This window comes from Papio anubis, chromosome 16 (genome assembly GCF_008728515.1).
Source record: "Papio anubis isolate 15944 chromosome 16, Panubis1.0, whole genome shotgun sequence".
Lineage (NCBI taxonomy): Eukaryota > Metazoa > Chordata > Mammalia > Primates > Cercopithecidae > Papio > Papio anubis.
The window spans coordinates 28,762,542-28,903,780 of NC_044991.1; the positions used below are offsets into that span (position 1 = coordinate 28,762,542).

The 141,239-nt window shown below is 50.1% G+C and overlaps 3 protein-coding genes and 1 long non-coding RNA gene across 14 annotated transcripts; all 4 read left to right on the forward strand.

Moving 5' to 3' along the window:
* The first annotated feature begins 6,090 nt into the window (after window positions 1-6,090).
* LOC101014793 (PRAME family member 20) lies at window positions 6,091-27,055 on the forward strand. Its single transcript, XM_009216875.4, is given in 5 exon segments — window positions 6,091-6,667; window positions 22,406-22,705; window positions 23,065-23,688; window positions 26,399-26,904; window positions 26,907-27,055. Coding segments are annotated over 5 exon segments (1,467 nt in total). The 5' UTR covers window positions 6,091-6,665; the 3' UTR covers window positions 26,942-27,055.
* Window positions 27,056-36,879: 9,824 nt separating this feature from the next.
* TOP3B (DNA topoisomerase III beta) lies at window positions 36,880-63,358 on the forward strand. 11 transcript variants are annotated; one of them, XM_009216874.3, is made up of 19 exons: window positions 36,942-36,994; window positions 43,571-43,738; window positions 44,908-45,039; window positions 46,687-46,793; window positions 48,068-48,142; window positions 48,946-49,027; window positions 49,570-49,766; window positions 51,191-51,347; window positions 52,241-52,354; window positions 54,911-55,001; window positions 56,174-56,328; window positions 56,461-56,566; window positions 57,588-57,734; window positions 57,881-58,054; window positions 60,024-60,152; window positions 60,711-60,860; window positions 61,159-61,259; window positions 61,684-61,885; window positions 62,788-63,358. In XM_009216874.3, exons 7-19 carry the CDS (start codon window positions 49,594-49,596, stop codon window positions 63,267-63,269), a joined length of 2,181 nt encoding a protein of 726 aa, XP_009215138.1. In that variant the 5' UTR covers window positions 36,942-36,994; window positions 43,571-43,738; window positions 44,908-45,039; window positions 46,687-46,793; window positions 48,068-48,142; window positions 48,946-49,027; window positions 49,570-49,593; the 3' UTR covers window positions 63,270-63,358. The 11 variants fall into 11 exon arrangements, with proteins under 11 accessions (XP_003905324.1, XP_009215138.1, XP_031512325.1 ...); XM_031656467.1 differs by lacking the exon at window positions 36,942-36,994 and adding an exon at window positions 37,275-37,310; XM_003905275.4 differs by lacking the exon at window positions 48,946-49,027 and having other exon boundaries at window positions 36,880-36,994.
* Window positions 63,359-67,417: 4,059 nt separating this feature from the next.
* PPM1F (protein phosphatase, Mg2+/Mn2+ dependent 1F) lies at window positions 67,418-100,258 on the forward strand. Its single transcript, XM_003905277.5, has 8 exons — window positions 67,418-67,532; window positions 74,177-74,442; window positions 80,663-80,814; window positions 85,728-85,930; window positions 86,375-86,563; window positions 89,140-89,283; window positions 94,034-94,127; window positions 96,167-100,258. The coding sequence occupies exons 2-8, from the start codon at window positions 74,237-74,239 to the stop codon at window positions 96,544-96,546; spliced, it is 1,368 nt and encodes a 455-aa protein (XP_003905326.1). The 5' UTR covers window positions 67,418-67,532; window positions 74,177-74,236; the 3' UTR covers window positions 96,547-100,258.
* Window positions 100,259-103,174: 2,916 nt separating this feature from the next.
* On the forward strand, window positions 103,175-115,980 carry LOC110740558. The gene is made up of 3 exons (XR_002515322.2): window positions 103,175-104,332; window positions 109,952-110,033; window positions 115,968-115,980. It is a non-coding gene; the product is annotated as an uncharacterized LOC110740558 (long non-coding RNA).
* The last annotated feature ends 25,259 nt before the right edge of the window (window positions 115,981-141,239 follow it).

The window sequence follows — 141,239 nt, forward strand, 5'->3', positions numbered from 1 at the left end:
AGGACTGCTTGAGATCAGGAATTCAAGACCAGCCTGGGAAACATGGCAAACCCCTGTCTCTACAAAATAATAATAATAATTCTGTTAAATGAAACCATTTAACAGAATTATCTGGAATGTTTCAAAATCATTCTTCCCCTCTCTACCAGAGCCTGAGATTTCTCTCTGATACTTACTGTGAGAACTGGCAGAGCTCCAGGAAGTAAAAGAAAAGTGAGGCCCACCCAATAGCTGGGTCCCCCTGGAGTTCTCTCTCAGATATATCTACACCAAGCCTCCAGTAATTCAGCAACTACAATTCAGGTTTCTCTGCCCAGCACTGATTCCCGTGGAGGTTCCTGCTCATGGATTTCTGCTCTGGAAAATTGTGATTCTCTGTATCTTCAGTTTGGGGAGAAGCAGTTTGTCCTGTGGCCTCACTTCTCTTGCGAATCTAAGAAGAGCTGATTTTTCAGTTTGTTCAGCCTACTACTTGTTAGAATGGAGTGATGACTTCCAAGCTTCTTACATTTCAGACCAGAAACCAGAAGCCTCGCTTTTTCTTTGTAATCTGCAAAAGGTATCTCTGTGATTTCTTCAAGTATTTCTTCTTCTCTCTTTCATTTTCCTGTCCTTCTGGGATCACAATTATCTGAATGTTTGCACTTCTTTTCCTCCATTGCTCTTAGTTTTGCTTTTATATTTTTTATGTCTATTCAAAAAGTGACCAGCTGTCCTGGTTTGCCCGGGCCTCTCCTGGTTTTAGCATTGACAGCCCCATGTCTTCAAAACCCCGCAGTCTCAGGCAGACTGGGGACAGTTTGTCACCCTGGTTTCCAACTCGTTTATTCAACATCTTCTTCAAATGCCCTCATTTGTTCCTTGCTCTATCCATTTTCCCCATAGCAGTATTTTTCATTGATTCAGCTATTCTGTATGCATATTTCTGCTTAATTCTCTTATTTTCTCATTTTATTTTAAAGCACCCTTTATCCCTGTTAATATGCTTATTTACGCGAATTTTAAGTTCTGTGTTCCTCTTTTCTAATGTATTTGCTTCTGGTGGCATCTTTAATCCTGTATGCTCTTTTGCATTTGAAATGGCTGAGCTTATTTCCTCTACAGCAGGCTCTTATATAGGGCAGAGAAATGGAAAAAGACCAGACACCAAACCCTGTCATCTCCAGCTGGCTGAGGGGATGTAGAGTGGATGAGCCTTTGGGTGGAAAGCACCAGAAAAAAACAGTCATTGCCCACCCTACTAAACACACAGGACCAGTCTTCAACTTCTGCCTCTTAGGAGAAGCAGTCTTGTGGCAGACTATCAGACCGTAACTGCTCAGTTCTGTGCTTCGGAGGTAAAAGGATGGGAAAGCAACTCCCTTGAGACCATTCTCCACTTTTTCTCAGCTCAGCACAAGCCAGGCCTTAAACTGCATCCCTGGTTTTATAGCTGAGTACATCTGATTCAGTACGCTGAGTTCTGGGGGCACTTTTTGTCTCAAGGCAGTGAAACTCTAGCAGTGCACCCATCTATTCTGTCCTCCAGTAGGCAACCTTATGACAAGGTTGAACTTTACCTGAGCCCTGTGCTGTCAGGACGCAGTGATGGTTAGGAAGTACCCCCATCCTTTTGTTTTCTAGACCACTCCCTGACCCACTCAAAAAATCCTTTTGTGTTTCTGGAAAGAGTTTACCTCAAAGAACTACTCTTCCCCATATGACTTATATAAGACTCATTGTCTACTTTCTCACAACTTCCAGAGTCAAAGATGACTCCTTTGTTTACCCGTGGCAAAGCCAAACAGTCCCTTTTACCTGAACCTGCTCACAAGGTTAGACCCAGATGCTCCAACCTCCCATTCTTTGATTGATTAGCAGATTAGAAGGGTCTATCCCACTGAAACTAACCACAGAGAAAACGTTTGATGTTCTGATAACCCCCCATGTTCAGACTTCCCCCACTTGCAAAACAACCCCATCTGCAACTTGTTTACCCCTCGCTATAAAAGTCTAAGGTAGAACCACTGTGCCGAGACACTTTAGCCATTGGATCTGAGGTGCTGTCTCTACTGCAATAATCTGAATAATATCTTCTCCTTAATTGTCTAATGTATTGTGTCTGACACTAGTCTACTTCCTGCTCCAGGCCAAAACCTCCATCCCACACATCCTAGTACCAAACAGCCCCCTCACCCCACAGACATGTTTTTCTCTGTTTTCCTTTTCTAATCCTATCAGAGTTGATTTTGGAGGCTAGAATTTTGATTAGTATCATTGAAAACAAAAAAATCTCATCCTAAGACTTGCTGTGCCTATCACTTTGAATAAATCCCCTCAGCTTAGAAAAGAACAATCATCATTAAAAATAAAGGTAACACCTCCCTCCCAAACTGTCTCAAGAAGAAAAAGTTCCAGGAGAAAAATCACTACGTTAGAAGAGAACATTGATTAAGCACATTCTGATTTTTGCCTCCTCCACAGTTTCCTTATAAAGCTGTTATGAAGCTTTTGTTATGATGAGCAGGTAGAGAGACAATACACCAGGCACACAAATATGTGATATGACAGGTATTAACAAGTCATGTAAAGGAAAATGAAGAAGAAGAAGGGGAAGAGATGGTATCTGCAGTTAGGTTAGGACTGAATCTAGCCGGGTGCGGTGGCTCACACCTGTAATCCCAACACTTTGGGAGACCGAGGCGGAAGGATCACGAAGTCAGAAGTTCGAGACCAGCCTGACCAACGTGGTGAAACCCCGTCTCTACTAAAACTACAAAAATTAGCCAGGTGTGGTGGCATGTGCCTGTAATCCCAGCTACTCAGGAGGCGGAAGCAGGAGAATAACTTGAACCCAGTAGGCGGAGGTTGCAGTGAGCCGAGTTTGCACCACTGCACTCCAGCCTGGGTGACAGAGCGAGGCTCCGTCTCAAAAAAAAAAAAAAAAGAATCTATACATACTAAAATGACAAAATCAATAAATTCAAAAATTATAAAGATACATCCAATCACAATGTGTTCCTCGTTTTGATCCTGATCTAACAGACAATTTATGAGATGATTCAAAGTTTGAGCATGGATATTTAATGATACTAGAGAAGTACTAAAAAAAAATTTTTTTTTTTTTTTTTTGAGACAGTGTCTCTCTCTCTCAGCCAGGCTGGAGTGCAGTGGCATGATCTCGGCTCACTGCAACCTCTGCTTCATGGGTTCAGGCAATTCTCCTGCCTCAGCCTCCTGAGTAGCTGGGATTACAGGGATGTGCCCCACCCGGCTAATTTTTGTATTTTTAGTAGAGATGGGGTTTCACCATGTTGGCCAGGCTGGTCTTGGATTTCTGACCTCAGGTAATCCACCCACCTTGGCCTCCCAAAGTGCTGGGATTATAGGCCTGAGCCACCGTGCCCGGCCAGAAGTATTAAAATTTTTTACATGTGATAAAATGGTATATTTTATACTCCATCTGCTGAAATATTTGCAAATGGAGCTATATGGAGGAAGGAGGGTGTGAGTGTGGATACAAAGGAATCAGCAAAGAATAATTATTCAAGCTGAATTATGAGTACATGGGATCTGTTGTACTATTTTTTTTCCTACTTTTGTGTCTCCATTAAAAGAAGCTTTAAAAAAGAATGCCTTCAAGAAATAAGTTAGAGAATTCAAATTAATGACAGGAAAGTTTACCAAGTACAGCTTTCTGATTCTATAGTATTCACTTTAGCAAAATATAAAATTCTAGTGATCATACGCTTTTAAAAATGTGAAACATTGGCTGGGCGTGGTGGCTCATGCCTGTAATCCCAGCACTTTGGGAGGCCAAGGCGGGCAGATCACCTGAGGTCAGGAGTTCCAGACCAGCCTGGCTAACATGGTGAAACCCCCAACTCTACTAAAAATATAAAAATTAGCCAGGTGTGGTGGCCCTCGCCTGTAATCCCAGCTACTCAGGAGGCTGAGGCAGGAGAATCGCTTGAACCTGGGAGGTGGATGTTGCAGTGAGCCAAGATTGTACCACTACACTCCAACCTGGGCAACAAAGAAAGACTCTGTCCCAAAAACAAACAAAAATAGTGAAAGATTAAAAGATGCAAAATACTAATAATCATAATGAATAGGATATATTGAGATCTTACTATGCGCCAGGCATTAGGGTAGGACTAGCTGTGAAATATCTTACTAACTCCTCTTAATGAGTTCATGATCAAGAGACTCCTGTTCCCATTTTATAAATTAGGAAATTAAGGGTCACATAAATTAGGTAACTTACTCAAATAACTTGTTTGGGAGTAAAGTTACAAGCCCAAGCAGCTTGACCCCATGAAAAAACCCCAGTCATAACCACTATGTTTCTCTCATGTCCATGGGAAATCACAGTGCTTTAGATGTTGCTGCCAATACCTGAAGTAAGATGATGGAAAGTTTCTCTCAGGAAGCAAAATTGTATCTCCCATTCCCTCTCCTTTTCTCCAGTGCGACAGGTGGGATATACATCCTCAAAACAATTGCTGAATGAGGCTAAATTAGCAATAACAGCTACAAGCCAGATTTTTATCCAGATACTTCCAAGATCCTCTCTAAGGGGACTCCCGAAAGAGCCACAACCAACCACTTAAAGTAGGGCATTTCTTCATGCCACATCATGTATAAAACAGAGATGTCACTTTACCTGGTATTCTATGGAAAGCTGGCCTCATTACCATGTATGAAGTAGCTGTAATTTGCTAAGTGCATGTTGTCTATATTTTAAGATATATTTATTAATCTAATGCATACGTTACAACTACACGATCAGGAAGGGTAATTTGAACGACAGCTCCTTAACATGACTTACAAGGCCATAGAAGATCTGGCCTGCTTCTCTCCAGACTTCTCTCCATTCCTTCATTAATAAATTAGTTCAAACAGGGCTAACTTCAGTTCTCCAAGCCTGCCATGCTCCAGCTTATCTCAGGGCCTTCTCACACATTCCACTTGCCTGGAATGTTTATCCTCTCTTCTTGGGGCTCATTCCTCCTTAGTTCCAGTGTTTCATTTTGATGCCTCTTCCTCTGGAAATCCTTTCATGAACCTAAAGGCCCTAAACTATGGTGACAATCCACCTTACAATGTTATTTTGCACTTTGTAACACAATGAGAACCCACTTATTTATACTCTCCTAAAATAAAGAGTTTTCAATCTGTGATGAATCTTTCTGTTTTGGTCTAGCTGGTTTGCCAAGAGGGTACCGTATGCCACTAGGACAAGATAAAGCAAAGTAGAAGAGTTTGCATCAATGCACATAATGTTAAAAGCACATGTGTCAACTGAGCACTTACTGGGCACAAGACTCTGTGCTCTGTGGTGTATGTATTTTGTCACAATAACTCTAAAACAAGTACAATTTCTTTCTGCATTTTAGATGTAAAAATAGGAGGTTTACAGAACTTGAGTAACTTACCAAAGTTACACATAGCCAGGATTGAAGCACAGATCTGTGTGACTTTATTTTTAGAGAGGGAGTCTTGCCCTGTTGCTCAGGCTGGAGTGCAATGGTGCGATCTCGGCTCACTGCAACCTCTGCCTCCCAGGTTCAAGAAATTCTCCTGCCTCAGCCCCTCGAGTAGCTGGGATTACAGGTGCACACCACCACACCAGACTAATTTTTGTATTTTTTGTAGAGACGGGGTTTCACCTTGTTGGCCAGGCTGGTCTCTAACTCCTGACCTCAGGTGATCCGCCCGCCTCAGCCTCCCAAAATGCTGGGATTACAGGCTTGAGCCACCCAGTCTGTGACTTTAGATCGCAGCTTGTGTTGCTATATAACTCCTATGCTGTAAGAAAACCTCCAGAGGAATGGCTGAGGCTGGGCGCAGTGATTCACGCCTGTAATACCAGCACTCTGGGAGGCCAAGGCGGGTGGATGGCTTGAGCTCAGGAGTTCGAGGCCAACCTGGGCAACACGGTGAAACCCCATCTCCACAAAAAATACAAAAATTATCAAGGCATGGTGTCTCGCGCCTGTAGTCCCAGCTGCTTGGGGGGCTAAGGTGGAAGAATTGCTTGAACCCGGGAGGCAGAGGTTGCAGTGAGCCAAGATTGTGCCACTGTACTCCAGCCTGGGCAACAGAGTAAGATTCTGTCCCCAAAAAAAAATAAAACAGAGGAATGGCTGAGACCAAGGCCACGGTGGAGATACCTATTCCCATAGATCCTTTAGGGCTTTCCTTAATCCTTTCCTTTAATTAAGACTCCAGTTGGTAAAGAGCTTTATACAAATTCACTGCGTCCAGTCCTAGGAGGAGGAAGGGGCACATCTCACCCTGCCACAACTTCATCATGTCTCTCCCTGGCTCCCCAAGCTTCCTGGGGCTTTCAGGGCCAACCTAGCCTAGGCTGCAGAGATGGTTTATGAATATCTAGTACAGGGCTCCATGCCTGGGCCCTTAAGGGCCTCACCACACCCAATCTCTAGAAAATAAGCAACAACACCCAGCTCGCAGCCGGCAAAGCCCGGTCAGGAACGGACTTCCGGTTCAGCCGGATACGCCGGGCCACGGCATGCAACAGCCGCCAGCCATTTTGGGCTCATCCCGGCGAGCTCCCGGAGGGCGCCCCTGTGACCTTGGGTTCCCAGCTGTGACTGGAAGCGGATCCCACCGGCTCTGAAGTGAGGCTGTCCACGGAGGCTCCGAGAACTTCCTTGCCGATGTAATGTTCATTTAATTGTTTCAGGGCCCTTCTCCTATCCTTCCCTGGAATCCTAGGTCAGTTCAAACGATCACCCCAACGGGGACGCTCCCTTACCGTTGTGTTAGACCATGGTTTCTCCCTTGGAAGGATTCTTTATTATCCTTAATGATAACCTGTTGCCTCCTTAAATTATCTTTGGGGTTAACATCACGAGATAGGGTTACTTTATTGATTTGTAACAGAAAGGGAATCTCTGAGGCCAGAGGGTTGCGGGAAGATTGCCGAGTTAGAGAATAGGAGTAGGCATCCTGAGGGCTTAGTAACAGGAGGGAAGCCTGTCTCCTGAACGCCCCCTGAAGGTAGATTCTGTTACTGCCCTTAGTTTACGAATGAGGAAGCTGAAACTTAGCTTGAAATGTCCGCTGTCATGCAGCCAGTAAGTGTAGAGTCAAAATTCCAGTACCAAACTGTTCATCACTAAAGCCTCATCTATTTAACCAGAACCAAACTGTAGAATGTAAAATATCCAGGCAGGGCGCAGTGGCTCGCGTCTGTAATCCCAGCACTTTGGGAGGCCAAGGCGGGTGGATCACCTGAGGTCAGGAGTTCAAGACCAGCCTAGCCAAGATGGTGAAACCCCGTCTCTACTAAAAATACAAAAATTAGGCCGGGCGCGGTGGCTCACGTCTGTAATCCCAGCACTTTGGGAGGCCGAGGCGGGTGAATTACCTGAGGTCAGGAGTTCGAGACCAGCCTGGCCAACATGGTGAAATCCCGTCTATACTTAAAATACAAAAAAAAAAAAAAATTAGCTTGGCATGGTGGCAGGGGCTTGTAATCACAGCTACTAGGGAGGCTGAGGCAGGAGAATCACTTGAACTCGGGAGGTGGAGGTTGCAGTGAGCCAAGATTGCACCACTGCACTCCAGCCTGGGAAACAAGAGCAAGACTCTTATCTAAAAAATAAAAATAAAAACATCCAGGGTGATCTGCTGCCCTTCTTAAGGAAGGAGTAATGTTTTACATTTTAAAAATATAATATACTTTATTGGCTTTTTAATTTAAAATAAGGAATATTGGCCGGGTGCAGTGGCTCATCCCCATAATCCCAGCACTTCAAGGGGCTGAAGCAAGCGGATCACTTGAGCCCAGGAGTTGGAGACCAGCCTGGGCAACATGGCGGAACCCTGTCTCTACCAAAAAAAAAAAAATTAGGCGTGGGCTGTAGTCACAGCTACTTACTTGGAAGGCTGAGATAGGAGGGGGGAAATAAAAAGGTTCTCACTAGATGGAACTTTTTTTTGAGACAGAGTTTCACTCTTATCACCCAGGCTGGGGTGCAGTGGCGTGATCTGGCTCACTGCAACCTCCACCTCCTGGGTTCAAGAAGTTCTGCCTCAGCCTCCTGAGTAGCTGGGATTACAGGCGCGCATCACCACACCCGGCTAATTTTTGTATTTTTAGTAGAGACGGGGTTTCACCATATTGGTCAGGCTGCTCTCAAACTCCTGACCTCGTGATCCACCCGCCTTGGCCTCCCAAAGTGCTGGGATTACAGGCATGAGCCACTTCTTTTAGTTCTTCGGTAAGACCCAACTCTGTCTTGCCGAGTATCCATGTCTGCTCTTTTGTCTGCTTCAAAAATTTGTTCCCCCTCCCCTTCAGGCTTATTTCCACACATCCTTGAGGTCTCAGCTTTTGTACTGTTTCCCCTGAAAAGCATTCCTGGACTTCCCAAGTCTGAATTAGATGCTCCCACCACCCCATATGTTCTAAACTGCTTTATCATTAAGATAAGTTTGTTACGGTATAGAGATTTTTTTTTTCTTTTGACACTGTGTGGAGCCATTTTCATTCAAGGGCATTTTCCTTTGGCTGGAAAAACTATTAAAATTTTGCTATTTTATTTTTTAATTACTGAGTAATTACTGAGTAATGAGGCAGCAGAGAGCTCTCTTTATCCTGCACGTAACAGGATACTAATATGTGATAAAAGGATAAGGAAATGAATGAGTTCCACATCCTACTCCACAGCTGACCCTCCTGTAGCTCATGCTTTCTTTTATTGAATGATTAATGTGGAGCCAAAAGTCAAATCAAGTTACTCTATAAGTCAGCTTAAGCCTACCAAATTGTATTTAAGAGGGGATTTCTGAGAGCACAAACTGACTCTCAGAAACAGGTAAAGAAAATCCAATCGCAAGAGAATTGTTACCTGTTGAGGGAAACGAGTTTGTATTGACTTCGATATAACTTGGATTTACAACCTCCAGATTACATTCACTTATTCAGTAAACATGTATTGAGTTCCTAGTATGTGTCAGGCTCTGTTCTAGAAGCTGGGGATATGACAGTGAACAAACTTTCGAGAGCTTGACTCTCTAGTGGAAGAAAACAGGCAATCAAGAAGGAAATAAGCTAAGTTCAGATAGTGATGAATGCTACAGAAAATAAAGCAGATTCAGGGAAGAAGTGCTGTGGTTAGGGAAATGATTTCCAGTGAGCAATGTGGGAGCAATAATGAGTTCTCGATGCCAGGGCAATAAGGGGATGGAATATTCCACCTTAAGGAAAGGCTTATCTCTATATATACATACATAATTGACAATATGGTTTAAAGATTAGACTTTTGGTTACTTTGATTCATTTTAATAATTTCTAAGAGCCGAAATACTTATTTGTATACTGATTAAATTTAATTTTTGGACTGCAAATGCTAAGAGCCATTCTCCAGAATGTGGTACCCATTCCGAGGTATTGCCACTCGTGAACTCACAACCAGAACATTGTTCTGCAACTAGGATGGTCCCATTTCCTCAGTCACTGTCTTACCACGTCAACCTGACTTACAATTTCACCAACTTGTGATTTATAAATTTTCGACCGTGTTTCTATTTTCTTGCCTTAATCCTTTATTGACTTATGGAATCATAGATTTGAAGCCATTCCCACTTTCACCTGTGCAACATACAATATTGTAATATACGGATTGAACAAAATGGTTGGGAAATCTCTACATGGGACCCCAGGCTATGCACAAGTAAATATTAATAATTTAAGAATAATGCTCTCATTTAATGACTAACTATAGGGCAGGCAACCGGATGCACATTTAATCTTTATTTTTATTTTTTTGTAGAGACAGGGTTTTGATATGTTGTTCAGGCTGGTCTCAAAACCCCTGGTCCCAAGCCATCTCCCTGCCTTGGCTTCCCAGAGCACTAAGAGTATAGGCATCAGCCACTGTGCACAACCTCACATTTAGTCTTTAGAACTGCCCTTTGAGTTTAGCATTTTGCACAGGGGAGAGACCAGTGTGTGGTGTTAAGAGATTAGCTCCTTTTGGGAGGCCAAAGCAGGCAGATCACTTGAGATCAGGAGTTCAAAACCAACCTGGCCAGCATGGTGAAACCCCATCTCTACTGAAAATACAAAACAATTAGCTGAGCATGGTGGCGCACACCTGTAATCCCAGCTACTTGGGAGGCTGAGACAGGAGAAATGCTTGAACCTGGGAGGCGGAGGTTGCAGTGAGCTGAGATCAGGCCACTGCACTCCAGCCTGGGTGACAGAGCAAGACTCTGTCTCAAAAAAAAAAAAAAAAAAAAAAGAACTTAGGTCCAGTTCTTTCCTGTGTTACTTACACAAAGTGTTTCTCATTGGTAAAATGGGAATAAGGTGCTACGGACATTTTAAATTTTGTGTTGTGTGATGATTAAATAAAGTAGTGCTTGTAAACTGATATTAACACTTGTTTAATGTTAACTGTTAGGAGTTACTATTGCAATCGTAAAATGTACCGTCCTGGGTAGTGATTCGATGATCATTTAATTCCATCTTCTTTTTATTTTCCCATATTTGTATCATTTAATCTGGCTGGAAGGTTTCAGACTTGAAGTAGGACTGCTTAGACTTTACTACGAAAGGAGTCTCAAGTACATTTCCCATAGTCTTCCTCCCCTAGCCCCTAGAGAAATATAAACAAACCAGTTAAAAGGAATACCTGAGCACTGATAAGAATGTTTACAGCACTTTGTGAAGAGGAGAGTGAAAAACAGCCCCAATGACATCTTGCTGTTTTTACTTTAAGACTTGCTTGTAGCATGTAAATCTGTTGTGGTGGTGGTGGTGTTGTTACAAGGTCTCACTCTGGTTACCCAGGCTGGAGTGCAGTGGTGCAATCTCACTGCAGCCTTTATCTCCCAGGCTCAGGTCATCCACCTCAGGCTCCCAAATAGCTGGGACAACAGGTGCATGCCACTATGCCCGGCTACGTTTTTATATTTTTAGTAGAGATGGAGTTTCGCCACATTGCCCAGGCTGGTCTCAAACTCCTGGGCTCAGGCAGTACACCTGCCTCAGCCTCCCAAAGTGCTGGGATTACAGGCATGAGCCTCTGCACCCAGCTGTATATCTTAATATAATCAAACACACTACACAGTAAATCTTTTTATGCTTTAAAAAAAATTAAAGCCGAGCGCAGCAGCTCACATCTGTAATCCCAGCACTTTGGAAGGCCGAGGCGGGCGAATCACAAGATAAAGAGATTGAGGCCATCCTGGCAATATGGTGAAACCCCGTCTTTACTAAAAAAAAAATACAAAAATTAGCTAGGTGTGGTGGCACACGCCTGTAGTTCCAGTTACTCAGGAGGCTGAGGCAGGAGAATCACTCGAACCCGGGAGGCAGAGATTGCAGTGAGCCGAGGTCGCACTACTGCACTCCAGCCTAGCGACAGAGCGAGACTCCGTCTCAAAATAAATAAATAAGTACATAATAGCCTGTCCAAATTATCTCATTCTACTTGAAGTACATTTATTACCATTTAACATAATTATTGATATTCCATCATATTGAATGTATTATGGTTCATTTAATAATCCCCTTACAATTATTTTCATTTCACTAAATTATAAACAAATTAGAAATGAATTATTTTAAGACATCTTTTTCCAAATTTCAGATAATCAAGGATAATATAGTTAATAATCTTTGCTTTTTTAAATATAATATGTAATAATCTTTTTTTATATATATATATATTTATATATATTTTTTTTTCTTTGAGACGGAGTCTTGCTCTGTTGCCCAGGGCTGAGGAAAGTGGCACTGGTCTCGGGCTTCACTGCAAGCTCGGCCTCCCGAGTTCACGCCTCATTCTTCTGCCTCAGCCTCCCGAGTGCTGGGACTACAGGCACCCGCCACTGTGCCTGGCTAATTTTTGTATTTTTAGTAGAGACAGATTCTCACCCTGTTAGCTGCCAGGATGGTCTCAATCTGCTGACCTTCGTGGATCCTCATTTATCTTGGCCTCCTCCCAAAGTACTGGGGATGACAGGGGTGTGTTTCACTCGCGCCAGCCATTTTTGTTTTTTGTTTTTTGTTTTTTTTTGAGATGGAGTCTCACTCTGCCACCCAGGCTGGAGTGCAGTGGCGCGATCTCAGCTCACTACAACCTCCACCTCCCAGATTCAGGCGATTCTCCTGCCTCAGCTCCAAACAGCTGGGACTCACGGGCTTCGCCAAACATGCCTGCCAATTTTTTGTATTTAGTAGAGATGGGTATCACCATGTTAGCCAGGGTAGCTGATCTCCTGACCCAGATTCACCCCTCCCTCGGCCTCCCAAAGTGTTGGCAGGCATGAGCCACCATGCCTGGCCATATTTTTTTCTTTTGGGAAATTGTTTTGTGAAGTGTTTCTTTTTTCCCTCTTTTGTCTTATTAACTTGATAAATTTTATTGTATATATGGTGACTTGATTTGCTCATATTGGACTCTCTTTGCATTATTAATATTTCTCATTTACTCATACTCCATTATTATTTTCATGTACTGCTGGATGCTGTTAAAAGATACATTTGGGCACGTTAAAATTTAAATGACTTTATTTGAGCATTCATTGATTCATGAATCAGGCAGCACCAGACCACAACTAGTTCAGTTCTCCACTGTGGATGGGTAGGAAAGGGGGCAACGGAGGAAATTTGATGAAATATTCACAGAAACAAGACAAAGAAAACATATTTGATTGGTTAAAGTAGGAAGTCCCTAGTGAGAGGTTAGTTGGCAGTTTCTGATTGGTTAAGCTTAAATTTCATTTTCCTGTTTACACTGAGTTGGGTTTTGGTTGGCTTAAGTAGGAACTCAAGGTGCTGGAGCCATCTCAGCCTCATGACTTCCCAATTAACTGTCTTTAACAGTACCATTGCATTGATATTCGTAAGTGAGATTGGTCAGTAGTTTAATTTTTAGAGGCATCATTGTCAGTTTATGTTTTAGAATTTGGTAATGAAATAGCCCTGTAAATTTTAGTCTGTCTCATACAACTCAAACTTGAATCTAGTATGGCCTGGGATGAGTAAGCTGGCTGAATGATGGATTCTATCCTATCCTTGGTGGATAGGATAGGATAGTTTTCCCCTGAAGTGGATCATAACCCTTCCAGGTTGTCTCTAGTCTTTCATTGTTTTGAGCTACTTTAGAAGACTGGTGATAGCATTGTGACATAATTCTTGTCTCTAGACATGTACATTTTGTCCTATTCAATTGGCTTCTTTCCCTACTGGAAGCCAATTTTACCTCCATTTGCAGATTCATTTCAATATTCTAGATCTTATTTTGGATTCTCCCTAGAAATGGTTTTAACACCTTCTCAGTTTCCTCATTAACCAATTAAATAACATCTTTAAAATGTGTCTATTTATTGATTTTGCCCAGGCTCTGGAGTGGAATGGTGCACTCTGGAGTGGAGTGGTACAATCTTGGCTCACTCTGTTGCCCAGGCTGGAGTGGAGTGGTACAATCTTGGCCCACTGCAACCCTCACCTCCCAGGCTCAAGCAATCCTCGCACCTCAGCCTCCCAAGTAGCTGGAACTACAGACACATGCCACCAAGCCTGGCTAATTTTTGTACTTTTTTATAGAGACAGGGTTTTGCCATGTTGCCCAGGCTGGTCTCAAACTCCTGACCTCAGATGATCCACCCACTTCGGCTTCCCAAAGTGCTGGGATTACAGCTGTGAGCCAGTACACCCAGCCCCCTCAGGAAGAAATTTAGAACAAAGAATGGTGGTCAGAGTTCAATCCTCAACTCTCTTATCAAGGATCCATGAGCCAGCAGTTGCATTTGGTGAGGGTCCAGGCTTCTGAAAGACAAATCAGAGATATATGTTAAGATGTTATTTTTCATTTTTATAGGAAAATCGAACATCTTTGGATCTAATTTCCTTGGCAATTATTTTAGGCTACTATTCTCTTTTTTTTTTTAAATAAGACCCTGCAAAACATGATATATTTTATCAAGTTACTTATTTATTTATTTTTACATATTTGCTTTTTGAGAGGGAGTTTTGCTTTGTCACCCAGGCTGGAGAGCAGTGGCGCAATCTTGGCTCACTGCATCCTCCACCTCCTGGGTTCCAGCGATTGCCATGCCTCTGCCTCCCAAGTAGCTGGGACTACAGGCATGCACCACTTAGTAGAGACAGGATTTCACCATGTTGGCCAGGCTGGTCTCAAACTCCTGGCCTCAAGTGATCTGTCTGCCTCAGCCTCCCAAAGTGCTGGGATTACAGGCATGAGTCACCATACCCAGCCCCAAGTTACTTATTTATTTTTTAGGACTAGCTAGATATCTAGAATTTCCCTTGGAGGAACTCAGGAGTTTTAAAATTTTTTGTTTGGGAGCTTCCAGGCCCCTAAGAGGGGGTCCGTGTCTTGTGTCATTTCTCCCCCACCCAAGCTCCTGGAAACCTCTATTCTTACTGTTTTTATGAATTTGACTACTCTAGATATCTTATATAACTGTGCGGGAGGGAAAGCTTTTCCTCTGCCAGCTCAGGTCCAGTGGTGTGTGGGAGCTGCAAATGAGCAAATTAACAGATTAACAGGGGGAAAAAGTAACCAAACAATAGACAGATTAACAGGAGAAAAGACAAGATTTCTTTACATGTGTGTGGGGCAGCATTTAAATGAGAAGCTCCCTGAAGAACTAGAGGTAGGGATTTGTACACCAGCTTTATAGGGGAAAGGGTGAGGGGAGAAAGGGTTTCCATGGGAAAGATAAATGGCCTTTTAGGAGAATAAATGGAATATATAACACTTGATGATAATGTGTTCTTATACAATTTCTCATCCCATTGCAAGTGGCCCTGTCTGGAAGTGAAGCTCTCCTAAAGAGAGGCTTTATGACAACTTCATTCTTAGAAAGCTCTGCCTTTAGCCAGATAAGGGAAGCTCTGAAATGGCTTCTTTCTGCATCTGCTGTGTCTCAAAATGTCTCCCATTTAAAATTATCTTCAATCTGGAAATACAAGTGGGATCCTACAGTATTTGTCCTTTTTATTTCACTCAGCCTAGTGTTCTCAAGGTCCATATGTGTTGTAGCTTGTGTCAGAATTTTCTTCCTTTTTAAGGCTGAATAATATCCCATTGTATTTATATATCACGTTTTGTTTATCCATTCATCGGCTGATGGACATTTGCATTGCTTCCACATTTTGGCTGTTGTGAATAATGCTGCTGTGAACATGGGTGTACAAATACATCTTCAAGACCTTGCTTTTAGTCCTTTTGGGTATATTCCTAGAATTGAAATTGCTGGATCTAATTTTAGTTTTTTGGGGAACCACCGTATTGTTTTCCCAGGAGTTCCACCATTCTACATTCCCGGCATTGTACAAGGGTTGCAATGTTGCTGTATCTTCACCAACACATTTTTTTCTGTTTTGTTTTTTTGATAGTAGCCATCCTAATGGATGTGAGGTAATATCTCATTGTACTTTTGATTTGTGTCTCCCTGATTAGTAATATTGAATGTCTTTTTATATGTTTATTGGCCAAAAAATTATCTTCTCACTGTAACATTTTACTCCACCTTTTAGCACTATTCATTCACCAACCAAGGAGTCCCACTCATTGTTCATTATGGATGTGTCAGAGATTGAAATCTCAGAAAAATCAGTATGGGTCTTACCTTCATAGGTTTCAGTTTTATTGGCAGGAGTTTTTTTTGTTTTCTAGGTGGTGCATCTTACAAATCTATCCTTCTCAAAGCCGTTTGACATTTGGCAAGAGAAGACAGAGACAGGGAACCATCCTGGAGGGTTTTTTGCTGCTGGGTTTGTGGCAGAGCTCTAAGGATAGGGAGCAGAGAGTAGACAGGGTCTCCTGCTGCCAAGGCCTTGACTTTGTTAGACAGTTTTCTTCAGTTAGGTAAGCTACAATGGAATCCTCTCCCAGAAAGCTCCTCTTTTTGCCTAAGCTATCTGTGGTCAGGCTTTGTGGATAATGAAAATCAGATCTTTCAATAATTCTGTGAGCTCTTGGAAGAGCTTGCTCTGTGTGTTTTCATAGATTGATTTCTGTTCTCAGGTCAACATAATATTGTTTTATGTAAACATATGGCAATATTAGTGTTAATGTTAAATAATGAGATCGGAATATATGATTAAATATAGAGTTTATTTGCACACAAAGCTTGAGTATAGCCACCCAGGAAACACTCACTCCAGATGAACAGAGTCAGTGTTCCAAAACAGTGAAGTTAAGGTTTCACTTATATAGGCAGAGACAGAGAAATTTTAGCAGGATTACAGAGTTTTCCTTACAAAACCAGTGCATTCCTTACAGTGATTTGGTTGATGATAGAATGCTATATTCCAAGAAAGATTACTTTGTGACTCCCTGAGAAGAGGTAGTGATCTGGAGGGGTCTTATATCTGGTGCCATTTGGTCTTCCTAATTTTCTATAGTACAAGAATAAGGAAGAAAGTTGATCTATAATCAGAGAAGTAGAAGTCGCAGCTGCATATTACATGACTCAGGCCACATAGCCACATTTCTCTCAAGGCTCAGAATAATTTCAAGTTCCAATAACTTTAAGTTGGAATTTTTTTTTTTTTTCTTTGAGACAGAGTCTCACTCTCTCACCCAGACGGGAATGCAGTGGCCTGATCTTGGCTCACTGCAACCTCCGCCTCCTAGGTTCAAGTGATTCTCCTGCCTCAGCCTCTCGAGTAGCTGGGATTACAGGCGTGCACCACCATACCTGGCTAATTTTTTTTTTGTATATTAAGTAGAGACGGGGTTTCACCATGTTGGCCAGACTGGTCTCAAACTCCTGACCTCAGGTGATCCACCCACCTCAGCCTCTCGAAGTGGTGGGATTACAGACGTGAGCCACCATGCCCAGCCAGTTTGAATTAATTTCACATTAGTATCTCTCCAATAGTCTTCTCTTAATTTTTCTTTTGTTGTTTCTTCTAAAGTTATAATTATACATTATTTAAAATGTCCTAATTATAATATTTATGTATTTTCAATATTTGCTCTCTTCATCCATTTACATGTCTTTCCATTTATTATTTTTACTCCATTACATTAATTTTTTAATTCTTTTTTTTTTTGTTTTGAGATGGAGTCTCGCTGTGTCGCCCAGGCTGGAGTGCAGTGGCACAATCTCAGCTCACTGCAAGCTCTGCCTCCCAGGTTCACGCCATTCTCCTGCCCCAGCCTCCCAAGTAGCTGGGACTATAGGCGCCCGCCACCACACCCGGCTAATTTTTTGTATTTTTAGTAGATGCGGGGTTTCAGGTTTCATCATGTTAGCCAGGAAGGTCTCAATCTCCTGACCTTGTGATCTGCCTGCCTCGGCCTCCCAAAGTGCTGGGATTATAGGCATGAGCCACGGCGCCCAGCCAATTTTTTAATTCTCAATACTATTTTCACATTTATTGTTATCCCTAGATGACAGAAAAAAAGTGAGTGAATGGTTTATCTCATATGTCTAAATTACTTCTGCTATTATACATTTACTTCTCAGTTCTTGCTGGAAATACTAGGCACTCTTGTGCAGTCACATCAGCAGAAATACTCCTATTAATTATATTAGCTGTTTCCTATTTTATCCTTTTTAGCTTTCAATGGTTAAAAGATAATTTTCAGAAAAGTAGAATTGTGACTTTATACAGATATAAAAATGAACATGTGTTAAAGAATTTATTGGCCGGGCGCGGTGGCTCAAGCCTGTAATCCCAGCACTTTGGGAGGCCGAGACGGGCGGATCACGAGGTCAGGAGATCGAGACCGTCCTGGCTAACATGGTGAAACCCCATCTCTACTAAAAAATACAAAAAAAAATCCAGCTGGCAAGGTGGCGCTACATCTGTAATTCCAGCTACTCGAGAGGCTGAGGCAGGAGAACATGAACCCGGGAGGTGGAGCTGCAGTGAGCTGAGATCCGGCCACTGCACCCGCTTTTCCTGGGCGACAGAGCTGGTGACTCCACCCCAAAAATTTTATTTTGTCATATAATATGAAGTACCAGGCAGCTAAGAAGAAGAGTTACCAGCACACATCTCTATGACATGAAGGGATGTTGAGATGAATTTATGGAGACAAAATTTTCCACAGGTAGAAGTTAGGGGGAAAAATCCTTACCAGACCAGATGAATTTATATGCCTATCAGTTACCTACAACTTATAAAGTTACAAAATAGCTCAAAGATAATGAACAGGGCTCAAATCTGATAAACCCAGAAGGGTACATTACAGGATCCATTACTTTCCACATTGGGGAGGAGAAAAATCAGAGCTTTCCCTCACCCATCTCAAAGGGTCTTTGCTGATACCCCTATTTTTTAAAAGGCAGATTAACAAGAGGACACTGTAACAAATTTATCAAAGTTTTACTGAACAGGAACCTTCAGAAATGAAGACTCCAAAGACCTGCTAAGGAGAACTCTTTAGTTTTTGTTTTGTTTTGTTTTGTTTTGTTTTGTTTTTGAGATGGAGTCTCACTCTGTCACTTCAGGCTGGGAGTGCAGTGGCCAGATCTCAGCTCACTGCAAGCCTGGCTTCCCAGGTTCAGGCCGCCATTCTCCTCTGCCTCAGCCTCCCCCAGTAGCTGGGACTGCAGGCGCCCACCCGCCTCGGGCTAGTTTTTTTTGTATTTTTTAGTAGAGACGGGTTTCACTCATGTTAGCTGTATGGTCTCGATTCTCCTGACCTCGTGATCTCACCCGTCTCGGCCTCCCAAAGTGCTGGGATTACAGGCTTGAGCCACCGCGCCCGGCCGGAGAACTTTAGTTTTTAATTTAATTTTTTTTTTTTTAGAGACTGGGGTCTTACTATATTGCCCAGACTGGCCTTGAATTCCTGGGCTCAAGCAGTCCTCCTGCCTCAGCCTCCCAAGTAGCTGGGACTACAGGTGCATGCCACTGCACCTGACTATCTGTATATATCTATGCTTAGGTTTGATGAAGGATGGACAGTCATGTACAAGTATGATTGGACAAAAAGCCTGTGGTCTAATGGTAATAAGCTGGGGAGAACTTAACAAGGCCTGTTCGTTCAGATTCTTCTTGGACCCTCTGTGTAGCATTTCTTTCCTCCTGGTATAGGACAGGACACCTGTCACATGGGGGTCTAACGACCTACTTTCAGGAGAGGAAGGTCAGAGAATTCCTTTATGACTAGCTCTCACACAGAAAGGCAGAGAAAAGTCAGAGAGAGACCTTCTAAGTGCTGTATTTTGGGGTGACATTCTGAGCCACAACACCATTTTTTTCCTACACTATGTACATAATTATTTGCCTCTTTTTATTGCCATAGACAGCCCCATTGTTATGTGTCTTATTGCACTGGCTACAACTTTCCCAGACAATGTTGATAGTGTGCATGCTTGTTTCTAATTCAAACATCAACAAAATTACCCATGATACAGCTCCTCTCTCTCTCTCTATCTCACACACACACACACACATTATATATATGTATATATGTATGTTTATGTATAGAGAGAAAACAATTTTTTGATTAGTCATGGAGAAATACGATAAGACAAAAGGAGTATGAGACTATGAGCCAAGTTTAATAAAGTGGCGAAACAGCGGGCCTATGTGTTCAGATCCCTCTTGACAAGCCTTCGTCTTTGGAAATAAGGATATGCCTTTCCTTCTGGTATAAGGGGAGCACCTCTCACAGGAGGGTCTTATACCTACTACAGGGGAAGGTCAGAAAATCCTGCCTGCCCATGCCGTTTCTCAAATTCCTTCAGCTTAAAATATTCAGTATGCTAAGTTGCTGTATTTTGGTAAGGCACATCCTAAACTCCATCAAAGTCCTGCTAGAAGCAGATACCAAGATGCAAAAACATCCAAGGATTTTACTAGGGGAGCTCCCTATAAGGGGCATTGAGGAGTGAACAGGGAAGGCGTGGAGACCCCACAGACCTGCGTCGCTGTGTTTGGTGAAGCAGAGCTGGAGGGAAGGTTGGGTGGAAATGTGTGCACTCAGGAAGATTTGGCAAAGCCATAAGGGAGTCCTCAAGCCAAAGGTGGTTGTCACAGGAGTGGTGTCTCCCAGGAACTAGTCTGTCACATTGTCTCCCAGGAACTAATCTGTCCTCAGTCATTGTTGGTGAGCAGCATGTGGTGGTATGACTTGGGCCTTAAGGCTGCCAGGGATTCCCACTGCCCTTGCTCAGGTGCATTTCCTGAGTTGGAGGTGCAGGGCACACTCCCATGGTGGCCACACCATCTTCACCTTGTTTCTGACTTTTAAAGCAATGTTGGCTGGGCGCGGTGGCTCACGCCTGTAATCCCAGCACTTTGGGAGGCTGAGTCAGGCAGATCACGAGGTCAGGAGATCAAGACCATCCTGGCTAATGCAGTGAAACCCCGTCTCTACTAAAAATACAAAAAAAGTAGCTGGGCGTGGTGACAGGCGCCTGTAGTCCCAGCTACTCGGGAGACTGAGGCAGGAGAATGGCATGAACCCAGGAGGCGGAGCTTGCAGTGAGCCAAGATTGTGCCACTGAACTCCAGCCTAGGTGACAGAGCAAGACTCTGTCTCAAAAAAAAAAAAAGCAATGTTTATAAAACACCACTACTAAGTATCAGGTTCAGAAGCTTCCCTTCTGTTTCTTCTTTGATTTTCCCAAATGCATTGACATTAATAATTAATAAACCTAACATTAACCATTCTTGCTCAATTGTACTTCATCACTATTTGTGAGAGATATTTATAGATTTAATGTGTCAGGCCTTTGATTTGATTTGCTAGTATTTAAGCCTTTGCTAGGTAGCTTCCAATGTATGATTGGCCAATAATTGTCCTTTCTTATACTGTCCTTTGTCCTCGCCCAGTTTATTACCAAGGCCATAGTGGCCTCATGCAAATAGATTTCATAGCTTGTGAGACTAAATGAATGTTTCTTGTCTCTGACTAGCATAGATTCTAGAATGCTGCTGTCCAAAAGTGTAGCATCTAGCTACGTGAAGCTATTTAGATTGTAATTAATTAGAATTTAATTTAATTTAAAATCCAGTCCTTTAGTCACGCTAGCCACATTTCAAGCACTCGGTAACCACATGTGGCTTGGGGCTCCCGCATCAGACAGTGCAGGTCTAGAACTTCCCCCTCCTTACACAAAGCCTTGCTCTGTGGTGGACTGTGGAAAGTGATGGGATGAGGTCTACACTCGCATTTCACGGGAGTCTACACTCCCGCATTTCACGGAAAAAAGGAGGCATTTGGGCAGTTGAAAGAATCCATAACTAACCTGAACCTGATGCTCTGTGAGAGCATAGAAAAAAAAAATCCTCCATTCCATATTACCCTCAACTCCATCAGTGGGATTGTGGTAAGCGTCTATTGTGCAAACTTGCTCTTGAAATGCATTTAAAATATATACTGCTTGTCTGGTGTATGTCAGGAACTATGTTTATCACTCAGACTATAGCAGTAATGAAAGCAGATACAGCCCCTTTTTTCATGGAGCTTATAATTTAGCAGAGAGGAGACAGATAATATGCGAGTGTGTGCATTTATGTGTGTGCGCGTGCGTGTGTGTGTAAGAGAGACAGAAACAGAAAAGGGGTGATAGAAGAAGCGCTGTAAATCAGGTTAGGAAAGATAAAGCTGTAATTAAGGGATGAGAGTGCTATTCTACTTGGGTGGTCAGGGAAGACTTCTCAGGGTGAAATTTTAATAGAAACCTGAATGAAGTAAGGGGGCCAGCCATGAGGATATTTGGGAGAAGACACTTCTAGGCAGAGGAAACAGGAAGCGCAAAGGCCCTGAAGCAGGGCGTTGCTGGTGTTTGAGGAGAGAAATAGAGTCCAGTGTAGGTTGCTGGTGCAGAGTGAATAGTGAGGGGAGTGACAGGAGGTGGACCCTGAGATACTCGGATGCTAGACTCTGAGGCACAGCTGCAGGGTGGATTGTATTCACAGTGAAAATGAAGCCACTAGAGTTTTGAGGAAACGAGTGTCATGATCTGAGTTTGACCACAGGGTGCACAAGGACAGAAGCAGAGAGACAAGTTAGAAGGCCACTGCAGTAATAGGGGCAAGAGATAATGGCTTGGTAAAACTGGAAGTGATGAGAACTGCTCAGAATCTACATACGCTTTGGGAGAATTGATGTGGAGTTTGGGGACAGTGTCCTCAGTTATGTGTTCATGATCTTAATGGTGAAGGCAGAAGAGGAAAGTGTGGGTCAATTCAAAGCCTCTACAGCCTGGCAAGGAATAGATCTAAACCCCTGAGGTTCTGGATCCCATGTCCCCAAGGCCTGAGGGCTTCAGGGTCTCAGGCTTACAAGACCTGAATGTTGGGGTTTTGGTCCTGAATGGCGGGAGGAGCCAGCATTTGGTTCTGTGACAGATGCAAAAGGCTTGCATCTCCCGCGTTGGCCTGGGAGCGATGCTGAGCCATTAGTCTTCTGAGGATTTCTACCTTCTTCTGCTCCAGGTCCATGGAGGTGAACCACCCAGCACCTCTCAGGCTCTTGGAACTTGCAGCCCACAGCCTGCTGAGCAATGAGGCTTCAGTTCTACTGGTGTTGGAACAGCTCACAGTGAACCTTTTCCCGCCACTACTCACTGCTGCATTTGCGAAGGGGCACAGAAAGGCTCTGAAGGCCTTGGTGCAGGCCTGGCCCTTCCCCTTTCTCCGTCTGGGCTCTCTGATAGTGCAGTGGCCCAACCAAGACAGCCTGCAAGCTGTGGTGGATGGGCTGGAGGCCTTTTCTGCCCACAGGGCTTGTCCCAGGTAAGGGGGATGCTGGGAGCAAGACCTCAGCTCAGAGCCAGAGGGAGGGTGAGCTGAGATCCAGGGGAGGGGAGCGTTAAATCGCCTCGGGGGACAAGTGGGGAAACTATATGTTTCTGAGTTAAGTGGTTGATGGTACAGCTACAAGGCTTTAAGGAGAGGGCTTTTTACCTTCTAGGGGTGGTGGTATGAGCTGTATGAGGAATAGGGGCTAGCAAGGAGCCTGGGTGAGGGAGGAAAAGCCCATTGGAGAGGAGAGGCGAGGCGAGCTGGTACTGGGGTCTGGGGAGCGGCCCAGGACTGCTGCCGCTCATCTCACATGGACTCTCCAGCATCTCCTCACTCCTGTCTCCCCACAGGAAGTCAGAACTGAGGATGCTGGATTTCACCCTGGACTCTGAGCAAGTCCACAGTAAAGGGGCTTCTGAAGCCTTGGCCAAGTTCCCATTTTGGTTACCATCAACAGTCAAGGCAGAGATGCCCCAGGCCGCGGCCAGGCCCAAGCCAACAGAGAATATGAAAAAAGGACCAAAGCAGCCATGGGAAGCAGTGGAAATACACATTGATCTTTTCCTGAGAGGCCCCTTCAAGTTAGATAAGTTCCTCTCCAGCCTCCTGACGAAAGTGGAACAGAGCCACGGGGCCCTGCATCTCTGCTGTAGGAAGCTGCACATTGAGGAGATGCCCTTCCACAGTCTGCTGGGGATCCTGAAGACACTCAAGCTGGATTTCATCCAGGAGCTGGAGGTGTTTGACTGGTTTGACTGGTTCTGGGCATTGTCAGATCCAAACCTATCTGCAACACAGCTGGGAAGGATCTTCAACCTGCGCAGCCTCAAACTCATCTACTACAACTGGGCCTTCTCCTCACGGGGCGAGCGGCCCTCCAGCTACTTCCTCTCACAGCTCACCAGGCTGGGCCACCTCCAGAAGCTGCACCTGTCTTACTCCTACCTCTCGGGCAACCTACATTATGTACTCAGGTGAATGGGTGGACAGGGGCATCCAAAGAGTTCCCTGAATACTCCTAAGTGAGGTCAGGACAGGGGAACAAGACAGGAAATGGGGCCCATTCTTAGATGCTCATGGAATTGTGGGCACAGCCTGGGAACCCAGGGTTCAGATGCAGTTGATGGCTGGGATCTGCTTTGGAAACATTTGATGGGGAAAGATGCATGTTGCTGTAAAAATAATATCCACTTTGGGAGGCTGAAGTGGGAAGCTTGCTTGAGGCCAGAGTTGGAAACCAGCCTGGGCAACAAAGTGAGACCACATTTCTACAAATAAATACACAAAAATTAAGGCCAAGCATGGTGGCTCATGCCTGTAATCCCAGCACTTTGGGAGACAGAGGCAGGTGGATCACTTGAGGTTAAGAGTTTGAGACCAGGCCGGGCGCGGTGGCTCAAGCCTGTAATCCCAGCACTTTGGGAGGCCGAGACGGGCGGATCACGAGGTCAGGAGATCGAGACCATCCTGGCTAACACGGTGAAACCCTGTCTCTACTAAAAATACAAGAAAATTAGCCGGGCGAGGTGGCGGGCGCCTGTAATCCCAGCTACTCAGGAGGCTGAGGCAGGAGAATGGCGTGAACCTGGGGGGGCGGAGCTTGCAGTGAGCCGAGATGGCGCCACTGCACTCCAGCCTGGGGCACAGAGCAAGACTCCGTCTCAAAAAAAAAAAAAAAAAAAAAAAAAAGAGTTTGAGACCAGCCTGGCCAACATGGAGAAACCCCATCTCTACTAAAAATACAAAAATTAGCCAGACATGATGGCATGTGCCTGTAATCCCAGCTGCTCGGGAGGCTGAGGCAGGAGACTCTCTTGAACCCAGGAGGTGGAGGTTATAGTGAGCCAAGATCGCGCCACTGCACTCTAGCTTGGGCAACAGAGCAAGACTCCATCTCAAAAACAAAACAAAAACAAAAACAAAAATTAGCTGGGCATGGTAGTGCACCTTTCATCCCAGCTACTCAGGAGGCCAAGGCAGGAGGATTGCTTGAGCCCAGGAGTTTGAGGCTGTAGTGAGCCATGATTGCACCACTGCACTCCAGCTTGGGCAACAAAGCGAGACTCTGTCTCAAAAAAAATTACAACAAATTTAATTTAAAGATCTAATTGGCTTTTTTTTCTCTTTAAAGACAGGAGGTCATTATGTCACCCAGGCTAGAGTGCAGTGGCACAATTACGTCTCACGCAGCCTCAGACTCCTGTGGTCAAGCTACCCTCCCGTCTCAGCCTCCTAAGTGGCTAAGACTACAGATGCGCACCACTACACCTTGTGAATTTTTTAAAAACTTTTTTATAGAGACAAGGTCTTGCTTTGCTACCCAGGCTGGTCTTGAGCTCCTGGCCTCAAGCCATCCTCCCACCTCAACCTCCCAAAGCACTGAGATTACAGGCATGAGCCTCCATACTTGGCCTTCTAATTGGCTTAGGTTTGTGATTCACAAATTGGGACAGCCTCCCATTCTATAAAATAGAATAAGAGCTCTGATGAGCTGAGCGGAAGAGACTGGCTTTATAAGCAGAAAAGTGATGAAAAAAGCCAAAACAAAAAGCAGATTGGTCAGTTGACAGTTACTTTCCTTATAGGGTTAAAACAGAGGGCACTTCCTTATCATCCTGGGCCCCTTCTGATTGGTTGGTGTGAATCTCCTGTTTTTTGGAAAACTGACCAGTTTCAAAGTTCAGTTTGATTACCTGACACTTAGCACAAGTGACTGCATTCTGGTTTGCCCTGGTCTTTTGAGGTCTAGTGCAGGAGCTTAGTCCAAAACAGTGGGCTTCCATGTATTTCATTTAATTTTTTAGTTTTTTTTTTTTTTGAGACAGAGTCTCCGTCACCCAGGCTGGAGTGCAGTGGCATGATCTCGGCTCACTGTAATCTCCACCTCCCCGGTTCAAGTGATTCTCCTGCCTCAGCCTCCCAAGTAGCTAGGATTACAGGCATGGGCCACCACGCCTGGCTAATTTTTGCATTTTTAGTAGAGACGGGGTTTCACCATGTTGGCCAGACTGGTCTTGAACTCCAGACCTCAGGTGATCCACCCACTTCGGCTCCCCAAAGTGCTGGGATTACAGGTGTGAGCCATTTCGCCTGTCCTAATAATATGTTTATTTACTCAGCAAACCTTTTCAGGCACTGCTGAATGTTACACTGGTTCCCAAGAAAAGATCCTGAGACAGCACAGGTTAGGCCTCTCCTTCTGAGCTCATACTGCCCCAGACAGGTGGGTACAGAGCTCTGAAGGACAATCAGTATCCACTCTGTGCACGTCTCCTAGAAATTTCCAGATAGGGCATTCAGGACCCCCGGCCCTGGCTTAAACGGAAGCCTGAGCAGCAGCTTCCCCAAACCCAAACCTGAGGAATAATGGGCTCAGCCTATGGTTGCTTCTCAGCAGATAAACTCTTTCAGGTGGCTCCTCTCAGCAGTCATATTGGGTATGGATAATGTGAGTCTCCCTTTCACCAAAGAGAAACTTAGAGTTGGAGGGGTTCGTGGAGGACCTGGTAGGTCTGTTGAGAGAGAGCCAGGCCTTGGGACACCAAAGGACATGCTTCTGACCCTGCTGGTAAATGGCTTCCCTAATGAGAGGGTGGCCATAGGACTGGCCTCCTCAGGGACAAGTAGGTGTTCCGGGCGGGGGACCTGGGCCCTACCCTCACACAGCCACCCTTCTCTCCTCAGCTGTCTGTGGGTTCCACTGCATTCCCTGGAGATCTGCTACTGCAGGCTTCTCGACACTGACATCACCTACTTGTCCCAGAGCCCTCATACCACTTGCCTGAAGAAGCTGGATCTGAGTGGCAACAACCTGTCCTACATGATCCCTAGGCCCTTGGGGACCCTGCTGAGGGAGGTCTCAGGGACGCTGCAGCACTTAGACCTGAACCACTGCCGGCTGAAGGATGCCCACCTCAGTGCCCTCCTGCCCGCCCTGTGCCGCTGCTCCCACCTCAGTTCCCTGAGCCTCTCCGACAACCCCATCTCCAGTGCCTGCCTCCTGAGCCTGCTGGAGCACACAACAGGGCTGATGGAGCTGAAGCAGGTACTCTATCCCATCCCAGTCGACTGCTGCATGTACCTGCATGGCCTCTCCTGGGGTCCCGTGAACAAGGACAAGCTGTGCCAGTTGCAGGCTGAGATACAGAAGCAGCTGCAGGCCATGCAGCGGGCTGACATGCAGTGGAGCCCCCCGTTGCCCTTGCTTATGCAGCTGGTGCAGTTTGAATGAAGAGCAGGAGCCAGGCTCAGGGAACAGAAGTCAGAGAGGGCAGCTGGAATCACAGCTGGGGCCACATGTTGTTTGCAAGGAACATAAAATAAACTTCCATGGGAACTGTCTGGCGCTTTCTTCATTCCCCTTGCTCCCCTTTCCCAGTGCAAAGCCTGGCCTGTTTCACCTGTTCATTATCCAGCCACACGTTATCCAGGTGGCTCTACCGCCAGGTCACCAGAGACCCCAGAGGTCCAGCCCTCCCTGGCAAACACTCCCTCTTCTGGCCACTCATTCAGTTTCTCTTTGTCTTATGCTTCTGGATAGAATGAAGTGGGTCCTTAGCTGACTTCCCCACCTTTGGACATGAGCTGTACGCTGGAGTCGGAACAGCTCTGGGGGCTGTTAGGAGACTGGAAGGAAGCACATGCCTGGCACCAAACCCAGAGCACGTGGCCATCAGTCAGCTGATCACCATCGAGCACGTGCTGGGGCCAGGTGCTGCTGTCCTCAGACCAGGCATACATGGAGAGCATGGGTCGCAACCATTTAGGAAGTCCCTACAACAGGGCAAAGTCAGAAGAATCAGGAGTGGCTGCTAAAGCAGGTCAGGGAAGGTGCCTCAGAGAGGAGGCCTTTGAGTCCAGTCCTGAATCTGTGGCAGAGATCTGGAGTCAGGCACCCTGGGAGGGGCCCGGCAACAACAGCAGCTGAGAACCGGGCCTGAGCCTGGCAGGAGAGGACGGGTCAGAGGTTCACAGGCCCAGGTCCCCAGCACCATGTAGGTGGAATACAGTCAAGGCTGATGTAGATGGAGACAGAAGACAGACACAGGGGAACTTATGAGTGAACAAGATATGTATAGGGGCTGCTTGGAAAGGCCTGGACCAAACTGACACACAGGCCCAGAGAAAGCCAGAGAATTACTGCTGGGTGGGAGAGGTTTACAGAACAGCCTTCAGTCCATTCTGCTAGCCCGCTTGTCACTTTCTGTTTATTTCCTGTCCTTGCTGAAGCTCTGCTGTAGGCATCCTGGTTCCACCTATGTAACCCCTGGAACCAGAGATGGGTAAGAAAGCCTTACTTAATAGAAGGGTCCTCAGTGCCTCGCTTGCTGAGTTCTTCTTCCATCCAGGCGAGGGAGCTTGCCTGCTCGCATGAGCCATCTCGCAGCAACCTCAGTGCCTCCCGAACTACCCTGACTCCAGGTTGTGATAGTACCCAGCAGATTCCTCATAGGATTCCTACAGAACAGCACGGTCCTTGTGCACCACCTTCCTCTGTGTACCGCATCACGCTCAGACGGCCAGCCCCGAAGCCATACAGTCATCTCCAGCAGTGTGGCCTGAGAATGGAGCGCGCTGATTTTTCACATTGTCCATTTAGGTAACAAGTACTTGCTAAGTGCCTCCCAGGTGACGGGTACTTTTGCAAGGGCAGAGGATGCAGCAGAAATAACTCAAAGTTCCTACCCTAGTGGAGCATGGGCTCCATGCAGATAAGCAAGCTGGCAGGTAAATGGCACGTTTTCAGGTTGGGAAAGGGCGAAACAAAGGGAGTGGGGCCCGCTGCTGAGGGGTGGAAAGGGAACTGTTTGCGATAAAGTACACACAAGGTCTGTTTTAGAGCAGAGACCTGAATGGAGGCAAGACCTCCAGGCAGAGGAACAGAAAAGCACAAATAGAGGAAGATCAAGATACAGAGAAATGCACTGGGGACTCGATGCACTGTGCCGTTACTTACTCTGCTGAAAAAAATCAGATGCTTCCCCAAACCCTAACTGGCTAATAGCCTCTGATCCACACAATGTGCCTTTTTACGATGCAGCCATGCAGGTATGTAACTGCAGCTGTTCCACATGTCACTATCAGAGTGTAAGATCAGATTGGATGAATGAAATCCCATTGCTTCCTGTAGGTACCTTCTGGTGACACATCTTTCCAGCAGTGTCAGGGCACAGGTGCTGCCATGACCTCAGACTTGCTTTCCTCCTTACTCTGCCCACTCACTTTCTCCTTGCCTGAGTCAGTATTGCTCTTTAGTCAGATATTGGAGGATGCTTCCTCCTGGAAGTATCTGTACCAAATTTCCCCAAGATCATAAGACCTTCCTCCTCCTGCACCCACTTGAGAGCTTGCTTGTAGGTTTCCTGCAGTCCAGGCTGAGGGACAAAACTCAGCCTCTGAGTCAGGGTTAGGAGAGCTGACTGTGATTTGCATCCACTGTTTTGTGCCTCAGTTTCTTCGTCTATGAATTTAAGAATTTTGAATCACAAAGTTAATCATAGTCCCTACCTCACACCATTACGTGTATGTTGAATAAGTTACTTGTTTAGAAGGGTTACATGCTGAGAATAGTGCCTGGCATCTAGTAAATCCTCTTGGAAAAGAAGGGACTCTTCCGAGGTCCCATAGCAAAGTAGAGTGGTCAGAGGAACCTGGCTGGTAGGCTTGGTGGGAGGGTTCAGGGAAATGATCCCTGGAAAATCTTCAGGAGAGTGGTGGTCATGTGGGTCTTTTTCAGTAAGTCCTTCCCCATCTTGGTGTTGAGTGGACAGTCCTCTCCAGGGGATCCCTAGGAAGAAGCAGTAGGTGCACAGTGCACCAGCAAGCCCCACACAGGCCTCAGTCAAGAGAGGAAATGCAGGAAAGAGAAGAGGGAGAGTGGAAAAAGAAGGGAGGGAGGGAGAAAGCCAAACATTTCAGTAGGATTAGAGGAAAAGAATGGGTTGTCCGCTATTGCCCTGTAGAAGCAGGACTGTGGTGGATAGGGATCTCTGAGCCAGGGCCAGATGAACTGCTTTCCCAGATATTCCCTGCTTCCAACTCATCCTCCTGCCTCGGCCTGCACCACAGCCACTTCCACACACAAAGGTAGCATGTGCCAGCTCCCTAGAAACAACCAAGGAAGCAGGTGGCACCTGCACCCCCAGAAACTACTCACACTATCACTATAGAGACACTGTGCACCCTGCAGCATTAGGGGTGTTGCTCATACTATTTGGCAAAGTCAGCTTGGAGCACATAGAAAGTTATTTGAGTAATGGATATGTGTATGGGTCTTTCAGTTAACCCCTGACTCTTGGTCATTGCAAACATGAAACCAACATGATTATCAAAGTAGTGGTGGCCACTATTTTGTTGACTGTCATACACTGTGCTGTGTGTTTTATATACATTTTCCGAGATAATTATCACAGATAACTAGAAAATAAGGCCCAAGAGAGCAGACTTTTTTTCTGTTTCATTCACCCTCGTATCCACAATGCCTGGCAATCAGTAGGTACCCAAAAAAATATTGGATGAGTATGAGAATAAAGGAAGATATGAGTGGATAGATGTTTTCCAGCATGGTTATTGTGGCAAGCTCTGAGATGTTCTTTCTCTCATTTCCATTTATCTCATGGGCCTGTCTTGGGCTCTTGAGGCTTTGTACTAGCTGGTAACGTTTTTATCTCCCCATTCTCTCCTCATCCTCCTTGACTTTTTTTTTTTTAAGGCAAGGTCTCACTCTGTCATCCGGGCTGGAGTGCAGTGGTGCAATCATAGCTCACTGCAGCCTCAACCTCCTGGGAACAAGCCACCTTCTCACTTCAGCCTCCTGAGTAGCATGTGCCGCCATGCCCAGCTAATTTTTTTATTTTTATTTTTTGTAGACAGGGTCTCACTATGTTAGGCTGGTCTCAAACTCCTGACCTCAAGTGATCCCCTCACTTTGGCCTCCAAAAGTGCTGGGATTACAGGCATGAGCCATCATGCCTGGCCCAATATTCTTGTTTGTTTATTGTTCCACATGAAAGGCACATTCATTTAGTCATATCCCAAAATTACCACTACAAGTACTTCTTCTTAAAATAAGAAAATATTATAAAGAATTGAAATTAACACCACTCATCATTCCAACAGTAATCTGACTTGCCTTTTATTTCACTGGGCAAAATAAAATTTATTATGGATATTGGCTTTGTGTTTATCAGTATGATATCTTTCAATATTTTAGGAGAGGCAGGGAGGTAGCTTCTCCTGTGTAAATAATTCGCTTTTGCCACCATTTATTTACGTAGGTTTTTTGCTGATGTTCACAGAATATGCTGGCACCTTCTGGTTGTTCTTCAGTTGTTTCTTTTGTGAAGAAAGGAGTATAGGCCGGGCGCGGTGGCTCAAGCCTGTAATCCCAGCACTCTGGGAGGCCGAGGCGGGTGGATCACGAGGTCAGGAGATCGAGACTATCCTGGCTAACATGGTGAAACCCCGTCTCTACTAAAAATACAAAAAAACTAGCCGGGCGTGGTGGCGGGCGCCTGTAGTCTCAGCTACTTGGGAGGCTGAGGTGGGAGAATGGCGTGAACTCGGGAGGCGGAGCTTGCAGTGGGCCGAGATCACGCCACTGCACTCCAGCCTGGGAGCACAGTGAGACTCCGTCTCAAAAAAAAAAAAAAAAAAAAAAAAAGAAAGGAGTATAAAGACAAGTTGATCCCAGCACTTTGGGAGGCCGAGACGGGCGGATCACAAGGTCAGGAGATCGAGACCATCCTGGCTAACACGGTGAAACCCCGTCTCTACAAAAAAAATACAAAAATCTAGCCGGGCGAGGTGGTGGGCGCTTGTAGTCCCAGCTACTCGGGAGGCTGAGGCAGGAGAATGGCGTAAACCCGGGAGGCGGAGCTTGCAGTGAGCTGAGATCCGGCCTCTGCACTCCAGCCTGGGCAACAGAGCGAGACTCCGTCTCCAAAAAAAAAAAAGACATGTTGATGTCAGGCATGGTGGCTCACACCTGTAATCCCAGCACTTTGGAAAGCTGAGGTGGGCGGATCACGAGGTCAGGAGTTTGAGACCAGACTGGCCAAGATGGTGAAACCCCATGTCTACTAAAAATAAAAAAAAATAACCAGGCGTGGTGGCGCACACCTGTAGTCCCAGCTACTCAGGAGGCTGAGGCAGGAGAATTGCTTGAACCCGGCAGGCAGAGGTTGCAGTGAGCCGAGATCGTGCCATTGCATTCCAGCCTGGGTGACAGAGCGAGACTCCGTCTCAAAGGAAAAAAAAAAAAAAACATGTTGAGTTCAGGTCACAGGAGAGGTTGCCAAGAGCTCTTTCTTCACATACCCTGCAAATCACTTAGGCTTCTGTGACTTTTTAAGCTCCACCCACCTCTGGGGACAGCACAGTGACAGAAGTCCCTCTCCCAGACAGGGGAGAAGGATGGCCTCAGCACACAGCCAGTCAATGTCCTGTTCCTCAGATTTCATTGCCCTTTTATTCAAACTTCAAAAAGTAATCTTGGCCAGGCGTGGTGGCTCATGCCTATAATGCCAGCACTTTGGGAGGCCAAGGCAGGTGGATGACAAGGTCAAGAAATTGAGACAATCCTGGCCAACACAGTGAAACCCGTCTCTACTAAAAATACACACACACAAAAAGAAATCGCTGGGCATGGTGGTATGCACCTGTAGTCCCAACTACTCGGGAGGCTGAGGCAGGAGGATCAGGGAGGTGGGGGGTGGAGGTTGCAGTGAGCCAAGATCCCGTCCCTGCACTCCAGCCTGGCAACAGAGCAAGACTCCTCTCAAAAAAAAAAAAAAGTAATCTTTAAGGCTGTGCGCAGTAGCTCATGCCTATAAATCCCAGCACTTTGGGCAACAGAGTGAGACCCTGTCAAAAAAAGTTTTTTAAAGTAACTTCTGGAACTAGGTTGCTCTGCCACTTCCATCTTTGTGTCCTGCTTCTTTTTTTTTTTTTTTTTTTTTTTTGGGGGGGGATGGAGTTTTGCTCTTGTTGCCCAGGCTGGAGTGCAATGGCACGATCTCGGCTCACTGCAACCTCCGCCTGCTGGGTTCAAGCGATTCTCCTGCCTCAGCCTCCCGAGTAGCTGGGACTACTACAGATGTGCGCCACCATGCCCAGCTAATTTTTGTAGTTTTAGTAAACATGGGGTTTCTCCATGTTGGTCAGGCCAGTCTCGAACTCCCAGCCTCAGGTGATCTGCCCACCTCAGCCTCCCAAAGTGCTGGGATTAGAGGCGTGAGCCACCGCGCCTGGCCTATATGTCCTGCTTCTTTATGTGTAAAATAAGGATAATAATAATATCTAATTGCTAGTGTTGTAATGAGGATTAAATGTGTCAGTAACAGAACAGTGCCTAGAACAGAGTAAGTAAGCACTTCAGGATGTTAACTATTAACAGTATTACCAAAATCATGGACCAGCCTATGCCGAACAAGAGAGAAGAGAGGCCCAGGAGCCCTCAGTTATCCCATCCACCATAACCAGGCACCTGCCCAGTAAGTGAGGAGGGTGAGGAAGAAGAGAAAAGTCGAGACCATGGTGGAAACGCCCCAGGGCTCTCCTTCCTGAAGTTCCATGGCGGGGTCAGGGCGCCTGAGTTTCTCTTATGGCCTCTCCACACTCCTTAGAGGAGGCCTCTGCATGCAAGTCTGCCGCTGCCCTTTAGGGGAGTCACAGTTTCTCCCCAGCCATGGGGAAAGAAGAGAAGCCCCTCCCACTGAGTCGATCCTAGGCCACCACTTCCCTGGTCAGAGTGGAGCTGTGGTTGAGGGGAGTCCCACTAGGGAGACACCTTCAAGTCGAAGGGTTCCTCGAATCTGGGTCATTTGTCAACCTAAAGGTCCATGAGAAAGACGGACCCAAAGCTCTGGTGGGTTAGGCTTCTGTGACTTTTTAAGCTCCACCCACCTCTGGGGACAACACAGTGACAGAAGTCCCTCTCCCAGACAGGGGAGAAGGATGGCCTCAGCACACAGCCAGTCCATGTCCTGTTCCTCAGATTTCATTGCCCTTTTATTCAAACTTCATGGGGCTGCGGGGCTCTCCGGGAAGAAAGCACAAGGCACCTGCAGTTTCTCTGCTCTGACCAAGAACGCTTCCTGACACCCAGGCCTTCAGAGCTGACCACTCAGTGCCTCCTGCTGGCCCAGGCCTCCGGTCCTTCCTCCAGCTCCACAGAATGAACCCTGGAACTGGACTGATGGAATCAGCTGAGGGCCTCTGGGCTTCTCTTTCAGCCAACTGGTAGCACCCAACAGAGCCAATCTTAGCCCTGGCTGGTATGTGGAGAACACACTGCAGGGCGGCAAGTTGGAGACCTGGAAGAAGAGGAGGAGCTCAGATCAGGGTGGTGGCAGGGAGGCAGGGAGACTCGAGGGGATCTCCGATTTACAGACAGTCTTCGATTTAGGACAGTTTCCACCTACAGGATTTTTCAACTGCAAAACCAATACGTGTTCTGCACACTTCTTGACTCATGATGGGGCTACATCTGGGTAAGCCCATGGTAAGTTGAAAATACCAGAAGTCAAAAAACATACTTTCAATTCCCAATATTTTCAACTTAAGATGGGTTTATGTGGATGTAGTTCCATCTGAAGTTGAGGAGCATCTGTACTGTAAAGACAGCGATGGCAGGATTTGCAGGTGGTCCAGGATGCTCCCAGGTTCTGCGCCTGAGCAACCAGGAAGATGGAGTTGCCATTTTGGAGACGGAGAATCTACCAAGGTGTAAGTATGGAATCAAGAGTTCTGCTTTGAAAATTAAGTCTCAGCTGGGCGCGGTGGCTCACGCCTGTAATCCCAGCACTTTGGGAGGCCGAGGCGGGCGGATCACAAGGTCAGGAGATCGAGACCATCCTGGCGAACACGGTGAAACCCTGTTTCTACTAAAAATACAAAAAATTAGCCGGGCGTGGTGGCGGGCGTCTGTAGTCCCAGTTACTTGGGAGGCTGAGGCAGGAGAACGGTGTGAACCCGGGAGGCAGAGGTTGTAGTGAGCCGAGATTGCGCCACTGCACTCCAGCCTGGGCAACAGAGCCAGACTTTGTCTCAAAAAAAAAAAAAAAAACAGAAAGTTAAGTCTCACCGTGACTCATAATTTATGACATTTCTAAACCTTAATTTTGCCTATAGAACTTTTCTTTTTCCAGAGCCTTTATCTGGGCTACTTATTATTTATCAAAATAAATTAAATAAATACATAACTTAATTTTAGAATTCATCTTCCAGATATATTTTACACAGATCATTCCAATAAAGGCAGGTTGGGGCCTGGGACAATGGCTCACCCCTGTAATCCCAGCACTTTGGGAGGCCGAGGCAGGAGGAGCGCTTGAGGCCAGGAGTTTGAGACCAATCTGGGCAACATAGTGAGACCCTCCCCCTAGACCCCATCTCTACCAAAAAAAAAAAAATTAATTGGCTGGGCTTGGTGGCCGGCACCTGTGGTCCCAGCCACTGGGGAGGCTGAGGTGGGAATATTGCCATACCCCAGGAGGTTGAAGCTGCAGCGAGCTGTGATCTCACTACTGCGTTCCAGCCTGGGCGACAGAGTGAGACCCTGTCTTAAAAAAAAAAAAAAAAAAAAGCTGGGCGCGGTGGCTCAAGCCTGTAATCCCAGCTCTTTGGGAGGCCGAGACGGGCGGATCACGAGGTCAGGAGATCGAGACCATCCTGGCTAACATAGTGAAACCCCATCTCTACTAAAAAATACAAAAAAAAATAGCCAGGCGAGGTGGCGGTCGCCTGTAGTCCCAGCTACTCGGGAGGCTGAGGCAGGAGAATGGCGTAAACCCGGGAGGCGGAGCTTGCAGTGAGCTGAGATCCGGCCACTGCACTCCAGCCTGGGCGACAGCGCGAGACTCCGTCTCAAAAAAAAAAAAAAAAAAAAAAAAGGCAGGTTGGGAAAATCTACAGGGAGCAAGGGAAATGTGTGCGTGTTATTTAAAATAAGATCATGAAAATTATTTTAAACCTTCCATAATCCTAATGCTCTAACAAATAAATTATTTGGCTGAGCGTGAAGGGTCACACCTGTAATCCCAGCATTTTGGGAGGCCGAGGCAGGCGGACCGTCTAAGGTCAGGAGTTCAAGACTAGCCTGGCTAACATGGTGAAACCCCGTCTCTACTAAAAATATAAAAATCTTTGGGAGGCCAAGGTGGGAAGATCATGAGGTCAGGAGATCGAGACCATCCTGGCTAACACGGTGAAACCCCGTCTATACTAAAAAAAAAATACAAAAAATTAGCTACACACCCGTAGTCCCAGCTACTCAGGAGGCTTAGGCGGGATCATCCCTTGAACCCATAAGGCAGAGGTTGCAGTGAGGCCACTGCACTCCAGCCTGGGCAACAGAGCGAGACTCCGCCTCAAAAAAAATATATATATATATACACACACACACACAAACATACATACACATACACACACACACACACACATATATACACACACACATATAAATTAGCAGGGCGTGGTGGCGTGCCCCTGTAATCCCAGCTACTGCACTCCAGCCTGGGCAACACAGTGAGACTCCGCCTCAAAAAAAAAAAATATATATATATATATATATACACACACACACACACACACACACATACATATATATACACATATACATACACACATACACACATATATATACACACATATAAATTAGCAGGGCGTGGTGACGTGTGCCTGTAATCCCAGCTACTGAGGAGGCTGAGGCAGGAGAATTGCTTGAACCCCGGAGGCGGAGGTTGCAGTGAGCCGAGATCACACCACTGCACTCCAGCCTGGGCAACAAGAGTAAAACTCTGTCTCAAAATCAATCAATCAATCAATAAATAAATAACTTAATTTTAGAATTCGTCTTCCAGATATGTTTTACACAGATCATTCATTCATTCCACAGATTTTTTTACAGCATCGAAAGAAGCTTGCTATACACACATCGGTACATTTTTATTATTTTAATTATTAACAGCATAGATGTTTTCATGCCAGTTTTCATAATCATTGTAATGATAATTGTCGTGATTGTCTCTCCGTCGGGGGGAAGAATCCGGGTGCAGGGCTTGGGGACCCCTGCGGTCCGCGGCGTGGAAGTGCCGCTTCCTGGGGTGCTCCCGGAATCTGTGAGCCACGGAACCTAAGAACGCCGACCCGCCGAAGCCGGAGGGCAGACGCTGGCACACCGGACGCGGGGACGCCAGAAGCGGCCGGACCCGGAAGTAGGGGTTGCCGGTGGCCGCCCCGGGAGCAAGGACCGGAGCTGGATGCGAGGTGTAGCTGCGGGTGAGCGGCAGGCTGTGGGCCCCTCGCCGGGCGGCTCAAAAAGGCGGGAAGTGCAGGCCTTTTTCTGGCTTGTTTCCTCAACGTTGGCCGGCGGAGGACCCGCGAGCTCGGGAGAGGGCCCGGGCCGGGCTCTGCATTCTTGTTGCCTCTTCCCTGGCGGGGGTGATCCTCTCCCGCGGGGCTTGCTGTAGGGGTTCAGGAAGGTGGAGATGGGCCCGCCCTGTGCCTGCAGGGAGCAGGCGCTGTGGTTAATACTTTTGTTTTCCGAACCCTCCCACAGCAATTTGAGGTGAGGTCTGCTGTCCCAGTCTCACAGGTAGGGAAACTGAGGCTCAGGGAGGCTGTGCAGCCGCCGGGGCCCAGATTGGTGCGGTACACGCCCAGGCAGCTTCCACTCGCCGCCCCCTAGGCCCTGGCTGGGTTTTGAGGGCACCCAGGTTCTCTGACCTGTTATCTGAAAATGAAGTGGGGTACTTTTGTGAACGAATTAGCTGGAATCCAGGGGCAATAATTTCTCGCGAAGTGAAAGGTAAGATGTTCCTCGTCTTGCCTTTTTATCTTCTCAACTTTGGAAACAGGACCTGAGAGGCCAGCCTAACTTGGTCTTGATGGCTAGCCAGTCCTGGGATTCCTTTGCCAAGGTCACCTGACACTAGTGTGAATTGTTCTGAACCTCCATTTACTCACGGTTTTAAAAAATTACAACACCTGCCTTATGGGGTTGTTGGCAAGATTGAATAGTGTTTGTAACTATGGTGTGCCTAGTACAAAGGAGGAGCTTAAGAAATGGTTGTTGCCGGGCGCGGTGGCTCGAGCTTGTAATCCCAGCACTTTGGGAGGCCGAGACGGGCGGATCACGAGGTCAGGAGATCGAGACCATCCTGGCTAACACGGTGAAACCCCGTCTCTACTAAAATATACAAAAAATTAGCCAGGTGCGGTGGTGGGCGCCTGTAGTCCCAGCTACTCGGGAGGCTGAGGCAGGAGAATGGCGTAAACCCGGGAGGCGGAGCTTGCAGTGAGCTGAGATCCGGCCACTGCACTCCAGCCTGGGCGACAGAGCGAGACTCCGTCTCAATAAATAAATCAATAAATAAATAAATAGTTGTTTCCCTCTTTTCCTGATTCTAGAAGTATTTGGTAAAGTTACTGAGGTGGTAAATCCTAGGAATTTTAATGCTCTTCAGACCACTGCTAGGCCTACTCCCAAGCCACATCTGCTTGTTTCTTTTTTTGTGTTTGTTTTGTTTCAGACCGAGTCTCACTCTGTCGCCCAGGCTGGAGTGCAGTGGCGCCATCTCGGCTCACTGCAACCTCCGCCCCCTGGGTTCAAATGATTCTCCTGCCTCAGCCACCTGGGTAGCTGGGATTATAGGCACGCGCCACCACCCCCAGCTAATTTTTGTATTTTTAGTAGAGACCAGGCTTCACCATGTTGGCCAGGCTGGTCTTGAACTGCTGACCTCAGGTGATCCACCTGCCTCAGCCTCCCAAAGTATTTGCTCACCGTCTGTTTACCATGAGAATGAAGAAAGCAAAACCCCTGTTCTCGTGCTGCTTACTTACATTCTAGAAGCTGTAAGACGAGCCAAATAAGTAGATGGAGGCTGTACCAGGTGTAGTGGTGAGTGCTACGGGGAAGCATAGCTGGGCTGCTGTTCCATCAGAATGCTCACAGAGGCAGGGCAGGATCAGGCTTGGGGCACGGGTTCTAGAACAACCAAGTCCAGCCACTGGAGATCTGGTCTCTCTGACCCCACAGTCCCTGTCTAGGATGCTGGCAGGACTGCCTGGTCCCTGGTGTGTCCTCGTTATGTCATACATAATTGCTGGCTACTCTGTGGCATAGACATGAGAAAATCTGAGGAAACATTTTAAGACAAAACTTCCTACTTTGAAAGAGATGGGAAACTTACACCCTCACAGAACAATCCGCCTCTGCTGCGAGTTTTCCCTTTTGGCCTCTGGCTTCCCAGGGTGAGGGAAGGGGAGTACCTAGGTCTCTTTTAAACCTCACTTCTGGGCCTCTGATTTTGGTAGAATCAAAACTTCCGCAGAATAGAGAGCAGAGGCCAGTCACAACCACCTTGGTTGTTCATTCGTTCACTCAGCAGGCATTTAATGCATGCTGGGTGCCAGAAATAGGGCAATGAACCTGACAATTGTGGGAGAGACAGACGGCTGACGCCAGATGCAGTCTTCAGGAGGGGGAGGGACAATTGTGGGAGAGACAGACTGCTGACGCCAGATGCAGTCTTCAGGAGGGAGGGACAATTGTGGGAGAGACAGACGGCTGAGGCCAGATGCAGTCTTCAGGAGGGGGAGGGGCAGGGGTCAGAGCAAGTAGACTAAGGGGGAAAAGTGGCCTAGGCTGAAGCCTGCTGGCACATGGGGAGGAAAGGTGGGTGCGCAGCAGAGCTGTGGAAGATGCAGCTGGAGCTGTCATGGGCCGGAGAGCACATCTGCAGACAGTGCCATCATTCCTCAAGGCCTCGGCTCTCACTCTGGGATGGTTGTGTATTTAGGGGAAGCATCCACTTACTTATTTTGAGGAAAAAAGCAAATTGTCATTTTATTTGGGGCAGCTTTCTGGTCAAGCTTACTGATTTCACTGTGGTCCTGTGATCTCTTAAGTGGGGGACAAGGTTGACAGCCCAAGGCCCACCTCAGACTTCTTCCCCCGCACAGCATGACGAGCAGCAGAAGCCCCTTTAGTGAAGGAGGTTCCTTTGGCATTCTTTCTGAACAATGCCCTTTCCAACCCTCCTTTATTCTTCTGGTTTTATTTTATTTTAAAGTCCCCTGTCTTAGTTCTTGTTCCTCAGTCACTTGTGTCCAGGTGCTAAATGTAAAAGGTACAAAAGAGAATGTGGTGAGGAGGCCTCCCCAGCCCTGACCTCCAGGCCCTAACACCCACTCCAGGTGACTGCTTGGACTGTTTGTTTTATGTTCTATCCAGACATATTACCTCTTCATAATCAAATGCACACGTGTGCACACATATGTGTGATCACAGATGGCAGTGCTCTTTACACATCGTTAGGTGCCCAGCCTTAGCATGGTTTATCTCAGTGATCTGATCCACGTTAGTGTGTACCAAGCAGATACTTTCCTTTCTAATGCTGCCAGATGCTCCACTGTAGAGAATGCCATGCTTTTTTTTTTTTTTTTTTTTTTTTTTTGGAGACAGAGTCTCACTCAGTCACCCAGGCTGGAGTGCAGTGGTGCAATCTTGGCTCACTGCAAGCTCCACCTCCCGGGTTCACGCCATTCTCCTGCCTCAGCCTCCCGAGTAGCTGGGACTATAGGCGCCCGTCACCGAGCCCAGCTAATTTTTTGTATTTTTAGTAGAGACGGGGTTTCACCTTGTTAGTCAGGGTGGTCTCCATCTCCTGACCTCGTGATCCTCCTGCCTTGGCCTCGCAAAGTGCTGGCATTACAGGCGTGAGCCACCACGCCCGGCCAGAGAATGCCATGCTTTTATTTAACCACCTCCCTGTTGACAGACATCAGCTTGTTTCTAATCTTTTATCATGATTGATAATGCTGCAGAGAACTCCCCAGTGATGTGGTTCATCACGGGCACCACCATGCCCAGCCTGAGTCCACTCCAGCGCTGCCCTGTCCTGCTTCCTGGGGACTCAGAGTCCACATGGACAGTTTTGCCAGGGCCCACCACTGACTCCTGTGACTCTCACCGGGTGACTTCACTTTCCACCTGTCTCACAGCCCTTGCCCTCCCTGGGTCAGCATGCCAACCTCAGGCCCCTCTGTAATTCCTGTTTCTTTCCGGTGGCTTTCGGGACCCTAATGCTCCTGACTCACCCTGCTAGCTCCTCATCTCCCGACCCCCAGCCTAGGCTTCTTCCACATTGCTGCCACCTCCTCCAGGCCACCCAGGCTGTCCAATGGGCAGGTCACATTTAACACACCTGAAGTCTCACTTCAAACTGCCAGTCCCTTCCTGTCATGCCTAAGCCAAAGCCATGGGTTGTCCCTTTTGCTTTTTTGTAAAGACGAGGTCTCACTGTGTTAACCAGGCTCTTCTTAAACTCCTGGCCTCAAGTGGTCCTCTTGCCTTGGCCTCCCAAAGCACTAGGATTACAGATGTGAGCCCATGCCCAGCCCCTGCCTCAGATCATTCTTGACTCACCTTCCCCTCCCTCTCCCATGTCCCTCCCATCCTAGGTCTGCCTAGACTCTGACTTCCCTCGCAGCCTCCACCACTGCTACCCAGGGCCCAGTCATCCTCTTCTATGTGGCAGCCAGAGACGTCCCTTTAACACTTGAAGTCAGATTATCCCACACCTATGCAAACCCTCTGCTGCCTCCCAGCATCCTAGAGCAGACCCACGTTCTACACCCCTGCTCCCTCCCTCAGCCCCACGAGCCGCTGTGCCTAACCATCTCCTCCCCAAGGACCTCACCTTCCCTGCTCCTGCCTGGACTCTTCTCCTAGGTGTCACCCAGCTCTGCCCTGTCCCTCCCCTGCTCCCATACTACAGCACGCGTTCTGGGAGGGCAGGACCTGGTGTTACTTTGTGCTGTGTTCCCTGCATCCTGGACTAGGCCAAGCATGTAGTAGGTGCTCAATAAATAACTGGACTATTACGTTCATTCCGAGGAGTGGAATTGCTGGGATGTGCACTTGTACTTTGAGAGGGATCGCTGAATTGCTACACATAGAGGTTGTTCCCATTTAACTTCCCCACACCCTCGTCTGCTGTGTGTGCAACGACTTTGAGTCTCTCCCTATATGATAAGCACAAGCTCATTATAGTTCTGAGTTTCTTCCGTGAGTGTTGTTGGACATGATGTGATACCACAAAGGTATTTACGTGGTTGTTTTTTTTTTTTTCTTTTTTTTTTTTTTTTTTTGAGTTGAAGTCTCACTGTACTGCACAGGCTGGAGTGCAATGGCATGATCTCGGCTCACTGCAACCTCCGCTTCCTGAGTTCAAGCAATTCTCATGCCTCAGCCTCTCAAGTAGCTGGGATTACAGGCACCCACTACCACACCTGGCTAATTTTTGTATTTTTATTAGAGACGGGGTTTTGCCATGTTGGCCAGGCTGGTTTGAAATTCCTGACTTCAAGTGATCTGCCCGCCTCGGCCTCCCAAAGTGCCGGGATTACAGGCGTGAGCCACCGTGCCCATCTAGGTGGTTGTTTTTCTTCATGCGGAGATTATTTTATTTTGCTTTTATTTTTTTTGAGACAGGGTCTTGCTGTCACCTAGGCTGCAGTGAAGTGGCTGTTCTATCTGCAGGTGTAGTCATGGCACACAACAGCCTTGAACTCCTGGCCTCAAGCAAGCGATCCTCTTGCCTCAGCCTCCTGAGTGGCTGACACTATAGGCATGTGCTACCACACCCGGCTCATGAGATTTATTTTAAAAGCACATGTTTTTCCTAATATTTTTCTGGTTTCATTGTTTCTACTCAAACCTTTCCTAGATCTGGAATCGGTTTTAGTGGGAGTTAGGAAACAGGAGTCTAACTTTATTTTTTTTCCCAGCAGGTTTCCCAGTTGTCTCAATACAAGTCTTTTTTTCTTTTTTTAATACAATGCTATGTTTATAAACATCAGTGCTACATTTATAATGATTGAAAAAACAAAAAGGGTTCATGTGGTTTTCTTTTACTTGGCTAGCAGGTATTGAATGTCATGTGTCAGGCACAGAAAGCTGTTGCAAAGACCAACAGTGATTCAGAACAAAGCCCATCATGTCCTATTTCGGGGGTGAGATAGTCGCTGATGATGGCATAATGTGAGTGGGTTGGAATGGTGACCTAGCCCAAGAACCGTGAGCACAGGAGGGCTGACTTATCCTGCCGGTGGTGTTGGGAGACTTGAGCTGGGCCTGTGGGCCGTCCAGCTGCACCCTCCAGGCCTGGTGGAGCTTTCTCTCAGGCAGGGGAGCACAGGCACAGAGGCTTCAAGTGAGTGTTTGCTTAAATGATGATATTTGATTTAATTTGGCCAGAGCATGGCCTGCAAAGCAAAAGGTGGAGTGGAATAGGTGGGAGATAGATGTGACAGAGCCCTGATGTCTGCTTGGTGCTGGACCGACTAGCCAGAGGGTCTCAGGCCCATCATGGATCAGAAGGACCTGGGGAGCCCAGCCTGGACATCTGCATTTTGTAAAGTGTCCTGGGGCATCCAAGTGCTTAGCTGAGGGGGTGGTGCTGCTCTCGGCCATGATGGTTCCTCTCTCCGGGTGAGTCCACCTGTAGGTGGAAGAGCCAGTCCAGAGAGGAGGGCCAGGCATCCACCTGGCCTGACCCATCACTGGAGATCCCCAGGTCCTGGCATCTTCCTAGCATGGATTTAGGAATCAAGTGGACCTAAGGAGCCAGATTCCCAGGATCATCTTAGCCACTTCAGTTGACCTGGTAGTTTTGTTTTTGTTTTTGTTTTTTAATCTCAGATGTCTTCAAGTGTCCCTAATTCCCTAATTTTTCTTTTTCTTGCCTCAGGTTGGTCTTGTTTTTTCTTTGTTAAAGTGAGTTTCCTTGTAGTAGTATAGGTTCTTTTGACAGCATTGCTATCCTGAGTGTCTTTTCTTCTCTTTAGGGGTCAGCATTGATAATAGTGCTGTGCTGCAGAAGAGTGGAGTCTAAACTTTTTCACTGCCACTGCCCCGAAACTGGAGCGTAAAGGGCTGAGACAAGATGAAGACTGTGCTCATGGTTGCCGAAAAGCCGTCCTTGGCACAGTCAATTGCCAAAATCCTCTCTAGAGGTAGGAGAGACCAGCCCTGTGCATGCTTTCTTGCTTTGGTCTGTAAGCACGGCCGTTTATGTGTTACAGGACATTTCTTTTTCCTAATGTGACTCCACCCTGGCTGGGGTAGATTGGTTCGGTCAGCAGGTGGTAATGAAGCATCTCAGTATGTCACAGTGGGGTGCATTTGCTTCCATTCCTGGCAGTGTGCCAAAGCTGGGGTTCCCAGAAGGCACAAGGCACAGCTTACAATGAAGTGGAAGGACAGTCATTGTCCACATGCCGGGCCTGGCAGGGCTGTTAGGTATACGTAGCAGAAACCAGCCCTGGAAGGAAGGAGACACAGCCAGGACCACACCCCAGTTGAGGTCTGATGAGACTATGCCCCAGGCATCGTCACCCCTGGATACTGCCACTGTCCTGTGGACCTCACGTCACTCCAGAGTAGCCAATGGACTGAGCTGTGGCCACAGACACTACTGAGACACCAGGGAACTGGAGAGGGAATGTCTGCCACTCACCCCCAACTCTGGCCACTGGGGTGGTTGGTAGGGTGCTGTTTCCCCCCATCTTTGAATTCCCTCCAAATAGGAAGAGTTTGGATGCTGGGTACCCAGAAATGACAGGCACCTACCTGACCTCCCCTGGCTCCAGCAGTTGAGGGGGGAAGAGACCCTCGTTCAGCTGAGAAGGCATGGTCCGCAGAGGACAGGAGGCCCCAAAAGTGGTGCCCGGTGCCCAGAACCTGAGAAAGTACGGCTGAGTGTGGTCAGTGGAGAGGGTGAGAATTCAATAATTAGAAGGTCCCTGGTAACCTAGAGTAGATCTAGAGTCCCATTTTAGTAAATGATGAATAACGTTTCAATGAAGTGAGGCAAAAATGGAATTGAAGAGTGAAAACATAAATACAGAGGAAGAGCCCACCCCTGCCTGCCTGCCCCTGGCTCCTGGCAGCCTGGGGCTCTGCATCAAGAGTGCTCTGTGCTAGGTTGTTGGCAGATGCTGTTTTCCCTGAGTGCCGTCCCATCTCTTAGTGCCCAATTACCCTCAGCAGTCTGCGGAATGCTGTCACTCACCACTCTGAGGAAGGACTCTGGCCCTCTGGGAGGTGGCATCCAGGCCGGGGTCTCCACAGTGTCTTCAGCTCAGCTGAAGCAGCCAGTCACTTTGTGCTTCCTCATCCCCAGGGAGCCTGTCCTCACATAAAGGGCTGAACGGGGCCTGTTCAGTCCACGAGTACACTGGGACCTTTGCTGGCCAGCCAGTGCGCTTCAAGATGACGTCTGTCTGTGGTCACGTGATGACCCTGGATTTCCTGGGTAAGCCTCTCTACCCTCCATCCTACAGAAGGGAGTTCTGCGTGGCGCTGGCCAGGGTCCAGTTGAAGCCAGGAGATTCCTCTAGGCAGGGAAGTTTGTCCCAACTCCATGAGTCATCAGGCCAGCAGATCATGGAGTGGTGATGAGAGGGTTCCTGGGTGCGGTGCCCAGAACCCAGGCTCTGGAGCTCAGCCCTGGGTCCCCATCATAGCAGCACCCCCTAGTCACTGCATTCCCTGTGCACCGTCCTATGTAGACAAAGTGGCGGCACCTATCTTAGGAAGGGCTTGACCTGTGCAGGCATTTGAGAGAAGCCTGCTGCTGTTGCCGAGTTGACCATCGTCTGTCGGTCATTTGGTGGCTGTCGTTGTCATTCCTATATTGTTACTGTTATCAATTACTTTGGAAGTGCTGATATTAGTGACCTGCTGGGTGTAGGTGTGGGGCCGTGTAGTTGGCAAGAGTCTGATCCAGGCTCTTCCCCCTGCTCTGCCGGCTCACTAGCTGGAGACGAGGGCACTGACAGCCTCTGTGAGTTTACACTTCTCGTAGTGAAATGGGTCTCACAGCAATGTCATCTGCTTCCCAAGACTGTAAGGATTCAGTGTGACAGTGAGGGCAGAGCACTCGGCACTCGGCAGAGCACACGGCAAAGCCTCAGCCCTTGTTCTTGCTGCTCATTGATGACAGTGATGACAATGATGGTGACTGGGTTGTGTGGCTGAGCATTTGGACCCCAAGTTTTATCTCCAGCTGGCAGGTGGGGAGCTGGGATTTGAATTTGGCTCTGTCTGACCCCATTCTCCCAGGATGCAAGAAATGGGGCCTAGGAGGATCGCCTGAGCCCAGGAGTTCAAGACCAGTCTGGACAACATAGTGAGACCCCTGTCTCTACAAAAAAAAAAAAAATCTTTTTAAATCAGCCGACATGGTGGTGCGCACCTGTAGTCTTGGGAGGCTGAAGTGGGAAGATGGATTGAGGCTGGGAGGTCGAGACTGCAGTTAGCCATGATCGTATCACTGTACTTCATCCTGGATGACAGAGCGAGACCCCTGTCTCAGAAAAAAAAGAAATGGGCCTAAAAGAAAGCCAGACAGCTGAGCATACAAGAACTGGGCCTCTGTAGATGAGTAGGTGAATGTGCTGGGCATGAGGCTCAAAAAGATGGGTCCTTTAACAGGAATGACTGCGCACATGTGTGCCCCCACAGAGTGCTGGGTGGAAGGATGGAGTTCCAGAAACTCAGGTTGGAAGTGTCAGTGAAGACACCAGTGGTTGGGTCCAGTGCTCAGGCAAAGAAAGCCAGCCCAGGAATGATGCTCCCAGCCATAGGGAAAGTCCCGGAAGTGAGGCCAGAGCGGCAGCCCCCGGAGAGCTTGCTTGGCTCCTGTGGTTGGCCGGAGTGTGGTGTCAGCTCAGCAGCCGAGCAGAAAGGAGGCTGGAGGGAAGGGGGTTACCAAAGGCCTGAACCCACATCCTGGCTCTGCCTCTGATCATCATGATGACCCTGGGCAAATTGTTCTCCAAGCTTCCCCCTCCTCATTTGTGGGATGAAACCAACATCATCCTGGGGTTATGATGGTCTCGGAGGTTGAGCCCCTGTGAACTGTGAGGTGTGACTCAATGTCACTGTGACTGGTTTGTAGGAAAATACAACAAATGGGACAAAGTGGACCCCGCAGAACTGTTCAGCCAAGCTCCCACGGAGAAGAAGGAAGCTAACCCCAAGCTGAACATGGTGAAGTTCCTGCAGGTGCGTGGGGCTGGCCTGGGCATGAGCACACCCGGGCTCCCCACCCTCCACAGCTGTCCTTGCCCACCCTTGTGTGAGTCCTAATCCCCCTTGGACAGGGGGGCCTTTGCTAGCTCTTTCTGTGAGTGCCCCCTGCTGGCCCATGAGGCACCTGCAGGCACCCCCAACACACAAGGCAGTTGCCATTGCCAACCCTCAGTCCTGGAGAGCAGGCCTTCTGCTTTTAAAATAGCTTGTTTGGGCCGGGCGCAGTGGCTCACGCCTGTAATCCCAGCACTTTGGGAGGTTGAGGATATTTCCGAGGTCAGGGGAGTCTGGCTGATCTCCTCGCCTGAAGCACAGTGAAACCCCTATTCCATTCCGGTAACATAAAAAATTAGCCAGGTGTAGGGAGGCGCTTTCTGTAGTCCCAGTTAGCTGGGAGGCTGAGAGAATGGCATGACTAGAAGCGGAGCTTGCAGTGAACCGAGATCGCTGTTCGCGCCTAGCCAGCGATGAGCCGCAGACCCATCCTCAAAAAAAAAAAAAAAAGCTTGTTTGGCTGGGGGTTTTTTCCCCTTAATTTTAAAACAAATGCATACAGATTATGGAAAATTAGAAAGTGCAGATAAGTAGAAAGACAAAAAAATTATTCATAATCATATTAGCCAAGACAACTGGGGTTGCCATCATTTAGGCTATTTTTTGAGACGAGTCTCTGCTCTGTCGCCCAGGCTGGAGTGCAGTGGCCGGATCTCAGCTCACTGTAAGCTCACTCCCAGGTTCAATGCCATTCTCCCACTTCCCTCAGCCTCCCCGAAAGTAGCTGGGACTACAGTGGCACCTCCGCCTCACTCGCTAGTTTTTTGTATTTTTTAGTGGAGACGGTTTCACTGTTAGCCAGGATGGTCTCTCGGGATCCTCCTGACCTCGGATCCACCCTGCCTTGGCCTCCCATGTTGGGATTACAGGCTTGAGCTCACCACACCGCCTCATTTTAGGTTATTTCATTGGAACCCTTTTTCTAGGCAGTTTTGGGAGTTTAAGATCATGTTGCACTTACACTTTTTTTTTTTTTTTGGTCCAAAAAACATCAATTATAAACTCAATTGTTTGCTGTTGGCTGAGCCAGCCTCACCACAGCCAGCTACCAGTCCTCCTACCTGAGCCCAGGTCCCAGTCCTCCTAGCTGAGGTTCAGGGCCTGGGACCAAGCCCTGTCCTGGATGGGAGCACGGGGCAGGTGGCATGGGCTGGGTCTGCAGCAGGTGCATGTGAACGTGTGCTGTGTGGCAGGTGGAGGGCAGAGGCTGCGACTACATCGTGCTGTGGCTGGACTGCGACAAGGAGGGGGAGAACATCTGCTTTGAGGTGAGTATGAGACTCAGTTTGGTCCTCACTTTTGGCCTTTCTGACGCCAGCCCCAGACTGACACCAGCAGTCACACCATTCCTGGGGCCAAAGGAGGGAGTAAACTGTACTGGTTTAAAAACACCTCTCCCCTCCCTTTATTTTGAAATTCCATAGATATTTTTAACTGCATCGGCTGTATTAAAGGTGGTCAGTTGTGCCTCTGCTTGCTGGGGCCACACAGTATGAGTGAACATAGGAGGGGCGAAATTGGGTGGATGCAGGTTTCAGAATGGGACTGTCATGGGGCAGCTTGGTGTTCAGCATCCTGTGCCCAGCGTGACTTCTCAGGGACCTTGGGTTGATGCTGGCTGATTCCCGACTTCAGCACTGAGCTCCTTTTGCAGGCCTCGCTCTGCTCATCTCCTGCCCCACCCAGGATGCCTCCCGCCTCCAGCCAACCCCGGGAGCCCTGCAGAGAAGCAGGTGGCAGCTCCCTGTGCACACCCCATGCCCCATGCTTGCCCTGGCCATGGTGCCCTCACAGTGGCCATGCCTGCTGGTCTCACTTGGTGCCCTTCAGGCTATTGTTCCCTATGGGTCGCCCCTGTGCTCCTGTACCCCCAGCTCTCACCTGTGGCTCAAGAGCTGGTCAGTGAGACAGAGCTCAGGCACCTGGCGTTGCAGTACAGCACCCTCAGCAAATGCGATCACACTCTGTCTCTTCCCAGATTCCCTCCTCCCCTGCAGGGCGGCTCCTCCCTGGGGGCCTTTGCATCTGGGAGTGGAGAATGGGGGCAGCTCATGGGGCTTTCTCCCTTCAGAAATGAAGCCACTTATTCCCAGTAAGGAAGCTGCGTGGCCAGGCTCCGGCGGCGACCCTAGTCCCACTGCACGGCCTTCCTAGTGAGTCTCGGCTCCAGGACCCCTGCTGTGCTTTAGCCCGAGCTGCCCCCACCACAAGCTGGGACCACCCGTGGCCTTCCTGCTCTTGCCCATTTCCTTTCCCCTTCATTCTTTTCTCCTTCCCTGTCTTTTCTTCAGCCTCTTAAAATTTCCACCCACCCCTCCAAGCCCTCCCTCCTAGAAGGCAGGGAATCGGGTCATGTGGGATGGGTCTAGGGACTAAGAGGTCCCTCATGTACTTGGCAGTAGCATTTCCTGATTTGGTGGGGATGAAAGCAGAGGATTAGAAGAGAGAGGTCGGGAGTAAGAAGGGAGTGTTCGAATATGTTTCTAGATGGGAGGAAAGGAAGCCATGTGGTGGGGTGGTATGGAGTGCTCAGGGCTTCTGGAAAGCCAGGGGGATAGAGGAGGGTCTGACAGGGGCAGGAGAGGGGGCTGAGCACACGTGTTCTTTGCTGGAAGGAGCCAGGCTTCACAGTGGGGTGGGGAGCTGTGGCAGGGATCTGGGAGGTGGGTCACAGCTGGCCACTCCCCACCCCCAGGTTCTTGATGCTGTTCTGCCCGTCATGAACAAGGCCTATGGTGGTGAGAAGACTGTGTTCCGGGCCAGGTTTAGCTCCATCACAGACACAGACATCTGTAATGCTATGGCCTGCCTGGGCGAGCCTGACCACAACGAGGCGCTCTCAGTGGATGCTCGCCAGGAACTGGACCTGCGAATCGGCTGTGCATTCACCAGGTGCTGGCCACACCCACGGAGTCCTGGGCACACCCTCACTCTCCCTCAGCCAGAGACCTGCCGCTACTGGTCCCCCTCAGGAGCCCCTAGGCCTCCCAGAGCCAGGATGAGCAACAGGGGATTTCACCAACCCTGAAGAAGGCCGGGCACAGTGGCTCACACCTGTAATCCCTGCACTTTGAGAGGCCAAGATGGGAGGATTGCTTGAAGTTGGCAGTTTGAGACCAGCCTGGGCAGCATAACAAGACCCCATCTCTACAAAAAAAAAATTATTTTTTTGAGACAGAGTCTTGCTCTGTTGCCTAGGCTGGAATGCAGTGGCACAATCTCAGCTCACTGCAATCTCTGCCTCCCAGGCTCAAGAGATCCTCCTACCTGAGCCTTCCACTACAGGTGCTACAGGTATGCACCACTATGCCTGGCTAATTTTTGTGTATTTTGTAGAGACAGGGTTTCACTGTATTGCCCAGGCTGGTCTCAAACTCCTGAGCTCAAGCAATCCGCCCACCTCGGCCTCCCAAAGTGCTGGAATTACAGATGGGAGCCACTGCGCCCAGGTTAAACAAAAATTTATTTTTTTGTTTGTTTGTTTTTTGAGACAGAGTCTCACTCTGTCACCCAGGCTGGAGTGCAGTGGCACAATCTCGGCTCACTGCGACCTCTGCCTCCTGCATTCAAGTGATTCTGATGCCTCAGCCTCCCAACTAGCTGGGATTACAGGCGTGCGCCACCACTCCTGGCTAATTTTTATACTTTCAGTAGAGATGGGGTTTCACCATGTTGGCCAGGCTGGTCTCAAACTCCTGACCTCAGGTGATCTGCCTGCCTCAGCCTCCCAAAGTGCTGGGATTACAGGTATGAGCCACTGTGCCTGTCCAAGCATTTTGTTTTAATTAGCTGGGTGTGGTGGCGTGAGCCTGTAGTCCCAGTTACTTGGGAGGCTGATGTGGGAGGATCACTTGAGCCCAGGAGTTCAAGGCTGCAATGATCTGTGAATCCCCATTAATGCATTCCTGCTGGGTAACACAGCAAGACCCTGGCTCTAAAAAAACCAAAAAGACCTAAAGAAAACTGTTTATTTAGCTGACAGAGATCACCTATGCCCTGCTCGACAAAGTGTGTTTGTCCATGCTTTGGGGGTCCTGAGGAGAGTGTGCAGTAGATAGAATAGAATAGAAGACTCCCTGGCCCGAGACAGTAGAAACCTCTGTCTACTCTCTCACTGGCTCTGTCACCCATGTACACACATGAATCCTCCCTAAGGCTATGCCCACTCTGCTCCCACTGACTTCTAAGCAGGGACACCACCTGGTGCCACATCCCTCACGCACCACCCCTGGCCTTGGGCTGGACTCACATGGGTGGCCATAATAGTGTCTTGAGTGAATCAGTGACCAAAATACCTTTCTCTCCACTCCCTCCAGGTTTCAGACTAAATATTTCCAAGGGAAATACGGTGATTTAGACAGCTCTCTCATCTCCTTTGGGCCATGTCAGACTCCAACCCTGGGATTCTGCGTGGAGAGACATGATAAAATCCAGTCCTTCAAACCAGAGACCTACTGGGTGCTGCAGGCCAAGGTTCCTTGCCTTTCTCTATGCATGCTGGGGCTTTCTGGGTTTGGGGCACGGATTCTGAGAGCCTTCCATCATCATCAGCTGGCAGGCCCCAGGCTGAGGGCAGAAGCGTGGACAGGTATACCTGGAAGTGGTCTGTGGTGCCCAGGGCTGAGGGACCCCAGCCTTCATGGGGATAGTGGGAAGAGACTGGGCCTGTATGTGCTGAATCTGGATAAGGGGGAACGAGTTCAGCTCTGGCAGTGCAGGGTGAGGTCACCCCACATGAATCACAGTGGCTGCAGTGGTCAGGTGCAAGCACTGGACTGAGGCCATTGACTTTCAAACTTTTTAAAATTCCTGGAACCCCTTCTTCAAATAAAAACCTCCACGGAAGCTCACTGTAAGACTTAATACAGCTAGGCACAGTCACTGATGTCTGTAATCCCAGCAGCCTGGGAGGCTGAGGCAAAAGGATTGCTTGAGGCTGGGAGTCCAGGGCTACAGTGAGCTACGATTGTGCCACCGCACTCCAGCCTAGCAACACAGTGAGACCCTGTCTTGGAGCTGCTCTGGCTTGGGACCGCGGTGGTGGCCATACCTACCACTGGCCAGGCACTGGGGATAGGCAGGGGTGGTGTGAGAAGTAGGGGCTCATGTGCTTCTTAAGGACACATCAGCCTCAGCTTCGGGCTGCCTTCCTGAGACTGACTGCCTGGTTTCAGGGCACGGGGTGGAGAGGGCCAGATGTCAGCTTGCGTATCTGCCCGCCTGAACAGGTGCAGCTGTGAGCCATTAGAGCCAGGGCTGTTTTGCTCCCAGACAAGGAACAGCTTCATCTGTCCTGGTTCTTCCTGGCGTTGGGTTCACCTGGAGACTTTTTCTTGTGCGTTCACCCTTTATGCTTTTTCCTGCAGGTTAACACTGACAAAGACAGATCTCTCCTTTTGGACTGGGACCGAGTAAGAGTGTTTGACCGGGAGATTGCACAGATGTTTTTAAACATGACAAAGCTGGAGAAGGAAGCCCAGGTGCGCCTGCTCCACCCACACCTACCACAGTTGCCTTGGGTGAGGGTGGCCCTTGGATGCCTCCTGCTGGAGTAACAGCCTGTGATCCTAGGCCATGTCTTCCTCCCCCTTTCTAAAACACAGACATCTTTTTGGAAAGCCGAAAGGTTACTCCCCCATATACTCCTAAGATATTTCTGCCTGATGCAATAGCCACAGTGTACTGCATGCCCACTCCATACCAAGCACTGTCCACGCCTGTGACCTTGTCAGACCCCTTCCACTCTCCCCTTTCCGCGTGACCCACTAGGCATTACCTCTGTGGCAGGACTCCATCTCACAGAGAGATTCAAGCTAACAACTGTTGAGGGACCTGCGTGCAAATTGATGAACTTGTCCAAGGTCACAGCTAGCAGGGGATAGGCTTGGGATTCCAATTTCAATCAGCTTGCATGTTTTTATGGGATTATGTTTCTTACTCAGGGTTTCCATGAATTGAAAGGACATGCTGCTTGGCTGTTAGGAAAAGGGCGAGGTGACTGGGCTGCACAGGTGGGGCCATATCTGTGGCTATTGAAGTAAACATGCTACAGGTGTGACAGCTACCAGATCCATTGAAACACAGCCTGGCCTACTTAGCCACCTTCTCCTTGTCCTTCTCCGACGTTCCTTGAGTGCCCTGTTGCCTGCCATGCCATCGTCTCAGGCATCTGAGACTTCTAAAGCTGCTCCAGGCTGTCAGCATTGATCACATTCCTGCAAAGACACTGTTACCACCTCCAGGCCTCATGCCAGGGAGCCCAGCTTCACTGCTGCACGTAACAACTGGCCTCTGTGTTACCATCCACATCTGTCGGTCTAGAATGCAGAAGGCATTGCCATGACCAGCCTACTTGGGATCGACAAGGGCAAGGGCCTGGGATTGAGTTGTTTGGATTGTTTTTGCCACAGGCAAAACAAAGAGTTGTCTCTTCCAACAAGTGTTCAGCAGAGGTAGAAAGTGGTAGGACCCCAACCAAGCACAGCTCACGGATACACTCCACTAACCTGTATGGTGTTTACACAAATTCCAGAATAGTTACCAGCACTTAAAAATTATGAGATTCCGGCCGGGCGCGGTGGCTCAAGCCTGTAATCCCAGCACTTTGGGAGGCCGAGGCGGGTGGATCACGAGGTCAGGAGATCGAGACCATCCTGGCTAACATGGTGAAACCCCGTCTCTACTAAAAATACAAAAAAATAGCCGGGCGAGGTGGCGGGCGCCTGTAGTCCCAGCTACTCGGAGGCTGAGGCGGGAGAATGGCGTGAACCCAGGAGGCGGAGCTTGCAGTGAGCCGAGATCGCGCCACTGCACTCCAGCCTGGGCGACACAGTGAGACTCCGTCTCAAAAAAAAAAAAAAATTATGAGATTCCATATGAAAATTCTGCCTTCCAGCTTCTCTTGAAAAAGCAGAAGAGGTAGCAATACTAGCAGGTGCAGGCAGCAGCCTTCCCCACAGCAAGGAGTGGCACTTCCCCTGGGACGGGCCCCACTTGCCATCCCTGTAGCTTGGCGGATGCCGGCTTCTGTAGGATTTCCATCTGCAGCCCTTCTGACTCCTCAATCTTCCAGGTTTTCTCTCACTAGAAAATTCTCCAGAAAAGAATATTCAATCACTTGTGGCCAGGAGTTTGAGACCAGACTAGACAACACAGGGAGACCCTGTCTCTAAAAAAATAATTTAAAAAGTAGTCGGACATGGTGGCACATGCCTGTAATCTAGCACTTTGAGAAGCTGAGGCGAGAGGATTACTTGAGGCCGGGAGTTTATTTAAGACTAGCCTAGGCAACATAGCAAGACCCTGTCTGTACAAGAAATTGAAAAAAAAAAATTGGTCAGACATGATGGGTGTGTGCCTGTGGTTTCAGCTACTCAGGAGGCTGAGGCAGGAGGATCGCTTGACCTAGGAGTTCAAGGCTACAGTAAGCTCTGATGGTGCCACTGCACTCCAGCCTGGGTGACAGAGCAGGACCCTGTCTCTTAAAAAAAAAAAAAAAAAAAGGTTGGTTTGTTTGTTTGTTTTGAGATGGAGTTTTGCTCTGTCACCCAGGCTGGAGTACAATAGCGTGGTCTCAGCTCACTGCAACCTTCACCTCCTGGGTTCAAGCAGTTCTCCTGCCTCAGCCTCACGAGTAGCTTGGATTACAGGCACGTTCCACCATGCCTGTACATTAGCTTGTACATAAAATACAAGCTAATTTTTGTATTTTTAGTAGAGACAGGGTTTCACCATCTTGGTCAGGCTGGTCTCAAACTCCTGACCTCAGGTGATCCGCCCACCTCAGCCTCCCAAAGTGCTGGGATTACAGGCGTGAGCGCCCAGCCAAAATTTTTTTTTTTTTTAATAATTTTCATTCTTTTTCCCTTCCTGGTCCTGAATAAATACTCAATCAAGTCTTTAGACTGTTAGGAAGAATGAGTTGGAGAAACAGGGAGACCAAATGAATGAAACCAGCCCCTTCGTCCACACATCTTGATTCCCTCAATGGTGGTGTCTTCATCCTCCTCCAAATCATTGACTGTCCTGTCTTCCAGGTGGAGGCCACAAGCAGGAAAGAAAAGGCCAAGCAGAGGCCCCTGGCCCTGAACACCGTGGAGATGCTGCGGGTGGCCAGCTCTTCTCTGGGTATGTAGGGACATTTCTTTCAAGTTGCCAGAAGGCATCTTGAGGCAGGTTCATGGAGGCAGGTTCACCCTGGAGCAGCGAGCACCCAGGGATGCAGCGTGGTGCCCGAGGCTTCGAGGGGATCTGAGCCTCATGAGGATTTCACTTCTCCTTAGGTTGTAAAGGTGGTAAAGTTGGTCACCACCTGAGGGGACATCCCGGGTCCCTGAGCAGCTATCCCTGGTGAGGGGAGAAGCTCCAGCCAGATGTCACCTTGAAGGAACTGGTGTGAACATTGCCCCTCAGCCTTATCTCCTCAGCCTTTTCTCCTTGGTAGCAAGGAGGGTGTCTGGAAAGCTGGTGGTCTCTGGCAGCTGTCAGCCCCTAGGCATTGGTGCCTCCCCCCACAGGGAACTATTGGCAGTGTCCTCTCAGAGTGGTGGCTCCAGCGTCCTCAGAGGGCAGCAATGCTGGGTGTGGTTGCTAGCTAAGCACCAGCCTCTGCCGGTCAGGGAGTAGCAGGATGAGCCCCTCTCGGTGGCCCCAAAGTGCTGTGAGGACAAAAACACCCAAGGGCTCAAAATGGGGCTGCGTGGAGCTCTGTCATCAGCCAGCCCTGAGGCATGGTTATGGCTCCGTGGCCAGTGCATGGGGAGTGGTGCTCTGAAGGCCGTGTCTCATCCCCATGGCCATGAGCCCCGTGAGGATGCACTGTGGGGTAGAGTGAGTGGCGTTTCCCATCAGGCCCATCCTGGGTGTAGGATTCAGCCTCAGACAAGGCTGTGTGGCACAGGTGTCCACCCGGCCAGCAGTTCTGCACTCCAGCCATGCCTGCTCAGAGCCACCCTCACCCTCCAGGAGGGGCCGGCCACAATGGGGGAGCCCAAACGGCAAAAACGGGCAGCCCAGTGCACACTCCTCATAGGAGAGGTGGCCTGACAAGTCCCCAGGCCTGGGGCTGTGAGTGATGTCTCACATGCTGGGGGCCAGCCTCACTGCCGGAGCCTTCTCCCCAGGGGGTGCTCGCGCTGCTGGGCACTGCCTGTTCCCTGTGGCACTGCCCTGGCTGACGGACTCTGGAGGCCTGTGGGGTGTCACAGCCACTGTGTCCATAGGCCACAGTGCATAGGCCAGGGCAGGCACCTGGCCGTCCCCACATACCTGGCCCTCTGAGAGCCTCCTGTCTCTTGCAGGCATGGGGCCGCAGCACGCCATGCAGACGGCCGAGCGGCTCTACACGCAAGGCTACATCAGCTACCCACGGACAGAGACCACCCACTACCCTGAGAACTTTGACCTGAAGGGCTCTCTGCGGCAGCAGGCCAACCACCCCTACTGGGCCGACACGGTGAGTAGAGCCAGGCCGGCCCCGGCATGTGTCTGTGTCACTGAGGCCTTGGGACCAGGTCTGGTACTTCAGCCAAACCTAGGCAGGCAGCCGAGCCCTGCCGCAGACTCTGCTCTGTCTTCTCTCCCTCAGGTGAAGCGGTTGTTAGCAGAAGGTATCAACCGCCCGAGGAAAGGCCACGACGCTGGCGACCATCCCCCCATCACCCCCATGAAGTCTGCCACAGAGGCCGAATTAGGTACCGCTCTCACCCCATACGCGGCGTGCTTCCAGGGAGGGAAAGGCGACCTGTGACAGTGAAGGTTGCAGGCCCTGTTGGCAATGTGGGGGCACCTTTAGCCTCTGCCTGCCCTGGCTGTGGGGATGGGGGGCCACCTGGAAGATGAACTCCATTACTGTGGGGCCAGGACAGGAGTGAAGAGGTGGCAGCAGGTGCTGTTGCAGGGAGGCGAGGGGGCAGACACCACGGGGACATGAATGAAACCAAGGCAGAGAGTGGTGGCGTGGGGGAGGGGGTGGTGCACCTCCTACCTCCCAGCTGGCCTAAGGTGGTACCCGTGGTCTGAGTGCCAGGAGAAGGCAAATGAGGAAGGAAAAGCAGTGCAGGTCGAGACAGGGGCCACTTGTGGACAGTCTGAGTTTGAAGCAATGGTGTCATGTCACGAGACAGTGGAAGGACAGGCCAACGCCTGGCACCAGAAGCAGGGGCAGGAGGTCGGGCAGGGTACTGGGAGCTGCAGCCAGAAAGGAACCACTGAGGTATGGAGGCTTGTGTTCCCTTCCTCTGCATTTTCTTTCTTTTTTTTTTCTTTTTTTGAGACAGAGTCTTGCTCTGTCACCCAGGCTGGAGTGCAGTGGCCCGATCTTGGCTCACTGCAACTTCTGCCTCCCAGGTTCAAGCAGTTCACCCTGCCTCAGCCCCCTGAGTAGCTGGGATTACAGGCGCCCACCACCACACCCAGCTAATTTCTTTGTATTTTTAGTAGAGACGGAGTTTCACCATGTTGGCCAGGCTGATCTCAAACTCCTGACCTCAAGTGATCCATCCACTTTAGCCTCCCAGAGTGCTGGGATTACAGGCATGAGCCACCGCGCCCGGCCTTCCTGCACATTTTCTTTCCTCCTTCCCCGGGATTTGCAGCGTGTCCCACACGGCGGCTCTGTAAGCAGGACCTCACTGCTCGAACAAGAGTACTGGGGGCTCCTCACAGCCAGAGCCCCCAGCTGGCTCCCAACTGACTAGCCCTGGTCTATTGCAGGGGGTGACGCATGGCGGCTCTATGAGTACATCACCAGACACTTCATCGCCACGGTCAGCCATGACTGCAAGTACCTGCAGAGCACCATCTCCTTCAGGATTGGGCCCGAGCTCTTCACCTGCTCCGGGAAGACCGTCCTCTCCCCAGGTCACACCGCGGGCCCAGCTTTCCTCCCCGCCTTCACGGGCAGACAAAACAAACATTCTACATCGTGTCTGGGGATGGGAGGCCCAGGGTCTGAGGCCCGGGCCACCCAGGCTGGGGACCCTGAGTGGCGGCGCATGTCTCTCCAGGCTTCACGGAGATCATGCCCTGGCAGAGCGTGCCCTTGGAGGAGAGCCTGCCCACTTGCCAGCGGGGTGACACCTTCCCTGTGGGCGAGGTGAAGATGCTGGAGAAGCAGACGAGCCCGCCCGACTACCTGACAGAGGCTGAGCTCATCACGCTCATGGAGAAGCATGGCATCGGTGGGTGTGCCTGCCCAGGCCCCAGAGCTGGCTCCGACTCCAGTACTCAGGCTTCGAGTCTTCTTACAAAGCTGCCCCGCCACCCCTGTGTGCCCAGCCCAGCACCTGTCCACAGGCTGGTGTCTGGAAACTGGTGACCCAGTGTGTGGCCAGCCAGGCAGGTCCACAGCTGGCATCCCCTCCCGAGGCCTGCATTCAGGACCTGGCCTTCCCTGTGAAGGCCCAGATGTGCCCTCGTGCACTGTGGGATGTGCACACACCAACTAACGCCCACAAGGCTGAAGACTGGCCCAGATGCCAAGTGACTCAGAGAAATCATATTGGCAGTCTCCTGAGTCCACACAGCCAACCTGGTCTGTCCTGAAATCAGGTGACAGGGAAATGAGGTCTAACAGGAGCTGCTTCCCTGGGAGAGAACAGAAATGCCTGTCCCAGGGACAGGGCTCCCCAAAGGGTGACCAGGAAGTTTCCATGCAAAAACGGGCAGCCCAGGGGAGTTTATCAAAGCAAAAGTGTAGTCACCAGTGCACACTCCTCATAGGAGAGGTGGCCTGACAAGTCCCCAGGCCTGGGGCTGTGAGTGATGTCTCACATGCTGGGGGCCAGCCTCACTGCCGGAGCCTTCTCCCCAGGTGGTGCTCGTGCTGCTGGGCACTGCCTGTTCCCTGTGGCACTGCCCTGGCTGATGGGCTCTGGAGGCCTGTGGGATGTCACAGCCACTGTGTCCAGGCTCTGCTCCAGCAGGTGGACTCTCAGGGAGTGTCTCTCCCCAGGCTGGGGTCCTGGTGACCATGGCGACCTTGGCGGGAGAGCAGAGCTCTGGACTTGCTCCTCTCGGGTCCAGGACACTTGCCAGGGTCCTGAAATAGCCCTCAACCCACTGTGGAGTGTGGGCTCTGCTCCCCTGCGTCCTCTGCCCTCTCCCATTGATGGGACACTGGCTCCTGGCAGCCCTGTGCTAGCCAGTGAGCCAGACCCAATCAGCAATACAATTTTGTGACAGTGAAGAGGGCTCTGGTGTTACCTTCGCAACAGGAGAGTGGTCAGGGTGGCCCTGTGACTGAGCCCCCAGGAGTGTGTAAAAAGGGCCTGACCAGAGCCACTGCAGAGGAGCCCACACCACACGTCATGGCGCCTGGCAGACTTGGGGTGGTAACGGCACACACCACCCACAGCCTGCCACACTGGGTGCAGAACTGGCCTCGTGCCAAGAGCCATGGGCCCTCAGCAGGCTCCCTAGCCCCTGAAGGCCAGTTGCTTCCCATGTGAGATTCTCTCTGAGCTACTTTGGGAAGGTGTGTGTCACCTGCCCATGCTGGTGAGCTTGTGGGGAGCCTGAGCCTCCTTTCAGCCCCTCTGACTGGCACCTGCCATAGTCAGAACGCCTCAGCCTCTGCTGCGCCCCTCTGCCAGGAGAGTTCCTCTGGGTGAGAGAGTGGAATCCTGGGGACTGGGAGCCTGCCCTGGGGATCGTGACGGGCATTGCAGAGAGGGAGGAGGTGGGAAACAGGAAGTGGGCAGAACTGTCCAGGTTTAGGGGAGGGCAGCTCTGCAGTGAGCTTGTAAGCACCTCCGTGTTCTGGTGGAATGGGGCTCTGGCTCCGGGAGCAGGTGGGTGCCACAGGATCCAGGCAGGAGAAGCCATAGAAGTCACATTTACCAGGCACAGAATAAGCGCTGTGACCTCGGAGAGTTCCTTAACCTCTGAGCCTGTCGTCTCTGCCGCAAAGCAGGAGTAGGCACCCCGTGCAGGGAGGGCTGCCTTTGTGTTCTCAAGGCAGAACATGAAATGCATGCAGTTGGTGCCCAGCATAGTGCAGGGGGTGCTCAGGGCACAGCCCTCCCTCCTGTGGCCCAGAAGCAGTGAGAGGGCCTGAGCACCAGCAGCCCCGTGACAGGTGCTACAGCACGTGGTTCAATGGGGCATGTCCAAGGCAGGCCAGGAACCCTGGGGCCTTGTACATTGCAGGCACAGATGCCAGCATCCCTGTGCATATCAACAACATCTGCCAGCGCAACTACGTCACCGTGGAGAGCGGGCGCCGGCTCAAGCCCACCAACCTCGGCATCGTCCTGGTGCACGGCTACTACAAGATTGGTGAGTTCCTCAGTCCTGCCTCCAGGGCCCACAGAAGCTCCCTGACTTCTCCCTGGGCGTCAGCTCTGCTGCCTGCTCCAGACAGGCCCCTGCCCTGCAGTGATCCCCCAGCCCCACACACACTCCCTCAATACCCCCAGGACCTGCCCAGAGCAGGAGCTCAGTGTGTTTGAAGGCTGAACAGACGTGTGAGGGAACCAAAAGGGGAGGCAAAGGTGCCTCAGCACTGTTCCCTGGAGGTTCCCCAGGGGCCAAGGGGAGAGGGAAGAACACAGAACTGGCCCGAGGGCGGCCTGGAGCTCATTTGTGATGTGGTTCTAGCCACAGGACGTCCCTGGCCACTCTGCCTGAGATTTCCAGGTGGAAAATCAGGAAAGGTCTGGGGTCATAAGAGCCAGCCTGGTACCATCTGAGGCCTTGGACTGGTGGGCAGGGCAGAGGCCAGGAGGATGGGCCAGAGCGGGAGAGGTGAACAGGGCAGTATCCCTGCCTGGGAGGGGGTGGCATGGCCCTGGGTGTGAGTGCTCAGGGCAACATCTGCCCCCTGCCCACTTGCAGATGCAGAGCTGGTGCTCCCCACCATCCGCAGTGCAGTGGAGAAGCAGCTGAACCTGATCGCCCAGGGCAAGGCCGACTACCGCCAGGTCCTGGGCCACACCCTGGACGTGTTCAAGAGGAAGTTCCACTACTTTGTCGACTCCATTGCCGGTAGAGTCTGCCTCCAGCCTGCCCCTCACCAGCGGGGTGTCTCTGTCAGTGCTACCAATACCTGGGGACCTAGGTCCCCACATGGGACCAGCTCCCAGATCTGGGCTCCATAGGCGAGGGCAGTGACACCTCCTGGCTGGGTTGAAAGAGCAGGTGCAGGAACACCATACACGGTCGGGAGCATGCGCCCCTGACACACGGGGCAGTAGAAACCACTACCTATAGGGACCCTTTCATACTCGGAGCCTTCTGCTGGAGGCTGGGAGGGAGATGACTCCTGCACTCTGCTTGCCCGCAGGCATGGATGAGTTAATGGAGGTGTCTTTCTCGCCGCTGGCGGCCACAGGCAAGCCCCTCTCACGCTGTGGGAAGTGCCACCGCTTCATGAAGTACATCCAGGTAGGTGCAGGGAACACTAACTCAGGCAAGCTTCCTCACCCCTGTAGGCCTCAGCTTTATCGCTGGTCATGCAGGAATCATGTTCTTTGTCCTGGTTGTCACAGAAGAATGAGCATAAAGCAGCCTTGCCAAAAAATATCCAGTGTCCCCATGTCCCCTAGAACACACAGCCATTAGGCCACGCAAACACACGTGGTTCGTTTTTCCCGAACACCATGCCATTTGCCATCATGGGCATTAACGTACGCACAGAGATTTTAGAACTGCCTTTATCTGCACACATGGAGCAAGGGCCGGAGACTCATGCTCCTTGCCTGGCAGTGTGTCACGGGTTCTGCATGACAGGTTACATATTTTGTATTATGAGAGGAGTGGGGGTGGTGGCCCCAGTGACCCTCACGCCCCCTGCCTGGCATTGCCGCAGGCCAAGCCAAGCCGCCTGCACTGCTCACACTGCGATGAGACCTACACACTGCCCCAGAACGGCACCATCAAGCTCTACAAGGAGCTCCGCTGCCCTCTGGATGACTTCGAGCTGGTCCTGTGGTCATCAGGCTCTCGGGGCAAGAGCTACCCACTGTGCCCCTACTGCTACAACCACCCACCCTTCCGAGACATGAAGAAAGGTGAGTGCGGCCGCTCCCTCCTGCCCATGGGTAACAGCAGTCTCTGTTCAGTGCCAACCGCTGCCTTGCACCAGGATGGACTCTGAGGGGACCCCTCACCCTGGCCTTTCCTGTACTCATTGGCACTGAGACGAGAGACCCTGGATGTAGCTGGGGCACTGGTCAGGCCTCAGGCAATGCTGCCACCCCCTCTCTGTGTCAGAATTGAGCAGGCAACCCTAGTCCACCCTCAGGACCTGGGCACAGGTGTGCAGTGCTCCCTCTGGAGCTGAGTGAGCAAAAGGATGGAACAGTCGGGGGACCCACCCGGTGAGCAGGCACCCCCAGTCAGCGTCCACCACTGTCCTCCATCCTCATCCTCATCCTCATTACTGGAGGAGGGAGTGCATGTGTCCAGGCAGGCAGGACAGAGAGCACCAAGCCGGACCAGGAACCAGCAGGAGTGAGGTGTCTGCCCACGTTCACCATGTGCTCTGCAGAGAGCCCCCTCAGGCCTCAGTCTGCACCCATGCTTCTGGGAAAGTGAGACCCCATGCCCGCTCTCCTCCTGCCTCCAGAGCAGCTGACAGGGTAGTCCCATGTGGCCCAGTGACACGAGGGTCATGTGGCATTACCAGTAACGAGCTGTGGCAGCAAAGCAAAGCGGGGATGGAGTCGACAGAAACCCACTGGGATGGCGCCAGCAAGGGGCCTTGAAAGTTGAGAAGGTTTCAGATAAGCAAAAAACAGGGGTACTGGCAACCAGGAGCCAAAGCATGAGCGAGGCTGTCCCCAAGAGCGAGGCCAAGAAGAGTTCTTTCTGCTGGGACAAAGGATCTAGGAGCTTGAGGCATTGGGAGCAGGCCAGAGAGGGCAGGTGGGCACAGTGGGCATGCCTTTACGGGGCTCCCCTCTCCCACCAGGCATGGGCTGCAACGAGTGTACGCACCCCTCCTGCCAGCACTCGCTGAGCATGTTGGGCATCGGCCAGTGCGTGGAATGCGAGAGCGGCGTGCTGGTGCTGGACCCCACCTCGGGCCCCAAGTGGAAGGTGGCCTGCAACAAGTGCAGCGTAGTAGCGCACTGCTTCGAGAACGCCCACCGCGTGCGGGTGTCCGCCGACACCTGCAGTGTCTGTGAGGCCGCCTTGCTTGACGTGGACTTCAACAAGGCCAAGTCCCCACTCCCGGGCGACGAGACGCAGCACATGGGCTGTGTCTTCTGTGACCCCGTCTTCCAGGAGCTGGTGGAGCTGAAGCATGCGGCCTCCTGCCACCCCATGCACCGCGGCGGGCCAGGGAGAAGGCAGGGTCGAGGGCGGGGCCGGGCCAGGAGGCCCCCTGGGAAGCCCAACCCCAGACGGCCCAAGGACAAGATGTCAGCCCTGGCCGCCTACTTCGTATGATGGCCCTGTCCTCCCTCACCCAGGCTGCAGTGCTATGCAGACACCTCATGGCACTTCAGACTATTAAAATGCATTTTACCTTCTCCAGAGCTGGGGCCTCTTTGCTGGTGCAGCGACGTCAGAGGGTTACCGTGTCTCTGGGCACCTGTGGGGCCCTCTTTCCCTCTCCGAAACCCAATACATCTCCCTTCAGCCTGCACACATGTGCCCTGAGTGCTCCCTGCTATTCCTACACCCTGGCAGTACGGGCAGGGATGCCCCAACCCTGGAGCCCTGGGGAGTAGACCCAGTTTGCACTCACACCCCATCTCAATCCGTGCTGCTGACGGTAGCTGTGTGCACAAGCAGTGGCCCTGATGCCTTAAGGAAGGAGGCCTTGACAGCCATGGCTCCGGCAGGAGAGGAGTGTAGTGGAGCAGGCGGGGCTGGGAAACCCCCTCCCTGGATCTGGCTCATGAATCCCCTTGGTCTTCGCTTCAGCCCCCTGCTCAGGGCTACCCTCTTGATCCCACGCTTCTCCATCCCCTGCTCTCATCTCTGAGAAGCCCTGTACGTGGTGCCCGTGTGCGTCTGGCAGCTTCCTGGGGCCTGTTGCAATTCCTATTCTCACAACAAGCCCTTATTGTCTTAGAGGCAGCTGGGTGCCCCATGGAACCCATTCACATACCAGGTTTAGAAAATACCCTGTAGGCCAGACTGCCCTGTGGTGCCAGGTGCTGGTGGCAGCTGCGCTCTGACCTCAGTGCCTTCTTGTGCTTCCCTCCCCAAGCACCCGAGGAGAGACACCTGTGCGGGGTCCACTGTGTGTTGGAAACTCCCTCCACACTCCACCCGTGCCTCATTGAGTGGTGACAGGAGCTCAGCAAAACAGCGTTCCAGACTGTTCAGTGGGACCTTTCTTTGAGGGGCAGGTCAGGAATGTTTCGGACTCAGACCCCGCCCCCAACTCAGTAGTAGATTCCCAGGCCACACCAGGATGTATATGAGAGCTCCTGTAAAGAAACCCAGAGCCCGCCCAGCGTGCCCCACCTGGACCCCCTTCCTGGAGGCCCTCACAGGTTAACATGGGGGTTCCCTGGAACGCAGTTTGGAGAGCTACTGGAAGCTGAATGAAAATACGCAGAGACATGGGGAACCACATAATGGGTCCTGGGATGTGTCTGACAGGTACAGGCTTCAGGAAGGAGGGGGTGCTCTCAGAGCTTCTGCCCCCTCCCACCCACTCTGGTCCGATTCTGGGGCCCTAGCAAGGCCACACCTGTTACGTCCCCAGTGCAGGGCTGTGACTGCTCTTCCACCCACAAGGCCCAGTGGACCTGGAGCCTTCTCTGCAGAAGGTTTTAGGACCTCCAGGACCCTTAGGTTACAGGGCTAATTCAGGCTTACAGGAGCGGAGATGGTTCTTAGGCCTTAAACCCAGACCACCCAGTCCTTCCTTACTATGCTTCTGCACTGCGATTTCAGCCAGAGGCGGGCTAATCACAAAGTGTTCCTTTATTTTCCTCTGCAGTTGTCCCTTGTACATGACCCTCCAAGGCCCTTGGCGTCCGCAGCTTGATTCTGCACTCCGAGTCCATTCACCTTCTCCCATCCGGTAGCATCCAACCCTGCTGCTACTGCTGCCAACCTGGCCTTGAGAGCAATGAGGACAAGGAAGGGACAAGGCCCCTTTTAGGCCAGAACTGCCTTCAGATCAGCCACGCTCCATGGGACTGTACCTCTGCCCTGGAGGCTGGAGAGGTCAGTGGCTGCAGACTGGCTCAAGGAGCCCCTGGCCCTGCCCACCTAGCCAGGGGTGCAGCCTTGCCAGAGAAGCAGAGAAGCGTCTGTGGCTGGGTGGGTGATATTGAAAGATTCCTTTCACCAGGGTGGAAGCCAGGAGCTGAGGCGTGATGGAATGCGGACAGTGAGGCATTGACGGCGCCACAAGGCAGGAGTCATCTCCAGACACGTCCTTGGCCCATAGGGACAAGCTCCTGGTGGTGCCTCACTTTGCTGTCCTCTCTAAGCCGCAGATCTCAAATGGAATCAGTGCTCAAGAGTCTAGTATGCCCCCTCTGAGGATGCCTGCGGGAATATCAGCTTTTACTGCACTTTACCGTGTGGGAGGGCCTGCCCCACGCACCACCTCACCTGTGCTGCGCTTCTCAAACTTCACCCCACAGCCATTCTGTTGTAGGTGATCTCAGGGGCAGTTTTGAGAAACAGTGGCCCAGGGTCTCACAACAGCCCTCTGAGATAGGTTGGTTGCTATTGTCCCCATTTTTTCTGATCAAGAAACTGAGGCTCAGGTGAGCTAAGGAATGTACCCAGGGCCACCGTTTATAAGAAGTAGCCTCAAGCCTTGCTCATGGTTACTGCCCTGACAGGGATCTAGGAAGGAGTGAGCAGGAGAGTGGGATGAGGCAGAACTCTCCGTCCCAGCCCTGCTGTCTCTGCCCAGACACCTCTTGCCTTGCAGATCCAACCCCACCCCAGATGGTTTCCTTTCCAATCACCCAGCTGCTAGTTCTCCAGGTTACTGGTCCCACTCCAGGTTGCTCCTGTTAGAGAAGCATCCCAGAGACATTCATTCCTGGCAAGGACACAGGCCTGTGGACCTGAAGGCCAGGTGGGCAGGGCCACAGAAGATCTGGGCGTCCCATCCTCCATTTAAAAAATTATACTTTACAACTGCATTAGTATAAAGATGAATATATTAATATATATTAAAACCTTTTTTTTTTTTTTACTTAAAGGTTTCTTTCTTCTGCCTTTAAAATATTTTGGCCAGGTGTGATGGTTCACACCAATAATCCCAGCACTTGGGGAGGCTGAGGCAGGAGAATCACTTGAACCCAAGAGTTCAAGACCAGCCTGGGCAACATAGTGAGACCCCATCTCTACAAAAATTTTTTAGTCAGCTGGGCGTGGTGGTGCTTGCCTGTGGTCCCAGACACTAGGAAGGCTGAGGCAGGAAGGGAGGCTCGCTTGAGCCCGGGAGTTTGAGGCTGCAGTGAGCTATGATCATGCCACTGCACTCCAGTGTGGGCATCAGAGAAGGAGCTTGTCTCTAAAAAGAGAGAAAAAGAGTATTTCCATGAGCCTCTGTGTTGGCAGAAGAATGACCCTTCAGAGATGTTCATGTGCTATACCTGTGCCTGTGTTAGATTACATGGCAGACCAGGCATGGTGGCTCACACCTGTAATCCCAGCACTTTGGGAGGTCGAGGCAGGCAGATCATTTGAGGTCAGGAGTTTGAGACCAGCCTGACCAACATGGTGAAACCCTGTCTCTACTAAAAGTACAAAAAATTTAGCCGGGTGTGGTGGCGCACGCCTGTAGTCCCAGCTACTCAGGAGGCTGAGGCAGGAGAATTGCTTGAACCCAGGAGGCGGAGGTTGCAGTGAGCCGAGGTCATGCCACTGCAGTACAGCCTGGGTGACAGGGTGAGACTCTGTCTCCAAAAAAAATTACGGGGAAAAGGGGAATTAAGGTTGCTGATCAACTGATTTAAAGTAGAGAGATGATCCTGGATTATCTGGGTGGCCCCAGTGGCATCTGGAGGGTCTTTAGAAGTAGCAGAAGGAAGCAGAGGAGGGAACCAGAGGTGGCAGTGTGAGAAAGGCTCAACTGGCCATTGCTGGCTTCGAGGCTGGAGGAAGGGGCCCCAGCCAAAGTATGCGGGGAGCCCCTGGGAGCTGGAAAACGCAGGGGAACAGTTTCTCTCCTAGAATCCTCAGACAGGAACGCATTCTGCCGACTCATGGATCTTCACCCACTGGGACTAAGTGGACTTCTGACCTCCAGAATGGAAAGATAAAAGCCTTAAGGTTTGTGGAAACAAACAACTCACAATAGGCCGGGGACTGTGCTCCCTTCCCTGACGGATGAGCCTGCCTAGGCAGTCTGGATTTGCATCCCTGCTGTCATGTACCAGCTGTTGACGGCACAAGTTGCTTCATTTCTGGGCGCTGTGACCTAGGGATTGCTTTCCCCATCCAGCCGCCCACCCAAAGCTGCAGAAGAGAAGCAAGAGGCCGGTGACTGGGGCGGCTCCGGAGCCCAGGTGGAGCCGCAGTTCGCCTACCACTAAAGGGCCGCAGTCACGGTCCGCGTAGCCGCCAGGGGGCAGCAGAGGTCCGGCCCCGCCAGCTTGGAGTCCCGATTGCGCCTGCGCGGCGCCCGCAGCGGCCGGGGACGGGAAGTGGGCGGGGCCGACCGGCAGCAGCTTGCTGGACGCGGAGCGGCGAGGAGACTGCTGAGGCCCGCGGAGACCTGGGGTGAGGCGGCCGGGGGAACGGGATTAGAGGGCTGACGGGGCTGGGACGAGGGTCAGGCGAGCGCCCAAGGCGCACAGGGGTGAAATGGGACCGAGGAACCGGAGGGATGGAATCAGAGGGCTGGGGAGGCAAGGAGGCCGAGACGAGGCTCACATGGGGGCCCCCAAACGGTGCGGGGGTGCAATGCGGGGATCCGAGGAGCAAGAGGGGCCGCTGCGGACCTGAGGAATCCGAGGCTGGGAGTTGGGGGGCTGGCGAGCCAAGAGGGCAGAACTGGGGGGCCGGCGGGGGTGTGACCGAGCCGAGGGCCTGGTAGGGACCGAGGGCTATGAGACAGAATGGGGTGCTGAGGGGGGACGCGCCCCATTTTCCGAGATTTGGCCTCTCCCCACCCCCCAGGAGCCTCTAGGCCGGCACGTTGCCCCATATGCCCCCAGTCCCTCCACCTTCAGGGGCCCAGTCTCTGCCTGAGGGCCCCCTTCCCCGCGGCCTCCCGAGCGTCTGTGAAGCGAGCGTCAGCTGCACAAGTGCTTGGGCTGCAGCGGCTTCAGCCACAGGTCTGTGAGCCAGAGCCTCAGGCGCGGAGGCCGGGCACACTGCCGCTGGGTTCGGTCAGGCAAGCCCCTGAACCTGTCTGCAACAGGAAGAACTGGCTCCGACTGCAGGGATTTCAGCACAGGGCTTGACACACGGTGAGGTCCACTGCATGGTGGCGGGCTCCTTCGAAGCCTTCCACGCTGCGGGACAGAGTCACACATGTCGTGGTGGCATTCCCCGGGACAAGTTCCCTGGGCCCAGATGAGCTCTCACCACGGGGGATAGAAAGTGGGGCCGGCCAGCACTCTGAGGCCATCTCCAGTCTCTTCTGTTGTCAAATTTCGCTCTTTTCCTCCTGCACGCGAGGTGGAAGTACCAAAGGCACCTGGCATCCAGAGACCTTGATTGAGTTCGCTTTGCCCTTTCCACCTGTGTGAGACCTTAAATGGGTGCTTGCCCTTCTAGAACCTATTTCTTCGTCTGCAGTGTAGCCTGACAGTATGTACTTCTCAGCGTAGTTGTAAGAGGTAAACAAAATGAATGCCTTTCTGAAAGCCATGAACCTCTACACAAGTTCATTTGTGGAATTCCTTTGAGATACCGCCTGAAGGCCGGGCGCGGTGGCTTATACCTGTAATCCCAGCACTTTGGGAGGCGGAGGCAGGCGTATCACCTGAGGTCAAGTGTTCCAGACCAGTGTGGCAAAACCCCATCTCTACTAAAAATACAAAAATTAGCCACGCATGGTGGCAGGTGCCTGTAATCCTAGCTACTCAGGAGGCTGAGGCAGGAGAATTGCTTGAACCCGGGAGGCGGAGGTTGCGGTGAGCCAAGATCCCACCATTGCACTCCAGCCTGGGCAATAAGAGCGAAACTCCCTCTCAAAAAAAAAAAAAAAAAAAAGGATACCACCTGAAGCCAACCGAGTCTTTTAAGACCCGGCACTGCTGCCCACTGCACCCTTCAGAGTGATGTAGCTTCCTCAGCCCATGCCACCCACCAGTCACTCTTCCCTCTGCCATCACACTTATACCACCTGCTGTACACAAAGGGCCATTGTGGGCTTTCTGACCGCAGGAAGCTTACAGTCTATCAAGAAAGTCAGGCCTGTAAAAAGTGGTCATTGCACAACAGTGTGACTGTGCTTAATGCCATGGAACTGTACACTTACAAGTGGTTAAAAGGATACATGGTATGTATATTTTACAACAAAAAATTTATATATGTAGGAAAACATCTAGAAGGATTTACATCTAACTAGTATCAGTAGTTATGAATAAAGGAGTAAGAATCTGCTTTGGTAGAAAGAGAAAGTTGGCCAGGCGTGGTGGGTCATACCTGTAATCACAGCATTTTCGGAGGCTGAGGTGGGCAGATCACCTGAGGTCAGGAGTTCGAGACTAGCCTGGCCAACATGGTGAAACCCCATCTCTACTAAAAATACAAAAATAAATTAGCCGGGCGTGGTTGCAGGTGCCTGTAATCCCAGCTACTAGGGAGGCTGAGGCAGGAGAATCGCTTCAACCTGGGAGGCGGAGCTTGCAGTGAGTGGAGATTGCGCCACTGCACTCCAGCCTGGGCGGCAGAGCAAGACTGTCTCCAAAAAAAAAAAAAAAAAAAAAACAGTTAACAGTGAATATGATAGTTTTGTTACACCATAGTGATGCAGTTTCCTTTTCTAAGGATTACTGGTTGTTGTTTTTTTTTCATTACCCCGGTTCTGCAGTTAAGCAAGACTTAAGTATTTTTTCTGTGTTCCCTAAAAAACTGGTTGTTAAACCCTGCATTCGTTAAGCTTAGGAGTCAAAACTAATGCACTAGAGGAAAATAAATATTTTAAATTTCATAAAAAGAAAACTTTTTACAAGTCAGATGTGAGCAAAAGTGCCATAGAGACATGAGAGAGAGCATGCTGGATCCAAAGGTGTGGAGATTTCAGCAAAGCCTGGAAGGATCCGAGAGATATCAGGAGGCAAAACGGAAGGAGGACACCACAAAACAAGGAGGGGAGGGGCTGCCCTAGGGTCAGGGGGACACAGAAATGGAAGGAGGAGCCATGAGAGAGCCAAAGCCCAGAGTTGGTGGCCAATGAGGGACAGGTCAGGGAAAGAAGGAGTCAGAATGACTTCCCGGGTGTCTTCACAGTTAGGGCCCAGGTTCTCCGGCATGAACCCCACCCTGGGACTTTGGGCAAGTTCCTTAGCTCTTCTGCTACAGCCTGCCCTGTGAAGTGGGGATAACCACAAGAGGTTGTTGGGAGGCTAAAAACCATCCCAGGAAGAGTGCTCGGAGCAGGGGTGGATGGCAGCTGGCAGCACCGTCAGCCCCACCCCTGCAGCTGCTGCCCAATGAGTTTGCTTTGCCATTTCCCACCTGTGTGAGACCTTCAATAGGTTCTTGGAGGGTGAGCACCCATTTGGTGTGCAGAGGGGCCCTGATCCAGGAGGAACCAGCTGCCAGTTGCATTTGGCCAGACTGGTCCAGGCAGGCAGCACTGGGAGGCAGGAGTCCATTGTCCCTCCCATGCCCACCCCAGACTCTTGGTGACTTGCACAGGCTCATGCACACATCCCTCTCACTCCGAATCTTTCACTGGTGTGCCCTGGTCAGGAAAGCCTGGCACCAGGCCCTGCCACCTCTGGTGCTCTCCCTGCCCTGACTCCTCCCTGCGGCTTGCCACCGGCCTCCACGCCAATCCTGATGCTGTCTCCTCCAGTTGATCCCTCAAAGAACCACGGCACTGTCCCCTACCCCTCCTGGCACTCCCAGGGCTGCCTCTGGTTTCCCTTGGGTGAGGAATTTCTCCTTCCTGCCGGATGTCCCTGGTGTACCTCAGATTCAGGAGCTTATGGGGAAAAGGAAATGATTCCTGTCCCTTTCGGCTTCTGGGCTCCAGGGAGGGAAAGCTGTGTCCTGGTTTCTCTCCTCACCCCTTGCCTTAGGTTGGTGATGCAGAAACAAGGGCGCTTGGTCCCCAGCAAGCAAGATGGCCCTGGGCACCCTGCCTTTCTAACAAGGGCAGGCAATTGGCACAGGCCCTGAGAGTAAGCCAGCCCGTCCCCTCTACAGATGCAGACAGAGCTTCGCACAAGGCATCATGACATCCCCTGAGACCTCACTTAGCACGCATGGCACAGGCACCATTGAGGCCTGTGCGGGTAGCGGGCACAAGGCACAGGGAGAGCAGCAGGTGGCCACAGTGAATCAGGGTCTGCAGTGCAGACAGGAAGGGCCCCCCTCCCTGAGGGAACAGGCTGATTGTGGGGAGGAGCTCCCGGCACAGGAAAGAGTACCCCAAGGTCAGGAGGCAAGAAGGAGGCATCTGCATCCCAAAATGTCCAGCAGACGTCACCAGCAAGTGGGGTGAAAGTGAAGGGTCTTGAATTCTGCCCTTGACCGTGGGGCTTTACACTGTGGGCAGGGGTTTCTCCAGGGGGGCCCTCTGTGTGCTATAGCAGGAAGCATGCTGTCCTCTCACTTGGATCCTAATCATAAATTCACATGAGCACATTTTGTGGTGAGATGACAGAGCGTCCAGATCACTTGGAATTGCAAGGGAGTGGGCGGAGGCCCCAGGCACTGGCAGTTACTGGGGGCAGCTCTGCATTGTTCACATTTCTCACCCAGAAGCTCCAGGGGGTCAGGGCAGTGCCAGGCAGAAGAGGGGCCCTTGGCCGCTTTCACTGCTTGAGGGCAGCCAAGCTTGCTGGGAAATTCACGCCATCTTCGAATGCCTTGCAGCTCTGCTGGGGCATGGCTGGCAGGCCTTGCCGCCTCCTCATTGACCCACTAGGGCTCCCAGCCTCTGCTTATTTCTCCAGCTCACAAAGTCTTCCCTTTGTGGTTTGAATGTCAGTGTCCCTCCTCCTCTCAGAGTGATTTTTCCTTATTTGTTTTGTGTTCTTTTTTTTTTCTTTTTTGGTAGAGATGGGGGGTGGGGGGTGGCAGTCTCACTATGTTGCCCAGGCTGGTCTTGAACTCCTGGCCTCAAGCACTCCTGCCTCACCCAAAGCGCTGAGATACAGACCTGAGCCACAGCGCCTCACCAATTGTTTTATGTTCTTTATCTTTTTACCTGCTTGCCTTTTGTAACCTGGGCTACATTAAATTTACTCCTTGTGAGTAAATGTGAACCCTAACAATGAATTCAGTCTATCCCCAGAACCTTCAGTAGCAAGCATCCCTATTTCTACATTATTTGTATGTGTCTACTTAAATTACCTTTCAATTCCTGCCTCTAAAAGAAGAGAAGGGTTTTGTGTTTTGTTAATTTACCACCCTTCACCCCTTGCATTCCAAATCCTTCATTGATCAGACTTGATGCTGGGATCTTTCGCTCTGCCCGCCCCATTTTCTTTTGTGTTTTTTATCTTTAGGCTTCCAGAAGGCTTGTTTCAAGTTAGCAATTCCTGATAAGGACAGCCCTTTTGTGGGCTGTGAGCTCCCTGCATCTCTTACTTCCCACTCTCTGCATCCTGCACCTCAGGCCCCTGTCGCAGCCGTCCTTTTAGCAAAGTTTGTAGGCAGAGTCTGTGGCTATTCTAAGACTGATGATTCTAGAAGATTCTCCTTGCCTCCTTCATTCAGTTTTCAGAACATGGAAGTCCTCATGGAGGTGATGGGCTGTGAAACCGTTCCCCAAATTCTCCACCCTAGAATTTGGGGTGTTCCTCAGTCTCATGTCCATTTGTCACCATAGAAGAACGCAGTTTTCCTCCCCAGCTTAGTAACTGTGTAGGATTTCTTTTTTACTTTTTTCTGTATTCAGTCTCATCCACTACTGCGTAGGACTCGCTGAAGAAAGTTTTTTCCCAGCCTGCCTGTTAGACAAAGCCCAAAGTGGAGTCCCCACTGTGGGAGGGTTTGGAGGGGTCAGGCACCCGAGGGGAAGGGGGCAGGAGAGAGAAGGGTCTATGCTGAGCGGGTGCTGGCAGGGAGGCCCAGGTGTGGGACCTGGAGGTGAATCCCCGGGACGATGCAAAGAACATGGAGGGGGGGTGCTCGAGAACTGTTTGGGTATAGGCCAGGCAGGCAGGCTGGGGAGGCAACTGTGGAGATTCTGAGTTGGGAGAGAAGAAGAGCCAGAGCCAACCTGCAAGGAGGCTCTGAGGCACCATATGCCTCTTTCCGGTGAGAGAGAAGCAGGTGAGGGAGTGAAGGCACAGGCTTTGGGATCCCTCTTCAGCCCTGTCTTCCTTCCTGACACCTCAAGCAAGGGACTACCCCTCTCCAAACCTTGAGGTTCTCGTCTGTGAAATGGGGGCTTGTCCTGGCTCTTGGGGTGTTAGGGGCAACTCACAGGACTGGTCAGCTCTGGGCATTCCTAAGGACTTAGAGAGGAAGAGCCCACATGCCCCACAGTGGGGTCAGCGCCTGGAACTGTCCACAGTGCCCCTGTTCCAGCCAGGGCTTAGCAGGCCTGAGCCATTCTAGGCTCACAATTCCCTCCTCCTATTAGAGAGCATTGAATAGGCTCGATGGTGTCCCAGAGCACCTCCTGTCTGTCCCAGGTTAACCCTCTGCTTCTCTTGGGTGGCCCCAGCAGCCCCTGGGGATCCCTTCCTGCTCCCACTCTGGCCTGTCTCCAAAATAGCCCTGGGCCGGCCTCCTGCATCTTGGCTCTTGTCTTTCCTCCCCTGAACGCTGCTAGAGCCCCAGCAGGTGTCCCTCCTACCATCTGGTCACATCCAGGCTCACAGACCTGGTGGCTTCACTCCCTCACCTCAGAGCCCTGCTGGCTTCTCGGGACCCGCGATCAGGTTGAACCCCCTCACCTGCCTCAGTGCCTGGCCTCAGCATCCCTGTGCTGCTCGTCTCTGGCCATGCTGGCCACCTTCTGCCAGAAGCAGTCTTCCTCCTCTTGTCACTTCTCCTTGACAACGTCCACCCAGGTGCTGCTCCTGGCACCATCTCCTGAGACCGGATCTCTGGATGCCCACAAGTCCCCATCTGGATTCATGTCAGGACAGCGGCCAGGGTTGTCCCACCACTTACTAGTGGCCCTGAACCGTGAGGCCATGTACCTGCTACGTGGTGCTTGCAGTTGGGCACCTTCATTGCTGGTGCCGTGACCCCTTGATTCTGCTGACTCTGACATTTCTCCCCAGGGTGAAGCCTGGAGACCCTCTTGCCCTGGCCCAGCTGCAGGCCCCCGGGATGCTCTGGGCATGTCCTCTGGAGCCCCACAGAAGAGCAGCCAGATGGCCAGTGGAGCTGAGGAGACCCCAGGTTTCCTGGACATGCTCCTTCAAGACTTCCCAGCCCCACTGAACCCAGAGGACCCTCTGCCATGGAAGGCCCCGGGAATGATGCTCAGCCAGGAGGAGGTAGAGGGCGAGCTGGCTGAGTTGGCCATGGGCTTTCTGGGCAGCAGGTAAGCCTTTGCAACCCCAAAGGGGACAGGGAGCGAGGGCGCGGCGCCAGGGCCTACCAGGGATGTGGTGGCTGTTCCCCCACACGTCCAGCCCCACATGGGGATCCGCAGCCCCAGATCCCTATGGCAGCACCGTGTGGACTTCCTGTGGCTGCTATGGCAAAGCACCACACACTGGGCACTCAAAGCAGCCGAAGCTCATTCTTTCACAGGGCCGGAGGCCAGAGTCCAAGATCAAGGTGGTGGCTGTGCCATGCTCTCTCAAAGGCTGTAGGGAAGAGTCTGCTCCAGGCCTTTCTGTTAGTGCCTGGCCTTGACTTCCTGGAGGTCCTTGGCTTGTAGACTCATTCCTCCTAGCTGACCTTCTTTCATGCAGCATCTCCCTGTGTGCCTTCACACCTCCCCACTCCACCTGCTGTGTGTCTGTGGCTCCTCCTCTTGTAAGGACATGGGCATTTTGGACCAGGGGCTGCTCTCTTACAGTGTGACCTCATCTGTATTTCTTTTCGTGGAGAATGGGGTCTCGCTATATTGCCCAGGCTGGTCTCGAACTTCTGGGCTCCATGAATTCTCATGTTTTTGCCTCCCTAAATGCTGGGATTACAGGCATGAGAGTGCTGTGCCCAGCCAATGTGACCTCATATGGACATAACTAATTACATTTGCAAAGACTTTAACTCCAAATAAGATCATATTCTGAGCCACAAGGGCTGGGACTTCAACATACCCTTTTGGGGAACAATTTAATGCATAACAGGTGATAAGCAGTAAGTCCTGTTTTCTGATGCATGTGATGGATGAGGAGGCAGAGGTGGGTAGATTAAGAGGCTGGTCTGAGGCCTTACAGTCAAGGAGTGGCAGGCCCACATGGCACCCCGGCCACCATGATCTGAGAGGTAGTTGGCGCTGTACCCCTTCCACAGGTGAGGAAGCCAAGGCACAGAGAGGTAGCACAACCAGCTTAGCAGATTTCGGGGAAGATAGAGAGTTATGTGTCCACCAGCAGACAGTGTAGCTGTCTCCTAGGCTGACCTCAGAGGTCCCTTCCTTGGAAGACCCTTGCCCTCCCCTTCCATTTATTCATTCATTCTGGAAGTATTTGTCCCAGGAAAGATAGTAAAGGACAAGGTCTCTTCTCGAACCCTCTCTGCTCAGATGGGGTCTTGGAGTCAGGCTGTCTGTCTGGCACAGGGGACAGCTCATGGAGGTGAGCAGGCTGGTGGGCCACATGCTGTTTCTGTGAACCTAGTCCCTTGCTGAGGGGATGTGCCCATGGTCCCCAATCCCAGCATCACCCAGATCACCTGAAATATCACCTGAAGCCATGACAGGCCCTCAGCTATAGCTCCCTCTGACAGAGCCTCTGTCCTCGGTGCTGCCTCAGTATCCCCCAAGTGTGCACTTCCTTTGCCCCTTGCAGCAAATCAACTCTGTTCCTGACAGTGACCAAGGGCCTATTTTCCTTGACCCCAGGCCCCAGCAGTCAGTGACTTGTGCTCTCCCTGTGCGGCATGGGTGCAAACGTTGCTAAGTGTCAGCCACATGCAAGAGCCATGCCACCCAGCATTCCCCACAGCCGCCTAGAGCTCAGGAGGAAAGGCCCAGTGACCACGCTCCACGAGGTCGTGGCATGCGCAAAGGGTGTTATTGGCTTGTTTTGAGGAAATATTTTAGAGATGTGGCACAAAGTGAATCGGCCCCCAGTGGTGGAGCAGAGTGGGCCCAGCGGGGGTGCCGCGCATGGGAGGTGAGGGAAGGCCTCACGTTCTGCCTTCTTGAGAGGAGCAGGTGGCACTCTACAGGGAGCAGGGGAGTCCAGACCAGGGAGTTCTGCAGCCACTGGGTCTTCGTGGAGGTGGCATGGGGCCATCGCTGCCCTGAGGCGAAAAGCCAGGCCCGGGACAGAAGAGTTGATGCACCTTGGCCCAAGCGTGAGGTGACCAGGCAGAGCCAAGTGGTGCCAGCCCCAAACTGGGAATCAGGTGGAAAAGCCGTCCTGGGGAATGACAGAGCCCAGGGGTTTGCTGGGCCTGCTTGGGGCACAGGTGCTGAAGACGGACAGGCCACAGCACCGGGGTGACACATCAGCCTTCAGTTCCTGGGCAGGGGGAGAAGGGCGCGGAGCAGGGCCCCAGGGAAGGATCCAAGGTGGGAGGGCCTGGAGGGCTGAGGAGTGAGTAGGCAGTGCAGGTGACCTGCCCAGGAGGGCCCTGAACCAAAGTTGGGGTCAGTGCTGGGGACACAGGGGAGGGCAGTGGGTTTTGGTTTTGATGCGGGAGCAGCCGGACTTGTTGAGCAGCTGCTGTGTGAGCCACCTAGTGATGGGTGTGACCAGGAGGGGCGAAGAGCTCCTGAGCCTCCTCAGCCCCCGGGAACCCACCTTACATGGTGGACTAAAATGGAGTATTTGAAGGTGTTATTTGTTCCAGCAGTCGTATTGGATTTATTTTTTAAGTTAGTTTTGTTCTTTTCTAGCACGTTCTTTCACACGCAGGTGTGGATGTGCATATGTGTAGTCAGCACTTGGGGTCTGAGTCTCACATGTTATCTACACTAAGTCCGGCTGTCCACACACACGCACTCACATGTGCTCATACACAGTCACGAGTTCCACCTCCCAGCTCTGCTTCTTGTGTCCCAGCCTGAGGATGGGCTCTTGGGCATGAAGGACTTTGAGCATCTTGGTCCCTGAGCTCTTTCACAGATTGCAAAAGGCATCCTTCTGGAGGCTATCCAGGAGTCACAACACCCGGTCTGCAGGGAGCTGTTTATGCCTTGTCTCCCCTCTTGTTTGTAGCCTCCTGTCACATACTTGAGTCCCTGAGCAGTGCATACCATACACTAATGATTTGAGTGTGGTTTTCATCTCTGCCACTAGATTATAAACCCCTTGTAACAACCCCTGCCCCAAAGTCGGTGAGACAAGTGTTTCTCAGGCACCTGGGCCTTGCACACAACTCGGCTTGTCCCTGGAGCATCTTCTTGCCTTGTGCAGGAGCCTGCTCTGCAGGGACCAGAATCAGGGTGGATCTGCATGGTGCAGTGACTCAGGGCTGAGGGCCTCTAGGGCGTGTCCCAGGCCAGACCCTGGGATGAGGCAGGAGCTGTGTCCAGGAAGGGGACGATGGTGGCCCTTGGCCAGGCATTGTCTGGGTCCCCACAGCCGGAAGCTGCCTCCCTGCCCCCAGCAGCAGTGGCGGGTGGGCAGGAAGCTGAGGCCTGGCCTCACCGGGACCAAGGGGAACAGGCGTCCCGCTTCTCTGCTGTGCAAAAGGAAAACCCAGCAGTTGGCAGGAAACCCCCAAATGGCAGAGGAACTCATTTCTCATGTCTTGGCTGGTTGTTTTTCAAAGGCAGTTCCAGAGGCTTCTCCCATGAGTCACCCTTTCATTTTAAAAAATCAGGAATCTGCTGAGCATGGTGGCTTACGCCTGTAATCCCAGCTACTCGGGAGGCTGAGGCAGGAGAATCACTTTCTGAACCCGAGAGGCAGAGGTTGTGGTGAGCCAAGATCACGCCATTGCACTCCAGCCTGGGCAACAAGAGCGAAACTCTGTCTCAAAAAAAAAAATCAGGAATCCATCCCGGTCGATTCCTCAGACCATCAGTAGATGCCTGGGGTGCGCAGCCCCCATAAGACCTGCCGCCAGCCTGTGCCATTGGAAGGTCCTCGCCTTCCAGTGAAAGCCGGAAGTGTCAGCCCAGTGCAGACTTACCTTGTCACCCCAGGCATGCCCCCGGCCCCCACTCTCAGGGACAGGCACACAGGGGTGAATGTGTGTCATCCAGCTTCCAGGGCCCCCACTGGGTGGGAAGGCAGATTCCAGGGGTCAAAATGCATGCTAGAGGCCATAGGGCCACTGAGGGAGTGACCCCTTCTGCCCAGAAGAGCCAGGGATGGCTCAGAATTTTAGACACTTCTCCCCACAGCCCTCCTCAGCCACAGCTGGCTTCAGTGTCCCTACCTCCAAATGTCTTCCCCTGATCTGCCCCATGGCTGTCTTTTGCCCTGCCTACCTGCTGAAAGACGCTAACCCAAGGTTAACATTTCCTCCCGTCGGTTTGCTTTCAGCTTGCTGCGACCTCCCTTTCTACCCACTACACCTCCTCGACTGCTCAGCTCTGTTCTGTGACATTGAAAGCAGTGACCCAGTCTCACTTCTTAAAACGTTTCCTTCGTGGCACCCAGAAGGCCACCCTTGGGGTCATCCCCACTTTGCTAGCCATGCTCTGGCCCTGTTGGACTCAGCCCCCTATCCTCATTCATTCTGAAGCTCCATCTCCTGCCTAGACCATGTTCTTGCAGGCCCTCAGGCCTCTTGACCGCTGTGGAAACAGAGCCCATTGCCCATCCCCTGCCTGATCCTGTTCCATCCCCATCAGGGTAATTAACTGCACCACGAGCCTCCTAGTTGCTCAGAACAGAAACTTCAACACTGTCCCTGCCCCTCCATCTATACTGCCCGACTCTGTCCGCTCCTGTTTGTCTCCACGGCCCTGCCCAGCCCAGGTCTTAGACTCTCTCCTCTAGACAGTCATCCCCTCCCTGCCAGCCCACCCTCCACACCAGGGTCAGAGAGGCATAAAAGCCTCATCTGATCATGCCATGTCCCTCTTCAAACAGACCAAAGGCGGCCAGGCGCGGTGGCTCATGCCATTATCCTAGGACTTTGGGAGGCTGAGATGGGAGGATCACTTGAGGGCAGGAGTTCAAGACCAGCCTGGACAACATAGCGAAACCCCACCTGTACAAAATTTTACAAATTAGCTGGACATGGTGATGTCTGTAGCCCTAACTACTCTGGAGTCTGAGGTGAGAGGATCTCTTGAGCCCAGGGGTTTGAGGCTGCAGCGAGCCATGATTGCACAACTGCACTCCAGCCTGGGAGACAGAGCAAGACCCTGTCTCTAAAAATAAATAAATAAAACCCAGACCAATGGCAGTGCTTCCATGTTAGCATAAAGCTTGGCCTGCCCTGTTCCCACAGCCCCTCACCCTGACAGCCCCTCACCCCGGCAGCCCCTATGGCCCCGTCCGCTCAGGGACCTCATGGACCATGCACAGCCACTTCCTCTGCTGACAGCCCCTCACCCTGACAGCCCCTATGGCCCCGTCTGTTCAGGGACGTCATGGACCACGCACAGCCACTTGCTCTGCTGAGTGTGCCCGTTTGTCCCACAGCCCAGGATCAGTTTCCTGGAGCTGCTGTACAGATGACCACAGACCCAGCAGCTTAAACAACAGAAGTGTGCCTCGTGGTGCTGGAGGCTGTTGTCTGAGATCAGGATGTTGACAGAACTGGCTCCTTCTGGTGGTTTGTGGGCAACCCTTGGCATTACCTGGCTTGTAGGCTCATCCCCCAGGTCTCTGCCTCATGTTCCCATGGCATTCTCCCTGTATGTGTGTCTGTGTCCAAATTCCTCCCTCAACTCAGAGCGTCTCGTTCTGTCGCCCAGGCTGGAGTGCAGTGGCACAATCTTGGCTCACTGCAACCTCCACCTCCTGGGTTCCAGTGATTCTTCTGCCTCAGCCTCCTGAGTAGCTGGAACTACAGGCACGCGCCACCACACCCAGCTAATTTTTGTATTTTTAGTAGAGATGAGGTTTTACCATATTGGCCAGGCTGGTCTCGAACTCCTGACCTCATGATCTACCCACCTTGGTCTCCCAAAGTACTGGGATTACAGACGAGAGCCACTGCACCCAGCCCAAATTGCCCTTTTTTATAGAGACATCAGTCATTGGAGTAGGGGCCCAGCCTGCTGCAGCATGACCTCAACTAATTCCATCTGTAATGACCCTGTTTCCAAATTAGCTCCATTCTGAGGTACTGGGGGTTAGGGCCTCTGTATGAATTTGGTGGGGGACATAGTTCAACCCAGAACACTCCCTACCCTCCAGGGTCCCCAACTGGCATGGGTGATTCCTCTGCCCTCCTGTGGCCAGGAGCTGTCATCAGCATGGATGTCAGGCAGTTTGCTTGACCATCAACAGCCCCCTCCCCGCCAGCCCCAGGCCCAAGTTTGGTCCAGCTCCCCACCAGATGGTTGCGCATCTGCCTCTGCTGTCGTGTGACCTTCCTGTCCCAGCTCCCCAAGGACGGGGGCTGCCCTGCTGGCCGTCCTGACCCCTCAGCATGTGGGCTGACAGTTGGGGAAGGGGTGCTAGGTGTAGTCTCCTGCTGGGTGCTGCCCCTCACTTCCCCCTCCTCATCCCTAGGAAGGCCCCGCCACCACTTGCCGCTGCTCTGACTCATGAAGCAGTTTCACAGCTTCTACAGACAGACCTTTCCGAATTCAGGAAGTTGCCCAGGGAGGAGGAAGAGGAGGAGGAGGAGGATGACGACGAGGAGGAAAAGGCCCCTGTGACCTGTGAGTTCTCTTTCTTCTGAGGCGGCCCCAGGGCTGCTTAGCAGGCAACAGACAAAGGGTGAGGACATTGTGGGGAGCCCATTGATTGGGGTCCCTAAGGGTGCTGGGGCCCTTGCTCACAACAGCAGCAGAATCAAGGAGCAGAGAAGGCTTGGGGCCCCAGCGAGGTGGAGGGTGGTGGTCACAGCCCTCCATAGGACACGTGGTTCCCAGTCAACCCACGAGGCAGGGGTGGGTGGTGCAGACACCCTCCTGTGTCTTGTCTAACTGAAGTTCCAGAACAGCCCAGGAAATTAAAGATGCTTGTCCCATTTCACAGAGGATCTCACAGGCGATCTCTGGTCACGCAGCCAGGTTCAAGTGCTCTCAGTGTTGTAACTCGGTTAACATGCGCCCAGGCAGGCGAAGTCAGGGTCAGCCAGGTGGCATGCCAGCAGGTCTCGGGGGACAGCAGCATGGTCCCCTCAACACTCAGGCCCCCTGCCTCAGCTGCCCCAAGTCAGGATTCTGTTGGATGGAGAAGCTCTACGGTGTCCGTGAGCCCCATGGTTAGATGCTGGTGGAAACTTGTCTGTCAGCCTGCTCCTGGGACAGCCATAAGCACGGTGTGGCCAGGGGAACCCAGAAATGGAGAGGGCTGCAGAGCCATTTCACAGAGGATCTAATCATTAAAAAGCAGGGCTTTTATTTCATGTAACTTTCTTTCATTCTAGTAATTTCTTTTTATTATATTTCGCCAAAGTGTTGGTTGATGTTGGACCAGAAATACAGGGAGTGAGAATCGCAGGCTGCAGCAGGGGTGCCACAAGGGGGTAGCAACGCCCCACCCAGCTGAAAACTTGTCCCTGGACAGGCCAGCAGGCAGCAGAGTCGCAGTGGATTTTCCCTTCCTTGCCATTTCCTGTCTGCCATTTCCTTTCCATTCCTTTGCCATTTCCTTTCCTTTCCCTGTTGTTCTAAATTCTGCATTACTAGTGCATGCCTGCATCCAGGGAAAAGCAAGGAACAAGGTGGGAGGCGAGAGAGAATGCGAATACCCGAGGCGGCCAGCATCAGTCGGTGCCGGCGCTCTCCTCCTCGCTGTCGTCGCCTGCCTCCGCCCTGGCTCCCTGCCCGCATTCCCTGGGAGCGCAGCCTTGCCTTAGCCTGGGAGACAGCTGTCCACAGTGACAGGCAGCCATTGTTCTCGGCCGAGCCAGCGGGCCTCCGGCCGGTGGCAGCTGCTCCTCCTCAGCTTTGCGGCCCCACCAAGGGGGCACCGCCCCCGCCCCCGCCCCGCCCCGCCCCGCCCCGCCCCGCCCCGCCTGACCGGCCTCTGTCTGTCCACGCGGGAGACAGCGCCACCTGCCGGTGAGAAGGAGTGTTGCCGCGCCGGCACCAGCCCAGTCCTACGCCCGGGGCTCCTACAGGCCTGGGAAGGAGGGAGTGCGCAGCCAGAAGGAAGTCTCGCCTGCCGCTGCTTCCCAGTCAGAGCGCCTCGCATGCAGGCCTGCCTAGCGGCCTTGATCATGCGCTCCCTGTCACGGAAGTAGAATGTAGTCAGGTTTTTGGACTCCAAGCCATTCTAACAAAATTGCGTCAGAGTGGGGATTGTATTATAAGAAAGAGCGGGAGCTCTTTCTTTCTCTCAGTTCCCCATGTCCTTGGCGTGTAGCCTGTGACACTCAGCTTCTGCCCTGTTTTCTATTACTTGGCTTGGAACTCCTGCCTTCGGCTGACTGGCCCTGACTCACCGTGCTTGCCACATGCACCTGGGCTGGCAGGAGTTCCAGGAGAGTTTGTGCATTGAAGTAATATGAGTCCCTGAAGCCAGAGCCCCCCTGGTCTCCTTTGGGCCTGTTACTGGTTGATCTTTTCTTAGGAAGTCAGGCTTAGGTAGGATTTGGGTATTTTTCCTTTTCAAATGAATATTGTAGCTTGTATTATTTGTTGCTACATAACAAATTGCCCAAAATGTAGTGGCTTAAAACAGCAGACATTTATTCTCCCAGTTTCTGTGGGTCTGGAATCTGGGAGCAGCTTAGCTGGTTCTGGTCCAGGGTCTCTCACTGGGTCGTGGTCACACGGATGCCGGCTGGGCTGGAGGGCCTGCTTCCAAGGTGGTTCCAACACACGGCCATTGGCAGGAGGCCTTGGTCCCGTCCCAGGTAGACTCACCATGACGCTGCTTGAGCGTCCTCACAGCTCAGATTGAGTGATGAGAGGGAGGGAGGAAGAGAGAACACGCAAGGCGGGAGGTGCAGGGCCTCTTTGTTTCATAGCAGCTGAAGCACACGCAGTCACTGCCACTCTCTTCGTCAGAAACAGCCAAGTCCTACACTCAGCAGTGAGAAGTGAGCTCCACCTCGTGAAAGGAGAAGTCAAAGAATCTGTGGACGTGCTTTAAAGCCACTGCCATACGAGATTAACACTTGTAATGAAAAATTGGGGAAGTGTTAAGAAAGTATACTTCAGGAAAAAGTTGTCCATGGAACTACCACCTGCAGACCCACTCTGACTCCTTGATTGTGTGCTGTTCCTGCCTTTTTTTTCTGGCCCTGGTGGTTTTCATGGACTTGTGGTTAAACTGCATATGTAATTTTCCTCCTTTTTTCACTTAGTATCATGACATAAGCATTTTACATGCTTTTAAACTTTATAAAAATCCATTTTTTAGTTTTCTGTTTTAAGAGACCAGGTCTCCCTCTGTCATCCAGACTGGGATGCAGTGGTGTAATCAGGGATCGCTGTAACCTCGACCTCCTGGGCTCAAGGGATCCTCCTGCCCCAGCCTCCAGAATAGCTGGGATTACATATACCACCGCACGCATGCAGCTAATTTATTTATTTATTTATTATTTTATTTTATTTTATTTGGTTTGGTGGTGTTTGTTTGAGACAGAGTCTCGCTCTGTTGTCCAGGCTGGAGTGTAGTGGCGCAATCTTGGCTCACTGCAACCTCTGCCTCCTGGGTTCAAGTGATTCTCCTACTTCAGCCTCCCAAGTAGCTGGGACCACAGGCACATGCCAACACACCCAGCTAATTTTTGTATTTTTAGTAGAGACGGGGCTTCTCTTTGTTGATCAGGCTGGTCTCGAATTCCGGACCTCAAGTGATCTGCCTGCCTTGACCTCCCAAAGTGCTGGGACTACAGGCATGAGCCACTGCGCCCCGCCTGTTTGTTTTTAAGAGACAAGGTCTCTTTATGTTATCCAGGCTGGTCTTGCACTCCTGACCTCAAGCAGTCCTCCCACCTCAGCCTCTCAAAGTGCGGGGGTTACAGGCATGAGCCACTATGCCTGGGCTAGTTTTTCTTAATTAAACTTTTTGTTTTGAGATAATCATAGCTGCACATGGAGTTGTAAGAAATAATACAAAGAGATTCCATGTACACTTTACCCAGTTTCCCCCAGTGGTAACATTTTGCAAAACTGTAATAAAATATCACCACCAGAATCCTAACATGGTCAAAATACAGAGCAGTTCCATCACCAGGATCCCTCCTGTCACACTTTTAAAGCCATCCTTATGCCTCCACCCCCACAGACCCCATCCCTAACCACTGACAACTACTAATCTTCTTGGCTTCTACTATTTTATTTCAAGAACACATATAAATGGAAGCATATGATGTGTAACTTTGGGGGACTGGTTTAATTCTCTGGAGATTAGCCCAGGTTGTTTGATGCGTCAGGAGTTCATTCTTTGCCATTGTTGAGTGGTATTCGAAGGTATAGGTCGACCACGGTTTGTTTAACCATTTCCACACTGAAGGACATCTAGGCCGACTCCAGATTTTGGCTGTTCCAGATAAAGCTGCTATGAACATTTGTGTTCAAGCTTTTATGTGAACAGTCTTCATTGTTCTAGGATAAGTCCGCAGGAGTGCCACAGTGGGGTCATATGGATATTTCATTATGAAAACCATATTTAATAGCAGCTTAATTCTTCATCAAGAGACTCGCTCATTATTATTATTATTATTTTTTTTAAACGGAGTCTTGCTCTGTTGCCCAGGCTGGAGTGCAATGACATGATCTCGGCTTACTACAACCTCTGCCACCCAGGTTCAAGCGATTCTCCTACCTCAGCCTCCTGAGTAGCTGAGATTATAGGCGACCGCCACCATGCCCGGCTAATTTGTGTATTTTTAGTATAGATGGGGTTTCACCATGTTGGCTAGGCTGGTCTCGAACTCCTGACCTCAGGTGATCTGCCCGCCTCAGCCTCCCAAAGTGCTGGGATTGCAGGTGTGAGCCACCACGCCCGGCTGAGACTAGATATATAGTATTTCTAATTAATGGGCAATTATAAGTGATTCTGTACTTTGCCTTTAAATTATTTTTGTGTTTCTGATAATTTCGTTTTTTTTTTTTTTTTTTTTTGAGATGGAGTCTCGCTTTGTCGCCCAGGCTGGAGTGCAGTGGCGCAATCTCGGCTCACCACAAGCTCCACCTCCGGGGTTCACGCCATTCTCCTGCCTCAGCCTCTCGAGTAGCTGGGACTACAGGTGCCCGCCACCACGCCCGGCTAATTTTTTGTATTTTTAGTAGAGACAGGGTTTCACCGTGTTAGCCAGGATGGTCTCGATCTCCTGACCTCGTGATCCACCCGCCTGCCTCGGCTTCCCAAAGTGCAGGGATTACAGGCATGAGCCACCGTACCCGGCCTCTGATGATTTCTTTAGGGTGGGTTCCCATGAGTAGAGTTGCTCCATGGTGGGATGGGAGACTTCAAGGGACAATCTACCGAACTAGACGTTTCTAATTCTGATAACAGGCTGCCGTGTGCACATTATTGAGTTGATGTGCTCACCATGCCCTGGGAGGTGATGGGGGCTGTGAGGGCCCAGGTGGGAGCTGTCAGGGAGCCAGCAAGGCCTCAGCTGGTTTGGTTGGCACTTCCCTGACAATCCCTCCATTGTGCCCATCAGTGCTGGATGCCCAAAGCCTGGCACGGAGTTTCTTTAACCGGCTCTGGGAGGTTGCCGGCCGGTGGCAGAAGCAGGTCCCATTGGCTGCCCGGGCCTCACAGCGGCAGTGGCTGGTCTCCATCCACGCCATCCGGAACACTCGCCGCAAGATGGAGGACCGGCATGTGTCCCTCCCTTCCTTCAACCAGCTCTTCGGCTTGTCTGTGAGTGCTCCTGTCCAGACCCTGGGGAGAGCTTCGGAGGACTGGGACAAGGGTGGGGGCTCCCCAGGTACCGAGAAGAGCTGTCCACCAAGGCCGAGACAGGAGAGATACCTGTCAGCCCCTGAGCTTGCCCAGCAAGAGACTAAGAAGGGCAACAGTGTGAGTCTGTTATGAGGGAGGCTTGGGTGCCATGTTCCCCTGACTCCAGCACCAGGAGTCACCTGGGGCAGCCCTTCATTTTATGCTTGTAGCAACTCAGAACAGATGGTGAAACCGAGGCTCCCGCGAGCTGTCCTTTTCCAAACCTCCCAGCTCATACACACATAAGCTGGGCAAAGGCCATACTGATTCTCCCAGACTCTACCCCATCAGTGCCTGGTGCCACACCCCCCTGGGAGCAGCCTGGGTCCTGCGGGTCTGTGACTCCCACCGCATTCCCACCAGGACCCTGTGGACCGTGCCTACTTTGCTGTGTTTGATGGTCACGGAGGCGTGGATGCTGCGAGGTACGCTGCTGTCCACGTGCACACCAACGCTGCCCGCCAGCCAGAGCTGCCCACAGACCCTGCAGGAGCCCTCAGAGAAGCCTTCCGGCGTACTGACCAGATGTTTCTCAGGAAAGCCAAGCGAGAGGTGAGGACTGGCAGCTGGGCCTCGGGTGCAGTTTGGAGGCCAGTGAGAGTCCTGGCCTCTGCAGCGGGCAAAACGCCAAAGGGGCTAGTGGTGCCAGAAGGTCCTCACTAAACACTGCCGGTGGTCCTGCCGTTTCTTCTTACAGTATGAGGCTAAAGGGGCTTGGTTCTCACTTGAGCGGAAGCAGCACAAAGCCTGCCCCAATCCAGCATGCTGGGCCTCCAGGCCACATAGACCTGCCTGGTGTAGAGGGTCTGCTGGCCTCAGGGAAGACAGCCTGTGGTCAAGTGTTCCTGGGATTTTGTTTTAATGAGATATGGCAAGGTGACAGACACAGACTGGTACCTTAGCAAAGAGTTTACTACTCACAGTTCCCGAGAGGAGGGGCCACGCCTCATAGGGCCGTGCATGGGAAGCACTGAGGTAGTCGGGACGCAGAGGGAAGAGAGGGAAGCTGGGTCGGAGCCTTCTCTGCATCCTCCCCAGGTGTTGGCTGTCTCAAGGAATCAGCTGGCCCAGGAAGGGGCAGCCCCTCCAGGACCAGCAAGGCCCCAAGATGTCAAAGCATCGTAAAAGGGGGAATATGTAAAACGTGTTTAATCTACTGCCTGCCTCCCCTTTCTCCTCTAGGCAGGGTCTCAGCAGACTACCGATGTCCTCTGGGAACACTCCTTCCTCGGGAGTTACAGCCACGTGTAGGGATGAGGCATTTGTTTCTGAAAGAAGAAAGAACAGGCCGGGCGCGGTGGCTCAAGCCTGGGGAGGCCTAGACGCTGATCATGAGGCCAGGAGAGACCACCTTGGCTAACACAGTGAAACCCCGCTCTACTAAAAAAATACAAAAAAATTAGCCGGGCGAGGTGTATGTATTTCCTGCAGTCCCAGCCACTCGGGAGGCTGAGGAGGAGAATGATGCGAACTCCGGGAGGCGGAGCTTGCAGTGAGCTGAGATCCCACTCACTGCACTCCTGCCCTGGCGAGCAGCCAGACATCCCCAAAAAAAAAAAAAAAAAAAAAAAGAAGAAAGAACACAACATCAGTCTCCTCGTGAACTTACACACTCTGAACCTCACCAGCAGAATTTCACTAGGTCCTCCTTGTAGCCCTGTGAGGTGAATACTAACATTGTACCCATTGTAGACATCGGGAAACTGAGGCTCAGATTGCCCTAATGAGAAGACACCAGGGGAAAGGTGCACTTTTGTCACACGCGCTGAGCACAGACCTTCGTGGAAATTAGCAGAGCCGGGCTTTGCATCTCAATAGAAACCCGTGCAGTCTCTGCAGCTGCAAGGACCCCACTGAAAAGCAGTCAGGCCTCCACTCCTGGCCCCTCACCTCACTCCACCCCCCAGGAAGTGACAAAGGCCTCTGAGCTCAAGGCTGCCTCTCAGAGTAGAAAAGGGATTCTCTGAAGCAGGTATAACCGCTTTATTGAGGCTGAGCACAGTGGCTCATGCCTGTAATCCCAGCACTTTGGGAGGCAGAGGCTGGTGGATCACTTCAGGTTAGGAGTTTGAGACCAGCCTGACCAATGTGGTGAAACCTCATCTCTACTAAAAATACAAAAATCGGGTGTTGGCTCACACCTGTAATACCAGAACTTTGGGAAACTGAGGTCGGTGGATCACTTGAGATCAGGAGTTTGAGACCAGCCTGGCGAAAATGGTGAAACTCTGCCGCTACTAAAGATAATTTTAAAAATTAGCCAGGTGTGGTGGCACGTGCCAGTAGTCCCAGCTACTCGGGAGGCTGAGGCATGAGAATCACTTGAGCCCAGGAGATGGAGGTTGCAGTGAGCCAAGACTGTGCCACTGCACTCCAGCCTAGGCGACAGAGCGAGACTTTGTCTCTAAATAAATAAATAGCCGGGCACAGTGACTCACGCCTGTAATCCTAGCACTTTGGGAGGCCAAGGCAGGCAGATTGCCTGAACTCAGGAGTTCAAGACCAGCCCGGCAAATGTGCAAAACCCCATCTCTACTAAAAACACAAAAAATTAGCCAGGCGTCGGTGTGTATGCCTGTAATCTCAGCTAGTCGGGAGGCTGAGGCAGGAGATTCACTTGAACCTGGGAGGCGAAAGTTGCAGTGAGCCGAGATTGCGCCATTGCACTCCAGCCTGGTTGACAGAGTGAGACTCTGTCTCAGAAAAATAAATAAACATCTTTATTGAGATACAATTTAAGTGGTGCATATTTAAAGTCCACAATTTGGCAAGTTTTGGCTTATACACATGTACACCTGTGGATTCCTCACCACAGTAACGGGCGTATTTATCACCCCCGGAAGCTTCATCCTGCCCCGTGTCATCCTCTGCCCTTCCCTGTGCACTCCCCAGACAGCCCCTCATCTCCTTTCTGACACTGCAGACAGTTTGCATTTTCCAGAGGTGGATGTGAATGGGGAGCTGCAGGATGCGCTCTCCTGTCCCTCAGTGTGAAGTTCAGTACGAGCCATTGCGTGGCTCAGCGGTTCTGCCCATTTCTGGCTAAGGTTCAGCCTGTACCGCATGTGCCTGCAGTGCAGACCCGTCCCCACCTCCTGTCAACTCTCATGGGCCCTTTCTCCCTGCAGCGGCTGCAGAGCGGCACCACAGGTGTGTGTGCGCTCATTGCAGGAGTGACCCTGCACGTCGCCTGGCTCGGGGACTCCCAGGTCATTTTGGTACAGCAGGGACAGGTGGTGAAGCTGATGGAGCCACACAGACCAGAACGGCAGGTAAGGGGATCCCTCTGCCCAGGCCCAGGATATTCCCAGCCACCATCATGCTGGACCCACAGGGGAACCCCAGCCTGGGAACCTCAGGAAGTACTAATCCTGGCACCTTTCAAGAGGGAGGGTTCCCCACCTGACTTGAGTCCCAAGGGGTCCCACGTGAGCCCTTCCTGAGAGCTCTGTGGGTCACAGCTATATGGAGCCCAGAGCTCCAGGGGAGAGCAGAGCCCTCTGCACTGACAGGCATCCCAGTGCAGTCAGCGCAGCCCAGTGCAGACCAGAACCTGTCCAACACACGGACAAGGAGGCCACAGGCTGTGGATGAGGGGGCCTCGGGGAAGTGACGCTGCCCCGGGACTGGAGGGAACCTGGCTTGGGGCTGTACTGAGTAGAGGCTACCCTGGCACTCAGGTCATTACCTGGACATGAAGATGACAGTCCCACTCAGACCTCTTCTCACAAGACTGTCTCGTCCATGTGTCTCCTGAGGTCAGATTGCGAGCATTTAGATACCATGGAATGACTGTTTATCCCTCAAACCCCACTTTTCCCACATGCTGCTCTCCACTAGTTATGTTGAATTAACCATGCACATGGTGGATAATTCTACATCAGCACATAGGAGCACTCATCCTTTCTTGGGGCTGTGGACATTGCATGCATCATGCAGTCCCTTGTGGGTGAGCATGAAGATCTTTTCAGTCTTTTGGTGTTGAAAACAATGCATCTGTACCCACTTTGTGCAGCATTAATTGCTCAAGAGTCAAGTGTATCTGTATCTGTAGGACACATCCCCAGAAGTGGGATGGCTGGGTTGGAACTGATGCATGTACAGTCTGGGTAGATTTGTCAAGCTGCCCACCTCAGGCCATGCCAGCCTGGGCTGGCACTACATGCCCAAGAAGGTCCATTTCCCCACAGTCCCACCAGCCTGCAGGATTCTTCCTGTCAGGTAAGAAGGCTGTCTTGGGGCAATTGTTAAGTTTGCTTTTCTGTTACAGAGTGAGTTTGAGCATCTTTTCAAAAGCTGAAGATCATTTACACAGCCTTTCCTGCAAACACTGTTTTTTCCTTTGCCTGTTTTTCTTACCAGTTTATAGGTTCCTTGTATATGTTAAGGAGGTTGGTTCGTTATCTGTGATTTGCAGATATTTTTCCATGCATCTTTTCTCTTTTATTTTTGTGTGTGGGCTTTTGCTACATGGAAGTTTTGTTTTTCTGTAGTTGAGTTGAGTAGTCTTTGTTTTTGTGGCTTCTGGGTTTGGAAAGCACGGCAGAGATCACCAGGACTCGATGATTGTAACAGTCGGGGCAGCCGCGTTCCTTGGCCTTTCACCGCGGCTTATGGTCTGGGCTGGGCCCCTGTACGTCCTCTCCCCATTGTACGGAGGAGAAAACTGAGGCTCAGTCACTTGCCCAGAGCACACTGCCAAAGTCACAGATAGTCTCTGCCACTCCTCTGCCTCCGCCGTCGGGGAATTTGGCACCTGCTGCCTAGTGGGCTCTCCTTCCCAGGACGTGCAGTCAGATAAAATGTGGCCAAGTCAGGATTCGTGCTGGGCCCACTCGCACCTGCTGCTTGCACACCTGCAGGCTCAGCATTCAGCACCCCCTTAAAGCCCAGTGGGGACTTTGTTCAAACACTGCCTGAGCCCTGCAGTATGGCGCCATGGCAGAGCATGGACAGACGGCCTTTCCTGGTCCCAGCTCCACCACTTCCAAGTCCATCACACGGGGGTCCCTGGAGGTTTGGGCTAAGGATTGTGTGGGCTAGTGCATGTGGAGTGCAGAGATCAGAGCCTGCACAAGAGAAGCACACGCAAGGGTCTGTGTTCTTGGCTGCAGCCTACTTGGGCCAAGGAGTTCAGATCCAGTGCCCTGCCACCATGCTCTGTAGGCTTGGCCCCTCCTGCTGTGATGCTGATCACAGCCCTCCACAGCATCCAGGCCTAGAGAATTAATCACAGATCCAGGCCAAGGTTCTGCCACAAAAACAAGCATCATGTCGGTTACAAGGGCAAGAAACTGGCCTCAACTTGGTGAGCTTCAACGGGGGTCCAGCAGCAGCCCAGAGCAGCTTTGAGGAGTACATGGGGAGTTCATGGTGCTCTGCCTTGTTCTGCAGCTGTCTGAACAGTCTCCTGCCTCTGCACTCAGTTCAGCCTCCAAGCACTGAGTACCCACTCTGCACAGGATACTTTGTAGAGGCAGTGAGATAACACAGGACCCACTTCCTGCCTCTGAGTCTAATGGGGGAGCAGGAGGAGGGCAACGACCTGGGTAGGATGTAGCAGAGATGAATGGAATGGAGTCGCATCTCAGGCAGATGCAACTCCTGCAGGCCAGGGGAGAGGCCAGGAGGAAAGGGCAGGTTATGCTAGAATCGGGGCCAGGTGTGGTGGTGCGCCTCAAGTGATCCTCCCACCTCTCAAGCCTTAGGATACAGGAGGATGGCTTGAGCCCTAGAGGTCGAGGCTGCAGTGAGCTATGTTCATGACACTGCACTCCAGCCTTGGCAACAGAGCGAGACCCTGTCTCCAAAAACAAACAAACAAACAAACAACCAAAATCAGTGAGTAGGAGACTCATGGGGAAGTCCGGGAGAAGACCCCTTAGCTGGGGATGTGTTAGTCCTGGACCAGGCTGAGCCTGGCTAGTGTGTAATGGAAGCAGGAGCCACTGGAGGGGAGGAAGACCCAAGTGCAGGGCCAGGGTTAGAAGGGTGAGCCCGGGGAACCTGCGCAGCCAGGGTTGGCGCAGCCTGTCCAGCACAGGAGATGGGGCATGGTGGGAGAGGGGATCACAGGCTTCAGGTAGGAAGGTTCTCAGCTGAGAAAGCCTGCATGGCCCCCTGCTGGGGAGAGCCCACCTCCAGAGGGCATGGGGAGCAGATTGCAGTTCATCCTCCATCACCCGCCCACGTGCCTGCCTCTAGGACATTGAGGGGCTGGAGTGGGCTGGGGTGTGTGGGAGACAGAAGCAGAGAAAGGCTCCTGATTCTCCCTGGAGCCTCCCACACTCACAGCCCCTCCCCAGGGAATGCCTCTGAGGCAAGGGGAGGAGGCGCTGCTTCCTGTGCAGCTCCTTGGTGTCTGCAGGCGTCTTCACACGTGTGTGGGCACATATATGTGTGAACATTCGTGCGTACTGTGTGTTCGTCCACCTGCCTCTCCCCACGCCCTTTCTCCTCCCCTCTTCTTCGCTCTCTCCTGCTCTTCCCTCCTTCCTGGTCCTCCTTGCCTTTCCCTTGCCCTGCTCAGACACCAGAGGTGGCAGATCTTAGACCCAGAGAGAGCCCTGAGGTCCCTGTTTCTGCCTCCTTCATGGCTTGATTCCCCAGCTCAGCTGGGACAGGAGCACCCAGCCCATCAGGCTGGTCCAGTTGCCACACAGGCTCATGGCTGCGGCGTCCAGGAAGGCCAGGACTCCTGCAAACCCACATCATTCCCACCACGATGCCCTCTGCAGGGGAGCCACACGAGGAGGCCTCCTCAGTGCAGGCGTCTGGAGAGGGTTCCCTCCCCCAGGCCTCCCGCAGTGCATGTCCATCTGCTCTGGGGAGGGGATTGGCTGATACCCCAATCTGTCTAGGGGACACCATCACCTGGGGCATCAGAGTTCTCATGCCCAGCTGGTGCTGTGCTTGGGGACTAGAAGGGCTGGTGCTGCATGGGGTCAGGAGGTTTACCTGATAAGGGAAACTGGTAAAGGATGCCCTCTTTCCCCAGTAGACTTGGGAGGTACCTCACTCCCAGGGTGCCTCCGTCACTCTGTCAGGGATGCTGCTGTGCAGGCTTCAGGCAGCAGGCTGTCATCAGGGCAGCCTCTCCCTCGGGCAGAGGCTGATAGGACCAAAGAGGTTTCTAGAGGACTTGTGGCTGGACCAAGCCTCTGTCCTGTCCCTGGAGGAACCCAGGCCTGGAGTATTGTGGTCCCCAGGTGAGTGGAGACTGTGCCTGGGCTGAGCTTGGGTAGAGGAGGATAAGAACTAGGTGGGGCACAGTGGCTCACACCTGAATCCCAACACTTTGGGAGGCCGAGGAGGGCAGATCTTGAGGTCAGGAGTTGGAGACCAGTCTGGCCAACTTGGCAAAACCCCATCTCTAATAAAAACACAAAAAAATTAGCCAGGCATGGTGGCGGGCCCTTGTAGTCCCAGCTACTTGGAAGGCTGAGGCAAGAGAATCACTTGAACCCAGGAGGCAGAGGTTGCAGCGAGCCAAGATCGTACCACTGCACTCCAGCCTGGGCGACAGAGCGAGACTCTGTCTCAAAAAAAAAAAAAAAGAACTGGGTGGGCACAGGTTGCCATCAGGGCCTGGCTCAGGCTTCCCTGCTGTGTGACCACTCATGTCACATGTTCTGTCTTGGCCCAGCAGCTTTCAGGGCAGGGACAGTGTCCCCGAGCTAGAGGCAGGGAAGCAGAGGGATCTGCTGTCTGTGTCAGGCTCGCAAGCCTGGTGAGTGCCTCCCTGACCCAGAATGCTGCACAGGGGCGCAGGCACCGCTAGGTGGCCTCAGGTGGTCCGTTCATTTTACCATTTGTGCAACTAAAGGACTGTGGGTTGTGTATAATTTCTCACTGTTTTTAATGACCCTAGTTTGGGTGCATCTCTGAGCCTCCTGGCTTTGTTCAAGTGCTGCGGCTTTGAATGCCATCTTAGAAGCAGCTCTGCCTCTGCTCAGGTAGCAGCAGGGAGCTCCACACCCCATCCCCCGGACCTGGCCCCCGACTCTGGCTGTGTTTCTGCAGGATGAGAAGGCACGCATTGAAGCATTGGGTGGCTTTGTGTCTCACATGGACTGCTGGAGAGTCAACGGGACCCTGGCCGTCTCCAGAGCCATTGGTGAGAGCCAAAGAGGCCGACCCAAGTGAGAGAAGGTCTCTCAGAAGCCCAGGCCTCTGGAGTGTGGCCCGCAGCTCACCAGGGGTTCAGGGAGGCAGTGCGGTGGGCCGAGGGGATTTGTCATGCACTGGGGTGATATCCTCCTAGTGTGAAGGGAACAGGGCAGATTCAGAGACTGCAGCACGAGTAATTGAGTGTAAGTTACACTGTATGTTATTATCTCACCTAAAACAGCTCCTACAAATCTCGTAGAAACCTGTGCCTCGCTACCCTGTGGGCTGGAAGTAAAGCTTCCAATATTCCAGAAATGAGGTTTATCCTCCTCCCGCATTCATGCTGACGATCCTTTTTTCTCTTTTGGGAAAAATGTGGGTTTGCCAGCCAGGGTGGCTCATGCCTGTAATTCCAACACTTTGGGAGGCCGAAGTGGGTGGATTACCTGAGGTCAGGAGTTCGAAACTAGCCTGTCTAATATGATGAAACCCCATCTGTACTAAAAAATACATACATACAAAAAATTAGCCAGGCGTGGTAGTGAGCCCCTGTAATCCCAGCTACTCGGGAGGCTGAGGCAGGAGAATCGCTTGAACCCAGGAGGTGGAGGTTGCAGTGAGCTGAGATCACGCCACTGCACTCCAGCCTGGGTAACAAGGAAAACTCCGTCTCAAAAAACAATAATAATAAAAATTTTAAAAAGTAATGGATCTGGCTGGGCATGGTAGCTCACACCTGTAATCCCAGCACTTTGGGAGGCCAAGGCAGGCAGATCACCTGAGGTCTGAAGTTCGAGACCAGCCTGGCCAACATGGTGAAACCCCTTCTCTACAAAAAATACAAAATTAGCTGGGTGTGGTGGCACGCGCCTGTAATCCCAGTTACTTGGGAGGCTGAGGCAGGAAAAGCACTTGAACCTGGAGGCAGAGGTTACAGTGAGCCAAGATCGTGCCACTGTACTCCAGCCTGGGCAACAGAGCCAGACTATGTCTCAAAAGAAAAAAAAAACTAGCCAGGCGTAGTGGCTCATGCCGGTAATCCCAGCACTTTAGGGAGCCGAGACAGGCAGACCGCCTGACGTCAGGAGTTCGAGACCAGCCTGACCGACATGGTGAAACCCCACTTTCAATAATAAAAATACAAAAAATGAGCTGGGCGGTGGTGCATGCCTGTAACGCAGCTACCGGGAGACTGAGGCAGGAGAATCACTTGAACCCAGGAGGCAGAGGTTGTGAAAATAAGATTGTGCCACTGCACTCCAGCCTTCCGGGGTGACAAGAGCTTAAACTCCATCTTCAAAAAAAGGCCAGGCGTATTCGCCTGCATCCTGTTAACGAGGCCAAGACGGGTGGATTACCGAGTCAGGAGATCGAGACCATCCTGGCTGGTCATGGTGAAACCGCCTCTACTAAAAAATACGCAGAAGCCGTAAGCAGGTGGCGGCCAGTAGTCCCAGCTTACCAGGAGGCTGGCAGGAGAATGGCGATCCCGAGGCGGAGCTGCAGTGAGCTGAGATCCGCCACTGCACTCCAGAGACTCCGCCTCAAAAAAAAAAAAAAAAAAAGTAGTGGGTCCAGTCTGCATCTCATTGTCTCAGCATGCAGTCACTGCCAGCTCTCAGGCTGCCTGACCACACCTGCTCCTTCCTGGTACTTAAAAAATTTCTCCCTTCCCAGCTGATTGCCAGGGATTTGGCACCTATCCCTCTGACCCCTCTGAAACATTCTGTCCTTTTTGGCAGATGTGGCACCTTCTTGACAGCCCCTCTTCAGGCTGTGTCTTTCCTTGTGTCTCTGGACACTCCAGGAAGCGAGGCCAGGATGGGGCAGCTAGGGAAGAGAAAGGGGGAGCTCACAGGCCAAGGTCAGGGGGTTCCATTCCCAGGCAAGCAGGAAGCACTGGGCAGTTTGCATAAAGGAGCGATAGACCCCGTGAGAGCAGGTTAGTCTCTGTCCCCGCAGGACGTGAGGTCTGGGCCTGGGTGGGTGGGGAGGAAGCTGCGGACACTGTGGTCCTCTGACCCGGGCTCTTCTCTGCCTGTCCAGGGGATGTCTTCCAGAAGCCCTACGTGTCTGGGGAGGCCGATGCAGCTTCCCGGGCGCTGACAGGCTCCGAGGACTACCTGCTGCTCGCCTGCGATGGCTTCTTTGATGTCGTACCCCACCAGGAAGTTGTTGGCCTCGTCCAGAGCCACCTGATGAGGCAGCAGGGCAGCGGGCTCCATGTTGCTGAGGAGCTGGTGTCTGCGGCCCGGGAGCGGGGGTCCCACGACAACATCACGGTCATGGTGGTCTTCCTCAGGGACCCCCAAGAGCTGCTGGAGGGCGGGAACCAGGGAGCAGGGGACCCCCAGGCAGGTGGGAGGAGCCAGGACTTGCCCTCCAGCCTTCCAGAACCTGAGACCCAGGCTCCACCAAGAAGCTAGGTGGTCCAGGCCCCTGCCCTCCCCTTCCTCCCGCCCTGTCCTTCTCTCCCTCAGAGGCCTCAGGACCCAACAGGTGGCAGGCAGTGGACAGGGCGCCCGCCCCACAGTGCTTTCCCCAGCACTCCAGAGCCACTCGGGATGCCCCCCACAGCCCGTCCTGGTGACTGTGGAACTGCACTGGGTGGCGGGCAGATGGTGGAAGGCAGCCTAGGAGACCACACCAAAGAGAAGATGGACCGGCTCTTACTCCCAGCTCCCATGGGGCCCGGGGTGGGACCAGAGGTCATAGGTGCCCAACGGCAGCCAAACCAAAGACACTGGTGTGCGTGGAGCAGCATGGTCATGCATGTGGGACCCTGGGGCAGTCCCAGGAGCCAAACTCTTGAAGCACCCCCTGGGTCAGGCCCAGCAGCGGGGTGGCCAGCCCCAGTTTCCCATTGCTCCTCTCTGCGGCCGGGGCCGGGTGGGTTCATATTTACAGATATGCCCAGCCAGTCCTGGTCGGCCACACCGGTGTCCCAAAGAGGAGAGCGCAGCAGGGCCAGGGTCTGTTCTGTAGCAGCCACCCCCCTGCCCCTGCTCCACGGCAGCCGTGATGTGCTTGGGCCCACCAGGGCCTTCCGGGCTGCTCTCTTCCCTGAGCTCAGAACCGGCGATGCACATGTGTCTTTTGTTGGTGTGTTTATTTGTTTGTTTTTTTTTCCAGGGAGGTCTAATTCAGAAGCAGTATTCAAGGTTTTCTCTTTATCAGTGCCAAGATGACCTGTTGTGTCATATAATTTAAGCAGAGCTTAGCATTTATTTTATTCTTTAGAAAACTTAATTATTTACTTTTTTAAAGCTATTTTTCAAGGAACGTTTTTTTGCAGTATTATTGAATTTATTTTCTAAATCAGGATTGAAACAGGAATTTTTCCAGGTGGTGTTAATAAGCCATTCAAGTGCCTTACACAGCTTTGAAGAAACTAGGACTGCAGTGGGCTCGGATAGGCCCACTGAGGTTTTTAGAAAAGCAGGATTTGTTTTGTTAGGGAGGCATGATTTTGGTGAGATATTTCTGGAAGAGTTTTCCGCCTCTTTGTGATGCTGAGCACCCCCAAGGTTCCCCCCAACCCCAGGTGACTGGCAGGAGCTGACTGCCGTGTGGTGGTGCCTGGGCCTGACAGCGGGGCTCTGGGCATCCCAGGTGACTTTGGCCCATCTGCCTGCATTCCCACCCCCTCGGGCCTGGCTGGATCCCGGGCAGAGGGACCTTGCTGCTGTGTGACTGGAACATTCCCAAATGTCTTGTGAATTTGTAATCAAATTGGTCTCATTGGGAAAGACGCTTAATTAAGAGACTCAGGCAAGCACAGAGGCAGCCCGTGTGTCTCTGGCTTAGTCTGGAGGCAGCGGGGGTGCTGCTGGGAGTCCATGGCACAGGCCACAGCCCCTCACCTTGCCACGGTGGCTGGTAGCACGCCTGTCTTGCTCTGCCCCATGCCCTGAGCAGGCATGAGAGCTCCATGTCCCCTAGCGCACCCTGAGACGGGGCTCACAAGCGACGGTCCTGGGTGCCTCAGGGAGCTCACTGAGGGTGTGCGAAGTTGAAAGTGGCAAGGCTGTCAGGTAGAGGGAAGAGGTCAGGTGGCTAGGGGAGGACTCAGAGGCCTCCTGCAGGGCCAAGCACTGCAGAAAGGGCTGAGCTGGAGGTTGGCAGGGCTGCTCCAGGCAGGTCAGAGCAGGGCAGGGGGAGGAGAGGAGAAAGGGAGGAAGCTAGGCTGTGTGGTCTCCATAGAGGCATTCAGTCTACCTGCAGACAGCGGGAGCCCCAGGAAGGTCTGCACAACTGTACCCCAAGCGCCTCGGCCTCCTCTCAGCTTGCTGAGGAGGCACACTAGAGCCGCCTTCCTGATGGGAGCACTCTGTCCCATAAGGAGCAGGGAGCCAGGCTTGCTGGGGCCCCACCTGCACACCCAGCCTTACCCTGCATTCTCATAGCACAGATGAGGTTGAGACCGTGCAGTTGATGCATTGTTTAAGGTCTCTTACAAAAAAAAACACCTTAAACATAGTCACTGTCATTCAGACATTCAGAGAATGGTTGGCCACCAACAATGACCAAATATTGCTTGGCTTAACTTGAAGGCCTGCTGTCTCCTTCTGGGGGTCAGCATCCAGAGTCCTGGTGCCCTCTCAGCACAGGCCCAGTCAGACACAGGGACGCAGCTCCACCCTCACCACCAGCCCACCCTGCCTGTGGGCATAACCTTGATGAAGGGAGAGAATGATTGGCATCTGCTTTTCTCTTTTCTTTGCTAATAATTATGTTCCTGGCTGCCAAGAGTAGAGTTTCACCCTGTGGAGGTTCGGCTCATATCACCTGGTGGTCTGATTCATACCTTAGCCTGAGGCTCCACCAGAAGATCTTGCAGCCTCAATGTATGGGAAACCCTTTCCCCAGGCTTGTCCCAGTGCCACCGCTCCCCACCCCTGAGCCAGGACCCCAGAGGATGGCCATGCCCAATGCCTGGCAGAGGTCTGGTGCCAGCACTGGGAGCTGCTCTGTCCTTGCTTTGGGGCCGAGGGAGCCCTCATCCACCCCAGCACAGCAGCTGGGCACAGAGGAGCGCTCTTCCATCTTGACCAGGACTGCACCGAGAAGCACCAGGTGTCTTCAGCCTCCAGCCTCCTGGGCGACCTTCTCTTCCAGCCACAGTCCCATGAGGGCCCCTAGCCAGGGACACTTGTCTGTAAATTGTAATCCTTTCTCCAGCCCGGCTCTCCACTTGCTCCTTGTGTGAGCTGAGCAGGCAGTGCACCTCTGAGTGTCCCTTTTGTAAGGCCCCGGGGTTGCACTGAGTCTGCAGAGGCCGCGACCTCCTGGAACGCTGTGGGTGCAGGTGAGCCAGCATGTCCTAGGGAGATATTGCCAGCACACAGGGCCCTCCCGCCGCCAGCACCAGCGAGGTGGAGTGGTTCAGTGTTATTAGTGTCTATTATTAAAATTAAGTGGGCTGAAAAAGAATGGAGCTCCAGATACCAGCACTGTATATGAAATACAAAAGCTGGGGAGGTGGGGCCTGCCTTACAGGTGTGGCTGACTCTGAGCCCAGGCCTGCCGGGGTGGGGGCGGTCCCTCAGAATCCCAGAGGCAGCCCCAACCTCAGAACCCAGGATAGGAAATGGGTGTGTTTAGTGGGGAAAGGGACAGGGTGTGGGTGGCAGGGCCAGCATGCAGCCCCCTCCCTCTCCCCTCCTCTCCCGTGGTGAGCCCAGCATGGGCACCGGGCCACCTCAGCCGTGTTCCCGGGGCTGGGAGGACAGCTCTGGCCCTTCCTAGGCCTAGCCTCACCCCAAGCTAAATGTAACCCAGTTGGACTCTGTTAAAGGAAGCAGTGTTTTGAGTTCGATTCTGCCTCTGTAGCTCAAAGGGGGCGGCCCCCAGAGTCCTGTGCGTTCTGCCAAAAGCTATGCCAAGTCCATAGCTTTGCCAAATGCACGGAGCTCTGCCATTCCAGTGTGGTGCAGGCCTTGCCAAGGGTTTATCTGCATGCGTCTCGGTGGGCTTGTCCTGCATGGGAGTTGTGTTCCTGTGCAAGGGGGAGCCTTGCTCCAGGACAGGATGACTGTCTTCCCTGTTCTTAGGGACAAGTCCCAAGATGCCAGAAAGGCAGTCTCCCAAGGGCCCACCATGCAGAAGTGTCAATAAACCACGAGTTCTGAACTCTGTCGCCCGAGTCCTGCCTTCTTCCTGACTTCTGAGCATCTTGTCCCCTTTGATGTCCAGGATGTGTTTGGAAGCTGCTTTAATATTGGGGACCATCTGCAAGTCTTGTGAAGCAAGCAGACAAATTCTGGAGAGAGCCCTGGTGGCCTGCACCCCCCTGGTCTGGCCGGCAGCCTTATTTTCCTCCCTGAGGGGCTCTGAGCCCATCCCACCATCAGCAGGAAGGTGACAAACAGGAAAGGGATTAAGCCCCTGGACATCACATTGGGGAGCCACAGGAGCATTGAGGACCCTCATTTTATCCAGGAGCCTGATGTGCCCTAGGTGGTTCCATCCTGAGGATGGAGACCCTCTGACATGACGCTCTTGAGACCCACCATTTATACCCTCCTGGCACCTCCTGAGGCCAGGTGCAGTGGTGCACACCTGTAATCCCAGCACTTTGGGAGGCTGAGGTAGGAGGATCTCTTGAGCTCAGGAATTTGAGACCAGCCTGGGCTACATAGGCAGTCCCCCATCTCTACAAATAATCAAAAAATTCTCTTGATTGAGAAAGGAACCAAATATCAAAAGGCAGTGAAGAATTGGGGACTCTGAGAAGGGCGACTTTCCAAGGCTTGGACCCCTTAGAAGCTTTGCAGCCTAGGGGCACTTGACCCCTGTGTGATAAGCCGAATCCTCTTTGTCTTAGGGGTGACTTGGTGGCTGGCTCATGGGCACAAGCCTGTAGTCTCAGCTACTTAGGAGACTGAGGCAGGAGGATTGCTTAAGTTTGAGGAGCTTGAGGCTGCAGTGAGCTAGGATTGCACCACTGCACTCCATCCTGGGTGACAGAGCGAGACCCTGTCTCAAAGAACAAAGCACTGAGCCTTTCTTCTGCCCGACCCCGCTCCCGCCACGCCACTCCCCAATCCTCGAAGCCTGCGTGGCACTTGTCCCACATGGGAGCTTGGCTGCTGCCCAGAAGCAAGTCCACTGCAGGTTCACTGCTGGTGCTTCCCAAGGGTCAGGATTACAGGGGGTTCTTTTTTCCTCCCTGCTTTAGGTTTTCTTCTAAATCCTAATTTTTTTATTTTTTTATTTATTTTTATTTATTTTTTTTTTTTTGAGACGGAGTCTCCCTCTGTCGTCCAGGCTGGAGTGCAGTGGCCAGATCTCAGCTCACTGCAAGCTCCGCCTCCCGGGTTCACGCCATTCTCCTGCCTCAGCCTCCCGAGTAGCTGGGACTACAGGCACCCGCCACCTCGCCCAGCTAGATTTTTGTATTTTTTTTTTAGTAGAGACGGGGTTTCACCATGTTAGCCAGGATGGTCTCGATCTCCTGACCTCGTGATCCGCCCGTCTCGGCCTCCCAAAGTGCTGGGATTACAGGCTTGAGCCACCGCGCCCGGCCTAAATCCTTATTTTTTTAGTACAGTAAACATGCTTTAAAAATGCTTTTATGTAATCTGTCATGGGAATTTTAAGGAAAAAAATAAAATAAAAATGCCTTAACAAAAGACCTGGAGAGAGCCACCAGCAGTTGGGGTGGGCAGTGCTAAGCCCTGAGGTCCTGGTAGAGAACAGGAATGGCCTTGGTGGCTGCACTAGGTGGAGGAGTGAGCCTGAGGAGGTGGGGGGCAGTGCTTCAGTGGTGGGCAAGCCTCACTGTTCCTGGTGAAAGGGACTGGCCCCTGATGGCTGCTTGGACAGATACCGGGAACCCACCTCAGGACCACCACATCAGATGGAGTTTAGGGAGCCCCCAACAAGGCCTGCCCACCTGCCTCCCTTTGCTCTAGACCTGTGGCCCCCAACCATAACCTCCAGTCCAGACCTCTGTGGCCTCACCCACCCAAGGGCGGCCGGCAGCAGAGTGCAGGGCCTTGGCCCGAGCACTGCTGCTGGTCGCTTAGCAGACTGCAGCACTGGTTCTCCCTGAACCCACAGGATGGCACGCCCGGGCCCAGTCCCATGTGACTGCAGCTCCTAGCACATGTGGAACTGCTCTTGGAGACGACTTCAGAGCCTTCTCAGTGCCCTCAGTGGGTCAGTATTGAAACAGCCAGTCGTGGGACTCTGTCGTCCAGTCCTTCAGCGCGTGTTGGCCAAGTGTTTGCCACGCTGCTGCAGGTGCTGGGACAAGGGATGACGAAGCAGCCCTCGAGCCAGCCACCATGTCACCACCTAAGACAGAGGATTCGGCTTATCACACAGGGGTCAAGTGCCCCAGGCCGCGAAGCTGCTAAGGGGTCCAAGGTTTGGAAAGTCACCCTTCTCAGAGTCCCCAGTTCCTCACTGCCTTTTGATCTTTGGTTCCTTTCTCAATCAAGAGAAAGCAAGGCAGCAGGGGCCGGGAGACTCGCCCTTGTGCTCCTGGCTGAGCTCAGGCTTCAAGGGCACACAGAAAACATCAAAAATGCCTCCCCACAGACACTGCCCAGCCACAGCCCAAAGTGCTGCCCTGAACTTCTCCCTAAAATGTGGGGGAGGCCCTCGTGCTTGTGGGCACGTGGGAGCGGCTGGCCCAGAGCTGCCTGAACCCAGTGCCTTCCCCACTCCCGCTTTGCCTGCAGAGGCCTCCTCTCTCCTGTCTGTAGCCTTATCTGTGCATTTTCTCCTAGTGCTTCCCAAGCCACCTGGGAGAGCTGTCAGTCCCCTCCCCCTGCTCCCCGCAGTGCCTGCTGTCCAGGGCTGCAGCCTCCAACTCTCCAGGACCAGCGCCAGAAAGGCAGCTTTTTTTTTTTTTTTTTTTTGAGAGGAGTCTCGCTCTGTTGCCAGCCTGGAGTGCAGTGGCGCGATCTTGGCTCACTACAACCTCCGCCTCCCAGGTTCAAGCAATTTCCCTGCTTCAGCCTCCTGAGTCGCTGGGACTACGGGTTTGTACCACCACGCCCAGCTAATTTTTGTATAGAGATGGGGTTTCACCATGTTGGCCAGGATGGTCTTGATTTCTTGACCTTGTGATCCACCTGCCTCGGCCTCCCAAAGTGCTGGGATTATAGGCGTGAACCACCACGCCAGGCCAAAAGAAAGCTTTATGTGTCCATTGTGTCACAGAGAGGGCATCTTTAGGGAAGCAGGGGAACTAGCCCCAGATGCAAGAGCTGGGACCAGGCCCTGGGCCTCCCACCGCACCTATTCAATCATCCATGTCCTCCTCTCCCCACCCCTGTTCCTCTGAAACTCCCAGCAGGATCTCCTTCCTAAATACCTCCTGTCTTGACTGTTCCCTAGTGAACCGGCTTATGTGTCTGAAACTCGTCTTCACAGCCAGATGGTGGCTGGGTGCTCTCCCTCTGCCCCTCACTTTCACAGAGCTTGGATCCCAGAGAGCACCCTCTCTCAGGACCGCTGGGTGGAGGTGAGGGAGGCCCAAGGGACGGAGGGTGCACAGGCAGGCAGAGGGGCTGGAGCTGCCTGGCACCTACAGGGGGTTCACCCTTCACCCATGGGAGCAGGCCACAGTGTGGCAGGTGGGGGTGGGGCTGGAGGTGAAAGGGGTGTGAGCCAACCCCTCAGTCAGGAGGGGGAAAAACCTGGAGCTAAGTCCAGCACAGACAGCTAAGGCCACGGAGTCTGCCTGGGGGAAGGGGTGGGGAGCCGGGACGTTGGGACTGGGCCTCAAACCCACCAAGTTGGGGCTTCAGCTGGTGGAAGGGAGCCCAAAACCAAGGTCTCCCAGGCAAGAGGTGATGTGAGGCTGAGCCGGGGAAACAGGCAAGAATCCTGGCTGGGAGGGCTGATGCCCGGCCTGCCCCAGAGTTCCCTCAGAAGGTCCCAGGATCCCAGCTGCCTTCTGGTCCTGCAGATCCCTTCTGTTCTCACCTGGCTGGTCTTGGGTGGAGCCAGGCTCTGAACCAGTTGAGGACAGGACCTCAGCTGGTGTGCTCCATATGCAAAACTGTCTTGAATCTGCTTCCTGGGACTTGGACTTCGGCGTTCTGGACATCTGGACCTCCCACAGCCAAGCAGTGGGCACAAGCCCTTAAGAGCCAGTCCTGAGGATTTGTCCTACCCCCATAGAGGGTCCTGGCCAGGTGTGTTAGCTCCAGGAGCAGCGCAGGGGGCCATGGTGGCACCAGAGCCCCATCACAGGTAGGCCTCTCCTTGGACCACTGTCCTAGGCAGTCACTCTGGCCATAGTCAGGGGACCTCTTCCTCAGTCACTGCCCAGCCCCAGGAGGCTCAAAAGGCCCGCCTCTGGGATCCACTTCCTCCCTCTTCCCAGACCTTATCTACAAAAGGAATGCCAGCTCACTTCTACTCAGATTTTTTTATTTTTTTTTAAGAGATAGGGTCTCTGTCACCAGGCTGGAATGCAAGTGGTGTGAACACGGCGCCCTGTACCTTCAACGTCCTGGGCTCAGGTGATCCTCCCACCTCAGCCTCCCAAACAGCTGGGACAATAGGTGTGCACCACCACGCCCAGCTAAGTTTTTCTTTCTCTTTTTTCTTCAGAGATGAGGTCTTGCTATGTTGCCCAGACTGGCCTAGTCAGGTTCTTTTTTATTATGATGATGATTTGAAACAGAGTCTCACTCTGTAGCCCAGGCTGGAGTGCAGTAGTGCCATCTCGGTTCACTGCAACCTCTGCCTCCCGGGTTCAAGTGATTCTTCTGCCTCAGCCACCAGAGTAGCTGGGATTATAGGCACATGCCACCATGCCCAGCTAATTTTTGTATTTTTAGTAGAGATGGGGTTTCACCATGTTGGCCAGACTAGTCTCGAATTCCTGACCTCAAGTGATCCTCCCGCCTCAGCATCCCACAGTGCTGGAATTATGGGCGTGAGCCACTGTACCCATCCATTGTCAGCTTTTGGATGGGTCCACACTCACTTTTATGAAAGCCACATGCACTCCAGCACAATGTGGCATTCCTTCAAACTATTATCTAAACAATTACCATTACATGCGTATTTCCAGGTTAAATGTTAAATGGATATAGAAACTTTAAAGGATATAAAGAGTGATTAAAATGTATTCTGTATTTCTTAAATTATAAAAGTAACAACATGACAAAACTTGGAAAACAGAGAAAAAGAAAAACAAGATTTAGTTTCAAGCATGGAACAGAATAATTGAGATGTTTTAAAATGCAGTTTAAGGCCAGGCACGATGACTTACACCTGTAATCCCAGCACTTTGGAAGGCTGAGGTAGGCAGATCATTTGAGGTCAGGAGTTCAAGACCAGCCTGGCCAACATGCTGAAACCTGTCTCTACTAAAAATACAAAAATTAACCAGGCATGGTGGTGGGTGCCTGTAGTCCCAGCTACTCAGGAGGCTGAGGCATGAGAATAGCTTGAACCCAGGAGGAGGAGGCTGAGATCTCAGTGAGCTGAGATTGTGCCATTGCACTCCAGCCTGGGGGACAAAGCAAGACTCCGTCTCAAAAAAAAAAAAAAATGCAGTTAAAAAATAAAACCTCTTGCAATAAAAGGCACCCTTTTTTGTCCAGGAATAACACAGAGAAGTTACTAGTTACTGAAGATGAAAAAGCACTAAGTGTAAGAGCTATAAATTTTGGAGTCAGAACTACATGTACTTTTTTGTTGTTGTTGTTTTGTTTTTTGAGACTGAGTCTTGCTCTGTCACCTAGGCTGGAGTGCAGTGGCGCGATCTTGGCTCACTGCAACATCTGCCTCCTGGGTTCAAGCAGTTCTCCTGCCTCAGCCTCCCGAGTAGCTGGGATTACAGGCGCCCACCACACACAGCTAATTTTTGTATTTTTAGCAGAGACGGGGTTTCATCATGTTGGCCAGGCTGGTCTTGAGCTCCTGACCTTGTGAGCCACCTGCCTCGGCCTCCCAAAGTGCTGAGATTACAGGCATCAGCCACTGCGCCCAGCCACATGTACGTATTTTATTGACAAAAACAGGCTAGAATTTGGTGCATTTAGCATCCTCCCTGGACAATAATTCTCCTCTGTTGACATCATGTCCAGGAGGGTTTGGCCCCCACCAGGAAACATTGCCCTGCTCCACAGGGCTTCGGGCTGACCAGCGGTGACACAGGCAGGCCGCGGAGCCCTCACCTGCTATCTCAATGCCTGATCCCGACAATGCAGCAGACTTTTCCAAACAGCTTGTCATGGTCTGTTTTCTTTCAGTAAGTGAAAGATTTTCACACTAAGGAAAGTTTGTAGGCAGACATTTAGAAGAAAATAGTGAAAGTTTCTTATACCATATATGACTATAAGGACACAGATATCCAGCCCTGACAATCCTGTATGAACAGTTCATCAGGTGCTGTTTTATTTCAGTAAATGAAAGACAAAAATCTTCTTCCTTTTTTTTTTTTTTTTTTAATTGAGACAGAGTCTCGCTCTATCACCCAGGCTGGAATGCAGTGGTGCAGTCTCAGCTCACTGCAACCTCTGCCTCCCAGGTTCAAGCGATTCTCTCGCCTCAGCCTCCCGAGTAGCTGGGACTACAGGTGTGGACCACCATGCCTGGCTAATATTTTGTACTTTAGTAGAGACGGGTTTTCACCATGTTGCTTAAGCTGGTCTCAAACTCCTGAGCTCAGGCAATCTGCCCACCTTGGCCTCCCAAAGTGCTGGGATTACAGGCGTGAGCCACCACGCCTGGCTTTCTTCCATTTTTAAAACACGAAGTCTTTGACATCAACACCTTGGGAACTGATGTTACAGATCAGCTCCAAAGCCTAACAGTGAAACAGACCCACCAGCCGACATGAATACAACTTTGACCATAATAAGATCCTTTTAGACTTCGCCCTCGGCTCCCCCACCACTCGCTCTGTAACCAGTATCCTAACTGTTAGAATCATCCTCATAGATTTACCACTGTGTGTATACCCCTACACACTGCTCTGTAGTTTTGCTTGTCTTTTAACTTTCTGAAAACGACATTTTACTATCTGCTTTCTTATACTTCATGTTTGTGTCACTTAGCATATGTTTCTTGAATTCATCCATGCTGTGTGGGTTTCTGGCTCTTTGCAGAAACAGAGCTGCCATAAACATTCTTGTCAGGTCTCCTGGTTTCCATGCACAGGAGTTTCTCTAGGGTATACACCAAAAAGTGAAAATGCTAGGCAAAGTAGGCTATACGATTTATAAATTAAAATTAAATTAATCGCATTAAAATTAAATTAATTAAATTTTACATTTTTATTCTAATTTTTCCTTTTTTTGTTTTTTTTTGTTTGTTTGTTTTTTCTTTTTTTTTTTTTTTTTTTTTTGAGACGGAGTCTCACTCTGTCGCCCAGGCTGGAGTGCAGTGGCCAGATCTCAGCTCACTGCAAGCTCCGCCTCCCGGGTTTACGCCATTCTCCTGCCTCAGCCTCCCGAGTAGCTGGGACTACAGGCGCCCGCCACCACGCCTGGCTAGTTTTTTGTATTTTTTAGTAGAGACGGGGTTTCACCATTGTTTGTTTTTTCAAGATGGAGTCTCACTCTGTCTCCCAGGCTGAAGTGCAATGGCATGTTCTCAGTTCACTGCAACCTCTGCCTCCTGGATTCAAGAGACTCTTTTGCCTCAGCCTCCCAAGTAGCTGGGATTACAGGAGCCTGCCACCATGCCCCACTAATTTTTGTGTTTTTAGTAGAGATGGCATTTTACCATGTTGGCCAGACTGGTCTCAAACTCCTGACCTCAAGTGATCCATCTTCCTCAGCCTCCCAAAGTGCTGGGATTATAGGCATGAGCCACTGCACCTGGTCTTTTGTTTGTTTGTTTCTTTGTTTGTTTGTTTTACAAGTGGGATCTCACTCTCTTGCCCAGGTTGGAGTCCAATTGGCTCACTGGAGCCTCGACCTCCTAGGTTCAATCTATCCTCCCACCTAAACCGCCCAAGTAACTGGGACTACAGGTGCATACGGCTATGCATGGCTAATTTTTTTTACTTTTTTGTCAAGACGAGGTTTCACTGTGTTGCCCAGGCTAGTCTTGAACTCCTGGCCTCAAGTGATCCACCTGCCTCAGCCTCCCAAAGTGTTGGGATTACAGGCATGAGAACCACTGCACCTGGCCTAAACATTTTTGTTTAATTTATTTTTTTTGAGACAAAGTCTTATTCTGTCACCTAGGCTGGAGTGCAGTGGCACGATCTCAGCTCACTGTAACCTCCACCTCCTGGGTTCAAGCAATTCTCCTGCCTCAGCCTCCTGAGTAGCTGGGATGACAAGGCGCCCGCCACCACGCCCCAGTAATTTTTTGTATTTTTAGTAGAGACAGGGTTTCACTATGTTGGTCAGGCTGGTCTTGAACTCCTGACCTCGTGATTTGCCCGACTCGGCCTCCCAGAGTGCTGGGATTACAGGCGTGAGCCACCGCGACTGGCCACCGGGCCAATTTTAACAATTTTAAATTTAAATGTTTAGGTCTGGGCACGGTGGCTTATTTAAGCTCACTGGGTGCGGTGGCTCACATCTGTAATCCTAGCACTTTGGGAGGCCAAGGAAGGCAGATTGCCTGAGCTCAGGATTTCGAAACCAGCCTGGGCAACATGGTGAAACCCCATCTCTACTAAAATACAAAAAATTAGCCAGGTGTGGTGATGTGCACCTGTAGTCCCAGCTACACAGGAGGCTAAGGCAGGAGAGTTGCTTGAACCCAGGAGGCAGAGGTTGCAGTGAGCTGAGATGGCACCACTGCACTCCAGCCTGGGCGACAGAGCAAGTCTGTCTCCAAAAAAAAAAAAAAAACAAAAAAAACAAAACTTCCCGATAAAATATCAGGGATTTCTGGACAGCAACAGCAGCATTGCATTAAACCAGGTGCAGGCCCCATAGGACCACACAGGTGTGCAGCCACAAGGCCAGTCTGCACTGAGTCCTGAGTCTTCTTTCCCACTTGTCTAGGTCGTGCGTCGGCTTGTACCCAATGTCAGTGCTCACAGCATTTCTGTTGTTTCTCATCCTCACCACCACTTGGGACCATCCAACTTTTAAATTTTTGTCAATGTAATGAATGTAAAATAGCATCGTGTTGTAGTTTCAATAGGTACTTCCTTGGTTACCCAAGAGGGTGAGCAGTTGGTGAGTGTGTTGGCTGTGGGTGGCTTCTTTTTCTTTTTAAGTAATGATGAGTTCTTATTTGTTACTCAGGCTGGCCTCAAACTCCTGAGTTCAAGCAATCCTCTCACCTTGGACTCCAAAGTGCTGGAATTACAGGCGTGAGCCACCATACCCAGCTGACCTTTTTTTTTTTTTTTTTGTCTTGAGACAGAGTCTTGCTCTGTCGCCCAGGCTGGAGTGCAGTGGCGAGATCTTGGCTCACTGCAAACTCCGCCTCCTGAGTTCAAGTGATTCTCCTGCCTTGGCCTCCCAAGTAGCTGGGACTATAGGTACCCACCACCTCGCCTGGCTAGTTTTTGTATTTTTAATAGAGATGGGTTTTCACCATGTAGGCTGGTCTTGAACTCCTGATCTCAAGTGACCTTCCTGTCTTGGCCTCCCAAAGTGCTGGGATTACAGGCGTGAGCCACCATGCCTGGCCCTGACTTTTATTTTTTAAGATCAGAGGACAGAGTTGTCTCTAGGTCTGTTCCTGCCCCTAAAAAACCACGTGGGTATGGATGGGTCACCCTCCTCCTGGGGCCTCATTTTTCTCATCTGAACAATAGAGATACGCCGTTTTCTTTCTTTCTCTCTGTCTCTCTCTCTCTCTGTCTCTCTCATTTTCTCTCTTTCTTCATCTTTTTTTGAGAGAGTCTCAAACTTAATCTTAAATTTGTCTGTCACCCAGGCTGGAGTGCGGTGGCTCGACCATGGTTTACTGTGGCCTCGTGATCCTCGGCTTAGGTGATCCTCCCACCTCAACCTCCCAGGTAGGTGAGACTACAGGCACACACCATCACACCCAGCTAATTTTTTTTTTTTTTTTTTTTTTTTTAAATAGAGACGGGGTTTTGCCATGTTGCCCAGGCTGGTCTCGAATTCCTGGTGAAATCGCTTTACAAATTTATGACTGAGATAGTGAGATAGATCTAACTTAACCAACTCCATCTTGCTTCTAACCTCCAAGCTGTCCTTGATCATTCCGGCTGAACTAACTTTGGGAGAAACTTAGTTTATAGTTTATAATTTAAACAAAGATGGTAAAGACAGTAACAGCCCTTTCCCAAAGCAGACCTCCTTCTTGCCTGGTGACTAGATTACCTTTGTAGGACTCACATTAGCCACAGATTAGAAATTATGGTTTAGGAGTCATGCAGCTGGAGGTTACAAGATTCTAACCCCTCCCTAAACTGCTCCTAAAATCAGTGCTTGAGATATTTTGCAGACCGTGTATTTGATGAATCAACTAGTACCACCCAGATCAATAAACTGGCTCATCTGATCTTGTGGCCCCTACCCAGGAACTGACTCAGTGCAAGAAGACAGCTTCAGCTCCCTATGATTTCATCTCTGACCAGTCAGCAGTCCGGGCTCACTGGCTTCCCCCCACCCACCAAGTTATCCTTAAAAACTCTGCTCCCGGAATGCTCAGGGAGACTGATTTGAGTTATAATAAAACTCTGGTCTCCCGCACAGCCAGCCCTGCATGAATTACCCTTTCTCTATTGCAATTCCCCTGTCTTGATGAGTCGGCTCTGTCTAGGCAGTGGGCAAGGTTAACCCCTTGGACGGTAACCCAAGGCGATCCTCCTGCCTTGGCCTTGTTTTTTTATTTCTTTATGTACCTGTCTACCATTGGATTATAATCCCTTCAGGTCAGGGCCCATATTCTCATCATCTTCGGTATCCTTAGCACAGGGCCGGGTCCCAGAGTAGATGTCCACATGGGCCGGGCGCGGTGGCTCAAGCCTGTAATCCCAGCACTTTGGGAGGCCGAGACGGGCGGATCACGAGGTCAGGAGATCGAGACCATCCTGGCTAACACAATGAAACCCCGTCTCTACTAAAAAAATACAAAAAACTAGCCGGGCGAGGTGGCGGGCGCCTGTAGTCCCAGCTACACGGGAGGCTGAGGCAGGAGAATGGCGGCAACCCGGGAGGCGGAGCTTGCAGTGAGCTGAGATCCGGCCACTGCACTCCAGCCTGGGTGACAGAGCGAGACTCGGCCTCAAAAAAAAAAAAAAAAATGTCCACATGACTCTGTTGTGTCTATTGAATGAAGGATGTAATTCACTAAGTTGATCTGTCAGCATCAACAAAAGCAGGATGGGGAGGAAGCTCCCATGTGCAAGGCAGGGCAGGCAGAGGGGCAGAAGGGAAAAACCTGGCTCAAGGCTCGGCTCTGCCAACTTCGGCAACCTTGGGCAAGGGACCTTCCCCTCATCTGCAGGTGGGGATGCTGACATCGAATAGATGCAGACATGGTGGCTGTTCTTTCCACTTGCCAATGAAAAGAGTTGAACTCTGCAAAATATTTGAAAAGATTTATTCTGAGCCAAATATGAGTGACCTTGGCCCACGACACAGCCCTCAGGAGGTTTTGAGAACATGTGCCCAAGGTGGTTGGAGCGCAGCTTGGTTTTATACATTTTAGAGAGGCATGAGGCATCAATCAAATACATTTAAGAAATACATTGGTTTGGTCCAGAAAGGTGGGACAACTCAAAGATGTTGGGGGGGGGGGGGCACTTCCGAGCAATAGGTGAATTAAAAAAATTTCCGATTGATAATTGGTTGAGTTTGTCTAAAAACCTGGGATTCATAGAAAGGGAATGTTCAGGCCGAGCGTGGTGGTTCACGCCTGAAATCCCAGCACTTTGGCAGGCCAAGGCGGACAGATCACGAAGTCAGGAGATTGAGACCATCCTGGCTAACACGGTGAAACCCTGTCTCTACTAAAAATAAAAAAATTAGCCAGGCATGGTGGTGGGCACCTGTAGTCCCAGCTACTCAGGAGGCTGAGGCAGGAGAATGGCGTGAACCTGGGAGGTGGAGCTTGCAGTGAGCTGAGATTGCGTCACTGCACTCCAGCCTGGGTGACAGAGCGAGACCCCGTCTCAAAAGAAAAAAAAAAAAAAGGGAATGTTCGGGTTAAGATAAAGATTGTGGAGACCAAAGTTCTTTTGAAGTCTTATAGTGGCTGCCCTTAGAGACAATAGATGACAAATGTTTCCTATTCAGATCTTAATCTCTCTCTCTCTTTTTTTTTTTTGAGGCAGTCTTGCTCTTTTGGGCTGGAGTGCAACTCAGCTCAGCTCACTAACCTCTACCCCTCTCAGTTCAGCGATTCTCCTGCCTCAGCCTCCCGAGTATCTGGGATTACAGGTGCGTACCACCATGCCTGGCTAATTTTTTTGTATTTTAAATAGAGACGGGGTTTCACCATGTTGGCCAGGCTGTTCTCGAACTCCTGACCTCAGGTGATCCGCGTGCCTCAGCCTCCCAAAGTGCTAGGATTACAGGTGTGAGCCACCAGGCCTGGCCTCAGATCTTAGTTCTTAGTTAATCTCTTTTTTTTTTTTTTTTTTTTTTGAGCCCAGTGCTTGCTCACTGCCCAGGCTGGAGTGCAGTGGCCGGATCTCAGCTCACTGCAAGCTCCGCCTCCCGGGTTCACACCATTCTCCTGCCTCAGCCTCCCTAGTAGCTGGGACTACAGGTGCCCGCCACCTCGCCCGGCTAGTTTTTTGTTTTTTTTAGTAGAGACAGGGTTTCACCGTGTCAGCCAAGATGGTCTCGATCTCCTGACCTCGTGATCCGCCCGTCTCGGCCTCCCAAAGTGCTGGGATTACAGGCTTGAGCCACCGCGCCCTGCCTACTTAGTTAATCTCTTTAGGATTGGGAGGTTCTGGAAGAAAAAGATCTAGGTATATTAATAGAGATCTTTTTTTTTTTTTTGGAGACGGAATTTTGCTCTTGTTGCCTAGGCTGGAGTGCAGTGGTGTGATCTCAGCTCACTGCAACTTCCACCTCCTGGGTTCAAGTGATTCTTCTGCCTCAGCCTCCTGAGTAGCTGGGATTATAGGCATGTGCCACCATGCCTGACTAATTTTTGTATTTTTAGTAGAGATGGGGTTTTACCACATTGGTCAGGCAGGTCTGGAACTCCCGACCTCAGGTGATCCACTTGCCTTGGCTTTGCAAAGTGCTGGGATTACAGGTGTAAGCCACCACACCGGACCAAGATTCTTTACAGATGCAAATTTTCTACCTCAAAGAACAGCTTTGCAGGGTCATTTCAAAATATGGCAAAGATACATGTTTTGGGGTAAAATATTTTTATTTGCTTCCTTGTCTCATAATCCTATGCCAGAGTCAGGCTGGAAATAAGTCATGATACACAGGGTTAAATAAAACCCCTCTGATGAGAATTTGTGGTTTGTAGGGCTTGACTCCCCAGACCCCTTAGATAGGAGGTTGGGCAAGATAAAAAAAATCAGAGTTTAGTCCTCACACTCAACCTCTGAAGTTCTCAGGTGCATTGCACAGGCCCAACCTTGAGGGTCACACCTCTCTGAGCCCCAGGTCTTTTCTTTGTCAACAAGGCAGGGTGACCCCCAGCAACTCCCTACCAATGGGCCACAGAGCTGCCAGGTAGAAGGGTCACAGGAAGAAAAGGTAAATCCCATCAAGCTAGAGCTCTGGCTGAGATGGTCCACATATTTTTCCCCACTGTTTTTCTTTTTTCTTTTTTTTTTTTTTTTTTAACTAAGATACAGTTTACAGGACATTGTATTTCAGGGTTGAGCATCTGAGACCTGTGTGTGATAAGCTCAGGGACACAAACATGACAAATGATTAGAAATTGCCATGTTCCTTCCCCTTCTCCCTAACTCACCAATGCCCTAACATAGGCATTGCTGAGATACTTCATACTTCAGCTGTGCTGCTGAGTGACCCTCGTAAAGCAAGAGCCAGGGGTTGCCAGCCCCAGTGACCTTTGGTGGGTGAGGACCACATCTCCAGCTGCCTCCTGGACAATGTCCCTTGAAAATCACATGGATAAGGCCAGGTGTGGTGGCTCATCGCCTATAATCTCAGCACTTTGGGAGGCCAAGGCAGGAGGATCACTTGAGCCCAGGAGGCTGAGGCTGCAGTAGACTGTGATTACAAGACCGTGACTCAAAACAAAACAAAGAACATGTATTTGAGGGCCGGCTGCGGAGGCTCATGCCTATAATCCCAGGTGGTGATTATGTAATCGCAGGTGGATCACCTGAGGTTAGGAGTTTGAGACCAGCCTGGCCAACATGGTGAAACCTCGTCTCTACCAAAAAATACAAAAATTAGCTGGGCGTGGTGGCGTATGCCACCCAGTCCTAGCCGCTGGGGAGGCTGAGGTGGGAGAAATACTTGAACTTGGGAGGCGAAGGTTGCAGTGAGCCAAAATCGTACCACTGCATTTCAGCCTGGACGACAAAGCGAGGCCCTGTCTCAAAATAAATAAATAAATAAAGTGATATTTGTGCTTTTTTTTTTAAAGACAGGATCTCTCTCTGTTTCCCAGGCTTGAGTGCAGTGACCCACTCATAGCTCAGTGCAGCCTCCAAATCCTAGGCACAAGCAATGGGGGCATTCTTGGGTGCACAAGGAAGAACTCTGGCTGGCTCTTGGAGGTGGCATGGAAAGGGTGGCTGAGCACGTTCATGCTGTGCTTTATGTGCCTTGCATTACTGAATTTGTAAAAATGAGCATGAAATGTTTTTGTAGTTAAAAAAAATCATAAAGTAGAAAGAAAAGAAACCTTTTCGGAAACCAGACGGAGACAGTGAGCTGAGGAAGAGGCTGAGGGCTACTTGCCACAGACACGCCAGGTGAGCAGCAGGCAGGGCAGAATAGATGGGGACAGAGTGGAGGGCTGGGTTGCTAAGTATTTAAGACACTCGTCGCCTGGCGTGGTCCCTCAAACCTGTAATCCCAGCACTTTGGAAGGCCGAGGAGGGCGGATCACCTAAGGTCAGGAGCTGAAGACCAGCCTGGCCAACATGGCAAAACCCTGTCTCTACTAAAAAATGCAAAAATTAGCCCAGCATGGTGGTGGCCACCTGTAGTCCCAGCTACTAGGGAGGCTGAGGCAGGGAGATTGCTTGAACCCAGGAGGTGGAGGTTGCAGTGAGCCGAGATCACGCCACTGCACTTTAGGCTGGGTGAGAGAGGGAGACACTGTCTCAAAAAAAAAAAAAAAAAAAAAAAAACCCTCTTCCTCCACGTTTGTCTCCTCTCTTCCTCCCCCATCCATTTCCTTGGAGATGGCAACGTGGCTGGAAGCCGAGGAGGCAGCTGGTGTGGATAAAAAATCAAGCAAATATATTGAGGATAATGGGAGCCAGGTTTCTCACTGCTGGAGATGAGAATTACTAATATGGAAAGAGGGAAGGCTGAAAAGAGCCCTGAGGCATTGGAGATGTCAGTGTGGACTTTTCACACATGAGTATATATAGATGTGGGAGCCAGCCTGAAGGGGCTCTCATTGACCAAGTCTAGGACAATTGGAGCATCCAAATAAAAATGACCAGATGGCCAGGTGCAGTGGCTCACACCTGTGCTCCCAGGACTCTGGGAGGCCAAGACAGGAGGATCGTTTGGGCCAGGAGTTCAAGACCAGCCTGGGTAACATAGGGAGATCCTGTCTCTACAAGAAATATATATTTTTTTAATTAGGTGTGGTGGCATGTGCTTGTAGTCCCAGTTACTCAGGAGACTGAGGCACGAAAATCACCTGAGCCTACGAGATAGAGGTTGCAGTAGAGCAAGACTCTGTCTCAAAACACAAAAAAGAGAGAGAGAGAGAGACTACAAACTACTGCATAATATAGGCGTCCATGAGTCGGCGCTGATTGAAGCTAAGGGAAGGCTTTTCCTTACAGGACAGTGCCAATCCATGAATGGAGAGGGGTGATGTAAATAGATAAACCACCACTTGGTAAGTATCATTCTGATAGGCTGATTCAAGCAGGAGGATTACAGACCTAGGGAGGCTCAGGCTGGTGGGTACAGAGTGGATGAGGTACAGAATATTGCAAAATACGGCTGGGCGCAGTGGCTCACGCCTATAATCTCAGCACTTTGGGAGGCCAAGGTGGGCGAATCACTTGGGGTTAGAAGTTCAAGACCAGTCTGGCCAACATGGTAAAATCCCGTCTCTATTAAAAACACAAAAATTAGCTGGGTGTGGTGGTGGGTGCCTATAATCTCAGCTACTTGGGAGGCTGAGGCAGGAGAATCACTTGAACCCAGGAGGTGGAGGTTGCAGTGAGCCAAGATCGAGCCACTGCATTCCAGCCTGGGTGACAAGCGCGAGACTCTGTTTCAAAAAAAAAAAAAAAAAAAAGGGAAAAAAATCTCCTGGCCACACACAGTGGCTCACCCCTGTAATCCCAGCACTTTGGGAGGCCGAGGTAGGTTGATCACAAGGTCAGGAGATCGAGACCATCCTGGCCAACATGGTGAAACCCCATCTCTACTAAAAATACAAAAATTAGCTGGTCGTAGTGGCGCCTGCCTGTAATCCCAGCTACTTAGGAGGCTGAGGCAGGAGAATTGCTTGAACCAGGGAGTCGGAGGTTGTGGTGAGCTGAGATCGCGCCACTGCATTCCAGCCTGGCAACAGAGCGAGACTCCATCTAAAAAAAAAAAAAAAAATCTCCTCCCACACACAGGTCTCCTGCCACGCTCCCATCAGGAGGAGAGTCTAGTTTCCCTCCTTGAATCTGAGCAGACGGCAGGGACTTGGCCATAACCAATACAACATGGCGAAAATGATACTGTGTGACTTCCAAGGCCAGGTCAGAAGACTTTGCACCTTTGGCCTTTGTCTCTTGGAGCTCTTCTCTCTTGACAGGTTCCCTCTCAGAGCCGTGCCACCATGCTGCACATATCCCAAGTCACAAGGAGAGGCCACATGATGGTGGCTCCAGCAAATAATCCCTGCTGAGCCTTTCCTTCCACCACCCCACCCAGGAGCCATCAGGGAAATGGACGCCCCATCCACCAGCCATGGGAGCCACTTCTGGCAGTTGAAATCACTTCAGTGGAGGGCCAGGCATCATGGAGCAGAGAGAAGCTGGACCTGCTGTGTCTTGCCTGAAGTCCTAGCCCACAGAGCTCACAGGCACAATAAAATGGTTTTGGTAATGTTGCTAAATTTGGGAGTAGTTAATTAGGCAAAAATAGGCAACTGGAGTATTGGTATACTCTCCAATATCTCTCCACAAAATACTTATCCAATGCAAAGGGAACTCAGAAGCTGCGCCGGTGGAGAACCTGAGTACAGGCATGGCTTGCTTTGTAACCGGGAATGTGTGATGCTTAAAGTCATTATCATTGTGCCTCTGAAACGATCACTGGGGAAATGTGGCATTGTTTCTGTAGGATTATAACCAGCAATGCAGGGCCGGGATGAGTGAGGTGCTGGAACGGGGCCCAAGGCTGGGGCAGGGGCAACTCATCCTGGAGACTCCTGAGCACACAAAAATGCTTTAGTTGTTTTGGTTTTGGATTTTTTTTTTGAGATGGAGTCTGGCTCTGTCACCAAGGCTGGAGTGCAGTGGTAGCGATCTCAGCTCGCAATCCACCTCGGGGGGTTCAAGTGATTCTTTTTTTTTTTTTTTTTTTTTTTTTTTTTTTTTTTGAGACGGAGTCGGCTCTGTCCGCCAGGCTGGGTGCGCAGTGGCGGATCTCGGCTCACTGGCTCCGCCTCCCGGGTTCGCCATTCTCGGCCTCAACCTCGGTAGCTGGACCGCAGGCATGCCCGCCTCGCCCGGCTGGATTTTTGTATTTCTTAATAGAGACGAGGTTTCACCGTGTTAGCCAGGATGGTCTCGATCTCCTGACCTCGTGATCCGCCCGTCTCGGCCTCCCAAAGTGCTGGGATTACAGGCTTGAGCCACCGCGCCCGGCCTCAAGTGATTCTTATACCTCAGCCTCCCGAGTAGCTGGGATTACAGGCGCCCGCCACCATGCCTGGCTAATTTTTGTATTTTTAGTAGAGATGGGGTTTCACCATATTGGCCAGGCTGGTTTCAAACTCCTGACCTCAAGTGATCCGCCCACCTCGGCCTCCCAAAGTGCTGGCGTAAGCCACCGCGCAGGGCTGCTTTGGTTTTAATTTATTTTGAAATCAGAAAAAAAAAGCATAATAATAATGAATCCAATCTTGATTATATTTATCTTCATACCAATGCAATATGAAATGTATTGAAATTGTTTCTTTTTTTCGTGTGTGTGTGTGTGTGTGTAAGAAGGGACTGAAAAGTGCAAAAATGCATAGAGCCTAGAGGCATCATGCATCCCTGGGTTGGGGACATCCTGCAGAATAAAATATGCCAGGGAAGATGGAGTCAGTACACTTCCCTGTGTCTCTCCCATCGAATGCAACCAGAAAATCTGGACAGCTGCAAGGGCATCCTGCTAAGAACTTGAAATGGCAAATGATATGGGCACAGTGAGGAAGAATACTGAATTCTAAGTGTTACTGACCTGATAGTGAGTTCCCTCCCACTTTTTTTCCTTCAGTCCAGACTTAATGCAGCCTGAAACCCGAAGTATGTATCGTTGTGGACCGAGAGAGCTTCAAGAGAAGCCCACTAGCTCTGGCTAGAGGGATGAGGAAGGAGCCTCCTAACATGCAGAGCTAATAGGGAAATATCCCATTTGTCTTTTTTCCTTTTTTTCCCGCAGTATTTCTTGTACCATCTTGTAGGCAACTTTGTGTTGGTGGCAGCCACAGCGATAGCACTGGCATTGGGGGAGTTTGGGAGCCTAAACTTCTGAAAGAAGGAAACCTCATCTTTGATCAGAAGAGATTATTTCCAGGAGGATGGGGCTTTTTTTCTCTGTCCTCCACTGCTTGGCTCCCAGTATGGATCTAGTCATGGGGAGTATGTGGCGAAATTGAGGAAATAAAGCCATACCTTTCTGGACAGAGGACTGGAAAAGGGAACCCTAACAAACTGGAAAGGACCAGGAGGATTAAAAGTTGTTTATGAACTCCTAGACTCACCCCAAAGATGTATATGTATGGACCTGACTCTAAACCAGGCCGGGCACGGTGGCTCACACCTATAATCCCAGCACTTTGGGAGGCCAAGATAAGCAGATTGCTCGAGCTCAGGAGTTCGAGACCAGCCTGGGCAACGTGGTGAAACCTCGTCTCTATAAAAAATAAAAAACTTAGCTGAGCATGGTGCACGTGCCTGTAGCTCCAGCTACTCGGGAGGCAAAGATGGGAGGATCGCTTGAGCCCAGGAGGCAGAGGTTGCAGTGATCTGAGATTGCACCACTGACCTCCAGCCTGGGCAACAGAGTGAGACCCCATTGCAAATAAAATAAACAGCATACCATAGGCTTTGAGAACTGAATTAAGGGACTGACCATGCCTAAGTGCCATACTGGCCGCTGGGTGGTGCACCTAGGGGATAGAGCTGAATAGCTCTACAAAGGCTTTGAAAACACAGCTGCATTGAAACCATAACCCACAGAGGAGTGGTCAAATCTTGCAGCGTGAAACCAACCCAGTCAATTGCCTACTTAAACAAAAATTTCCACATTCTTATAGGATTTAAACAGAACCCAGAACCCCATGATATAATATTTTAAGTGTCCGGGATAAAATCTGCTATAGACTGTTTGTGTCTCCTCAAAATTCATATGTTGAAACCTAATCTACAACGTGAGGGTATCTGGAGGTGGAGACTTTGGGAAGTGATTAGATCATGAAGATGGATCCCTCATGAATGGGATTAGTGCCCTTATAAAAGACACCCTGGCCAGGCACAGTGATTCATGCCTGTAATCCCTGCACTTTGGGAGGCCGAGGTGGGTGGATTACCTGAAGTCAGGAGTTCAAGACCAGCCTAGCCAACAGAGTGTAACCCCGAATCTACTAAAAATACAAAACCTTAGCTCGGCATGGTGGCGTGCACCTGTGGTCCCAGCTACTCAGGAGGCTGAGGCAGGAAAATTGCTTGAACCCGGGAGGCAGAGGTTGCAATGAGCCAAGATTGTACCACTGTGCTCCAGCCTGGGCGACAGAGCAAGACTCTGTCTAAATAAAATAAATAAATAGACACCCCAGAGAGAGCTACCTCACAATTTCTGTTATGTCAGGACACAGCAAGAAGAAGGCCATCTACAAACCAGGAAACAGGCATGCATCAGACACTAAAGCTTCCAGCACCTTGATCTTGGACTTACAACCTCCAAACTGTGAGAAATAACTTTCTGTTGTTTATAAGCCACCCAGCCTATGGTATTTTTGTTATAGCAACCCAAACAGAACAAGACATAATCCAGTACATGTCTAACAATGAGAGCGTATTCTCTTTTCTGGGGGGTGAGATGGAGTTTCGCTCTTGTTGCCCAGGCTGGAATGCAGTGGTGCAATCTCGGCTCACTGCAACCTCCGCCTCCTAGGTTCAAGCGATTCTCCTGCCTCAGTCTCCCAAGTAGCTGAGATTATAGGCATGCGCCACCACACCCAGCTAATTTTGTATTTTTTAGTAGAGACAGGGTTTCACCATGTTGTCCAGGCTGGTCTCAAACTCCTGACCTCAGGTGATCCACCTGCCTCGGCCTCCCAAAGTGCTGGGATTACAGGCATGAGCCACCGTGCTTGGCCAAGAACATAATCTTTAGTTTACAAAAGGCCAGGAAGGCCAGGCGCGGTGGCTCAAGCCTGTAATCCCAGCACTTTGGGAGGCCGAGATGGGCGGATCACGAGGTCAGGAGATCGAGACCATCCTGGCTAACACGGTGAAACCCCGTCTCTACTAAAAAAATACAAAAAAAAAAAAAACTAGCCGGGCAAGGTGGCGGGTGCCTGTAGTCCCAGCTACTCGGGAGGCTGAGGCAGGAGAATGGCGTAAACCCGGGAGGCGGAGCTTGCAGTGAGCTGAGATCCGGCCACTGCACTCCAGCCTGGGCGACAGAGCGAGACTCCGTCTCAAAAAAAAAAAAAAAAAAAAAGGCCAGGAAAATCTCAACTTGCCTGGGAAAAGAAAATCAACAGACGTCAGTGCTGACATGACACAGACAATGGAATTATCTGACAAAGGCTTTAAAGCGGCTACTATTTTTAAAAATGCTCCAATAAGTAAGGGCAAACATTACTGAAACAATTGGAAAGATGTTTCAGCAAAGAAATAGAAGATATAATGAAGAACCAAGTGAAAACTAGAACTGAAAAATACAATAACTGAAAAAAAGAACCTCACTGAATGATCTCAGTAATAGAATGGAGATCATAGGGAAAGAGCCAGTGAACTTCAGGATAGACAAAAAGAAATTATACAATCAGAACGAGAGAAAAATGAACTGGAAAAAAAAAAAAACAGTGTCAGGGACATGTTCAAAGCTGAAAAGTCTAGTATTTGTGTTATTTAAATTACAGAAAGAGAAGAGAAAGCATGTAGTGCAGAAAAAAGAATTTTAAAAATACTGGTTGAAAACTTCCTGAATTTTGCCGGGCACAGTGACTCACACCTGTAATTGCAGCACTTCGGTAGGCCAAGGCCGACGGATCACCTGAGGTCGGGAGTTCGCAACCAGCCTGGCCAACAGAGTGAAACCCACTCTCTACTGACAATACAAAAATTAGCCAGACAGGGTGGCACGCACCTGTAATCCCAGCTACTCAGAAGGCTGAGGCAGGAGAATCAGTTATCACTTGAATCCGGGAGGCAGAGGTTGCAGTGAGCCGAGGCTTCACCACTGCACTCCAGCCTGGGTGACAGAGCGAGACTCCATCTCAAAAAACAAACAAAACAAACGAACAAACAAAAAACCTTCCTGAATTTGGTAAAAGATATAAGCCTAGAAATTAAAAAAGCTCAGTGAACCAAAAATAGAATAATTTCAAATAAACTTATGACCAGACACATAATAATCAAACTTGAAAACTAAAGACAAAAAAATCTTGAAAACAGCAGTTAAAAAAAATGAATTACTTAAATGAGAACAATTCAAGTGACAGCAGATTTCTTATCAGAAGTGCAACAATAGTTACTAAATGCTGAAAGAAAGAAAAAATTATTAACCCAGAATTCTGTATGCAGTGAAAATACCCTTAAGGAATGAAAGTGAAATTAATAATTTTTGCGGTTGGGCATGGTGCCTCATGCCTGTAATCCCAGCACTTTGGGAGGCCAATGGGGGGGCGGACCACCTGAGGTTGGGAGTTCAAGACCAGCCTGGCCAACATGGATAAACCCTGTCTCTACTAAAAATACAAAATTTAAAGTAGAGGTGGCGAGAGTGCCTGTAATCCCAGCTACTCAGGAGGCTGAGGCAGGAGACTCGCTTAAAACCTGGGAGGCGGAGGTTGCAGTGAGTCAGGACCGCACCACTCCACTCCAGCCTGGGCAACAGAGTGAGACTTCGTCAAAAAAAAAAAAAAGCCTTAACAAATATGAATAGAAATTATACAAAGTATGTTTCCTGATCATTATAAAATTAGTCTTTTTTTTTTTGAAGTGGAGTCTGGCTCTGTCACCCAGGCTGGAGTGCAGTGAGAGTGATCTCGGCTCACTGCAAGCTCCGCCTCCCGGGTTCACGCCATTCTCCCGCCTCAGCCTCCGGAGTAGCTGGGACTACAGGTGCCCGCCACCACACCCGGCTAATTTTTTGTATTTTTAGTAGAGACAGGGTTTCACCGTGTTAGCCAGGATGGTCTCGATCTCCTGACCTCGTGATCCGCCTGCCTTGGCCTCCCAAAGTGCTGGGATTACAGGCGTGAGCCACCGCGCCCGGCCTAAAATTAGTCTTGATATCAGTAAGAGAAACAGAACAAAAAACCTTCCAAACTATTAGAAATTAAACAATATATTGCCTAGACTGGAGTGCAGTGATGTGATCCTGGCTTACTGCAGCCTCAACTTCCCAGGCTCAAGTGATCCTCTCACTTCAGCCTCCCAAGTAGCTGGTACTACAGGTGTGCACCACCATGCCCAGCTTATACTTATTATTAAATAATTCATGAGTAGTCAAAGAGGGAGTCTCAAATGAAATATCAAACTGAATAAAAAAGTACAGCATATCAAAATGTATGGGAGCTAAAGAGCGCTTAAAAAAATTATAGCACTAAATCTTACATTAGAAAAAAAGAAAAGTCCCAAATCAATAATCTAAGTTCCTACTTCAAGAAATGACAAAAGAAGAGCAAAATAAGCCCAAAGCAAGCAGGATGTATGAAATAAAAATAAATCCAAAAGTCAATGAAACTGAAAACAGAAAAACAACAGAGAAAAATCAATGAAACCAGAAACTGGTTTTTGAGGAAATCAATGAATGGTACCTCTAGTGAGATGAACCAAAAAAAAAAAAAACACTGTGGGAGGCCGAGACGGGCAGATCACGAGGTCAGGAGATCAAGACCATCCTGGCGAACACAGTGAAACCCCGTGTCTACTAAAACTACAAAAAACTAGCCGGACGAGGTGGCGGGCGCCTGTAGTCCCAGCTACTCGGGAGGCTGAGGCAGGAGAATGGGATATACCCCGGGGGGGGGGAGCTTGCAGTGAGCCAAGACCCGCCCACTGCACCCCAGCGGGGGTAACAGAGAGAGCCCCCGTAAAAAAAAAAAAAAAAAAAAGAGAAGACTCAAAATTACCAATTTCCAATATGAGGAATGAAAGAGAAGATATCATCACAAACCTTAAAGATATTAAAAGGATAATAAGGGAATACCACAAACAACTCTACACACACAAATAATTCAACAAATTAAATCAAATTGTTCGATTCCCCAAGGCCCACAAAGTACCAAACTCACCCAAGATGAAACAGATAAGCTGAGTAGTTCTAGAGCTATTAAAGAAATTAAATTAATAGTTTAAACCTTCCTGAAAAAGAAATCTCCAGGCCCCAATGGTTTCATCGGAGAATTCTATCAAACTAGGAACTATTTTTTCTTTAAATGTTTGATAGAGGCCAGGTGCGCTGGCTCACGTCTGTAATCCTAGCACTTTGGGAGGCCAAGGTGGGCGGATCACCTGAGGTTAGGAGTTCAAGACCAGCCTGGCCAATATGGTGAAACCCCATCTCTACTAAAATACAAAAATTAGCTGGGCGTGGTGGCGCATGCCTGTAATCCCAGCTACTCAGGAGGCTGAGGCAGGAGAATCGCTTGAATACAGGAGATGGAGGTTGCAATGAGCCAAGATTGTGCCACTGCCCTCCAGCCTGGGTGACAGAGTGAGACTCAGTCTCAAAAAAAAAAAAAAAGCAAAACAAACAAACAAACAAACAAAAAACCAAGGAAAAAATAGCTCCAATTCTACACAATCACTTTCAGAAAACAAATAGGCAAGAACACTCCTCAACTCATTTAATGAGACCAGTATTACTCTAATGCCAAATCCAGTCAAAAACAGTACAAGAAAACCACAAACCTATATCCCTCATGAAGATCGATACAAAACCCCCCAGCAAAATATTAGAAAATCAAATCCAGCAATATATAAAAAGAATAATATACTACTACTAAATGCAGTTTGTCCTAGCAATGCAAGGTTTGTTATTCAAAAATTAATGTAATTTACCATATTAAAATCCTAAAGAAAAAAATACACATGATCATATCCATTGATACAGAAAAAAAATTTGACAAAATTCAGCATCCATTCATGAGAAAAACTCTCTGCAAGCTATGGATTTAAGGGAACTTTCTCAACATTAAAATTTATAGTGAAAGACAAAATACTTTCCCCCTAAGTTTGAGAACAAGCAAGGTAGATACACTCTTATGGCTCCTATTCAACATTGTAAGGCAGGGTGTGGTGGCTCACACCTATAATTCAGGTGTTTTGAGAGACTAAGGCAGGAGGATTGCTTGAGCCCATGAATTTGAAACCAGCCTGGGCAACATAGCAAGACCCTGTCTCTACAAAAAATTTAAAAATATTAGCTGGACATGGTGGTGCATTCCTATAGTCCCAGCTGCTCTGAGAGGCTGAGGTTGAGGCTTAAGCCCGGGAGTTTGAGGCTGCAGTGAGATATAATCAGGCCACTGCATTCCAGTCTGGACAACAGAGTGAGACCCTGTCTCTAAAAACAAACAAACAACATTGTAATGGAAGTTCTAGTTAGTGCAATAAGGCAAGAAAAAGAAAGAAATACAGATTGGACAGAAAGAAATGAATTTCTCTCTATCTGCAGATGACATGATTGCTAAAAACTCCAAAACTCTGTGAGCTAGCCAGATGCCATGGCATGTGAGGTGGAGCCAGGAGGATCACTTGAGCCCAGGAGATCAACACTGCAGGCACTGCAGTGCCTGTGAATTTTAGAGCTGGGATTTTCCTGTTGCACAGGCTAGAGTAATATAGGGAGACCCCATCTCTAAAAAACAAACAAAAAAACTAACCAATGAGTTTACCAAGGTTGCAGAATGCAAGGCTGATATAGGAAAATTCACAGTGTTTCTATATACTGAAAATTGGAAACAAAAGATGTTTTAAATATCATTTACAATAACATAAAACATATCATATAAATCTAACAAAATATAGACAGGCCTGGCCAACATGGTGAAACCCTGTGTCTACTAAAAATACAAAAAATAGCCAGGCATGGTGGCACGTGCCTGTAGTCCCAGCTACTTGGGAGGCTGAGTCAGGAGAATCCCTTGAACCTGGGAGGTAGAGGTTGCAGTCAGCTGAGATTGTGCCACTGCACTCCAGCCTGGGCAATGGAGCAAGACTCTGTCAAGGAAGGAAAGAAAGAAAAGAAAGAAAAGAAAAGAAAAGAAAAAAGAAAAGAGAAAAGAAAAGAGAGAGAAAGAAACCAACCTTGTCTCTACAAAAATTAGCCGTGGATGGTGGTTCGTGCCTGTAGTCCCAGCTACTTAAAGGGCTGAGGTGGGAGGATCACTTGAGCCTGGGAGGTCAAAGCTGCAGGGAGCCGAGATCGCACCACTGCACTCCAGCCTGGGCTATAGAGTTAGACGCTGTCTCAAAAAAAACAAAAACAAAACAAACAAACAAAAAAACACTACAAAATCTTGGTGAAATAAACTAATAAATTAAAGAAGACCTAAATAGATGGATAGACATATTGTTTTCATGGATTGGAATACTCAAATATGTCAATTATCCCCAGATTGACCTACAACTTTAACACAATTCCAATTAGAATCCCAGCAGAATTTTTTGAAGATATAGACCAGCTGGTTCTCAATTTTTTAAAAATAATTAATTTGCTTATTTCGAGACAGAGTATCACTCTGTCGCCCAGGCTGGAGTGCAGTAGATGATCATGGCTCACTGCAATTCTCCCATCTCAGCCTCCCGAGGAGCTGGGACTACAGGCATGCACCACCACGCCTGGCTAATTTTTTTTGTATTTTGTATTTTGTTGCCCAGGCTGGTCTCGAATTCCTGAGCTCAAGCAATCGGCCCACCTTGGCCTCCCAAAGTGCTGGGATTACAGGTGTTAGCCACCTTGCCCAGCCATAGACGAGATGATTCTAAAATTCATATGGGAAGGCAAAGGAAGGAAGAGTCAAAATGATTTAGAAAAAGAAGAATAAAGGTTGAGAACTGACACTACCTGATTTTAATTCTTACCATACAGCTGCTATAATCAAGACAATGTGGTGCTGCCACAAGGTAGACACAGATCAATGGAACTGAAGAGAGTCCAAAAATAGACTCCCACTACTATAGCTAATTGATTTGTTTGTGTTAAAATATATACTGTAGGCCAGGCACAGTGGCTCACGCCTGTAATCCCAGTACTTTGGGAGGCCAAGATGGGAGGATTACATGAGGCCAGGAGTTCAAGACCAGCCTGGCCGACATGATGAAACCCCATCTCTACTAAAAATACAAAGCTTAGCCAGTCGTGGTGGTACACATCTGTAATCCCAGCTACTTGGTACAGCGAGACTGTCTCAAAACAACAACAACAAAAAACTATGAAATAGAATAAAAAATGAAATATACACTACAACATACTTTCCCATTGTAACCAGTTTTTAGTATTTTTTTGTGGCAAAATATACATAACGTAAAACTTACCACTTACCATTTGTTTCTTTTTTTTTTTTTTTTTTTTTTTTCTTTTTTTAATCCCCCAGGCTGGAGCACAGTGACATAATCTCAGCTCACTGCAGCACCTCCACCTCAGGAGTTCAAAATCAATCCCAAGTAACTAAGTTAGATGTGCTCCACCATGCCTGTAATTTTGTATTTTTTAAATGAAGATGGTTCACCATGTATTGAACTCTGACCTCGGGTGATCTGCCCACCTCGGCCTCCCAAAGCGTTGGGATATTACAGGCATTAGCCAACCCCTGCTGCCCTTAACCATTCTAAGTGTAGAATTCCGTGATATTTAAATACATTCACAATGTTGTTTTGACAGCCATGTTCGAAGCATCATCCCATGACTGAAAGTTTACCCATTAGACAGTAACTCCCTTCTATCCCCTGCCCTCAACACCTGTAACCTCTAATTGACTGTCTCTAGAATTTTCTTTCCTATTCTAGATACCTCATATAAGTGGAATCGTAAACTGTTCTTTTGTATTCAAGCTTATTTCTGTGTGTTTTTTTTTTTTGAGACAGTTTTGCTCTTGTTGCATAGGCACAGATTGCCATGGCATGATCGACTCACTGCAACCTCCCTCCACCAGGTTCAAAGCGATTCTTCTGCCTCAGCCTCCCGGTAGCTGGGATTACAGGCGTAATGTCCTGCGCCTGGCTAATTTTTTATTTTAGCAGTAGAGACTGGGTTTCTCCATGTTGGTCAGGCTAGTCTTGAACTCTTGACCTCAATTGATCCACCTTCGTTACAAAGTGCTGGGATAACAGGCATTGAGCCACCGCTTACCCTGGCCTGTGACTGGCTTGTTCACCCAGCACCAGCCCATAACAATTAGGCGGTGGTGGTCAGCCTGTAATCCCAGCACTTTGGGAGGCTGGGGTGGGCAGATCACAAAGCCAGAAGATGCGAGGCCATCCTGGCTAACATGGGTGAGCCTGTCTTTTTTTTTTTGAGGCCGGAGTCTGCGCTCTATCGCCCAGGCTGGAGAGATGCAATGAATCTCAACTCACTGCAAGCTCCGCCTCCCAGATTCGCCATTCTGCTGCCACCGGCCCAGTAGCTGGGACTGAAAGCGCCACTTCCCGGCTGGATTTTGTATTTAGTAGAGGCGAGGGGGTTTCCACCGTGCTAGCCGGGATAGTGCCGATCTCCCCGAGCCTCGTGTCCACCGTCTCGGCCTCCCAATGCTGAAGTTGAGGCGAGGCACGGCGGCGGCGAAACCCTATCTTTACTAAAAATACAAAAATTAGCCCGGTGGCCGGCACCTGTGGTCCCAGCTACTCGGGAGGCTGAGGCAGGAGAATGGCCTGAACCCAGGAGGCGGAGCTTGCAGTGAGCAGAGATCAAGCCACTGCACTCCAGCCTGGGCGACAGTGCAAGACTCCGTCTCAAAAAAAAAAAAAAAAAAAAATTATAACAATTCATTCTTTTTCTAGATGAATAATATTCCATTGTATCTGTATGCACATTTTGTTTATCCATTCATTTGTTGATCAGCATTTGAGTTGTTTGCATCTTTTGGCTATTATGAATACTGTGCTATGAACATCGAGTCCCTTTTATCAAATATTTGGGGTATACAAATAGGAGTGAAATTGCTGAGCCATATGGTAATTCTATGTTTAACTTTTTAAGGAACCATTAAAACTGTTTTCCATAGTGGCTGCATAATTTTGTATTCCCACCAGCAATGTATCAAGGTTCCAATATATCTCCGTATAATTTTATGTGTTTATTTGCCATTCATATGTCTTCTTTGGAGAAATAACCTACTCAAGTCTTTTGTCCATTTTTTTGCTTTTTTTTTTTTTTTGATACAGAATCTCGCTCTGTTGCCCAGGCTGGAGTGCAGTAGCAGGATCTCAGCTCACTGCAGTCTCTGCCTACCGGGTTCAAGCGATTCTTGTGCCTCAGCCTCCTGAGTAGCTGGGACTACAGGTGCATGCCACCATGCCAGGCAAATTTTTTGTCCGTTTTTAAATTGGGTTGTTTTGTTGTCGTTCAGTTGTAGGAATTCTCTCTATATATTCTGTACATTAACCCCTTTTCAGATATATGATTTGCAAACATTTTCTCCCATTCTGTGGGTTGCCTTTTTACTCTCTTAATAGTATCCTTTGGTACACAAAGGATTCTAATTTTGCTCAAGTCCAATCTATTTATTTGTTTATTTTTGTTGCTTATGCTTTTGGTGTGTCATGAAGCCTCTCTTCTATGCTTTCTCCTAAAAGCTTTATAGTTCTAACTCATATTCAGGTTTTTAATTCATTTTGAACTAATATTTGTACATGCTGTGAGGTAGGAGTCCAATCTTATTCTTTTGACTATGGCTATCCAGTTTTCCCAGTGACATTTGTTATAGAGCCTGTCCTTTCCATTGAATGGTCTTGTCATATTTGTCAAAAATCATTTAATGATATATGAGAGAGTTTATTTCCAGGCTTTCTATTCAATTTCATTTGTCTATGTCTGCCTTCATGCCAGTACCCATGGTTTTGATTACTGTCGTTTTGCAGTAAGTTTGTTGTTGTTTGTTTGTTTGCTTTCTGAGATGGAGTCTCACTCTGTCATCAGGCTGGAGTGCAGTGGTGCAATCTCGGCTCACTGCAATCTCCGCCTCCCGGGTTGAAGCGATTCTCCTGCCTTAGCCTCCCGAGTAGCTGGGATTACAGGTGCAAGCCACCACACCCAGCTAATTTTTGTATTTTTAGTAGAGATGGTCTCCAACTCCTGACTTCGCGATCCGCCCGCCTCGGCCTCCCAAAGTGTACGGATTACAGGCGTGGGCCCCTGTGCCCGGCCTTTTTTTTTTTTCTTTGAGATGGAGTTTTGCTCTTGTTGCCCAGGCTGGAGTGCAATGGCGCAATCTCGGCTCTCTGCAACCTCTGCCTCCCGGGTTCAAGTGATTCTCCCGCCTTAGTATCCCGAGTAGCTGGGATTACAGGCATGCGCCACCACGCCCGGCTAATTTTTTTGTATTTTTAGGAGAGATCGGGTTTCTCCATGTTAGTCAGGCTGGTCTGGAACTCCCGACCTCAGGTGATTCTTCCGCCTCGGCCTTCCAAAGTGCTGGGATTACAGGTGTGAGCCACCGCACCTGGCCTTATAGTAAATTTTAAAATCAGAGCCAGTGCAGTGACTCATGCCTGTAATCTCAGTACTTTGGGAAGCCGAGGTGGGAGGCTCAGTTGAGGCCAGGAGTTCAAGACTAGCCTGGGAAACATAGCAAAACCCCGTATAGAAAAAGTTTTTTAGACTGGGCGCGGTGGCTCGTGCCTGTAATCCCAAAACTTTGGGAGGCCGAGCAGGTGGATTACCTGAGGTCACGAGTTTGAGACTAGGCTGACCAACGTGGATAAACCTCCTCTCTACTAAAAATACAAAATTAGCCCGATGTGGTTGGTGGTGCATGCCTGTAATCCCAGCTACTCCGGAGGCTGAGGCAGGAGAGTGGCTTGAACCTGGAAGGCAGAGGTTGCAGGAAGCCAAGATTGTGCCATTGCACTCCAGCCTGGGCAACAAGAGCGAAACTCCATCTCAAAAAAAAGAAAAAGAAAGTGTTTTTAAAAAAAATTAGCTGGGGCCGGGCGCAGTAGCTCACTGCTGTAATCCCAGCACTTTGAGAGGCCAAGGTGGGCGGGTCACCTGAGGTCAGGAGTTTGAGACCAGCCTGACAAACATGGTAAAACCCCATCTCTACTAAAAATACAAAAATTAGCCAGGCATAGTGGCAGATGCCTGTAATCCCAGCTACTCGGGAGGCTGAGGCAGGAGAATCACTTGAATCTGGGAGGCAGAAGTTGCAGTGAGCTGAGATTGCACCACTGCACTCCAGCCTGGGCAACAAGACCAAAACTCCGTCTCAAAAAAAAGGGGGGGTGGGGTGCGGTGGATCATGCCTGTAATCAGAGCATTTTGGGAGACCAAGGCAGGCGGATCACGAGATCAAGAGATTGAGACCACCCTGGCAAACATGGTGAAACCCTGTCTCTACTAAAAATACAAAAAAATTAGCTGGGCGTGGTGGCGTGTGCCTGTAGTCCTAGCTACTCGGGAGGCTGAGACAGGAGAATTGCTTGAACCCAGGATGCAAAGGTTGCAGTGAGCCAAGATCACGCCACTGCACTCCAGCCTGGCGACAGGCAGAGACTCCGTCTCAAAAAAACAAACAAAAAAAGCTATTTATTATTCTTTAGATGTTGATAAAATTTACCAGGGAGGCTATCTGGTCCAAGAGTTTTCTTTGTTGGGATGTTTTGGTTGATGATTCAGTCTCTTGACATGCTATAGACTTGCTGAGATTTTCTATTTCTTCTTGTGTTGGTTTAGATAATATGTGTGTTTCAAGGTTCATTTCTTCTATGTTATCTAATTTGTTGGCATACAACTTCATAGTATTCTTTCATAATCCTTTTTATCTCTTTAAGGATGGTAGCAATTTCTGGTTGATTTGTGTCTTCTCTCTTTTTTTATTTTTCTTTTCTTTTTTCGAGGCGGAGTCTCGCTCTGTCGCCCAGGCTGGAGTGCAGTGGCGCGATCCTGACTCACTGCAACCTCTGCCTCCCAGATTCAAGCGATTCTCCTGCCTTAGCCTCCCGAGTAGCTGGGATTAAAGACACGTGCCACCACACCCAGCTAATTTTTGTATTTCTAGTAGAGATGGGGTTTCACCATGTTGGCCAGGCTGGTCTTGAACTCCTGACCTCAGGTGATCCGCCCGCCTCGGCCTCCCAGATTGCTGGGATCACAGGCGTGAGCTGCTGCACCCAGCGAGGGCCAACTTTTCATACACAAGGGTTCCGGTGCTTTCTTAAGGCCAACTGCAGGACTTGAGTGTATTCAGATTTGGGTATATGCAGGGATCCTGGAACCAATCCCCCAAGTATACCAAGGGAAGACCGTATACTGAAACTGAAGGGATGTGGCAGTCCTCAGGAGATGTATAGCTGTAAATGCCTACATTAAAAAAAAAAAAAAAAGGATCTGAAATAAGTAACCTAACTAGATGTCTTAATGAGCTAGAAAACCCAAAGCTTATAGAAGTAAGTAAATAATAACTAGAGCCTGGGCGTGGTGGCTCACGCCTGTAGTCCCAGCACTTTGGGAGGCCAAGGCGGGAGGATCACCTGAGGTCAGGAGTTTGAGACCAGCCTGACCAACACGGTGAAACCCTGTCTCTACTAAAGGTGCAAAAATTAGCTGGGCGTGGTGGTGCACGCCTGTAATCCCAGCTACTCTGGAGGCTGAGGCAGGAGAATCGCTTGAACCTGGGAGGCAGAGGTTGCCATGAGTGGAGACTGCACCACCAGCCTGGGCGACAGAGTGAGACCCCGCCTCAAGAATAATAATAATAGTAATAGTAACTAAAGTGCGGGTAAATGAAACAGGGAATAGAAAAACTAGAGAAAAACAATGAAACCTAAAGTTGGTTCTTTGGGGGAAAAAAGAGCTGAGATCTTGAAAAAAATAAATAAATGAAAAGAAAAGTTGACCCTCTGTATATGAAGGTTTTGTATCCCCTTCAATACTGCATTTTTGATCCATGTTTGAAAAATATCCGCACATGGGTGGACTTGTGCAGTTCAAACTTGTGTTGTTCAAGGGTCAACTGTATTGTATTTTCATTTTCATTCCTCTCAAGGTATTTTCTAATTTCCCTTGTGATTTCTTCATTGACCTGTTGCTTTTTTTTAAAGTTGGTTGTTAAAGTTCCACATATTTGTGAGTTTTTTGGTGTTATATGTTATTTATTTCTAGTTTCATGCCATTGTGGTTAGAAAATATGTTCTGAATGATTTCAATTTTTTTTTTTCTTTTTTGACGGAGTCTCACTCTGTCGGCCAGGCTGGAGTGCAGTAGCACAATCTCAGCTCACTGCAACCTATACCTCTTGGGTTCAAGCGATTCTCCTGCCTCAGCCTCCCAAGTAGCTAGGACTGCAGGCGCATGCCACCAAGCCCGGCAAATTTTTGTATTTTTAGTAGAGATGGGGTTTCACCATATTGGCCAGGCTGGTCTTGAACTCCTGACCTTGTGATCTGCCTACCTCGGCTTCCCAAAGTGCTGGGATTACAGGCGTGAGCCACCGTGCCTGGAAGTTATTTTTTATTTATTGTTTTATCTATTTATTTGTTTTGAGACAGAGTCTAGCTCTGTCTCCCAGGTTGTAGTGCAGTGGCACAATCTTGGCTCACTGCAACCTCCACTTCCTGGGTTCAAGCAATTCTCTTGCCTCAACCTCCTGATTAGCTGGGATTATTATAGGCGCATGACACCACACCTGGCTAATTTTTGTATTTTTTTAGTAGAGACAGGGTTTTGCCATGTTGGCCAGGCTGGTCTTGAACTTCTGACCTCAAGTGATCCGCCTGCCTCAGCCTCCCAAAGTGCTGAGATTATAGGTGTAAGCCACCATGCCAGGCCTAGCATCTTTATTTTAGCACAAAGAACTACCATTGGCATTTCTTGTAGGGCAGGTCTACTGGTAATAAATTCGCTCAACTTTTGTTTATCTTGAAATATTTTAATTTCTCCCTCATTCCTTAAGAAAAATTCTGCTGGGGCCGAGTGCAGTGGCTCATGCCTGTAATCCCAGCACTTTGGGAGGCCGAGGTGGGCAGATTGTGAGGTCAAGAGATCCAGACCATCCTGGCTAACACAGTTAAACCCCATCTCTACCAACAATACAAAAAATTAGCCGGGCCTAGTGGCAGGAGCCTATAGTCCCAGCTACTTGAGAGGCTGAGGCAGGAGAATGGTGGGAACCCAGGAGGTGGAGCTTGCGGTGAGCTGAGATGCTGAGATCGTGCCACTGCACTCCACCCTGGGCGACAGAGTGAGACTCCATCTCAAATAATAATAATAATAATAATTCTGCTGGAAATCGAATTCTTGGTTGACATTTTTTTTTTTTAGGACTTTATGCCATTCCCTGCCTTCTAGCCTCCATGCCTTCTAACAAGAGACTAGCTGTTCATTTTATTGAAGATCACTTGTACATGATGAGTTGCTTCTCTCTTGCTGCTTTCAAAATTCTCTCTTTGGCCTTCAGTTTCCACAATTTGAACATAATATTTCAGTGTGGATTTTTCTTGAGATAGCCTGCTTGAAAATCTTTGAGCTTCTTGGGTGTGTATCTTCATGTCTGTCATCAGATTTTGGAAGTTTTTAGCCATTATTTCCCCAAAGTATTTTTTCCGCCCCTTTTTCTCTCTCTCTCTTCTCCTCCTGGGATGCTTATAAAGCATATGTTTACCCACTTAATGATGTCCCACAGTTCCCTAAGCCTATTTAGTCTTTTTAATTCTTTTTTCTTTCTGTTCCTCTGATTATAATTTCAAATGTCTTCACATTCACCGTTTCTTTCTTCTGCCTGCTCAAATCTGCTGTTAAATCTCTCCAGTGAGTTTTTCACTTCAGTTTTTACACTTTTCATTTCACAATTTCATTTTGGTCACTTTTGGTAATTTCTATCTCTTTTTTGATATTCTCATTTTGTTCAGACAACAGGTTTTTTTTTTACTTTGGTTCTTTTCCATATCCTCCTTTAGCTCATTGAACATACTAAAGACAGTTGGTTTAATGTATTTCACTAATAATTTTGATGTCTGGGCTTTCTCAGGGATGGTTTCCATCAAATTATTTTTTTCCTTTCAATGGGCCATACTTTCATGTTTCTTTGTATATTCTGTAGGGTTTTAAAAAATTTTTTCTTTTTTTTTTTTTTCTTTTTGAGATGGAGTCTCTCTCTGTTGCCAGGCTGGAGTGCAGTGGCATGATCTCGGCTGACTGCAACCTCCGCCTCCTGGGTTCAAGCAATTATGCTGCCTCAGCCTCCCGAGTAGCTGGGACTACAGGTGCACACCACCATGCCCAACTAATTTTTGTATTTTGAGTAGAGACAGGGTTTCGCCATGTTGGCCAGGATGGTCTCGATCTCTTGACCTTGTGATCTGCCTACAACAGCCTCCCAAAGTGCTGGGATTACAGGCGTGAGTCATGGTGCCCAGCCTATTTTTTGAATTTTTTTTTTTTTTTGAGACGGAGTCTTGCTCTGTCGCCCAGGCTGGAGTGCAGTGGCCGGATCTCAGCTCACTGCAAGCTCTGCCTCCCGGGTTCACGCCATTCTCCGGCCTCAGCCTCCCAAGTAGCTGGGACTACAGGCGCCCGCCACCTCGCCCGGCTAGTTTTTTGTATTTCTTAATAGAGACGGGGTTTCACCGTGTTAGCCAGGATGGTCTCGATCTCCTGACCTCGTGATCCGCCCGTCTCGGCCTCCCAAAGTGCTGGGATTACAGGCTTGAGCCACCGCGCCCGGCCTTGAATTTTTTTAGAGACAGGGTCTCACTCTGTTGCCCAGGCTGGTCTCAAACTCCTGGCCTCAGGCAATCTTCCCACCTCTGCTTCCCAAAGTGCTGAGATTGCAGGTGTTAGCCATCATGCTCCTGGCCTGTTACTGTATTATTTCCCTTGTGGTTGAAACCTTTTTTTTTTTTTGAGAGACAGAGTCTCACTCTGTTGCCCAAGATGGAGTGCAACGGCCCAATCTCGGCTCACTGCAACCTCCGCCTCCTAGGCTCAAGTGATTCTCCTGCCTCAGCCTCCCAAGTAGCTGTGATTACAGGCACCTGCCACCATGCCCGGCTAATTTTTGTATTTTTAGTAGAGACAGGGTTTCACCATATTGGCCAGGCTAGTCTTGAACTGCTGACCTCAAGTGATCCACCTGCCTCAGCCTCCCAAAGTGCTGGGATTATAGGGATCAGCCACCATGCCTGGCTTCCCAACTGAAACCTTTTTTTTTTTTTTTTTTTTGAGACGGAGTCTCGCTCTGTCGCCCAGGCTGGAGTGCAGTGGCCGGATCTCAGCTCACTGCAAGCTCTGCCTCCCGGGTTTACGCCATTCTCCTGCCTCAGCCTCCCGAGTAGCTGGGACTACAGGCGCCCGCCACCTCGCCCGGCTAGTTTTTTGTATTTTTTTAGTAGAGACAGGGTTTCACCGGGTTAGCCAGGATGGTCTCGATCTCCTGACCTCGTGATCCGCCCGTCTCGGCCTCCCAAAGTGCTGGGATTACAGGCTTGAGCCACCGCGCCCGGCCCTTTTTTTTTTTTTAAATGGAGTCTCACTCTCATCACCCAGGCTGGAGTGCAATGACATGATTTCAGCTCACTGCAACCTCTGCCTCCCAGGTTCAAGTGATTCTCCTTGCTCAGCCTCCCAAGTAGCTGGGATTACAGGGATGCACCACCACGCCCAGCTAATTTTTGTATTTTTAGTAGAGACAGGGTTTCACCATGTTGGCCAGGCTGGTCTTAAACTCCTGACTTCAGCTGATCCGCCCTCCTCAGCCTCCCAAAGTGCTGGGATTACAGGTGTAAGCCACCGTGTCCAGCCATCTGACTGAAATCTTAGTCAGTAGAATGTCTGCTAACGTTCCAATAAAGCACTTAGTAGGATGTTCGTTAATTTTAAACTTTGTATGACTATTCATTTGTTAAACTGTGCTGTGATCAGAGGATTTGACCTCAACAATTTTTGCTTATTTGGATTTATTAAAAAATTTTGTGGCCGGGCGCGGTGGCTCAAGCCTGTAATCCCAGCACTTTGGGAGGCCAAGACGGGCGGATCACGAGGTCAGGAGATCGAGACCATCCTGGCTAACACGGTGAAACCCCGTCTCTACTAAAAAATACAAAAAACTAGGCGGGCGAGGTGGCGGGCGCCTATAGTCCCAGCTACTCGGGAGTCTGAGGCAGGAGAATGGCGTGAACCTGGGAGGTGGAGCTTGCAGTGAGCTGAGATCCGGCCACTGCACTCCAGCCTGGGCGACAGAGCGAGACTCCGCCTCCAAAAAAAAAAAAAAAAAAAAAATTTGTGGGCCGGGAATGGTGGCTCATGCCTGTAATCCCAGCACTTTGGGAGGCCAAAGTGGGCAGATCACCTGAGGGCTGGAGTTCGAGACCAGCCTGGCCAACATGGTGAAACCTGATCTCTACTAAAAATACAAAAATTAGCCAGGCGTGGCAGCGGGCACCTGTGTTCACAGCTACTTGGGAGGCTGAGGCAGGAGAATTGCTTGAACCAGGGAGGTAGAGGTTGCAGTGAGCTGAGACCATGCCACTGCACTCCAGCCTGGGTGAGAGAGCGAAATTCCATCTCAAAAAAAAAAAAAAAAAAATTTTGTGGTCCAATAAGAGATAAATTGTTGTAAACGTTCCAGAGATACCGGGAGTGGTGGTGATGTATTTTATGTAGGTGGAGGACACAGCATAAGTTTTTATACCTTACTAATTCTGCTGTTTAACTCATCTTTATTTTTGTTTATATGTCACAGTCTAATAATGGTATATCATAATATTTTATTATAATTATAGTTCACTGCAGCCTCGAACTCCTGAGCTCAAGCCATCCTTCCATGTCAGTCTCCCAAGTAGATAGGACTGCAGATGCATGCCACCACATGTGGCTAATTTTTAAAACTTTTTATTTTTTAGAGGGGGGCTTCGCTAGATTGCCCAGGATGATCTGTAACTCCTGGCCTCAAGAAATCCTCCTGCTTTGGCCTCCCAAAGCATTGGGATTACACGTGTGAGCCTCTGAGCCCAGCCTATAACTGTGTTTCTATTAGTTGTGTTCCTATAGACTTTTTTTTTCTTTTTTAAGAGACAAGATCTTGCTATGTTGCCCAGGCTGGAATGCAGTGCGTATTCACAAGCATGATCATATGGCACTACAGCTTCAAACTTCTAGTCTTGATAGTCTTAAGTGATCCTCCAGCCTCTGTCTCCTGAGTAGCTGGGACGATAGGTATGTGCCACCACACCCAGCTCTGCTTCTTGTTTTGTGTGTTGTTATGTTATTTGGTGCCTTTAGTTTCACAATGTCTTTTTTTTTTTTTTTTTTTTTGAGATAGGATTTTGCTCTGTTGGCCAGGCTGGAGTGCAATGATGTGATCATAGCTTACTGCAGCCTCTAACTCCTGAGCTTAAGGGATTCTCCTGCCTCAGCCTCCTGTGTAGCCGGTACTACAAGTATGTGTCACCACATTCAGTTAATTTTTTTATTTTTATTTTTGCTTGTTTTGTTTTGTTTTGTTTTTTGAGACAGTCTCGCTCTGTCACCCAGGCTGGAGTGCAGTGGCTCGGTCTTGGCTCACTGCACGCACTGCCTTCCGGGTTCACGCCATTCTCCTGCCTCAGCTCCCGAGTAGCTGGGACTACAGGCACCCGCCACCATGCCCGGCTAATTTTTTGTATTTTTTAGTAGGGACGGGGTTTCACCGTGTTAGCCAGGATGGTCTTGATCTCCTGACCTCGTGATCCCCCCGCCTTGGCCTCCCAAAGTGCTGGGATTACAGGCATGAGCCACCGTGCCCGGCCTTATTTTTATTTTTATAGAGACAGAGTCTTGCTACGTTGACCTGGCTGGTCTTGAACTCCTGGCCTCAAGTAATCCTCCCACCTCAGCCTCTCAAAGCACTAGGATTATAGGTGTGAGCCACCATGCCCAGTAACAAAGCCTTTTTATATCATATATATTATTAATATATATATACTATTATATAATATGTGTATATATACATATACATACTATATACATACACACACACATAAAAATAGGCATATCTTTTTAAACAACAGTATACATTCAGTTTGCTTTTTGATGTGATCTGAGGTTTTAATATTTTAAATAGTAATTTTAGAAATTTACATTTGTACTTGTTTACATCTGGCTTATTATACCTAATTCAACCTTTGCTCATCTAATTTTCTAATTTTCTGGTGTTTTGATATTCTTGTTTATAATTCCTTGCCATTTCTTTTTTAATTTACAAATGTGAGCAAAGTATCTAGTATACTTCCTAAGACTCTTGATTTTTGCTCTATGAATTATGTTGTTCCTTTCATCTCATGTAATGAATTATAAGGCTTTTTACACAGAAAAATTACATGAACTTATATATTTTTTAAAATAACTTTTATCCTCATGTTACATAAAACAAAGACATAGTCTCCGGCTTTTCTACCCTCTTTCTTCTCCCCTGGTTTTCAGTGCATAATCTGAGGTTTAAAACCCTATCTTCGTTCTCAACTTTTTCTTTTGCATTTTGTTACCATAGCAACAACAATTATTTCAACTTATCAGTATCAGTCTCTACTGAGTGGTGTTTTTATTCAGTTATCTCTCTATCTTTAGCTAGTTTCAAGGCTCATTGCCAGTTCTTTTCTCTCATTTCATCATTCATGAGTTTCTGATTCATGTCTCAGTGATTTATTGCACAGTTCTGAGCAGTTTCTGCAGAAAAATGAGTTAATTCGGTAGTGCATTAGTCAGAACTCTCATGGTTTTAAGTAACAGAAACCTAAAGTTCAGGCTTAGCTATATCCAGCCTCAAACTGTGGCATGAATTAATTGTCTTCATCTCTGTCTTCCTCTCGGAGTGTGTTTCTTGCATCATGGCATGTCTGGCCACAGACTCACATTCACTGTCCACCACCCCAGCAGAAAGGGAACACCTTTTTCCTAATAGTTTCTGCAAAAGTCTGAGCTGAATATCATTGGCTTGAATCAGGTCACATGTCCATCCTTTGAGCCAATGTCTGTAATTCTGATTACGGAGCCCTGGGTCATATGGTTCTCTTGAACTTGGGGATGAGGCCAGCACTTCAAACCACATTGAGTGCAGAAGGGACAGGTCACCAAATAAAAACTGGGTTGGCTGGGCATGGTGGCTCATGCCTGTAATCCCAGCATTTTGGGAGGCCGAGGTGGGCGGATCAACTGAGGTCAGAAGTTCGAGACCAGCCTGGCCAATGTGGCGAAATCCCATCTCTACAAAAAAAATACAAAAATTAGCTGGGCATGGTGGCGAGTACCTGTAATCCCACCTACTCTGGAGGCTGAGGCTGGAGAATCACTTGAACCTGGGAGGCAGAGGTTGCAGTGAGCCAAGATCGCGCCATTGCATTCCAGCCTGGATGACAACAGCAAGACTCAGTTTCAAAAAAAAAAAAAAAAAAAAACACTAGGTTGATGCTGCCAGAAGGAGGAGTCAATGCTGGGTAGATGTCCATTATTTTCTGAGATTCTGCAGCTCTGTGAGTTATTGCCACCATATTGAGTCAGTAAGAAAGACACTCAGGTAGTCGGCCTTATGTTTAGATGGTAGCTTAGTTATCGTCTTACCATGTTCCAGAGGCTGTTTCTCCACCGTGTTTCCAGAAACTTGTTGTCAGTGGGGCTAGATGACTGTTCCCTCTGGGCCTGGCTCATGCTAACCTGACTCAGCAGAGACCGATGAGACTAAACCCCATCTTAGAATGAACAGTCATTGCCATAGGACCCAAATGGGGCTGTCCTCTGGTCAGGGAACCTTCCCTATCAGAAAACCACAAGTGAACCCAAACTCTAATCATAAGGTTGCTTAGTGCCCATGGAACTAGGCAAGAGGTGCTCTCTGGAGAAAATTAGCAGTCAGACGCATCATCCCATGATAGCGTGGTGGTTTTAAATGTCCACAAATGCTGGAATAGTGGAGAGACAACATGTTAGAGGGAGAGAGATGGATACATGCTAAAACCGAAAGACACCAGAGAACTAAGGGTAGATTAGCATGGCTGGTGCGTGGAAAGCAAGGGTCAGGGAGGGAAGAGAAGATTAGGGTGGACAGGTGGCCAGCAAAGCTCTCACTCTGAGTGTGATGGGGAGCCACTTAAGGAGAGGGACAGGCTGAGTGCAGTGGCTCACGCCTGTAATCCTGGTACTTTCGGAGGCCGAGGCGGGTGGATTGCCTGAGCTCAGGAGTGTGAGACCAGCCTGGACAACACGGTGAAACCCTGTCTCTACTAAAATACAAAAAATTAGCTAAGCGTGTCGGCGTGCGCCTGAAGTCCCAGCTACTTGGGAGGTTGAGGCAGGAGAATTGCTTGAACCTGGGAGGCAGAGGTTGCAGTGGGACAAGATTGTGCCACTGCACTCCAGCCTGGGCAACAGAGCAAGGCTCCATCTCGAAAAATAAAAAATAAAATAATAAGGGGAGGGACAGCCAGGCATGGTGGCTTATGCCTGTAATCCTAGAACTTTGGGAGGCCAAAATG

Excerpts from the sequence above, each read along its gene's own strand:
- PPM1F (XM_003905277.5), top strand. The coding sequence starts at position 74,237 with ATGTCCTCTGGAGCCCCACAGAAGAGCAGCCAGATGGCCAGTGGAGCT. Across the intron at positions 80,815-85,727 it reads GGAAAAGGCCCCTGTGACCT|TGCTGGATGCCCAAAGCCTG; the intron begins GTGAGTTCTCTT and ends TGTGCCCATCAG. Across the intron at positions 94,128-96,166 it reads GGCCGTCTCCAGAGCCATTG|GGGATGTCTTCCAGAAGCCC; the intron begins GTGAGAGCCAAA and ends CTGCCTGTCCAG.
- TOP3B (XM_003905275.4), top strand. The coding sequence starts at position 43,669 with ATGAAGACTGTGCTCATGGTTGCCGAAAAGCCGTCCTTGGCACAGTCA. Across the intron at positions 49,767-51,190 it reads ATCGGCTGTGCATTCACCAG|GTTTCAGACTAAATATTTCC; the intron begins GTGCTGGCCACA and ends CACTCCCTCCAG. Across the intron at positions 58,055-60,023 it reads CATGGAGAAGCATGGCATCG|GCACAGATGCCAGCATCCCT; the intron begins GTGGGTGTGCCT and ends TGTACATTGCAG.